Source organism: Heloderma suspectum, chromosome 7 (genome assembly GCF_057233095.1).
Source record: "Heloderma suspectum isolate Gila_16-S chromosome 7, 16-S_ref, whole genome shotgun sequence".
In the NCBI taxonomy this organism is placed as follows: domain Eukaryota; kingdom Metazoa; phylum Chordata; class Lepidosauria; order Squamata; family Helodermatidae; genus Heloderma; species Heloderma suspectum.
This window is the reverse complement of record NC_139464.1, coordinates 28,047,241-28,191,419: the sequence shown is the minus strand read 5'-3', so window position 1 is coordinate 28,191,419 and position 144,179 is coordinate 28,047,241. Positions and strand designations below refer to the sequence as shown.

The 144,179-nt window shown below is 44.3% G+C and overlaps 1 protein-coding gene across 1 annotated transcript; it reads left to right on the top strand.

Moving 5' to 3' along the window:
- Positions 1-59,612: 59,612 nt before the first annotated feature.
- Positions 59,613-138,013, top strand: PKP2 (plakophilin 2). The gene is made up of 13 exons (XM_084809462.1): positions 59,613-59,997; positions 76,553-76,665; positions 81,105-81,793; positions 88,864-88,999; positions 93,326-93,533; positions 101,348-101,525; positions 119,547-119,664; positions 121,895-122,056; positions 123,225-123,398; positions 125,955-126,108; positions 127,862-128,051; positions 129,019-129,094; positions 131,654-138,013. Exons 1-13 carry the CDS (start codon positions 59,805-59,807, stop codon positions 131,720-131,722), a joined length of 2,460 nt encoding a protein of 819 aa, XP_084665588.1. The 5' UTR covers positions 59,613-59,804; the 3' UTR covers positions 131,723-138,013.
- Positions 138,014-144,179: the final 6,166 nt, after the last annotated feature.

The following is a 144,179-nucleotide window of genomic DNA, read 5'->3' as shown; positions in this document are numbered from 1 at the left end:
TTGTAGTCCAAAATATCTGGACAGCACCAGGTTGCAGAAGGCTGTTTTACAGGTATAAGATGTAGCAGCTTGGTTTTTCTTTAATAAAAAAATGAAAAGAATGATTCTCAGGATGTTGAACCAATATTCTTGACTTCTTTTCTTTCTTTCTTTTTTTGCATTCTGGCAAAATCTACCCAGTCCTCAATTTGCCAGTGAACTGCTTCTTAGGGCTGTTCAGAGCAAATGGGGAGGGGGGCATTTTGCACATTAGAAAGGCAACAGAAATAATTAACAACAACAATGTACATCTCAAAGGAACAAAGAGGCTGTCTGTCATGATCTGAAAGCATGCAATTAAATGTTCAAGAGCTCACGGTGTAAAGTAAACACCTTTTCTTTCCAATAACATAACCTACACATTTTCCATAGCAAGCACCTTTCTTCCTCTTGATTCTACCATGCTACCTTTCTCTGCTGAGTCACGGGGTGAGAGAGGTGAAGAGTGTGCCATTTTTAACCCCCAGTATAAACATACTGGTTGCCATAGGAGCAAGAACACACCTATGATTACTGCCTGTAGCTGTCACATTTGCAGGAGCCCAGTAGCTCAAGGGAGAGCGAGCACAATCCACATTATTAAAGCAAACCACTTTTTTCTGTTGGCAAGCAGAGGGCCAGTCTGGAGATTCTGTGACAGCATGCAGCCATTCGTCTCCTGTTGGGTTGCATAACTGGCTATCTTTCATCCTGGTGGCTGCAAAGGGAAAAGGAGTCGAAGTGATGAAACGAAAACCAGTGTGCAAGTATCCAGTGGGCAGTATTTGATCATCATATTTGGGATTGCAAATAAATTCTTCCCCAGGGTTTCAGTGGCTAAGGGGTTCATCGCACGGAGCTTTTATCCTGCTATCGAGATGGCTCTCTCTCGGAAGTTTCTGGGCTTTTTACATGGTGTTGTTAATGTCCAAGGCGCCTCCTGCCATTTCCCCCAGCCCATCTTGTGTTTTCCCTAAACACAAACAATTTGGTATTTTTTCCAGCCCATGGAACAGGAGCACCATAACCTCCCCGTGAAATTCTCCAATAGTGGAAGAAACCACTGTGTCTGCCTGCTGTGAGCATTTGTTTTCAGTTGTTGGGGGCATGGTCAGGATGACAAAGGCATTGAGGATGGGAGCATGGTTGCATGGAAGGAGATTTGACAGGCGCAAGGGCAAGAATCACCTGATGATTGCAACTCCTGCCTCTGCATTTCTCAGTTGGAAGGAGAAGAGGGTAAAATGCCTCCCTGCAATGAAGGGAAACACATCTGATCCCCCACGCCACCAAGCTCAGAAGCAACATCCTCTGTTGTTTCAGAGCACCCTATTAAGTTCACTGGGGCTTACTCCCAAGTAAGTGTGCTGAGGTTTGCAGGCTTACAGGGTAATCTTATGTCTACTCAGAAGAAAGTCCCACTGGCTTCAATGGGGCTTACTCCCACATAAGTGTGCCAAGGGGTGCAGATTTACAGCACAATCTTACATTTTATGTCTACTCAGAAGTAAGTCAGAGGTTTCCTGGGGGCTGCAAGAAAACAGTACAGCTGAAGTTAAGCTACGAAAACAAGATTCCCCCTCCTCCTTTGCACACATGCCAGGGAGGGAGGGAAGAGCTCCCTCAGTTCAAACCACATGGCTGCTGTGTAAAGAAGCCCTTCCTAATCCCGCAAAGAAACCGAAAGCAGGAAGCTCCGGAAAGGATGTGTTTTTTTGTGGGGGTTTTGGTTAATGGAGAGACACCCTGAAGGGGAAGAGAATTCTGCTTTCTTTGCAACTGTAAGTGGGTCACCAAGGAGAAGCACATCATAGACGCTGTGGCCCATAGACTCCATAAGAGGTGGGACACAGGAAGCAGCTTCAAACTTAAACTTTATTAACTGGGATTTAGCACTGGTAATCCACTAACAGATAATGCACACACAAGAGGGGAATGAGCTCTTCAACAGTGAGGTGAATCTGGCTTCATGTTCTTAAAGACACAAACCATCTTCACCTAGGTAAGTAATCTACCCAGTGATGGTTAGAGGAGCTGGGTAGAAAAGGATTAAATCTCAATGCAGCTTACTCCTTCTCCTGTACTTTCCCCTGGTGTTTCACATCTAACAGGGGCTCTTGACCAAACCCCCAGCAGCAACACCAGCACAGAGATACCGGTCCCAGAGCAACCTCTTGAGGTTTCTCTCAGGTAAGGGCTGAGGGGTTAACATGAGAGCCAGTGTGGTGTAGTGGCAAGAGTGTTGGACTAGGAGCTGGGAGATCTGGGTTCTAGTCCCCACTCGGCCATGGAAGCTCACTGGGTGACTTTGGGCCAGTCACAGACTCTCAGCCCAACCCACCTCACAGGGTTGTTGTTGTGAGGATAAAATGGAGAGGAGGAGGATAATGTAAGCTGCCTTGGGTTCCTTGCTAGAGGAAAAAAGGTGGGGTATAAATGCGATAAATAACTAAATAATAAATAATAACTCCCCCTTGCGCTCTAGTGTTCTAGAGTACTTACCCAAGATAGCCCAGGAATGGGGCTGGAGGTTTCCAAGCCTGCCTCCAAGGGCTCTGCTCATTCCCAGGTAAGTAACCCATTCTGTACCTCTTTCCTTCTTTCAGCATCTGCCACTCTCCACCCCTGTCTTTCTCTCTGTTCTCCCACTCTGAATCTTCCCTCTCCTTCCATCTCTCTTTTATTCAACTCGTCGCATTTTGGCCATCAGGTTGAGTCACAAGCACGCAACAGCTGGTGACATCCTCCATTCTGGCCACCATCTCTCACCACTGTCCTAATCCTGCTATTGCAAATGAGGAAGGAGCTTAAACAAGATGTGTCAGGATGGCATCAATGCAGTGATCCCAGCAGGAGCCCAGTAAAAAATGAAGCAAAACACCCCATTGATTCCTCAAACATCTCCCAGCCCAGGAAGGGGTTGTCCCCTCCACAGTCCATCCAGGGGGCATGATGAGAGAAAAAGTAAATGTTAGCATGATGACAGCCATGCTGATGCCAGACCATGAAGGCATATAGTTGCAATGCCAGATACCAATGAGTTAACTGGGGATTATCATCCTTCATTCTATTCTGCTATAACCAAGGGGCATAGTATGTGACCTGCACTAAGGAAGCAGCCCAAATGTCATGCCAGAGCACCAGTATGGCACACTTAACCACCAAGGATTCCCTCTGAAGCATTCAACAGTTCTGTTCACAGGGTCTCAGCTGGTGGTTTAAATATAATATTGGGTGTTCCTCCTCCCCATTCCCCTGAACTAAAACAGCCCCTAAACCCACACAAGAGGCACATCTTTTGTAAGACAAAAAGTTGTGAGAAGTTCATTGACCTCAGAATGGGAGCCTTACACAGCCATACCTTTAGATCCTGGAATGCCAGTTCCATTTTCCCTGTCCGTTTTACCCGAAGAGGCCTTTTTTCTTCAGTGAGATCAGTCAAAGGGGTAGCCCTTGGGCTCCTTCACACTGAGCTTTTATCCTGCAATTGAGATTGCTCCTTCACAGACGTTTGTGGGCTCTTTACATGACACCATGATTATCCAAGATGTCTCCTGCACTAAATGCCTCTGTTCTGTTTTTAAATAGATTGCAGATAATGAGCTATCAAATTACCCTGTTGTGTTCTGCTTCAGTTTCCTCTGTGAAAAGAGTAAAAGCGGCAAGAAGAGGAGCGAGATCCATGAAAGACAATGGAAGACTCGGATACGGGGAGAAGGAGGGGGAAGGGGGTGGAGGAAAAGGAAGTACATGAAAAAGGGAGTCATCGTGATCCTCCATTTAAAATCGAAGCAGAAAGCCCCATTTTAAATGCAGAATTTTAGGCTGGTGTAGAGATGCCCCTTGAGGAGGAATGACATATAAACCAGCAACAATAGTGGCCAAACCTAGGAACTGCTCTATCTCCTTTTCTGTAGAGTGTCTAGGTCTACAGCTTATAGAGGCTTGACCTTTTTAGGGACAGGAGGACATACTATATGAAACCCCCAATGACTATATATCCCAAATACTGGACTTTTGTTTGGGCTATCTTATACTTCTTGGGGATAGCTATCAGGATCACTTTCCTTAATGCTAAAAGGACTTAGGATATATGTCGTATGTGTTCTTCCCATGTGGAACTAAAAGTAATTATGTCATCTAGGTAGTCAGCAGCACAATGGGTCAAATGTCCCAGGACCTTGTCCATCAACTATTGATGTGGCTATGGCCCCAAATGGCATGCATGTAAACTGAAACGGTCGGGGAGGGGGTGCTGGAAAAAGCTTTTTTTCCCCTTAGACAATGGAATTAGTAGAACTGGCCAATAACCTTTGGTCAGATCTAATATGGTTAAGAAAACAGCTTGTCCCAACTGTTCTGATAACCCTTCCAGCCAAGGAATGGGATACAAATAAGATTTAGAAATGGAGTTGACCTTCCTGAAATCAATGCAAAACTGGACATTCCCATCCAGTTTAGGGACCAGAATGGGTTGACTTCTCCACTCACTGATTCCTTGATTACCCCAAGATAGAGCATTTTTAACCTTTTCCTCCACTACCTGCTTTCATTTATGAGGACAAGGACAAGCATGTCTCCTTACTACAGTTTCTGTTGGGTTTCGATTCGATGAGCCAACAAGTGAGTACAGCCTGATAATTCTGGGGGGGGGGAAAACCTGAAAAAGTTATTTTCCAAATCTCTTACCTGTTGTATTTGTCAAGCAGACAATCATGGATCTAGGGATAGGACTCCTAGATGGTAGGCTGACATTGTTTCTGAATCTATCCTTTCCTCCTAACACTCAGCTGTGCCCCCCTGGCATTCCCTCTCTTTTCACTCCTTGAGAAGGTTCACATGGTACATTTGAATGGAATACTTTTGGAATACTACTTATTCATACGCAGGACACGGAATAATGGGCTCAAGTTACAGGAAGCCAGATTCCAGCTCGACATCAGGAAAAACTTCCTGACTGTTACAGCAATACGACAATGGAACCAATTACCTAGGGAGGTATTTACTTGTATGATTCTATGATAAGTTGGAGGGTGGTAAACAGGGGTATGCAAGAGTCTGATTTTTAACATCTTCCAAATTTGTTTCAAGATCTAACTCATAAAATTGGTTCCCTGGTTGGTCAGGACCTCTTTAGGGACACCGACTCTAAAGAAAACCAATAATAGCTCCTGCACCACCATCTTAGCTGTGATAGATTGCAAGGGAACTGATTCTGGGTGTGGTATTGTCTATAACCACCAGTATATACAGGTGGCCTTTACAGGAATGATCTAAGGGCTTTACTGTATCTATCACTGTATCTGTTCAAACAGCTCACCCATGATGGGTAAAAGGATCAAGGGTCCTGCTTGGCCTCCCTTTCCCTGAGTCTTTTGGCATTCTAAGCAAGAGACACAATCTCCCCTGACCTGCACATACATCTCTGGCCAATAAAAGTTTTGGATTAGTCTTTCTATGGTTTTTTTCTGTTCCCAGGTGGCCAGAAGTAAGCCCTTCTTTACCTCTTTCTTCATCATCTGCTGCTCTGTACTCCTGTCTTTCTCTCTGTTCTCCCACTCTGAATCTCCACTGTCCCTCTTCCCATCTGTCTTTTCTCCTTTCTGTTAACTCTCCACTCCTCCCCCCCTAGCCCCCATCAGGTGTTTTTGTCATTTTGGCCATCAGGTCAAGCCACGAGCATGCAATGGCTGGTGACATCATCCATTGCAGCCATCATTGTTCGCCACTGTCACAATCCTGCTGCCAGTGAGGAAAGAGTTTAGATGGAGGTGGGGCAGGATGGTGTTGATGCACCACTCTGCATGAGTCCAGAAAGGAGTGATGAACCCCACTAATTCCTCGCAGTAATGTGTCCTTTGCTTGCTCACTTGACCCACTGGCAACTATATGCTCTGCTTTGTGCAATGCATTCATGCTAATGTCACAGTGTGGTCTGGGTTGTTTAGGCTGATCAAGGCAAGGGATACTTTGGAGAAGAAGGTTGGCCTAGATCAGGGGTGAGGAATGTGTGGCCCTCTAGATGTTGATGAACTCCTACTCCCATCATCCCTCACCATTGTCTAGTCTGTCTTGGGCTATTAGGAATTGAAGTCCAGCAACAACTGGAGGGCCAGAGGTTCCCAGACCCAAGATATAGGGATTTGGGGTTTCTTCCAAGTTTGGGTGTTGGTTTGCTCACGCAAGGTACATGCCTTGAATGCTCTACAACTTGTAGACGAACATGTGAACTTAACTCCACTGAAAATCATTGTGAATTAAGTGCTATGAAAATTCTGTCTGTGATATTAATCCTGTGATATCCCATTTGCCATATACATTATCACTTGCTGAATATGATTTTCATTTTAAGACTTCTTCATCTATCTTCTCAATAGAGGATCACTATCTAGATTTATGCGCTTCTGTATTTTATAGACTTAAGGAAGTGCCATGGCACAAGGGTTATGCTGTGTTTTTTCCTGACCTTCTACCCTGCACCCCCATTGGTTTTTCTAACCTCAACTATTCCAAAGCTACAGAACCTTGATATGCTGCCATCATCTGAGCAGTTCAAGCAACCCAACTGTTCTTAGTACAATAGGCTCAAAACCAAAGAGTAAGTTGTTTAGGCCTATTTATGGCAACAAAAGCAGCACAACATTGGGCCGATCTACATTGCACCCGCGATTGCAATGAAGTCGGTGCACTCTCGGGTTAAATGCACTCGCATTAAAACGTGATTATCCACACTCACCCTCTTTCCCCATTCCAGTACCTCCTCAAATGTGCAAGCATGGTTCACACTCTGGCGCTATGCTGTTTTCCTGCATTCAAGGAAGGCTGTTCTCATTGGAGGAGTGGCAGCTCTTCCTGTTTCAGCCAATACCCCACCCACCGTCCCTCTCTTCCTCTATCCCTGTGTGTGTGTGTAGGGATGGCATGAGCATCCAGTTGGGGCTCGAAGCCCAGCAAGAAGTTGCCACTCTGCCCCCCCCCCAGACACCAGTTCCCTCAGCAAGAAGAGGGGAAGAAGGCAGTGCCTCTTGTCCTCCCCCCATCATTGCTACAGCAGCAGTGGCACGGGAGAGGCTGGTCATTTTCCGCAAGTTTTCCTGGCCTTAGGAAAAATGACCACTTTGTCCCTTGCTGCCGCCACTGTAGCAGATGGAGGTGGAGGGAAGAAAGAGGCACCTATCCTCTTCTCCCCTCCCCACCTGCTGGAGGCCAGGGCGAGAGGCTGGGGGGCGTCTGCCAAGGCTCTTTTCTCCATGCCAGCCCTTGACAGCTGGCACAAGGAAGAGGGCAGCTGCTATGATAGGCTAGCATAGCTTCCTCAGCACTGGAAGTTTTATCACCAACCAGCAGAGGGCTGGATGTGCACGCACTTGTCTGATCTCAGAAACTCAGAAGGGTCAGCCCTGGTCAGTACTTGGATGGACTGCCTGGGAATTCCTAGACTGAGCAGGGGGTTATGCTATCCCTTCAAATGACACTAAGTTTTACCTCTTTCTATCTCCTGCTTTAAAAAAAAAAAAGAAAAAATTACGGCATTATCTTCAAATCTTCAAAGAAGTGAATCTTCGAAGAATCGTAGCTTCTCCAGCCCAATTGCTCTGCATGAAAACATGCATAAATGTTTTCACAGTCCCATCCATGCTCGCTGCATGGAAAGAAAAACACACACAGATCCAGGCAGACAGTCCTCAATGTCCACAGACTAACATCGATAAAAATGTCCGTGGACAATTTCAACATCATCTCATGAGCAGCGGACATTTTTATTGATGTTAGTCCGTGAATAGCAATGACTGTCTGCCTGGGTCATAGAATCATAGAACAATAGGGTTGAAAGGGGCCTACAAGGCCATTGAGTCCAACCCCCTGCTCAATGCAGGAATCCAAGTCAGAGCATCCCTGACAGATGGCTGTCCAGCCTCGTCTTGAACACCTCCAGTGTGGGAGAGCCCACCACCTCCCTAGGTAATTGGTTCCATTGTCGTATTGCTCTAACAGTCAGGAACTTTTTCCTGATGTTCAGCTGGAATCTGGCTTCCTGTCACTTGAGCCCATGATTCCGTGTCCTGCACTCTGGGATGATCAAGAAGAGATCCTGGCCTTCCTCTCTGTGACAACGTTCCAAGTACTTGAACAGCACTGTCATATCTCCCCTCAGTCTTCTCTTCTCAAGGCTAAACATGCCCAGTTCTTTCCATCTCTCCTCATAGGGCTTTGTTTCCAGTCTCCTGATCATCTTTGTTGTTGGATATGCATGTGTGTTTCTTTCCATGCTGCGAGCATGGAGGGGACTGTGAAAAAAATTACGCTTGCAGTTCCAAGGGAAATTGCAGTTCCAATATGAACTGGGGACAGTGTAATGTGAAAGACGGGCAACGAAAGCTCATTGGGAGCGTAAAAAAATGTAAGTGTAGATCGGCCCATCATCAGCATACAGCAGGGGAATTATTGTAGAGGAGAGTTTAGGAGAGTGGGACTCAGCAACACAGAGGTGAGAAGCCGGTCATTAAGAAATAAATTAGAAAAGTAAAGAGGCTTAAAATACAGTCCTATGTGACACTCCTGGTAGCAAAAATTGGGTTTGAGACTTGCCCCTATGGCTGCATCTAACTTGGCTAGAAGTTTGGTTATACAACCATCTCTTGAGAAATAATAAATGTTTGTCTATAGAGGTTTTAATTTAGACCATAGCAATTCCTTGAGGTGTATTCCTCTGCCTGATGAGCTAATATGCAGCAATAGTCAAGAATAGAGTGTCCTGTTCTGAAGCCAATCTGTTCCTCCCCAATGATATTGTTGTCCCCAGTCCAAGACAGAAGCTTATATTTTAGAAACCTGGCATACAATTTCCCAATAACTGAAAGAAGGTTAATAGGTCACTAACTAGCAGGATTTGGTCTGTTACCTTTAAAGTGTGTGTGGGGGTGGGCTTATAATAGCTTTCCTCCAAATATCAGGGATCCACCCAGTTCTATTAGTAAAAGTAAAAACGACCAAAAGTAGGGATGCCCACTATTTTGGATTACATTCTAACAAATCAGGAGGTTATTGAATCAGAGCTTAGGCCAAGCCACAGAATGCAATTTAAAAAGACTGAATTTATTGTAAAGGAACTTGACATTTGGAAGTGTGAAAAAACTGTATTTGGGGGTAGAATTTATATAATTGTGGTATCAATTGAAAAATATGAATGTTATGTTATAAATGCTGTTTGGATTGTAAATAGTTTACTGTGTGAGGTGAAAAGATTATCTCCAACTGAGGCTTAACAGTTACACTATAACTGAGGCCTGCTGTCAGCAGCCTGCCAACTGCCACTAAAGCTATTACTGCAGTTACCAAGGGAAACTGTTATAGGATTTAGTGGCTCACAGTTAATCCTGTCAGTTTATATTATTAATTATTATTATTATTATTATTTCATAGGAGAATGGGGCTAGATGATGTCAGGGGATGGGGCTTGGGGAAGGGTAGGGCAAAGGTCCCACCACCTGACATCATCCAGTCCTCCGGACTGATCCTAGCAGAAAATCTGGTTCCTAGGACCAATCCAGTTCTCCACCCCTGCATTAGAATATAGTCAGAGAGTCTAACTACAAATTGCAGTGGCCAAGAGCAGGTGTGAGCAGAAGGTAGATCTCCAGATGTTTTGGACTGCAACTCCCAGAAGTCCCTGCCAGGATGGCCAAATGGTCAGGAATGCTGGAAGCTGAAGCCCAAAACATCTAGACATCTACTTTCTGACCTAGAGAGAATTTTTAAAAACGAATACCTACACAATGGGTGAAGATGTTACTGAAAATCTTATGCCAGTTGGGTCAGAATCTCACTGTTTCCAACTGCCTATTTATGTAAGTGTGTCTTTATGTCCTCCTGATGATGTCCTTCTGTGCACATGTTCCTTTCTGTCTCGAAGGAAAACTGAGTAATCTTCACTATACAGCAATACCTACACTAGCAGCCAGAACACCGTGGAGGTTGGTGAAGATGACATACCATCATTGCATTTCTGCTTTGCTGCTGCCAGTGCTTCCTTGGAGGAGAGATGAAGGAGCCCGCCGCAAACCATCTAGCCTGCTGGGAAGATGCTACCCATCCACCTATGATCCCAAACTGTTAATTAAACTGGGCTGCTGTGGCCAATTGGAATGTGGCAAGATCACTGCTAGCAGCATAGGTCACATTGACTACTTATTTACTCTTAATTTTATTATTTTTATTTAATAGATTTATATACCGCTTACTATATTTAAAAAAAAATCTTAAATTTGCTTATAATATTGAATTTGACCTGTTGACTTTGTTCTATTTGAATTTATTTGATATGTTTGCAAGTAATTGCTTTGAAAAAACAGAAGAAAGAAACACTGATCCTGTGTTTTGATATTTGATGCTTATTGTGAGCATGGTCAACCATGGAAAAGGAGCATATAAATAAAACCAAACTACCTCTCTCATGGCTGTTAAGACCAGATTTATCAACCAACTTCAGAGAGCAAATAAAACAAATCTAGAAACCCGATATAATTCAATTATTTTCTGTTAAAGGGAGGTGTGATGGATTAATATGGTGAGCAACATGAGACACAGCTGAAGCCTCGTTTAATTAAATGAGCAGAGAGGATTTTGAATAAGGTTCACCTGACAATGTGATGGGAAAGTCTGATGCTGATACTCCTAGAGAAGCTTAGGGTGTAAAAGGCCTGGCTTACTTCACCAGAAATCAGATCTGATAGGGGGTAGGCATGTTTGTTTATCTGTCTGCCCATTCATGTATAAAGCAACGGGTGCATCAGGGCCAGCTCCAGGTTTTGAAGGGCCCTGGGTACACTGCCCTTGTGGGGAGGCCCAGCTTTGCAGGTGCCCTCATCTTAGTTGTGCTGGTCCTGGCCACAATGCCAGGACCGCACCGTCCAGCAGTGACACTGTTGAGAGTGCTAGGCCCATATATTATTTATTAATTATATCTATATCCCACCTTTCATGATAAGAAATAATTTTGCATGTTCTTCTTGTCCATGCTTTCATTTTACACATTAACAAGTTGGATCTGCAACAAAATGTTGCAGTGTGGCATGCTCCCTGTTCAGGATTCCAGCCACTCCACTCCATTCTGTTCTCTCCTCACCTTTACTGCCCTCGCCACCAAAGTCAGTTAGCGTTGCTCAGTCTTTGTTGTGCTGGATTGGGACGGGGGGGGGGGGTTCCTCCTGCCTTAGTAGGTCTTTAAAAAAAAGATCTTATGTATTTCTGCAAACCTCCCTCTTGTGCAGGGATGGTGCTATTTGGGTTACATAAGCAACGACACACACATGTGATCACTGGAATTAGAGGGAATGATAATAGTGAACCCAAGTAGCCAAAACAGGGCTACTGAGAAGCAAGAGGGAGGTATCACCATGGTCAGGGATCCCCAGGGTTTCCAGAAGTACAAAAACATTGCAGGGGGGGGGGGAGAATGTCAGGGGACACACAAAAAATCCAAACAGTGAGTTCTGAGTGTGCTCAGTGATCACAGAATTTTGAGTGGCTGTTGCAGGGCAGAGGCTGGATGGAACGGAGTCTCATGGAAGAGATCATGGCAGACTGGCTGGCTGGGACACTGCCATGAACACTTGAGTCTGCAACATTTTGCTGCAAGTCCCACTTGCAATATCATTGATTTCTTAACTAGCCAACCATCCTGAATCCTTTCAGAAAGAGAACAGCCCTTCCCTAAGGAGTCATTATCCTAGGTCTGGTTACAAAAGTTTCATGAAAGTGTGATATGTAGAGTTGTTTGTTTGTTTACAGTATTTGTATATTGCTCCACATCGAAAGCAGATTTCGTAGTGGTGAACATAAAAGGTAAAATAGTAAAAGGATAAAAAGATTAAAATTATGCTTTTAAAAAACAGAATGTCAATAAAAACCATGGCTGGTCAGTTAAAGAACGCCGCCTGGAACAGTGCTCTTTTCAAGAGGCACTGGAAGCAACAAATTGTTGGTGCCCGCCTGACCTCCAGGGGCAGGGAGTTCCAAAGAAAGGGGGCCGCCACACTGAAGGCTCTCCTGGTGAACTCCAGTCAGGCCATGTGGAACCACCTAGAGAATGTCCTCTGATGACCTCAGTGACCGGGCAGGTTGGTACCAAAGAAACCCAAATCCAGGAAATTCAAACTGGCATTTCCACTTTGCTCCTTCAGCGTGTAACTAGGAATCTCTCCTAAAAGTGCCAAAAACACAAAGAAGAGCCGGCTAAGGGCTGCAGCAAAGGTATCTGAGAAATGGCAGGAAAAAGAATAGGGTGATAAAAACTAATCGCACCAGATCAAGGTGGAAAGACATGTTCTTTTTTTAAAAAATGGATCTACCTGAGGGTATTCTTTTATTCGGAGCAGAGTGGCCAAACTGTCAATCACTGCTCAAGCTGGCCATGTTGAGAGTTTTAACAGAGGGAGGAAGAGACGGATGCAAGGTTTAGAAATAGCAAGCAAGTACTGAAAACGCACTCAGCCCACTACCACTTCTTTAATAATTTATACAGATTGTGTTTATTTTGGGAATTCTGCCAAAATATGTGAAAACAGATAAACTTTATAAATAAAGTAGTGTACACTGCTGCCTTTTCTAGTTATTTCGTATATAAATTTCTGCATTGCACACTCTGCTATATGGCACCCAAGGCAATATACACATTTTTAAAACACACAATACAGATCAAAGATGTGTGTGATAAAATCTTGGTGAAATAGAGCCCATGATTTGCAATGTTACAAGTGCAGGAAATAATCCATGAAGGAAAAGTGACAAAACCATAGAAGAGACGGTTGTGCTGCTTGTTGCAACCTCCTGTTGCGTTATCTTAAAAGCATTTCATTTTATTTATTTATTTATTTCATTTCTATACCGCCCAATAGCCGAAGCTCTCTGGGCAGTTCACAAAAATTAAACCCAAAAAGCACACAATAAAACAATACAAAAGCATTAAAACCACAATATAACAATACAACCAGAATAAAATCTAACAGCAATGCAGAGATTTAAAATACAGATTTAAAACAGCAAAGCTAAAAGACTAGAAAGCAAAAATGCTAAAATGCCTGGGAAAATAGAAAGGTCTTCACTTGGTGCCAGAAGGACTACAACATAGGTGCCAGGCGAACCTCACTAGGGAGCTCATTCCACAGCCAGGGTGCCACAGCAGAAAAGGCCCTCCTCCTAGTAGCCATCTGCCTCACTTCCTTTGGCAGGGGCTCATAGAGAAGGACTGCTGAGGATGATCTTAAGATCCGGGCAGACAAATATGGGAGGATGAGATCCTTCAGATAGCCTGCCCCCAAGCCGTTTAGGGCTTTGAATGTTAATACCAGCACTTTGAATCAGGCCCAGAAATGGACTGGCAGCCAGTGCAGCTGGAAAAGTACCGGCGTCATATGAACTCGTTGGACAGTCCCTGTTAACAATGTTGCTGCCCTATGTTGGACTAACTGGACTTATAATAGGGGTGTATGGAACTCACCTTTCCGAGTCTGCCGGGGGGTCTGCGGGAAGGGGAGGCAATCCGCTCCTCCCCCCGGAAACCTTCCCAGCCGTCTCCGCTCCACAGCAAGTCCGCAGAGCCACCGGCCAGGTCCATCCACTGCCGGACTGCCGGTCTTTGGATGCAAATGGCATCTGGCATAGCGGATGCCATTTGCATCCCCGCCTTTTGCCATGATAGGCTACATAAAGATTTACGTAGCCTATCACGGCAAAGAGCAGGGATGCAAATGGCATAGCGGATGCTATTTGCATCCCTGCTCTTTGCCGTGATAGGCTACGTAATTCTTTACATAGCCTATCACAGCAAAAGGCAGGGATGCAAATGGAATTTGCTACACCAGACGCCATTTGCATCCTAAGACAGGCAGCAGCGGACGGGACAGGCAGCAGCGGACAGCAGTGGATGGATGGCGGCAGGTAGGATCCAGCCGGCAGGATCCCCCCAGGTGGTTTGGGTGAGTCTTTCATTCTGTTGCAGACTCCGGGGGCCAGATTCTTAGAATCTGGCCTCACTGGAGTCCGTGGTAGAATTCTCCGCCATCCCTAACTTATAGTCAGGGGAATGGCAGGAGGGCATGTGCATGACTACAGATCCTCATTTTATCATTTTTACTTTTAATATATGTTATTGTTTTGTACAACAACATGGTGGTTATTCCCAAGTAAATGTCTTTAGCTTCAGAGCAGCAGAAGCAAACTCTATTGTATTCCTGCAATCATACGTTGCTATGATTTCAGTGAGTTTACAATGCAAAATTGCACATGCTCAAACTATTTCTTTTTTGTACAAGGCTGTCAAAACAGTTTCTGGGGGGTGGGGGTGCTCTAAGACATCAGGAACATAGAAGCCATTGTAAAGCATGGAATGGCAGTGTGGGGAGGGGTGAAATGTCCTCAAAGGTGGCCTCACCCCGCCCATTAGATCATTAAATCTGGGGTCTTAAATTACCTAGCTGCACCACCGAAGATGAGTTGCCAGGACAAACAGCTCCAAGATCTGGTGGAAACAGTTGAGGAAAATTTTACCAGGGTTGTTGTTGTTGTTCAGTCGTTAAGTCATTAAGTCGTGTCCGACTCTTCGTGACCCCATGGACCATAGCACGCCAAGCCTTCCTGTCCTCCACTCTCTCCCGGAGTGTGCTCAAGTTCATATTCATTGCATCGGTGATGCTATCTAGCCATCTCATCCTCTGCCGTCCCCTTCTCCTTTTGCCTTAAATCTTTCCCAGCATCAGGGTCTTTTCCAGGGAGTTTTCTCTTCACATTAGGTGGCCAAAATATTTCAGCTTCAGCTTCAGTATCTGTCCTTCCAATGAGCACTCAGGGTTGATTTCCTTTAGGATGGACTGATTTGACCTCCTTGCAGTCCAGGGGACTCGTAAGAGTCTTCTCCAGCACCACAGTTTGAAAGCATCAATTCTTCGGCGCTCAGCCTTCCTTATAGTCCAGCTCTCACAGCCATATGTTACTACTGGGAAAACCATAGCCTTGATTATACGAACCTTTGTCAGCAAGGTGATGTCTCTGCTTCTTACTATGCTGTCTAGGTTTGCCATAGCTTTCATAGCTACCAAGGAGCAAGTGTCTTTTAATTTCATGGCTACAGTCACCGTCTGTGGTGATCTTGGAGCCCAAGAAAATAAAATCTGTCACTGCTTCCATTACTTCCCCTTCTATATGCCAGGAAGTGATGGGGCCAGATGCCATGATCTTCGTTTTTTTAATGTTGAGTTTCAAACCAGCTTTTGCACTCTCCACTTTCACCCTCAACAAGAGGCTCTTGAGATCCTCTTCGCTTTCTGCCATTAGGGTGGTACCATCTGCGTATCTGAGGTTGTTGATAATTCTCCCAGCAATCTTAATTCCGACCTGTGATTCATCCAACCCAGTGTTTCCCATGATGTACTCTGCATATAAGTTAAATAAGCAGGGCGACAATATACAGCCTTGTCATACTCCTTTCCCAATTTTGAACCAATCGGTTGTTTCATGTCTGGTTCTTACTGTTGCTTCTTGACCCTCGTACAGGTTTCTCAGGGGACAGGTAAGGTGGTCTGGTACTCCCATCTCTTTAAGAATTTGCCACAGTTTGTTGTGATCCACACAATCAAAGGCTTTAGTGTAGTCAATGAAACAGAAATAGACATTTTTCTGGAATTCTCTTGCTTTCTCCGTGATCCAGCGAATGTTGGCAATTTGATCTCTAGTTCCTCTGCCTCTTCGAAACCCAGCTTGTACTTCCGGTAGTTCTCAGTTCACATACTGCTGAAGCCTAGTTTGTAGGATTTTGAGCATAACCTTGCTGGCATGTGAAATGAGCGCAATTGTACGGTACTTTGAACACTCGTTGGCATTGCCCTTCTTTGGAATCGGAATGTAAACTGACCTTTTCCAGTCTCGTGGCCACTGTTGAGTGTTCCAAATTTGTTGGCATATTGAGTGCAGCACTTTAACAGCATCATCTTTTAGGATTTTAAATAGCTCAGCTGGAATACTGTCATCTCCGCTAGCTTTGTTGTTAGTAATGCTTCCTAAGGCCCACTTGACTTCACTCTCGAGGATGTCCGGCTCAAGTTCAGTGACCGCACTATCATGGCTATCAGGGAGATTCAGATCTTTCCTGTATAGTTCTTCTGTGTATTCTTTCCACCTCTTCTTAGTCTCATCTGCTTCTATTAGGTCCCTGCCTTCTTTGTCCTTTATCATGCCCGTCTTTGCACAAAACGTTCCCTTGATATCTCTGATTTTCTTGAAAAGATTTCTAGTCTTTCCCATTCTATTGTTTTCCTTGATTTCTTTGCATTGTTCATTTAAGAAGGCCTTCTTATCTCTCCTTGCTATTCTCTGGAACTCTGCATTCAGTTGGATATATCTTCCCCTTTCTCCCTTGCTTTTCACTTCCCTTCTTTCCTCAGCTACTTGTAAAGCCTCATCAGACAGCCACTTGGCTTTCTTGCATTTCTTTTTCTTTGGGATGGATTGAGTTGCTGCCTCCTGAACAATGTTACGGACCTCCGTCCATAGTTCCTCAGGCACTCCGTCTATCGGGTCTAATCCCTTAAATCTATTTGTCACCTCCACTGTATATTCATAAGGGATATGATTTAGATCATACCTGAACAGTTTAGTGGTTTTCCCTACGTTCTTCAATTTAAGCCGAAATTTTGCAAGAAGCAGCTCATGATCTGAGCCACAGTCAGCTCCAGGTCTTGTTTTTACTAGGGATGTACGAAAGTGACTTACCTTTTAGCGGATTCTGTTCATGGTGGGCGGGGAGGCGTTCCGTCCCTTCCCCCAGAATCCTCAACAGGGGGGGGAGGTGACCCGGTCCTCCCCCCCGGAATCCTCAACAGCCGGCTGTGCTCCACGGCAGCTCCGCGGAGCTGCTGGCGAGGCCCAGGCCAGGGCCGTCCGCAGCCGGATTTCCGGCCGCAAAGGGCTCTGGGTAACAAAAACAAAAACAAAAAAATATGCGTAATTGCGTTCCTTATTTTTCGCCGTCTTCGTCTACATCAATATTTACGTAGACGAAGACGAACTAAGTGCCCACTACGCTATTTGTGTTCCCCTTTCTTTCCTTCATCTTAGTCTACGTAAATATTGACGTAGACTAAGATGGCAAAAAATAAGGAATGCAATTGGCGGCGGCCGTAGCCGCCACCATTTGTGTACGCGTTGTTTTTTTTTAAAACCCAGACATGATAGGCTATGTAAGTCTTTACGTAGCCTATCACATCTGTGGGGGGGGGGAAGAAGACACAGACTGCAAATGACGGCGGCAGCAGCCGTTCGGAAGACCAGCTGCCGCCACCGCTGCCACCGAAGCTGCTGCTGGAGCCGCCGCCATCCTGAACATCCGCCCCAGGTAAGTCTCATCCCGGGGGGGATCCGTGGGGGGTGGGGGGGTGGTAGGCCGTTCCACGATGGATTTTGGGGAGCCAAATGCACTGGTATTCGGCCTCACCGAGATCCGTCGCGGAATTCTATGACATCCCTAGTTTTTACTGACAGTATAGAGCTTCTCTATCTTTGGCTGCAAAGTACATAATCAATCTGATTAAGAGTTGTATGTGAGAGGAGAGAAACAGCAAGACTAGAGGCTGGGAGGGTGGGGGAATAGGAAGGCAAATGGGTAGAGGGAAAGAGCAAGGCTAGAAGCTGGAAAGGGACAAAAAGAAGTTGACACTAACATTTTACAATAACAAGCTGCCAATATGCTTACAGTCAGAATGCAAGGTTTTGGTGATGACATTTAAAGCTCTAAATGGCTTGGGACCCAGATATTTGAGGGAGTGCCTCTCCCTATATATGCCTGCCCAAGGACTGAGATCTGTTGGAGAAGCCCTCCTCTGCATCCCACCAGTGCAAGACATACACTACAGTGGGACATTGGGCAGGGCCTCCTCTGCTGTGGCACCCCAGTTGAGGAATGCGCTTCCCTTGGAGACCTGATTGGCACAGACATTGGTTTCATTTTGGCACCAAGTAAAAACATGGCTTTTTACCAAAGCCTCCAAGGGCTAAATGCATTCCCTAAAGTAGCACACTGTTTTAACTGCTTTATTGTTTTAGATTTTAAATTGGTATTAGCTTGTTTAATGGCTTAATATGTTTTTAGGTGTTTAAATTATTTATTGTTTTATACTGTTTAAATTGATTTTATCTGTATGATGTCCTGAGATCTTAATGATATAGGGTGGGATACAAATGTTTTAAATAAATAAATAAATAAATAAATTTTACAAGGCTTTTGTTTTAAAAAATTACTTTTTGAAGAGAGCAGGGAGTGGAGAGCTTTTTGGGCACCATTAGAGGGCCCTGTGTGTATCATAGCACCCACAGGCACTATGTTAGGGACCCTTAATTCAAGGTTTCGCTCTGCAGACACAGGTTCAACCCCCTCCCCTCCCCCAATCACAGAACAACAACAACAAGACTCTGGAATCCCATTGACAGAATGTGGGATTGACACTGACATAGAACATGTAATTCAGTGTCAAAGCTGAAATGGACATGAAATTGACTATTCTAAAATGATACTGACATTATTCTTCAACAATGGGATTTAAGAACCACATGGCTTAAAAAAAAAACACCAAACCTTGGGTGTAGCCTGCAGGCATCCAGGATGCACAAATTGTAATGAAAATAATCACATTAACAACTGCCTAACTCCTGAATCTAATTTTGTGACAATTAAATTAGGAATCACCTTGTTTGAAGCTTTGGCAGATGAGGTTCTACTAACAAGTGAGGAAGGGCCATACGTATTATGTATTCTGTCCTGAAAAGCAGAGGTGAAGTATTTGTACCAGACACACACTAAACTGACTGCTGTGGCTGTAATCTCACCCAGCACTAGGCACTAGTTAGATTCCAGTATGATTAGTGACTGGTTCCCCCAAAGGCAACTGTGGGCAAAAGTGCGGCGCAAGCAAGTAAACCGCAGATGTGTCTAACTTAATTATGGTGATAAATACTTGTTTAGTTAAGTAGCCTGCTTTCTTCTCACTCAGTCTAATTGGATTAAGGTACAACTAATTCAATTTTGAGAGACACACTGCTATTCTCAGTGTGCTTTCACTCAAAATCTAATTTTGCAAACACTTTTCTAACTAAAAGTTTCTCAGAGTAACTTACAACAGCCATCAAAAGAAATTAATATCCATTAAATAGCATACAAAACACACCACTAAAAGCAATCAATGGTGCACCAGTTAAAAACCAGAGAAAAGTGACAATATTAAATAGCATCATCATCAACAAAGACTTTTGTGGCACTTTAAAGTCAAATGACTTTATTGTGGCACAAGCTCTTGTGGACATTCACTTCTGTGCCATTCTGTGGATACTTTAGGCTCAAAGGGAATCAGGTAGCATTGACAGAGTCAGATCAAGGCAGGTAAAGTCCGGTCAAAGTAGGCAAAGTCAGGAACACCAAGCAAGATCAGATCAATCAGGTAGTTTGGTCAAGGTGGGGCAAGCAAAGTCAAGTCAGAAGCCCTGTTATGCATAAGGTGATGGCAAGAATACATTGGATAGCTTCAAATGAGCCCTCCTGGCTGAAGCTCTCTCCTAATAAGACAACTATATGAGGGTGTTGAGAGCCAGTGTGGTATAGTGGTTAGAGTGTTGGACTGGGACCGAGGAGATCTGGGCTCTAGCCCCCACTCAGCCATGAAGCTCACTGGGCGAATTTGGGCTAGTCACTGACTCTCAGCCTAACCTACCTCACAGAGTTGCTGTGAGGATAACATGGGGCAAGAGAGGACTATTGTAAGCTGCCTTGGGTTGGAAAAAAGGGGGATATAAATGTAACAATAATAATAAATAATTATTAATAATAAATAATAAATATATTAAAGGAGAAAAAGTACTATGTCATGTCCCAACCAATGTCACTTCTGAGACTGATGCAAACACTACACAGAAATAAACATTTAAATTGTCTGATACTAGTCTTATTCTTTGTATAGCTTATAATGAGAAGGTTGCATGCTAAGGGAAGGAGGGCAGTCTAGGAAAGGAGTGCTATGTGAAGGAATGGTGCAGAAGAATGAAAGAAACAAGACAAAACCAGTGGGAAGAGGAGAGGAGAGGGGAAAAAATCTAAGAGTATAGCTATACATGATCAGGAAGGTTCAGATTCACCAACCAAACCTCTCGTCAGGTATAACTGGAGAAACATTACCCCAGTATAATTATGTGGTAGCTGTATTCCTGCAAGCCAAAGAGGCATTCAGAGGAAATGTATTTAACAGAGTGCTCTCCCAGTCTCTCTGAACCCAGAATGGGTTACATGAGGTGGAATTAGGTCACAGTAACCTCTAGTAGCTGTACAATATTGCTTTCTTGAATGGCAGGAATTAATCATGACAATCTTAGGCTATTGTTATGCTAATAACTAAACAGACCTGTAATGCAGGCTGAATCCTAGCAAGGAAATGAGAGAATTATCCTATTTTGGCCTTTAGCAACAGCAGAACCCCCTGTGGGCATCTTTCTAATGTATGATGGCAAGGCACTGTAAATAAAGAATACCTCTCACATGAAATTGACACAGAATTAAGGGGGGAATTGGAACTTTAAAGCAGCGTTGAAAAAAATTAATACAAATAAAATAAAATCAATTTTATATGTGTATACTCTTAAACAGAGCTGTTGTGGAAGGGGCCCAGTGGAATGATGCCTCTAATTCCACTGTTAGACTGCCCTTAGATTTCTGGTTATTTTCAAGACTGGCAGAAATACACCACATATTGTTTTGCCATCTGTGAAGTGTAGAACAATTGATTTTATTTAATAGAAAGGAATTGTCTTCTGCCTTTCTGCCAAATAGCACTGAAGCAGGCCAGCAAAACTCATTGGAACATATAACAACAACAACTAAAAGAATAATGAACACAACATAAATATGATACTATACAAAAATAAGAGAGAACAGCAGTAATTAACTAATTCAGTAACCTGTAAACAGCCCACAGACCAAACTGGGCAGACAAATATAGAGAAGCAAACCAATCGCTACAATTTAATTTACAATTAAATTAAATTCAAATAAAGCACTAAAACTAGCTATCAAAAGCCTGAATGAATAGGCCAGACTTTGCCTATTCTATGAATGAATAGGCCAGACTTTGTGGCTAAAGTAGCGTGGCAAATGTGCCAGGCAGATCTGCCATGGGAGAGAGTCCCACGGCTGGGGTGCAACCACAGAGAAGGCCCTTTCTCTGGTAGCCTCCTGCCTCATCTCTGCAGGTGAGAGCAACAGAAGCCAAGCTTCCAGTGACAATCTTAGCTGTTGGGCAAATTCCCATGCTTCATATCTGGTGCGTATGATAGAGATTTTGACATAGTTCTTTTTGACAACCAGCTATCATATTTTCCTATGCCTGGACATCGAGAGGAAGAGTGTGTTTCATTTCTGACAAACTATGAGAACAGCTAAAGCACAACCTATGTTGTTTTCTTACCCCTGAAGTGGACAACAAGTTAGTGTAGGCTACACATGGGATTTGTGCTTGGGAATGTGTTGCATCCAAATGGACTTTTCATCTGAGCATCAGTGTATAGCAGGGATGTTGAACGTCTTTCAGCCTGAGGGGTAAATTCTATATTTCAGAGAAGCTTTCAGGGGCTGCATTCATGGTGTGTGGGGCTGAAGGCAAAAGGGGGCTGGGCCAAATGCAAAAGGGGATGAGGTCAAAAATACCAGCATGTTTTAAGTTAAAGCTTTTACTGTCATTAACTAGCCTTAGAAGAGGCACTTCAATCTTATAGGGATGGGATAAAAATTGCATAAAACCTAGGAAACAACCAAACAGTTAGTGGTTGGAAAAAGGGGGTGGGGTCTGGGGAAGGGGGTGTGTGTCAAGAGCGCCCTGGTGGCCTCTTTCAGTAGATTCCAATAGCCAACTCAAGACACAGATGAAAGGATTCTTTTCAAAGCTTTAATCCTTTTACAACTTAATGACTCTTTCAGATGCTATTCACCAGCGACTAAAGCAAGGAACAGCAGAGTGGCCTAAGCTTCTAATAGGCAGTTGATCCCTGTTTGAAAGAGAGTCAGTTGAAGACCCAGAACTTATGGGCTAGGGAGAGATCCTCCCTCTGTCCCTTGGGTCCATGGGAGGCGGCCGTTGCTTGTGCGCCAAACTGGTACTACGCCTCCTTTCCGCGCCCTCCATCGCTCGTCACTCCCTGCGTCTGCGTCGAGCATCTAGAAAGTCTCGTTCCCACACTTTCTCACTGCTAGGATCACTATCTATCTCAGGAATGCCAGCAGGAGGAATCTCTGCCAGCTGCTGTGCCTGTGAGGGATGAGCTGGCTCCTCTCCCATGGATTGCTGATCCTCCTCAGAATCAGAACTGCTCTGGGGCTCTATGGGCTCAGTTTCTGCCCTGACAGTGTAGATATCTGAGGAAACACATAGGTTTTGTCTTTTCTTCCCAGTAAGGAGGATCCAGAAACAAAGTTTGGATATAAACAGAACTTCACTTTATTTCTAAGGCCCTCGATTTTTATCTGTCATTTTCCCCCTCACATCCTCCTTTCTCCCCTTTCTCTCTCTTCCCTCCTTCTTCCTCTCTCCTCCTGGGACCCTCTAAGGACAAACTTCTTAATAACTCAATAACTTAATTACAAGGAAGTGCATACAACTATTACAATACAACAATAGGGCTGGATTGGAACCCCAGGTGGGCCAGATTTGGCCCCTGGGCTTATGGTTCTGCACCCCTGGTGTATAGCATCTCATAGGGGACAGCCTCACAGTTATTTACTCTATCTGTGGTAGTCCAAAGGCTGTTTTGGCAGCTTTGGTAAAGTCCTAGCTTCTTATTCAGACTGCATCCTGGGGATCTACTTTACCATTGTCTGAAGCGGAAAGATTTGAATTGAGCTTGAATCATGCATTGATCCAAATGTATCAAACCCAATTTTGGCAGAAGAATCCCTATACGTGCATACTCAGAAATAAGACCCATTGTGTTCAAAGGGGCTTACTCCCAGGTAATTTCGTACAGGATTACAGCCTGAGTTATTCTGCAGTGGTGAAAATGGCTCAATTATATATGAAACATGAGATACATTTACATATATTTTTTGTCTTAATATTGAATTAGGGAAATATTAAGATTTTATTATTTATTGTCTTCATTAGATTTCCCAACTTGGAGCTCTCCAGAGATTTTGGACTTCAAATCCCATCGCCTCCAGCCAACATACCAGTGGTCAGGGATGATTGGAGTTGTAGTCCAAAACATCTGGACAGCACCAGGTTCAGGACAGCTGCATTGAGCTATCACGGCTAATAGTTCTTGATGAAGCAATCTTAGATTTCAGCTTTCAGCTTGTGTTTCAGATTTTGGATGAAAAGTTTTTGCACTTTGAAAGGCAAAGCCCAAATCTCACCAAACATGCCACATGTTGTTTAACCCTCAGTATCTGAATCTGACAGTTCTAAGTGTGGGGCCAAATTTAAAATCTTGCAGGATCTTTCTTCATCTCAACACTATCTATAACCTTTACGTTCAAAGGAGTCTTTAAGCACCTATTCTTATCACTCTGTGCATTTGAGTGTATACATGTATGTGTGTGTATAAAGTAAGGTATTTAGGGATCTTTTTCCATCTGGACAGAAATCCATAATATTTTATAAGGTCATACTTCAACTCCAATTGAAATCTACTAGCGAACAGTAACCCTTAAAAGAAACACTTAAAATGTCTCATTGAAGCGTAAAGTCATAAAGGTGAAAATCTGAAAGCTGATTATTGAAATGTCGTGTCATTTACTGTGGCCATTTTTCATTATTTTCTTTAAAACGCCAGTAACCTTCAGAAAACTCAGGCCCTCAAAATGAAGCTAATATGACAAGCAAACAAGCACCAGACCAAGCCAGACAAGCTTCTTCCCAATTTTTCTTTAGGACTGAAGACTAGATTTAAAGGAATATATTACATTATTTGTCAGGTGGGTAAAAAATACCCCTCAACAGAAGCCAAGATGGTCCTGCAGGCACAAATTACAGAAATGAAGGAAGATCCAATTCTTCTTAGTTGGAGAAATGATGGATGTTAGGAAGGTCAGCAAGAGATTGAAAGCAGGAAAAAATCCCAACAATTGTAGAATGGGGAAGAGGACGTATGGCATAATGCAAAACCTACCAATTACCTGAGAGTAAAAGCAGGTAGGCAGAAAAATGATAGATTTGTACAGAATGGGAGAACTTTTATTGATTACTGGCATAATAGAGTACATTTATCAGGAAATGTGATATTTATTTGAAATGCTGTTATGTATAATACCATATTATAGCAACGTATTATGGTAATGTATTATAATAACATATTATAGTTACTAACATTAGGGTAACATATAATAATGTAATAATACTACCCTCCAGTATTAGAGCCGGTATGCCTTTATACACCAGTTGCTGGGGAACATGGGTGGGAGGGTTCTGTTGCACTCCTGTCCTACTTGTGGGTTTCCCCCAGGCAGCTGGTTGGCCACTGTGTGACAGAATGCTGGAATAGATGGACCCTTGGCCTGATCCACCAGGGCTCTTCTTATGTCTTCATGTGTTTATTCATTCTTTTTTCCTCTTTATGCAGAATATTTAATGATAAGGCTTACTATTAAATATTATTGTGATATCTAGCTTAATACATTGCTTATGTTATGTATGAGAGTGACGGATTGTATTATTTTTTTCTGGTATAAATTGTTTAATATAAACACCAAAACAAACAAACCCCTAAATGAAATAAGAAGGTTAGCAAAGGGCATAGTTAAGGTGTTTTCCGATATCCCATTTCCTTCAATCTGTGGTTGACAAACTTTCTGTATCCAGGAAATCCTTTCCACATTTATCAAGAACCCTGGGATATATGTTATAAACTGCTTTTTAAAAAAATCTAATGACATTTATGAATCATTGTTCATAAATTTATCCCAGGATGCTTCATCAGTGTACATTAACCAGCCTGGGATGGATAGATAAATAAATAAATAAATAATCTCTTGGCTTCTCCATGGTGAGATGCCTTGATGAAACAACACATTTTATCTTGTACTGTTGTCTGGAATTTACCTTACTTGTTTTGCTTGGAACTCTCCCCCCTTCCCCATACAAAGCAATATGTGCAACAACATTTTTTTTAAAAAAAAACCCTTAGACTAAACCTCTGACCACCTGCCCCAGAAACCCATTGGGATATCTTCTAGGAAGTGGAGGTTAGTGGTTCTGATGCCAGTGGGGCAATGAATCTGTTCTGGGTTTCAGTCAGAACTCTAAAGGAGCTATCGAAGGTGCTTCTTCACCGTGGATGGTTCCTTTAGCGTTCTGACTGAAACCTGGAGCGGATTCACCACCCCTCTGACATTGGAGCCACCAGCCTCCACTGTTTCTAGGGAAGGGGCAGGCAGACATCACTCTTGTCAGATGGACTTTGTTTTCCACTTGGATGCCAAAGATGCACCAATCAGAGCCAGGTGTAAAAGACAGATGCATAGAATTAAAGAACAGTGTGTGTCTGTGCATATTCTGAGTCTAGGAATTTGTTTTCAGTACCAGAATGAACTGATCCTACGGTCCTTTCACACAAAAGTCCACTTCTGGTTATCCCAAGCTTTCTTCATTTCAGCAGCCTAACTTAGGTGTAAAATGTCATTTTTATGGGATTATTTAGTAATGATGCCTCCTTTTAGAAAGGCATTTAGCAGAGAAAAAACAAAAAGGCAAACCAGAATGAGTGTTTACCAGTCTCACATGCACACAGGCTATCTTAGCATAATCAAACAGACCACACTCTTCTTCAGTGAAAGAAAGAAAACAGTTTACTCACAAGTATTCTTGCATGTACAATGCAGGTACAGCGTAGAGTTTAAAAAGAGTTTGTTCAGTCTACTTTGTGTTCTGTTACACCAGAAGGAGCAAGAAAGCTCCCAGCAATGGTGGAAGTCAGAGAAAGAGAGTGAGGGGGAAGGAAGGGGAGGAGCAAAAGGAAGAAATCACAGGAAAGCACATTACAGGCTAGAGAGACCCTAAGGCTAGCTGTGATAAAAATTCCCATGAACTAACTAACTGCAACACTGCCCCCTTCCAGTAACTTGCATACAAAGTTGCAATATTCCTAACAATTTTGTCATTGCTATTATTAAACAATTGGGAGTCAGCAAATCTTACTGACCTACTGTAAATCACCCAGAGATCTACCAGTAGATCCTGATCTACCTTCTGTCCACCCGTCTCCAGGAAAGACGCTAATAGCCAAACAACATAATATGCTTGAGATCCATGACCAGATCGTCTGATATTTTAATTTAATTTTAACACAGATGCATTTATGGTTGCCTGACATTATTAGCCTGGAGGATGTTTAGTATTCCATACAAGTTTTCTCTAAATAGTTCAGATATCTCATGGATGAAAATAGTTTCTCTTTAAAATTATAAAACATTATTAAAAATTCCAAATAAGGAACAGTTACATTACATTTGTAGGTATATACTTATAAACCATAGAAGTCCAGCAAAAGATGTAATGTGCAAACACATTTATCACACAGGTGCACTTATCAGTGACTTGTGGCTAGCTGCAGTTCTCTGTTGGTGGCAAATTATAGGTTTGCCCAGGAACATGTGTGAAATGGCTATGATAGAGCTGAAGCAGAAACAATGGAAACTCCTTTAAAAAAAACCCTGAAGCAGATCAAAACTTTTCTTTTTAACACATGTACGGAAAAAATGCTTGTAAGAATAAGTAACCATGAAGGAATGACACTGATTTCTCTTAAAAACAAAACAAAACAAAACAAAAACATGTCCGGAAACAGTTCTCAAAGAGATCCATAAAGATTCTTCTTCTGACCTATTCAAAATGGCCAGTTTAATGTTTCTAATCTTTAATTTGTTTTCCTGATTTAACAGGTGCCAATTTATACTTTAAATATGCCTCACTCGTCATTAAGCAAACACGGCTGCTGTGTCGAAAACACTTAAATTACCTTTACTGACAATGTAATGCCAGAAAATTAGAGGCTTGGAGGAATGATTTATTTGGCTGGACATTCTTATAAGGGCTGCCAAACAACTTTTATTGGCATTCTCAACAAGTTTGGTTTTGTCTGCAATGTTAATTTGTAAATATGCTTTTTCACATTGGTCTAATATAAGGTCAGATATAAATACTCTGGTACCCTGTTAAACCCCTTCATGGATCACTCCCTTGTTGTGGCGAAGGGGCTTGCATAACTCAGTGAAGCCATAAGCTATGCCGTGCAGGGCCACCCAAGATGGACAGGTCATGGTGGAGAGTTCTGACAAAATGTGGTCCACTGGAGAAGGAAATGGCAACCCACGCCAGTATTCTTGCCAAGAAAACCCCACGGAACATATCACAAGGCTAAAAGATATGATGCCGGAAGATGAGCCCCTCAGGTCGGAAGGTGTCCAATATACTACTGGGGAAGAGCAGAGGGAATTTCCAAGTAGCAGCAGAAAGAGTGAAGTGGCTGGGCCAAAGCCGAAAGGACACTCAACTGTGGATGTGTCTGGTGGTGAAAAGAAAGTCCGATGCTGTAAAGAACAATATTGTTTAGGAACCTGGAATGTCAGATCAATGAATCAAGGTAAGCTGGAGTTGGTCAAACATGAGATGGCAAGATTGAACATCGACATCTTGGGAATCAGCCAACTAAAATGGACAAGCATGGGCAAATTTAACTGAGATGACCATCATATCTACTACTGTGGTCAAGAATCCCTTAGAAGAAATGGAGTTGCACTCATAGTCAATAAAAGGGTGGGAAAAGCAGTACTGGGGTACAATCTCAAAAATGATAGAATGATCTCAGTACAAATCCAAGGCAAACCATTCAACATCACAGTAATTCAAGTCAGTTCTATGAAGACCTACAACACCTTCTAGAACTAACACCAAAAAAAGAGCCAGGGCCTGCAGGAGAAGCCGCCACCACCACCACCACCACCGGGGAAGAGGCGTGCTTGCCGCCGCTGGGCCTGCTGCCGCCGCCGCTGCCACCGCCGCTGCCACCACCACCAGGCCTTCCTTGTGGACTTCTGCCTGGCAGACCGCCAGTCCCTGCAGGACCAGGCCCCCAGGTACCGAGCCAGCTGTGCTGCTCCATCTGCCCCTCCCTGGAGGGGCTACATAAGCTGGCTGGCTGAGGTGGCCTGGGAGAGCCAGGGCCTGCAGGAGAAGCCACCACCACCACCACCGGGGAAGAGGCGTGCTTGCAGCCGCTGGGCCTGCTGCCGCCGTCGCCGCTACCACCGCCACCGGGCCTTCCCTGTGGACTCCTGCCTGGCATTTTTAAGGGGATTTTAATTGTTTTGTTTGTTTGTTTTATTTTGTTGGGGGGGATTTTGTTGTGTTTTTAGGGGTGGGTAGCCTGCCTGATAGGCGGGAGCGAGGGGGCATGTGTCCACCTGATGGAGGCAGTGGGGGGAGTGTTGGGGGCCAGAACATACCGAGGCTGGGCGGCAGGCGCTGGCGGAGCGCTAGGGGCAGGCCATGCCAGCTAAGGGGAACGAGGGAGAAGTGTGTAGTATCTGTCCCCTGCTCCGGGCCTGTCCAGAGCCAAAGGATGGCTGGGGGAGGCGTGACCCCATCTTCTGGCCTTCGTTTGCTGCTCTGCAATGCCAGGTCTGTTACCCAGAAAACCTCCCTCATCCATGACATGATCCTGGATGAGGGTGCAGACCTGGCATGTATTACGGAGACCTGGCTGGCCGAGGCTGCTGCTCCAACCCTTGCAGCCATGTGTCCAGCTGGATTTTCGTATGCACAGCAGCCGAGGGCTGGGGATCGGGGAGGGGGAGTGGCTGTTATCTACCGAGAGTCCTTGGTCTTCACCAGACCCCCTCTCCGGGAGACCAAGGTTGTTGAGTGCATGTACTGGAGGTTGGGCCCGAAGGGCAGTCTGGGGATTCTGCTCGTGTACCGTCCACCCCGCTGCACGACTGACTCCCTGGCCGAGGTGCTTGAGGTGGTCTCTGATGTGCGTGTACAGTCCCCTAACTTACTGGTGTTGGGGGACTTCAACGTACATTCGGAGGCCATCCTCACAGGAGCACCTCGGGACTTCATGGAGACCATGGCCTCCTGGGAGCTGCACCATATTCTAACTGGGCCCACCCATGTAGCCGGTCATGCACTAGACCTTGTGTTTGTTTCTGGAGAAGCGGGGAGTGATCTGGAAGTCGGGGGTATATCCACCACCCCCTTGTCATGGTCAGATCACTATCTGGTGATGTTGGACTTCTCAGTTCCACAACCCCTCCGCAGGGGTGGAGGACCCATTAAAATGGTCCGCCCCAGGCGTCTTATGGATCCAAATGGATTCCTGAACGCGCTTGGGGATTCTCTGGGGCATGCCAACGGCCACTCGGTCGAGACCCTGGTGGGTGGCTGGAATACCGCAATCACTGGGGCATTAGATCAGGTGGCTCCGAAACGCCCTCTCCCCCTGAACAGGGCTCGGACTGCACCATGGTTCAATCCGCGGTTACGAGCTCTGAAACAGGAGGTGAGACGGCTAGAGCGCCGGTGGCGGAAGTCTCGCTCCAAAGACGATTAGACATGGGCTAGAGCTATATCTTCAGCCTATCACGTGGCGGTGAAGGTAGCAAAAAAGGAATATTATGCTGCCTCCATCGTGTCTGCAGAGTGCTGCCCCAGGAGGCTGTTCCAAGTGGTCCGGAGCCTGGTTGGTCCTGTGGCTCCGGAACCACTGGAGCATTCTAAGGCCTCCTGGTCGGTCCTGTGGCTCCGGAACCACTGGAGCATTCTAAGGCCTCCTGTGAGGCTTTGGCAAGGCACTTTGCAGATAAAATTGATCAGATTAGGTGTGTTACTCTGCACACTGTGGATACAGTTAGTGAGCAAGAGGTGGCCTGTGGCAAACCGGTTTTGTGGGATCGGTTCCAGCTTCTTCCTCCTGATGAAGTGGACAAGGTGCTTTCATCTGTAAGGCCAACCACCTGCTTACTTGATCCTTGCCCATCTTGGCTCATTATGAGCTGCAGAGAGAGACTGGGTGAGGGGATCAAGGCGGTGGTGAACGCCTCCCTTGAGGAGGGAGTGATGCCATCAGCCCTCAAGGAGGCAGTGATAAGACCGCTCTTAAAGAAGCCCTCCTTGGATCCTCAAGTTCTGAACAACTTTCGCCCAGTCTCAAATCTGCCATTTTTGGGCAAGGTGATTGAGCGGGTGGTGGCGGTGCAGTTGAAGGCACACTTGGAAGAAACTGATTATCTAGACCCATTTCAGTCGGGCTTCAGGCCTGGGCATGGGACAGAAACGGCCTTGGTCGCCTTGGTGGATGATATGAGGAGGGCTCTGGATAGGGGTGAATGCTCCTTCCTTGTTCTCCTCGACCTCTCAGCGGCTTTTGATACCGTTGACCACGGTATCCTCCTGGACCGCCTGGAGGGGTTGGGCATTGGAGACACTGTATTGCGGTGGTTCCAGTCCTTCCTCTCTGGCAGGTACCAGAGGGTAGCACTGGGAGAGGAGGTTTCGGACCCGTGGCCACTTACTTGTGGGGTGCCACAGGGTTCCATCCTCTCCCCGATGCTATTTAACATCTATGTGAAGCCACTGGGGGCTATCATCAGGAGGTTTGGGGTGCAGTGTCATCAATATGCGGATGACACTCAGCTCTACCTCTCATTCAAATCTTCACCAAGGTTGGCCGTAGAATCCCTGTCCAAATGTCTGGAGACGGTGAGTGGCTGGATGGGGAGGAATAAGCTGAAGCTCAACCCTGACAAGACCGAGGTACTTTTGGTGGGAGACAAGAGGAAGCTGGGGGATGTTGACCTGGTGTTGAATGGGGTACAGCTACCCTTGAAAGACCAGGTCCGCAGGCTGGGGGTAATTTTGGACTCCCAGCTGTCCATGGAGGCTCAGGTGTCAGCTGTGAGCCGGACAGCGCTGTATCAACTCCATCTGATACGGCGGCTGCGCCCCTACCTTCCCGACCATCTGCTCCCATCGGTAGTACATGCCCTAGTCTCCTCTCGTTTAGACTACTGTAATGCGCTCTACGTGGGGTTACCCTTGAAGACGGTTCGGAAACTGCAGCTGGTACAGAACGCGGCGGCTCGCCTGATTAAAGGCAGCCGCCGGCGAGATCACATCACTCCAGTGCTGAAGGAGTTGCACTGGTTACCAGTTGTTTTCCGGGCCAAATTCAAGGTGTTGGTTTTGACCTTTAAAACCCTATATGGTTCCGGCCCAGCCTATCTTAAGGAGCGCCTCCAGCAACACCAGACAGGCCGCTTAACAAGATCAGCCTCGGATGGCCTTCTCTCTGTCCCATCAGCCAGGACAGCTAGACTGGTGGGGACGAGGGAGAGGGCCTTCTCTGTGGTGGCCCCCACTCTGTGGAACTCCCTCCCTAGGGAACTCCGTCATGCCCCCTCTTTAATGAGCTTCCGTCGTGCATTAAAAACGTGGTTGTTCAGGCAGGCATTTGGGGTGGGTTAGGGTATTTTTTTAAAAAAAATTTATGGTAAAATTTTATTGTTTTAAATTGTTTGTGGTGGGTTGTGCATCGCCCAGAGTGGCTGGGTGACCAGTCAGATGGGCGATTAATAAATTTAATAAATAAATAAATAAATAAATAAAGATGTCCTTTTCATTATAGGGGATTTGAATGCCGAGTAGGAGGCCATGAAATAACCAGGATAACAGACAAGCATGGCCTTGGTGTACAAAATGAAGCAGGACAAAGGCTAATAGAGTTTTGCCAAGAGAACACGCTGACCATAGCAAACACTCTTTTCCAACACCACCAGAGGCGACTGTACACATGGACATCACCAGATGGTCAATATCAAAATCAGATTGATTATGTCCTTTGCAGCCAAAGATGGAGAAGCTCTATACAGTCAGTAAAAATAAGACCTGGAGCTGACTGTGGCTCAGATCATGAGCTTCTTATCGCAAAATTTCGGCGTAAATGTAGGGAATGTAGGGAAAACCACTAAACCATTCATGTATGACCTAAATCATATCCCTTATGAATATACAGTGGAGGTGAGGAATAGATTTAAGGGATTAGACCCGATAGACAGAGTGCCTGAGGAACTATGGATGGAGGTCCATAACATTGTTCAGGAGGCAGCAACGAAATCCATCCCAAAGAAAAAGAAAGGCAAGAAAGCCAAGTGGCTGTCTGATGAGGCTTTACAAGTAGCTGAGGAAAGAAGGGAAGCGAAAAGCAAGGGAGAAAGGGGAAGTTATATCCAACTGAATGCAGAGTTCCAGAGAATAGCAAGGAGAGACAAGAAGGCCTTCTTAAATTAACAATGCAAAGAAATTCAGGAAAACAATAGAATGGGAAAGACTAGAGATCTTTTCAAGAAAATCGGATATCTCAAGGGAACGTTTTGTGCAAAGACGGGCATGATAAAGGACAAAGAAGGCAGGGACCTAACAGAAGCAGATGAAATTAAGAAGAGGTGGAAAGAATACACAGAAGAACTATACAGGAAAGATCTGAATGTCCCCGATAGCCATGATAGTGCGGTCACTGAAGTTGAGCCGGACATCCTAGAGAGTGAAGTCAAGTGATCCTAAGTAATGCTTAGGAAGCATCCTAAGTAATGCTTAGGAAGCATTACTAACAACAAAGCTAGCAGAGATGACAGTATTCCAGATGAGCTATTCAAAATCCTAAAATATGATGCTGTTAAAGAGCTGCACTCAATATGCCAACAAATTTGGAACACTCAACAGTGGCCACAAGACTGGAAAAGTTCAGTTTACATTCCAATTCCAAAGAAGAGCAATGCCAACGAGTATTCAAAGTACCGTACAATTGCGCTCATTTCACATGCCAGCAAGGTTATGCTCAAAATCCTACAATCTAGGCTTCAGCAGTATGTGAACTGAGAACTACCGGAAGTACAAGCGGGGTTTCGAAGAGGCAGAGGAACTAGAGATCAAATCACCAACATTCGCTGCATCATGGAGAAAGCAAGAGAATTCCAGAAAAACGTCTATTTCTGCTTCATTGACTACGCGAAAGCCTTTGATTGTGTGGATCACAACAAACTGTGGCAAATTCTGAAAGAGATGGGAGTACCAGACCACCTTACCTGTCTCCTGAGAAACCTGTATGAGGGTCAAGAAGCAACAGTAAGAACCAGACATGGAACAACCGATTGGTTCAAAATTGGGAAAGGAGTACGACAAGGCTGTATATTGTCACCCTGCTCATTTAACTTATATGCAGAGTACATCATGAGAAACGCCAGGTTGGATGAATCACAGGTCGGAATTAAGATTGCTGGGAGAATTATCAACAACCTCAGATATGCAGATGATACCACCCTAATGGCAGAAAGTGAAGAGAATCTAAAGAGCCTCTTGTTGAGGGTGAAAGTGGAGAGTGCAAAAGCTGGTTTGAAACTCAACATTAAAAAAACTAAGATCATGGCATCTGGCCCCATCACTTCCTGGCATAGAGAAGGGGAAGAAATGGAAGCAGTGACAGATTTTATTTTCTTGGGCTCCAAGATCACTGCAGACGGTGACTGTAGCCATGACATTAAAAGACACTTGCTCCTTGGGAGGAAAGCTATGGCAAATCTAGACAGCATAGTAAGAAGCAGAGACATCACCTTGCCAACAAAGGTCCGTCTAATCAAAGCTATGGTTTTCCCAGTAGTAATGTATGGCTGTGAGAGCTGGACTATAAGGAAGGCTGAGCGCCGAAGAATTGATGCTTTCGAAGTGTGGTGCTGGAGAAGACTCTTACGAGTCCCCTGGACTGCAGGGAGGTCAAATCAGTCAATCCTAAAGGAAATCAACCCTGACTGCTCATTGGAAGGACAGATACTGAAGCTGAAACTCAAATATTTTGGCCACCTAATGCGAAGAGAAAACTTACTGGGAAAGACCCTGATGCTGGGAAAGACTGAAGGCAAAAGGAGAAGGGGACGGCAGAGGATGAGATGGCTAGATAGCATCACCAATGCAATGAATATGAACTTGAGCACACTCCGGGAGAGAGCGGAGGACAGGAAGGCTTGGCGTGCTATGGTTCATGGGGTCATGAAGAGTCAGACACGACATAACAACTGAACAACTACAACAAATTTTGTGGTGCTGCCACAGCAGTTTCTCAAATTTCCAGATGTGCTCACAGGTCCAAAAAGGTTGGGGACCCTGCCTTCCATGAAACTGGCACTCATCTAACCCAGGGCTAGCCTTCCCATTCAGCAAGCACCTACCTTGATGTCACATCATCACTAGGTAAAGACCTGTTTACTTCTCTGCCCCATTCGATCCATTTCAACTCCAACTTGTTTTTATGCTGCTTTTATATTTTGTATTGTTTTGTCATATTGTATTTTTAATTTGTTTTTAACTTTCTTGTAAGCTGCTTGGAAATCTTGGTTATAGGGAAATCTATAAAGAAAAGACTGTAAATAAATAGGGAAATTATCTACCTGTTTATCTACCTGACATGGGAGCATGTCATGACTCAGGCATCAGACTCCCTACAAAGAGAAAGATCTGAGAACACCAAGATGGGAGGTGGGGTGGGGAGAGACTGCTGTGGGAATCACATTCTGACTGCTGGCCAGAATGAATGCCAGAAGAGACTGCTCAGCCAGAAAGCTCCATGACTGGAGAATCCTAGGGTCCATCCATGCCTCCATGGAGTGAGGGGTTTGCTCTGCCCTCCACCTCTGAGAGCTTCCCTACACCAGCAATTTATTGCATGCTCATGACTGGCCACCCACGGAGGTTTGCAGGTCCATTACATGACATTGTCAACATCCAGGGTTCCTCCCATGCTTTTTCAGGTTTATCCTGCTGTAAAAAACACCAGACTAAATCAGGTTTTGTTTTTAAATGGGCAGAATTTGTAGTGTGTAATGCCACCATAGCCAGTAGATGGCACTGTCTAAAGGAAAACATAGGAAAAGTGCAGAAAGGGAAGGTTTCAATTCAAGCCAAGTGGTCGCCTATGTCCACTTGTGTAATGGAGCCGATCGTAATCCCGCAAAGAATCCGGAAGCAGAGAGCCCTGGTAAGGCAGCGGGATTTTCCATTAATGTGGAGAAGCCCTGACTCTGCCTCCAAACCCTGGGCCATGTAGGAGGGATCTTGCTTGAGTCCATTGCTAAAGAATCTAGCATGGCCCCTTTAAGCATGGATAGCTTCCCCAGAAGGGGTGGAGATAGAAACTCTCACTGAGCTGCTCCAGACCTTTACTGCAGCAACATCCTAGGCAGCTGCCCGTGGGTCCCTGCATATAGCCCAAAGTGTTCCCAGCACCATTCAGAGCTGTCCGTGGTCCTGCCTCCTTATCCAAACTCTCACCCCATTTCCTTGGTTCTCTCCGACAGCTCCGCCTGAAACAGGTGGACAGTGGCAAGTAGCTGTACCAAACGTTTAAGATTCAGGTTGGGTTTATGTAATCAGTGTTGTGAGGAAATGCCACTGTGTCCGCTCTCTCTCTCTTTCTTATTCTGGCAGTTTTAAAAAGAAATTTGAAGTATTGGTATATTCCTTGATTATAGAGGTCAAGCTGCAGGAGAAAAGAATTATATAGAGCTTTGCGGAAAAGGAGCCCCTGATTCAATTTCACAAGATCTTTTAGTATAAGCCCAAGAACTCATTCTGTCATGAATGCAAATTCCCCAGGTTTAGTTTGGGCTTTAATTATATCCAGTCCCATTTCTGAAGAATAAAATGTAGTCTACCACTCGACTAACATAAAGAGGCCAGTCTCTGGTACCAGACTAATGAGGCTATCCTGTGTAATAGTCTCCACAGCTACAATTTATCACTTCTACAGTTCCATCAGGGACCATGTGCTGTGTTTATAGAGGAAAAATTAAGCCTCTCTGTCAAGTGCCTTGATAATGACAGTCTGAGTAGCTGAGGCCACACAGCGTCCTTCTGTGCCCCATATAAAGAGTTTGCTGTGGAACAGAGTTGACTTTAAAAGCAAAGATACTTAGTTTAAGAATTATCAAAGTGATTTAGGGTTCTTGCAAGAAACATGCGTAAGGAGGACAGCACTGGTGTCTGGGACCGTGTATCTACAGAATTATGTTCTCCTAGATCAGGGGTGTTGAAGCAGTGTCAGCCCAAGAGCCAAATTCTATTTCACAGAAGCTTTCAGGCGCCATGTTCTAGTGGTGGGCGGGGCCAAAGGCAAGGGGGGTGGCCAAAGGCATAAGGGGCAGGGCCGAAATAAAAAAAAATACCAGCATATTGTAGTTTAAAGCTCTAACTGCCAGTGTGAAGGAGCGCTGGAGCTAACCCCAACATCCCTGCAAGGTAGGACAGGCCAAACCTGGCCTCAAGCCCCAAAATATACCCAGTGACTGCCTTCTCCAGCCAAGAGGCACTGAATTTAGCACTGAGGTTGAACAGAAAGGATCACACTCACTTGGGGTTGGATAACTGTTTATTGTAAGGGAAGGGATAGAGCGAAGGGAAGAATTAGAGGTGGTAGGTTGTACACAGGATTACAAAGCTGAAAACGCACAAGGAAAACCAAAGCATTTGCAGATGGCCTTTCTACTGCACACCCAAGCAAGTTGAGGAGCTAGACCAGTGAAACATATGGAAGTACTCAGATAAGGGGGAGAAAGAGGGGGAGAACGAAGCATGTGTAAAGGGAATCCGTTATGATCCTGCACTTAAAACGGAAGCAGAAAGCCCCATTTTGAATGAGGGATTTTAGGCTGGTGCAGAGATGCTCCCAGTATTTAGAAAATATTATAAATGCTCAGCAAAGGTAATAGGAAAGCAGCCACTAACCAACAACAGTATAAATGGTTCAAGGATGGCAGAAGGATGGTACTGAAATGTCATTGACGAAGCAATTAAAGCCATTTAAATAGGAATACTGGTAGTTGTCGTCCAAAATATCTGGAGGGCACCCGGTTGGGGAAGGCTGCGTTATGGGCCTGCCTGGGAAGCCAGTGGGGTCCTTAGGTGGGTAGACTCATCCTGGGACCCAAGGACAGATTTCATAACACAGGGAAGCTTCTGCCTTCCTATCCAAAGCCATTCTGCACCACATCGGGCCGCAGAGCATGGATCCAAAGAATCCTGGTGCTGGCTTTGGTAGCTCCCACTACAGCAGGGGTGGAGAACTTTTTCAGCCCAAGGGCCAAATCCAATTTCAGAGAATCACACAGGGGTTGTATTGAGGTGGTGGGTGGGGCTGAAGGCAAAGGGGGTGGGGCTAAAGACAAAAGGGGCGGGAGCCAAAATACAAGTAATGCCAGCACGTTATGGCTTAAAGCTCTTACCATCAGTAACCGCGAGCTTTCGGAGAGGCATTTCAACTGTTTAGAACTGGGGGTGGGGAAATATGCAGAAGCAAGGAAACCACTAAATGAACAGCGGTTGGGGGGAAAGGGGCAGGTAGAGCACCTGCTTTGCATGCAGAAGGTCCCAGTTTCAACCCCTGGCATCTCCAGGTGGGGCAGGAAAAACTCTTGCCTGAACCCTGGAGAGCTGCTGCCAGTCAGTGTTGACAATACTGGGCTAGATGGACTGATTGTCTGACTCAGCTGAGGCAGTTGGGAGCATGGACAGGTGTCTGGTGGCAGTACTGGAATGGAGCTGGGCTAACCAGCTGACACTTAATCCAGATAAGATGGAAGTACTCTGGGTTGGGAAATCCCCTTATCTGGATAGAGATTTAGATCTGGCTCTAGACGGGGTTACACTCACCCTGAAGGACCGGTACACAGTCTGGGAATGCTCCTGGACTCAGCACTCTCTATGGAGATGCAGGTGGCATTGGCTGCCAGGCGTGCTTTTTACCCAGTTAGACTTATTTGGCAGTTGTGGCCCTATCTAGAGACAGCTGACCTAGCCACAGTGACACATGTCTTCAATACATCCAGGCTAGATTACTGTAATGCACTCTACATGGGCCTGCCCTTGAAGACAATTCAGAAATTGCAACTTATACAGAATGCAACAGCTAGAACATTTGTGGGAGCTAGGCATTCAAATCTTACCACTTCTATTCTGCATCATTTACACTGGCTGCCTGTTCATTTCTGGGCCCAATTCAAGGTGCTGGTTTCGGCCTTTAAGCTCTAAGTGGTTTGGGACCACATTATCTGAAGGACTGCCTGCACCTGTATGAGACTGCCCAAACATTAAGATCAGCATCAGAGGCCCTACTCTCTGCCCTACCAGCAAGAGTCACTAGGCTGATGGCTACCAGGGATAGGGCTTTAGGAGGTCAGTCAAACATTCTCTGCTTCCACACACATTTTTTACACTTTTTTTTAATCACAGTCTTTTGGTGTTTTAATGTTTTCAGTGAAAACCTGCTGGACCTTTTCACGGATAATATGATGAGAGAAGGGTTTTTAGCACTGAGGCATCAGAGTCTCCATCATACTGGAAGCACTTACTGAGGCTGGTCAGGCAAAGTGACCCACAATCCATGTCTATAAATACTTGTTACTGGTGAGTAAATATGATGTACAGGGGTTTAAGGAGAAATGGAATAGGGAAATGGATTGTTCCCTTCTGCCTAATCAGTGGATCGCTACTTTGGCATCCACCTGTTGCATCTATAGATCTTTGGCTGCATCTTATTCGGCATAAACTTTTGTTTCATGGCTATTGGACACCACGATGTTTCTTAATAAGGGATTGTCTAATTCAGCTAATTGCTGGCAGTGCAATGCAGCTAATGCTTCTTTTTGTAAACTGCCCAGAGAGCTCCAGCTATTGGGTGGCATAGAAATGGAAATAATAATAACAACAACAACAATAATTTTAAGCATATATTTTGGCAATGTCCAGTAGTTGCTTCTTTGTGGGAGGAGATTATTATATGGATAAATTTTGTACTGGGATAGTCTTTAATATTTGCTGATAGGAACATAGGAAGCTGCCTTATACTGAGTCAGACCATTGGTCCATCCAGCCCAGTGTTGTCGACACTAACTGGCAGCAGCTATCCAGGGTTTCAGATGGGATTCTTTTCCTCACCCTGCCTGGAGAAGCCAGGGATCGAGCCTAGGACATTCTGCATGGAACACATGATGTGCTCTATCACACTGAGCTCTGGCCCCTCTAGATCAGGGGATGTACATACTGTTTTAAATCGTTTACCTGTTTCATGGAAATTAATGAAAGGTCAGTGTAAATGAATTCTCTGAGCCCTCTTGAGAGCTAAAAGACGGATACTACAACATTGGAAGGATAAATGCTCAGCTCCTACAATGCAATGGATTGAGGACCTTAACAATGCTTTGAATATTTGAATGGGTGGCATATAGATGCCACCTTCGAATGGATCCTTATTTGGATATCTGGTCTGCTTTTGTTGAAGACGATGTATATGTCAAGGGCTCCTTGGAGGTCTCTCTCTGTCTAAACCAGTAGCCAAGTCCAGACACAGACAAAGGGATTCCTTTCAAAGCTTTATTCTTCTTTTACAACTTAACAACTATACCGTTTGCAACTAGATCTGAGCAGCACAGTACCTATGCCCTAAGTTGGAACAGTTGGCCCCCGTTTGAAAGGGAATTACTGGCAGACCCCTGAACTTAAGGACTAGGGAGAGTCTCTCCCCTTTTCCCTTGGATCCTCTGGGCGCAGCCATTGTTTGTGCACCAACCGGGCACTATGCCTCCTTTCCGCGCCCTCCATCTGGCGCCGCTCTCTGCGTCTGCGTCGCGCATCCACCAAGTCTGTTACCTGCGCTCTGTCACTCCCTGGACTGCTATCTAAGCTAGGAATGCTGGTGGGAGGAATCTCCGTCAGCTGTTGGTCCTGGGAAAGAGGAGCGCGCTCCTCTCCCAGGAGCGACTGCTCTTCCTCAGAACCAGAACTACTCCGGGATTCTATGGGCTCAGTGTCCACCCTGACAGTATAATTGCTCGTAAGTTGTACTTTCATACATATTCATTGCTATGGATATATACAAACGTATGTATGTATATTAAAAACTCAAAAAAAAGAAAAAGAAAAATCACTGACATTGCCTTCTTCATGAATCTCTATAATGAATATTAAAAAACCCTCCCATTGCTCCTTTCCGCATTACTGCTGCTGTCTATATTTTCTTTTTAAACCCATGAAATCATATTATAAACTGATACGGGAGCAGGACTTGACATTTCATCCCACTGTTTGTCTCATTAGGAGTAAAAGAAGCGGAGCTCTCAAAATATCTGGACTTCTTTAATTTCTAATGAGACAGTTTATGGCATTTGGAATGCATAGCTCATTTGCACGGAACTTTCAATAACTTATTTCCTCCCCCTTTCTTTTGCTTACATTTTTATTACAACCACTTGATATTTACAATCAGAAGTAAATGTGTTGTAGACAATAAATGCAGGATATTTCACCAACGTCTTTTACTGTAGATGCACAAAGAAGGCATCAGGTGCAATGAGCTCTACTGTTATCTCTGCTGCTTAGTCTATGGAAATCCCTGAAACCACTTCCATTCTCATTACAAGTTTCTTCTCCAAACGATCAGAAGCTGCTCTGTTAGGTAGCTTTCACTTCTCTTCTCAGGGTACAGCCACACATTACAGTTTAAACACATATTTGGGTGGGGTGGGGTGTGATTGTTTTTAACTTTTAAAATAAGAGCCATGGGGGTGAAACCCAATCAGGACCATGTCTCACAGAGAGGGAGTTAACCTTTGCCTCCGGTGATGCAGTCTCCATGAATTCTCCACCCACCCACCCTGGCAAACAATGCTGCCATTTAGCACAGAAGTAAAGCTAACATAGGTGCCAATGGTAATGTAGTCAGTCCTTTACATTTGGCTTACATAGTGTTGATCAAAAACAAATTGTATAAGGACAGTATGTTATTGGCAGTTTATTTTTCAATGCCTTTCCTAATTATGCCTGACACGGAATTTGCCTTTCTTACAGTGGCCACACACTGGGGCAACATTTTCATCCAGCGCTCCACCACAACCTCAAGATCTCTTTCTTGGTCAATCACTTCTAGCTCAGATCCCACCAGCTTATATGTGAAGATGTTATTTTAGGAACATAGGAATTTGTCTTATACCGAGTCAGACCTTTTGTCCATCTAGCCCAGTGTGGTTGACACTGCGTGGCAGTGGTTCTTCAGGGTTTCGGACAAGAGTCTTTCCAACCCTACCTAGAGATACTGGAGATAGAACCTGGGCCTTCTGCATGCAAAGCCTGTGCTCTACCGCTGAGCCATGGCCCCTGCCCTTTTTGACCTCATTTCACATGCAAAAGGTGTCTATGACTAGCCAGCTGAGGATAAAATGTGACTGGGAGGTGGTGGTGCTTAGGGATGGATGGAGTCACCCCCATCCGTGCCACCGGGGGCTCCCCGAGCCACCACTAGTTGTCTGCCCACCCATGTTCAGCTCCCTGGACAAGCTGCCGTGCAGTCTGCACGTGCCCGACAAGCACCCGGGGCTGCCCGACCCCTCAGCCAGCTGCCACTTTGCAAAAAAAAATGGCAGCTCGGGTTTTTCCCAAATGTAATGTTGCATAAACGGCAGCCATGAAGGGACCATTTATACAGCATTACAGGCGTAAATGGACCATTTTCGCCTGTAATGTTGCATAAATGGCCCCTTTATGGCCACCATTTATGTAACGTTACATTTGAGGGGGGGGAAACTGAGCTGCCATTTTTTCACAAAATGGCAACTGGCTGAGGGGTTGGGCAGCTTCTGGAAACTCGTGGACCACGCAGCAGTTCGGCAAGTGAGCTCAGCAAGTGTGGCAGCTCAGCAAACGGGGTCCAGGAAGCCGGGGGGGGTCCACCAGACTCCATCCCCCTCTCAGACCCCTATGATATCCCTAGTGGTGGTTTCTCTGGCAAGTCACTTAACACTGTTGAAAGCTGCAGTCTTATGCACGCTTACTTGATAGTAAGCGTCGTCAAATCAGACTCTTGAGTATGAGTGTTTTCAACGTAATGACTTCAGAAACTTTATAGGAAGAGTGTAGAGTAGGGGGAGGTGATTGATTAGAAGTCTTTCAGTAGACAAGGCCTAAGGTTGATATGCATGAACCTGTAATCTACAAATGTCCACACGTTTTGCTTTTTTTTTCATAAGCATGTTATCCCTCACTAAGCAATTCTAGTATATGCACAGAGATTGTCACACCTCTGAAAAGCCGCTCTGCAACTGCATTTTTGTATGTTAGCTTGTTACCAAAAATGATTCCCTCACACAGATGGTGAGGCATAATACACCTGGGTGGGGGCGGAGGGACTAACTTTGGCATGCTAAGGGTACATGGCTATGATTGTGCTGCACAGTTTGTAGTCCTAGCATGACCAAGATAAGGACCAGAGGCAGTGAGCCTATGGACACCAGTTGCTGGGGAACATGGGTGGGAGGGTGCTGTTACACTCGTGTCCTGCTTGTAGGTTTCTGGTCAACAGCTGGTTGGCCACTGTGTGAACAGAATGCTGGGCTAGATGAACCCTTGGTCTGATCCAGCAGGGCTCTTCTAAGATGGATCCATCCTTTTATCAGTCATGCTGGGACTACAAACTATGCAGCACTCTCCTGTGCTTGTTCACTCAGAAGCAAGTCCCATTCACATCCATGGGATCTACTATCAAGAAAGGGTGCATAGGACCACACTCTTTGTCACTTTTAAGTGGCTTCCCAGGGAAACCACCACCTCCCAGCCACATATTATCCTCTGGGTAATACTCCCACAAATCCTTTTCAGTAACAGTAATGTACAAGCCCTTCCGCATGTAATAGGTGTGGAGGATGGAATATTCTTGCTGAGGGTGACCATGGCTCACCCTCCATTAAAAATACCTAGCAAAAGCAGGGTCACAGCAAGGTAAGGAACTTTCAGGACTTTGGACAGCATACTATGTGGCATGTTTCCTCGCAGGGAGAGCTGTTGTCCCAGCAAGGGACTGTAAGGAACTGTGGCCTTAAGAAGGGTGGCTGGCCAAGAACTTTCAGAGGCTCCAGCACTGCTGGATGCTAGCTGTAGCCCTCCAACAGCCTATGCTCATTTTTGTAACCTCATGTTCCTTTATGGCCAAGGGACAGGAGAAGCTGTGGAGGAGCTATCCACAGAGTCTGAGGTTGAGAGGAGGGCTATGTCCTCAGGCCTGGAATGTATATTGATGGACCTCCCTAAAGCATGGCTGCCAGTGGCTCATTAAACTCTGAGTCCTCCTTGAGGTGCTTCTGGGCCTCCAAGCCTGGGGACATGACAATTGCTATCCTGTGATTCAGGAATCTACAGAACACTGGTATTTTGATAATGCTTCCCTCTCCTCTGTCCTGAATGTCCTGATTAGCTGCCTCCTGATCCCAAGAGTCTTGATTCTTGAAACGCAAGATTTGCAGTTCTGGTCTCATGATGGTTTGTAATCAATGAAAGAGTAATCAAAATCTGTTTCATTAGCTGGGAGTTGTCTTGTCAAAAGCATCTAATGAACAGAGTTCTCACCTATGTTTCTAATCTATCCCAACAATGGGAAAGTGCTATTACCCTCATGTCCTGCTTGTGGGCGTCTTATAGGCATCTGCTTGACCACTGCTGGAAAAGGGTACTGGTTTAGATAGGCCGTTGGTCTGATCCAGCAGGGCTCTTCTGATCTTCTTATGATTCATTGTTTAAATTGCTAATGCCTTTAACACAGTGATTCCCAAACTTGGATAGGATCTATCCAAGCTGATGAACCCATTTTGGGGATAGGGTTCAGCACTTTGGGTAGCTCTTTTAGAGTTCTGAGTGGTTCTGACTGAAACCCAGAGCGGATTCATGGCTCCACTGAAAAAGGAGCCACCAGCCTCCACTGGCAGAATGCTTTACGTTCGTCCAGCCTGGATGGAACTGGTATGGATAACTGTGGCAAAGCCTACTTTCTCCAAGTAGGGTGTGTAATGGTTTTGGGATCCTGATTAACGTAGGTCCCAGTTAAACCAGATCCATATCTGCCAAAGTGAGACTAAATCGGAAATGGATCAGTGTAACATTTTATTAATTACACAAAGATGATATATGGAGGCAGAAAGAATATGCAAAGAAAGCTTATGACTCTTCAGTTGACAAAGCAGACCTTTGCCACAACTGATTGTACTCTGGGGGGCCCACAGTGTACGGGGTATTCCCCTAGGACCAGCAAGTTTCTCCAAGCTGGTGGCATGCGTACTCCCCTTTGGAACGAGACCAAAGAGCAAAGCCAGTGGGCTGGATTTTATAAGCATCTCTCCCTAGTTCAAGAGCTGACAGACTACCTCTGCCCATTCAGGAGAAGGGAAGCTTTTCTTCCCATGGAAAAGAAGAGCAACATCCTTATCTTAGAAGGATGAGGCAACCGGGCAAAGGCTTAGCAGATGTACAATTGTTGACATATAGAGCTGTACTTACTTAGTCCCAATTAAAGTGTGTGAGAGGCCTACTTGAAGGAAGCTGCCCATTCTACAAGGGGCCTGCCTTAGTTAGCTAAAGCTTGCTAAAAACTACTCACTATGTTAAGCTACACAAGTCTCTATGTGTTCAAAAGCATATAAGATACTGTGTCACTTCAAATTTGATTCCTTGCCAGTTCTTCCAGTGTCAAACCCACCACAGGTGCAACTGGCAAATTGGCTGAAGCTGATAAAAGACTCTACGAACACCCGCCCCCTCCATTGATAGTGTAAAATCCAGGAGAAACCCCAAGCTGGAATACCCATTCCAATCTCTCAGTTAACTTCCTTTCAATCATGACATTTTATTTTATTTTGGAATAAACTTAACAAAATAAAGACAACAGAAAGAAGATAAACATACATAATAATATAACAAGATCACTAAGGAAACAACAAAATTCACTCATTATAATTTTTAGTCTATAACCAATATGCTTCTGGAACATCTACAGTAAAATGGCCTAAGTAGGAGCTCAATATCTAATGAAAGAATAAAAACACAATTTAAACAGCATATAAAAGGAGTGTGTGCAAGTGCATGTTATTCTATGTGTTTGTGTGTATGTGAGTATTAGTCAGAAAAAATATAGGCAACTGAACTTAATTGGCATTTGATGAAAAGTTTTACGGGCTTCAGTGTAGGAAATCAGTGGAAACCATGGTGCCATAATACCTTCCTTAAAGTTAGGTTTCCTTGCTTGCTGCACTTCCTGAGTAAGTTCTGAACATCTATTTGGTGGGCGAAGGGTTCAAAGAACTGTACAACATGTACATGGAGTTCCATGTGCCCAAGGCAAATTGGGCTTCCATTTTTCCAATGCCAAGTCAAGTGCCAAATCACTTTTGAAGGTGATGAGCCTTTCAAAAGCAATGTGTGATATGACTCAAGAATGTGCTATGTAAGGGGTGAATTAAGTCACACAGAGCATGTCCATGCAGTAGAGAGGAGTGGGGGGTGGGGGGGTGGAATGGACCATTGTTCTGTGATAGACCACATCTTTTGCATGCAAATTCAATTCCTGGAATCTGCAGGTAGGGCTGGGGAAGACCTCTGTCTGAGACTTTGTACAGCCAGTCAATGTAGAGTTGACTGTACCACTGGAGGCTGGTGACTCCAGTGTCAGTGGGGCGATGAATCCACTCCGGATTCAGATCCAGTCAGAACTTTAAAGTTGCTGCCCAAAGTGTGAAGCACCTTGGATAGCTCTTTTAGAGCTCTGACTAGTTCTGACTGAAACCCGGAGCGGATTCACCACCTCACTGATGTCAGAGCCACCAGCCTCCACTGGACCGGACTGCATTTGTGGACCAGTGTTTCAGTTTGGTATAAGGCTGTTTCTTGTGTTTCAAGCCCTTGGGAGCACCTTCAGAAGCTCTCTAGATCTGTCCTATGTTTGTAAATCACACGCTCTGCCCAAAGATATGCAAACTTTTCATTTTTATTAATTGTATTTATAATTTGTAAAGAACAATATTGTTTAGGAACCTGGAATGTCAGATCAATGAATCAAGGTAAGCTGGAGGTGGTCAAACATAAGATGGCAAGATTGAACATTGACATCTTGGGAATCAGCGAACTAAAATGGACAGGCATGGGCGAATTTAATTCAGGTGACCATCATATCTACTATTATGGGCAAGAATCCCTTAGAAGAAATGGAGTAGCACTCATAGTCAACAAAAGGGTGGGAAAAGCAGTACTGGGGTCCAATCTTAAAAATGATAGAATGATCTCAGTACGAATCCAAGGCAAACCATTCAACATCACAGTAATTCAAGTCTATGCCCCAACCACTGATGCCGAAGAAGCTGAGGTCGATCGGTTCTATGAAGACCTACAACACCTTCTAGAACTAACACCAAACAAAGATATCCTCTTCATCATAGGGGATTGGAATGCTAAAGTAGGAAGTCAAGAAATCACTGGGATAACAGGCAGGCATGGCCTTGGTGTACAAAATGAAGCAGGACAAAAGCTAATAGAGTTTTGCCAAGAGAACACACTGATCATAGCAAACACTCTTTTCCAACAGCACAAGAGACGACTATACACATGGACATCACCAGATGGTCAATATCGAAATCAGATTGATTATGTCCTTTGCAGCCAAAGATGGAGAAGCTCCATACAGTCAGTAAAAACAAGACCTGGAGCTGACTGTGGCTCAGATCATGAGCTGCTTCTTGCAAAATTTTGGCTGAAATTGAAGAACGTAGGGAAAACCACTCAACCATTCAGGTATGACCTAAATCATATCCCTTATGAATATACAGTGGAGGTGAGGAATAGATTTCAGGGATTAGACCTGATAGACAGAGTGCCTGAGGAACTATGGACAGAGGTCCGTAACTTTGTTCAGGAGGCAGCAACTCAATCCATCCCAAAGAAAAAGAAATGCAAGAAAGCCAAGTGGCTGTCTGATGAGGCTTTACAAGCAGCTGAGGAAAGAAGGGAAGCGAAAAGCAAGGGAGATAGGGGAAGATATATCCAACTGAATGCAGAGTTCCAGAGAATAGCAAGGAGAGACAAGAAGGCCCTCTTAAATGAACAATGCAAAGAAATCGAAGAAAACAATAGAATGGGAAAGACTAGAGATCTCTTCAAGAACATTGGAGACCTCAAGGGAACGTTTTGTGCAAAGACGGGCATGATAAAGGACAAAGAAGGCAGGGACCTAACAGAAGCAGATGAGATTAAGAAGAGGTGGAAAGAATACACAGAAGAACTATACAGGAAAGATCTGAATGTCCCTGATAGCCATGATAATGCGGTCACTGAACTTGAGCCGGACATCCTCGAGAGTGAAGTCAAGTGGGCCTTAGGAAGCATTACTAACAACAAAGCTAGCGGAGTTGACAGTATTCCAGCTGAGCTATTTAAAATCCTAAAACATGATGCTGTTAAAGTGCTGCATTCAATATGCCAACAAATTTGGAACACTCAACAGTGGCCACAAGACTGGAAAAGGTCAGTTTACATTCCAATTCCAAAGAAGGGCAATGCCAAAGAGTGTTCAAACTACCATACAATTGCGCTCATTTCACATGCCAGCAAGGTGATGCTCAAAATCATACAAGCTAGGCTTCAGCAGTATGCGAACCGAGAACTACCGGAAGTACAAGCTGGGTTTCGAAGAGGCAGAGGAGCTAGAGATCAAATCGCCAACATTCGCTGGATCATGGAGAAAGCAAGAGAATTCCAGAAAAACGTCTATTTCTGCTTCATTGACTACGCTAAAGCCTTTGATTGTGTGGATCACAACAAACTGTGGCAAATTCTGAAAGAGATGGGAGTACCAGACCACCTTACCTGTCTCCTGAGAAACCTGTACAAGGGTCAAGAAGCAACAGTAAGTACCAGACATGGAACAACTGAGTGGTTCAAAATTGGGAAAGGAGTACAACAAGGCTGCATATTTTCACCCTGCTTATTTAACTGATATGCAGAGTACATCATGAGAAATGCCGGGTTGGATGAATCAGAGGTCGGAATTAAGATTGCTGGGAGAATTATCAACAACCTCCGATATGCAGACAACACCACCCTAATGGCAGAAAGTGAAGAGGATCTAAAGAGCCTCTTGTTGAGGGTGAAAGAGGAGAGTGCAAAAGCTGGTTTGAAACTCAACATTAAAAAAACTAAGATCATGGCATCTGGCCCTATCACTTCCTGGCATATAGAAGGGGAAGAAATGGAAGCAGTGACAGATTTTACTTTCTTGGGCTCCAAGATCACCGCAGACGGTGACTGTAGCCATGAAATTAAAAGACGCTTGCTCCTTGGGAGGAAAGCTATGGCAAACCTAGACAGCATAGTAAGAAGCAGAGACATCACTTTGCCGACAAAGGTCCGTCTAATCAAAGCTATGGTTTTCCCAGTAGTAATGTATGGCTGTGACTATAAGGAAGGCTGAGCGCCGAAGAATTGATGCTTTCGAACTGTGGTGCTGGAGAAGACTCTTACGAGTGCCCTGGACTGCAAGGAGGTCAAATCAGTCCATCCTAAAGGAAAACAACCCTGAGTGCTCATTGGAAGGACAGATACTGAAGCTGAAGCTGAAATATTTTGGCCACCTAATGCGAAGAGAAAACTCTCTGGAAAAGACCCTGATGCTGGGAAAGACTGAAGGCAAAAGGAGAAGGGGACGGCAGAGGATGAGATGGCTAGATAGCATCACCGATGCAATGAATATGAACTTGAGCACGCTCCGGGAGAGAGCGCAGGACAGGAAGGCCTGGCGTGCTATGGTCCATGGGGTCACGAAGAGTCGGACACGACTGAACGACTGAACAAATTTATAATTTTAAAGTTCTGATCTGATGAACTCCAGTATCTAGGGACAAAATGGCAGCACAATCTTTAGATTGTTATTAATTTTAATAACCTTTCTGTTATATTTATAATGCACCATCTGTATTCTGTGTCCTCTTTTCAATTAATCCAGTTTGGTCTGGATGCACATATTTTTTAAAAACACCATTTTACAATAATTGTGGGGAATATTTCACCATCCACTTTTAGCAAATGATATTGTCTGCAATGAATGAGCATATAGCAAGCCTCACTAAGTCATCATTAAAAGATTCCACACGGATGTGCGCTAGCCTGTGCCAAAGCAAATTAGAACGATTCAGTATGGGCATCTTGGTCCACATTTGGGACTACTGAATCATCACCATCATTTCGTGTTACACAAGAGGGAAGATACGTTCATTATTCCAAGAACCACCTTACAAAATTTCATCGGTTGTTAGCTCAGGACTGAGAGAAGCTCATGGAACAGAACAAATCTTAATACTGTCAAGTCCAGATGGTCTAAATCTGAAATGGGTAAAAGTGTTTTTTGCATGACTGACAGAATTAAAAAGAGCACCATAACCGAAACAGAATTTTTAATTTAGTTTTAAATCCTCAAATAACTGCACTAATTGGCAATGGAGGAAAGATGTTCCAAGACTGTAGATGAGAGTAAACTGTTTTTAAATTGGTCAGCAGGAAAAAATATGGGACTGGAAGACTTCATGTAGCTAGGCTGAACACCTGGGCTAACAGATGGCAAACATTACATACCTGATGAATAAGCCATGCAACAGAGAAAGAGACAGAAGGAATGGGATAGGGCAGCTTGACGAACAGCAATCACAGAATCCACGAAGACTGCACATTACACAATATCAATTTAAAATAAAAACAATATACAGATGGCCAGTTCCCCACCGCCTCTTGAAATGAGTTAATTTGACCATTATTAATGTTTGCCAAACCCTCCTCAACCAGCCTAAGGCTGCAATCATATGCACACTTACCTGGGAGTAAGCCCCACTGAATATAGTGGGTCTTATGTCTGAATAAACATGCACAGGATTGCACTGTAAGACGTTAATAACCAGTGAGGAGGGCTTGGTAAACATTAATGATGGCCAAGTTCATTCATTCATTTCACGAGATCATGGGAAACTGGGCCATACTGTGTGTGTGTTTTACATGGAGGCCTTTTTTTAAAAATGGAACAAGGTAAACATGTTTGAAAATGTCTAACAGGAAATACTTGGTATTGTGTAATATTAAAGACACACTTGTTCATTCATTCCATTTCTATACTGCCTAACAACCAAAGCTCTCTGGGCAGTTCACAAAAATTAGAATCCCTTCCAAACATTCTGGATCTGACTACTATAAAGCAACAGATAAAAAGGCAAAACCCCAGAGTTAACAACAACAAAAATAGCTGATGCTGATGTGCGTTCAATGATTTATTAAATTGATACTCCATTTAGGGCGCAATCCTACGCATGTTTAGACAGAAAAATGTCCCACAACTCCCAGCATTCCCCAGCCAGCCATGCTGGTCTAAACATGCATAGGATTGCACCCTTTTTTATTTAAACCATTGGGTACCCTCAGGAATCAGATTTTTTTTCTTGCTGATTACAATGGAAAGAGTTTCCTTAAAGAGAAGAGGTAATATGATTTGATACTTCCCACTTCATAAAGTCTCCGCAGTTAATTATTCCTCTGAAATGTTAAAATACTTTTTTTCACCCTCACAACCGAGAGTGTAGAAAATGGGGGGTCTGTTGAATAAAATACGGAGATATAAAGAGACAATTATATATGGTCCAGCCATACATCTCTTGTGAACAACATCTCAGTACTGCGTTCATAGTGAATGGTTGCACTGCAGATGGGTTTGTCTATAAACTCTGCCAAACATTTCTGGGTACCACAAGGAGACTTCTCCAGCGCCAGAACTGTAATATTGTTTGGAGAAGATGAAACAAGAATATTGCTTGGAACAAACACTGTTATCTGAGGGCCACAGGCTGACCAATAGTGTACTAAGGCAAAGTGGTTGATCCAGACTTGTCCCTTTATCCACCCAGGAAACCTAGTGTAGGTCTCCTGAGGTAAGTCAGGGATTCCACTAGGAATGGGAAAATGGCCAATATAAAGAGTAGGCTCTTCATAGCTTGATATATTCCATCAGACACTTCATTTTGAGGCCTTGGCCATTGCCACTACTCTGGCAATGGCCAGTGGATATATCTCCCAGTCAATGAGTATCTCTTGAGCAAGAGTTAAATTTGAAATCAGGGCCTTGAACTCATTGAAGTCATATCCCCCGTAATTTACTCAGCTCATATTTTCTACCAATATATCCAAATATGCTCCAGCATTCCCAGTTACACTGAGCATTAACAGCTTGCTTCTCTCAAGGACTCCCTGAAGAATCCAATGCACAGAAACATAAGCATGGTGGTCATGAATTCCATCAAATATTGAAAAGAGTGTTGCTTTCTCATGGCAGTTTCTTGGTAGCTTCAATTGAAGCAGTACTTTTAACTGGTCCAGATGGTGACAGGTGACCCAGAAGTTCCCTCACTGTGCCCAGCGTCTCCAATGAAACTTCTTCGTAGGTACACGTGGGGTTTGTTGAAGGTATCAGGCTTTTTGGTATTTGTTTGCACATGCGGATGCCTTCTCTGATAGCAAAATACTTTTCTGGGAGATCTCCATCTTCGCTCAGAGGGCCATCACAATCAGGGCTTGTGGGCTATGCCATGTAAGGCATATTGGGTCCATTCCAATATTCATCATCACATCCCCCTGGTTTTCCTTCTTCCTTCTTATGCGTTTCTCATATCTCTCTTTTTGGCCCTTCATGTTGTTTTGTATCTTTCTAAAGTCCATTTTTGTTGTTTAAAAAAACACACACCTATTTATTTATCATATGGCACATTCACATCGCGTTACAATAAAAACATAGTGCATAATAAATATGAAATATAAAATATAGACAGGAAGATCACAAACATATGTCTAGGTTACAGATATAAATTTTTTTTGCTTCAGTTGTCACAGCCAGGAAATCAGCAAAGTCTCCATTGTAGGCTCGGTTTTGACACTCTGTTAGTGTGCGTTGGATAGTTTGTTTTTCAGCCCCACAGTCACAATTTGATGATGTTATTTTGCCCCATTTATAAAGAGCATCTGCACATCAACCATGATCCATGCGAATTCCGTTCAAGGTTGTCCATATCGCATGGGGCTGGTCAAATCCAGGTGGTTTTTCCAAGATGCAGGGCAAGCTTCGGCATTGTGGAGGACAGTTTCCTAGCCAATGTTGTTTCCACGTGTTGTGGATATTAAAATCATCTTCCAAAAGAGCTTTAGCAGTAGAAATGGCTGGATGTCTCGAACTTAGCCTGTTTCGCTCCAAGTAGGTTACACCTGATCATACTTTTAAAAGAAACAACAGCCAGGGTAAGCTACTTACAAAGAAAAATCTCCAGCATGGTCACAGAAATGTCCAATATTCATACCACACGCAGGCCACTTCTAGGAATGTTGCTTGAAAATCCCATAGATTTGTTTTCATGTAACTCCTCTACACAACTTACTGGTTAGTCCTATTGAATTTAGTAAGACTTACTTCCAAGTATACATGCACAGGATTAGGTAGCAAGAGTACAAAAATCCCATATCCAGGTCACAGCCAGGTTACAGAAATGGGCACAGCCAGGATTTAATGCGGGGGGACAGAGCAAGAGCATTCTGCAGTGGAACCACACGGGAGCTGTGTTTAAGGGGAAAAGATGCACTAAGGGCACAATCCTATGCATATTTAGACAGAAGAAAGTCCTTCAACCCCCAGCATTCCCCAGCCAGCATAGCATAGCATAGCTGGCTGGGGAATGCTGGGAGTTGAAGGACTTTCTTCTGTCTAAACATGCATAGGATTGCGTCCTAAAAGGACTTTCTGAAAATGTGCCTTTTCCAGAGGGAAACTGCAGGGTTGCTGCAGATTGGCGACAGCATCATCTGTCATGAATGATCCTGATGTGCTGTCACTCCACACTAAATTGGCCATGTTGATTGGGTCTTGGACCTTGAGGCTCTTCCAATCCAACCACCTGCTCAATGCAGTTATCTACTACTATAGCATCCTTGGCAGATGGCTGTCCAACGTCTGCTTCTTAGGGTGCAATCCTACGCATGTTTAGACAGAAAAGAGTTCTACAGTTCCCAGCATTCCCCAGCCAGCCATGAATTCTGGCAGTTGTAGGACTTTTTCCCATAGAATAGAATCATAGGGTTGGAAGGGGCCTACAAGACCATCAACTCCAACCCCCCACTCAGTGCAGGAAGCCTGAGTCCCAGGCCGTCTCCTATCCAAGTACTAACCAGGGCTGACCCTGCTTAGCTTCCGAGATCAGACAAGATCAGGCACATCCTGCCCTTTGCTTGTCTAAACACGCACAGGATTGTGCCCTTAGTAATCCTTAGAGTTTCCCAGAATTTCACATAACTTGATATTCATTTAATAAAGTTATTATGGTAACATATTTAAAACTGCAGAATTCTTCTAATGGGTGCTGTTCCTGAAAACAACCACAAGGTGTCACTGTAGCTCCTTTTCTGTTACTAAGTTCGTTATATTGGCAAAAAATGTTGTTGCTACGTGATCAATAGTTCAGATCCTGGCCATGTTGGCATAGTGTTTTTGTCAGAGCTCGATCGTACTTACTCTAGGCACCTAACCCCCACAGTGAGTCCACATGTGAATGCCTGTCTGCATGTAACCAAAGGGCCACCATGCAAACTTTTAATATGCTTCAAATTGCTATGGAATAAGGCCAGTCCATATATTAGCATGAACTCCCAGATTTAAAAAGTGTTACAAATGAAGAAGACATTGATACCAAGAGGTGAAATATATAAAATCTGTCTAGAATAACAAAGCCACTTATTAATTTTAATATTGTATATTAATTCTGTAATACACTATAAATTGACTTTTTTTTTTTAGTTTAAGCATGCATAGAAGTGCAGCTTCCATCTTTTAGCCACTGTTCTGCACCAAATTAAATGCTACCATTTAAAAAAATAGCCAAAGCACCAGCACAATCCCATGAAATACTACCAGCAGAAAAGAGCACGGAAGGTAGAAACCACGCCAATGTCAGTCCAAGGCTGACTGTAAAGTCCCAAACCAGATGCTTTCAGAAAGAGGAAGATGTTCATGGGGTGCTGGGTAGCCGAGAGTGAGTGGGCCAAAGACTCTTCCCAGGTAAGAGAGATTGAGCAATAACCAACTGGGCTTTGTCCCTCATACTCCTCCTTCTCACATCATCAGACAATGGATGAAAAACCTACCTTCTCCAGCTGAATGCAGAGAAGGGCCTTTTCTGTGGTGCCCCCTCCCCAATCTGCAGAATGCCCTCCCCAGGAAGATATGCACAGCTCCTCTTTGCTGGCTTTTAGCACAACCCTAAGAAAGTTATTTCATTCCAATGTTTTAATAATGCACCATGTTTTAATAATGCTTTTATCTGCTGCCATTTTTTAAATGTTACTTATCCATGTTGTTGTTGGGGGGCAGGTATTGTTTTAATAGCCTGTGATTTAATTTTAAGATGTTTTTGTTTTGCCCATTGGTTTGTAAATCATCTTGGGATGATGAAAAACACCTGAAAAGGTAGGATAGAAATCTATTTAAATAAATCTTTCAGAAACATCTGAGGCCCGTCAGTCTGAGAGCTGGCATTGTGAGATGGTTAATGATTAAATCTGTGAGTCAGAAACATGGCCAGCCCCGCTTTACAACAGGGCAAAGTGACCTGTTTCAGGTGGCACCATAGGGAGGAAGGATGGAATTAGTGTCTGAATGGTGCAGAAAGAGTTTTTAAAGTGTCTGCCCTAGCCAGGATGGGGGCAGGAAGCACCATTTAGGCTCTGCCTGAGGGGGAAAAGGTATTGTGTATCAGCTCTCAGACAAGTCAGTCTGTCTGTGCCTCAGCTCATGTCTGCAGTACAGGGATATATTGAAGGCTTCCAAACATGGATTGTCATGCTGTCTGGATACTTCCTGAAACATTTATAGAAATACTATGAACATAAGGAGAGCCCTGCTGGATCAGACCAAGGCTCCATCAAGTCCAGCACTTGACAGTGGCCAACCAGCTGTCGACTGGAAACCCACAAGCAGGACATGAGTGCCACAGCACCCTCCCGCCCATGTTCCCCAGCAAGTGGTGTATACAGGCATACTGCCTCTGATACTGGAGGTAGCATATAGCCATCAGGACTAGTAGCCATTGATAGCCTTCTCTGAAAAGCAGTATATAACCCTGCTTAATAGATACATGGTAAAAACTATATTCTCATCTGAAGCAGTTAGAATGGCAGACGCTACTCCTCTGGTCTGCTCCCTCCCCAGACACACCATCCGTCACCTCCCTCATTGTGAGCAATTCTCCAGGTAACATAGCTCAGTGGTGGAGCACATACTTTGCATACAGAAGGCTCCAGGTTCAAGCTCTGCCATTTCAAGTGAGCGAAATCTTAGGTAACACATCTTAGGTAACCACGAACAACCCTGAGTTCACAACCCAACAACAAACCGTGGGTTCTTTTCCTGGGTTGTTCGTGGTGAACAACCCATAGTTAAACTATAGTGCAGGGTTCACACATAATGACAACCCACGATTCAACAACAGCCCATACCCTGGGTTGTCATTACATGCAAACCAGGCCAATATCAATGTGCAGGAGGTGAAATGAGAAAAGGACAGTGGGAGTGCCATTGAAAGAGAAACAGAAAAAAGGCACATCGTTGATTTTAAGAAATGCTGCTTGTACAGCTATCATGTCAACGAAGAAAAAAAAAACACTAGCAGGAAATATGGAGTGTTCCACCTCCATGAAGGCCTATAAAGTCCCCTGATTTGCATTAACCTGAGAATTTATGAAAGTACCAGTAGCAACCAGTTGAGTAAAGATTATATAATTGTCCATTCTCAACAACTGCTCATAAACTTTTAGACATCTTTTGAAGGTTGGTCATTTCCCTGAGGTGGTTTCAAATTATGCAGTGATGGGTCATCCCTTTGCTTGTATGCAGACAATGAAAGGCACTTTAGCAATCCAAGACCCATCCTGAGAAGGTAGAGTGGAGGAGGAGAAAACTGTAACATGGCTTTGTGTTTGCTTCTGCAAATGTGGATTTTTTCCTGTACTTTCCTTGTACTTATCTAATAATGTTTTGGCCCTGAATCATGTGATTTCCCCTTCTCCCCCTTTCTTTAAATTTGCCTGGTAAAAGGAATACATATAAACAAACACACTCTGAGACTTTTCAAGAAGTTCTAATGTATTGTCACTCACTCCCCACTTTCCCAAGTAGTAAGACATAAGAGGAAAAAGACTCGGGGGGGGGGGTGCTTTAGATAAGACAGCACTGGAAACATGGGCTATCTTCATAATATTTGCATATAAAATAATACACAGAGAGCATATTGGAAGCAAATAACACTCCTGGAACCGGGAGCAATTCTACATCTCAGAAGAGAATGCCTGAACCCCGAGATGTCAGCCAACTTTCAGTTCTTACATTCTTGCTCTCAGAATTCAAGCTGCAAATCTGGCTCCAGGCTATTTCTCTGTTCCTTCATCTAGCCCTGAGGCATATCACCTTCTGTTGGCTGAATTCCTGGCCTCAGGAAATGTATTATTTATTATCTTTTTGATCTGCCCAGTAACAAAATTTATCTGGGCAGATTACATAAAGCAATATTTAAATACCACCTGACAACCAAAGTTCTCTTGGAGGTTTACAGTAAAAATTTAAAACCATAAAAAGCCATGTAATACAAACATGAAGTCTAAAAGCAGGAGAGGCAGGGACCTGCAATGCATAAACCAACAACTGGACATTAATGCAAAAAAAAAATTTAAAGCACTGAAAAAATTTAAGACGGATAAGCTTGGGGAAATTAAAGGAAAACAACCCCTGGTCATTAGGGAGTGGACCGTAAGTTTCTTTTGTTCATGTCCCTGATCACTCATACTCAACCCCACAATAAGCAAACCTCAAGAAAGGATAGAATTCCAGGCATGGCAAATAGAATATAGAAGGTGTTCTTAGAATGCAAGTTGGAAAAGGAAATATAGGCTAGACCTGTCTGATTCAACACACATTCCTTCTGGGGTGGAGAAGGGGGAGAAGCAAGAATTGAAGTCTTCCAAGGAAGCCAGACTACCTGAAATGTCCTGAGTCACAGACCAAACCCCAGATGCCAGAGTATGTAAAAAGCATTGCATCACAACGTGGCTGAAAATAGTAACTCCATCATGAGAACGTTAATTCGTTATCCACAAAGATCTTAAACCTTTGTGTTAAGAGCTACATCCATGTTACTTTGGGAAGATTAAGCTCATGTTTAAAAAGTTTTCTTGAATCTTAGGAATGAAATTGACATGAACAAGGCAATCCTATACATGTGTAGGATGGCTTTCTTGTCTGATCCAGTAGGGCTCCTCTTATGACCAAAGGTGAGCAAGAACTCATTAAATATTTTTAGGGCATTTGTATGGATGAATAGAGGACACCCTTCACCCTTCCTAAGAGCCAAAGTACACATTATGCTTAGTAGAGAGTAGCTGAGGCTTGTCTCACGTTTTACCCTCAGCTAAGCTCACACGGCCTAAATTTGGATCAGGACAATGGCACTCCAGAGAGGGGAGTTAAACATTACACACGTTTTCTCCCAAAATTCTGCACACACCATAAGGAGGGGTGTTTTTAAAAAGTCTTCATTGGAGTCAAATTCAGGGGGAGGGGATACGGGAAGATTTAACCCTCCCCTCCCGGAATGCCCTGGTCTCAATCCAAAGCAGGAACACGTGCGCTTACACAAAAGTAAAATGTAACACAAGCCTCAGCTACACACTATGTAATTCACATAGCCTGTAGTTTGGCCTTAAGAACAGAGGCCATCCTTGTTTAGGATGAAGTGTGGGGACTCAGAACTTGTTCCTCTCGCCTTTTTGCCTTTTATTACAGGTGCCACACCTGGACACCATCCACTCTTTCAATCTGCAAATGAGTCAACCCTTCCTGGGCCCCATTACACCAGGCTTTTACTCTGGTGTGAGTTGAGGTCCTTCATGACAGATGACACAGTCGCGACTTTGCAGCCATCCGTAGTTTTCACCTGGAAAATGTGGAGTTCCAAGGAGTTGTTTTACTGCAATTTGGGGGGTTTGCTGCGGGTCCCCTTGCAGTTGCAGGCTGTCTGTTCCTTCCCCAAACCAACTTCACATTTTACAGTGGGCGTGTTGTAGGCATGCGTAGTGCCGGCATCACTCTGTGATGCCCTTTGACTCCCCCCATCTCTTCGCAGCTGTGCAGTTACAGAGGCACAGAGGGCTGTTTTCATCTATGTAATCACACTTTCACAGTTTTGCAGCTTTGTATCTTCGTGATGGTTGTGGACTCAGTGCCCGTGGGCTGGTGGGGGGGGTCTTGAGGGAGGACCAACATCGCTCCAGGCACCATTTCAGAGCGATGGCTAGACACGTAGCGCTCACACTTTTGAGTACGAACCATCACGAGAGTGCTGACAACTGATGGTGCGGAAATGAAGGAGCTGACTCGAAGCCGTGTTGCTGCACAGCTGTGACAGGGTGGGTGGTTAAAGCGGTGCCATATAGATGCAGCCCTGGCTGTTGGATAGACGGTGAGGGTGTGTAGCAAAATGGGTGGGGGAGACGGCATGGCAGAATTGTGCCAAAGAGCTCCCTAGTAGTTACAGAGTAACAAAAAGCAGACAGGGGCCTGCCCCAGAGAAGATCTAAACTTGGGGGGGGGGTTGTGGGGAGCAATTTCTAGGACACAAGGGCATGGGGGTGGAAGGAAGAAGATGGAGGGAATGATAGCTGGGAGGAGGAAGAATAAAATCAAGTTGTATGTATGTATGTACGTATTTAACACTGCATAAAATAAATCTCTCTAGGCGTTTTACAGAAGACAGGACACCCTGGAGAAGATGCTGATGCTAGGGAAAGTGGAAGGCAAAAGGAAGAGGGGCTGACCAAGGGCAAGATGGATGGATGATATTCTGGAGGTGACGGACTCGACCTTGGGGGACCTGGGGGTGGCGACGGCTGACAGGAAGCTCTGGCGCGGGCTGGTCCATGAAGTCACAAAGAGTCTGAAGCGACTGACCGGATAAACAACAACAAGAGGTACAGATGAAAAAGAATATTCCTGAGCAGGTACAGAGCACATTTCCTTACCCTCAAAGGAACTGCAGCCTTCCCAACCTTCCCCCGATGTTTTGGACGACAGCGCCCCGCATTCCTGGCCATTGGCCATGCTGCCTGGGGCCGATGAGAGTTGCCGTCCAAAACATCCGGAGGGCAGCAGGTCGGGGAGAGGGCGGCTTGAAACTTCGGCCTCTCCTTTTTATTCTTGGACAACCTAACACCAGGCAGGGCGGCACGCGCTGGGGGCTTCCCGGGCCGCACCTGTGTGGGCTCCCCCCCCCCCGCCCCATGCCGCTCGACACTCAAGCGCGGTTCTCGCTCACACTCGCCTCCGGAGTGCGGGGTACGTCGCGCGGGGTTCCGCTCCCGAGGAGGCGCGCCCAGGCTCGCCACCTGGGCGCCCTTCCACGCCTGGGTCGCCCCCCCCACCAGGTTTCCGCTGAGGCAAGAAGGCCCTGAAGGGCTCCAAGGCGCGGCGCGGCGCGGCGCGGCGCCCGGGGAGGGGCTGCCCGAAGGGGGCGCGCCGCGCCCCAGCCCGCCGCCCGGCCCGCGAGGAGGGAGGGCGGCGCTGGCGGGCGGGCCTCCGGGCGCGGCTGCCGCAGGTCCCCGCGGGGAAGGCGCGGCGGCCGGGCGCGCCGCCAGGGGGCGGGGGCTTCGCGCAGCCGGCCGAGCCCGCCCCGCGCTCCTCGGCGGGTCTCGCCGCCCGCGCCCAGCCCAGCCGACGGCCGCCCGCGCTCTCTCGCCGCCGCCGCCGCCGCCATGGCCGTGCCTGCGCTCGGCCCCGACGCCGGCTACATCCGCACCGTCCTGGGCCAGCAGATCCTGGGCGAGCTGGACAGCTCCACCCTGGCGCTGCCGGCCAAGCTGTCCGGCGGCCGAGCTCAGGCGCAGAAATCGCTCCGCATCCAGCGGCAGGTCCAGCAGACCCTGGCCAGGAAAAGCAGGGGCAACGGTGAGTCGCGGGGAGCGGCGGGGCGGCCGCCTGGAGCCCCTTGCCGCCGCCCTCCAACTTCCGAACCCACTTCGCCTTCTGCAAAACCCCCGGGCCCCTGCCGTGGGAAAGCGCCATTAGCCAACTCGCAGATCGCCCGCCCGAATGGGCAAACTTTGCGACCTGCGAGTTGGCCGAATGAAGGCGCGCCGCTGCTGGCTCCGGGGCTTTGCCCTTACGGCCAGCGCTGCTTCCTCGTTTGTGTGCGCGTGTTTCTTTTGAAAGTGTCTTTCCCCTCGCCGTCAAGCAAACAGGTGAAAGGGGGGAATGAAATAGCATCTTGAGATCTACAGCCCTGCTTTGACTCTCGCCCCACCTGTAATACGGGGAGCTCGTGAATTCCCGCCTCCTGGCCCCCTCCCCACCCTGCCTCCCCCATTTGGAGTGGGGAAAGGACACGATCTATCCAAAGGTGAACGCTTGAGAATCTGATGGATAGCAGCATGACGCAGGCTTCGGGCGCAATCCTGTGCATATTTAGACGGACTTGGGGCGCAATCCTATGCATATTTATGATAGGAAAAAAAGCCCTTCAACTCCTAGCATTCCGCAGCCAGAATGCTGGGACTTGTAGAACTTCTTTCGGTCTAAATATGCCTAGGATTGCACCCTTAAATCTCTCGAACTGAAATCTATCAGACTTTTAAAATGCTTATGTGTTGACCGAGTTGTGTGTTTATAATTACAGCATGTAAACCCAGCTATGGTACAATCGTTGTGCATACTGGAACTTATTGCAGCTTTACAGATATTTTTGAACTGTTCTTTCACTGACCCCTTTTCTTTTCTCTACCTCCGTTTTCGTTCTTTCTTTCCACTTCCAACTACTTCTCCGCATTCAGCTTTATGTCTCTTCTGCAGCCTCTACCCATCTTTCCTCTTTCGAATTCCTGTGAATTACGGGCCCCTCTCTTATCAGAGACATTAAGGCAGGGTGTCTCTTTTTATTTTGTCTGTGCAGAACATCAGAGGGCAACATACAGACTTCACTTTGGGTCAGTGGGAGTCTTCCAGATCTAGTGGATATTTTTTCAAAATTATAATACACGTAGGGCTTACTGAGCATGGGACTCAGTGGTAATAATCAGCACATGCAACCATCCAGCCTCATGCCAAGGCAAATATTACCACCTTCCTGCTATCACACACATCTGATCTGTTGTGAGAAGTTGTGAAATTCACTTTGCCAAGGGCAAATTCTTGTGGTGATTTTGTACATATTCAATTTAAAAAATCAATACAAAAGTTCATTGCCCAATATATGCACACAATATATATAAAAACAGGAGAGCAAAGGTCATAGATATCCCAGTGGCTCCACAGTGCAGTATATAATGTTTAATTAAAAAGACAAAACTACATTTTTAAAAGGCAGAGAATAAAAAGAATAAAGAGGAGGCGGTAAGGAGGTAAGAGCAGACATATTAAAAAGCAGTCCCCCTATTTATCATGCACTAAATAATATAGTGTTCTGAACAAAACACCTTGTGTCATAACAAATTCAGTACCTGAGCTCTAATATTGTTGGTCTGTCATTCATATTTCTCATGCTACTGTCTACAATTGCAGTTACTTTCTTCCTAAGCATAACACTCCATATTTTATAGAGCTAGTCATGCAAGGAAGATCATTTATAGGTCGCTATTTGTTGATTTTATAAATGCCATCTATACAAAAACAAAATGTCCGATGTGGTGAGTAGACTAGAGTAACGATAAAATCACAATAAAATAGCATGGAAAAAACATACAATCACCAGTTAAAAATATTATAGGAGTGGTGTGGTTGCTCTTTCCCATGACTCCATTCCATGCTGCTCCAGTAACATTAGAACATGGAGGTTTTGTGGGAAGAAACAGCTTGTTTTACTTCCTGTACCATAACCCATCCCCCTGCCCCCCAGGGCAACACTGGTCTGAGAATACCTGCATCATCAGTTTCTTCCCTTGTGATTTTGAAGTTCTAACATTACCAGAGTATCATTGACCACGTGGGCATGGCAACTATATTCCTGTAATGTAAGGATCAGCCCCGGATACTGCAAGCAACCTGCTCCCCTAATAGTTCCAGAGGAGGCTCCGATGTCAGTGGGGCAGTGAATCCGCTCTGGGTTTCCATCAGAACCAGTCAGAACTCTAAAGGAGTTGTCCAAGGTGCTTCTTAGATGGTTCCTTTAGAGTTCTGACTGAAACCCGGAGCAAATTCACCGCCCCACTGACATCGGAGCCACCAGCCTCCATGGCATAGTTGCGTCTGCCCTGTTGGGAGCATAGAACCGCTTGTAAATAATTACCTGTCTCTATCCAATGTGTATTCTTCACTGGAAAACCTGGCTGCTGCCCTTCGTTCATAACTCGTATAGCATGTTTTACTGTGAAAAGCACATTATCCACTTGTACCTCAATTTACCAACAAACTGGTGAGGTAAATGCTATCTATATCCTTTCACTGACCAGAAAAAGTTTGAAGCCAACTTCTTAAATCTGCTCCTTTCATTTTAGAACTCAGCCTTGTCCATGTGGACTGTTTTGTGCACATTCCTTCCTAGACACTATAGTATAGGATACATCCCACCCCACCCCCCAGGGCTGGTGACTTGTGACTGAATTCTTTCACCAGAGAGTCATCAGAATGACCCAGCCCAATGCTTGACTCATCCAAATAGACCTCTTATCTTTACTCCTTGCCCTCAAGGCATCTTCCCTAAATTGTTTCCCCTCCCTCCTTCCTGCTACCTATTTATGTACGCTGTAGGTATATTGCAGGCATTCTTCTATTGGGGGAGGCAAAGTGGTGCTTTCCAGATGTTGTGGGCTACAACTCCCATAAGACCAAGTCAGCAAGGCCAATTTCTTTTTTAAAGAAATTGTCCCAGTCTGTGCATGTCTCACCATAAGGTCCCCAGCAAATCAAGTCAGTTGATTAAAGCAGATTATTTGTCCATGTGCAATAGTGGTTATGGAATTCTTTGAGATCACAAGTGCTGGTAGCAATTGCACCAGAATCTAGAATGTGTTAGATATAAATAAGTGGTAAAATGGTCAACTTGGTCAAAACCTTAAGAAAAGCTTTCTGCAACCTGGTGCCCTCCAGATGTTTTTGGGCTACTACTCCCAGCAGTCCCAGCCAGCATGGGTGATGGTCAGGGGTGATGGCAGTCCCCAAACATCTGGTGCACACCAGGTTGCGTGCTGCTGGGATAGACTACTTAGGATTGTGGGTGTGGCCTTGGAATGTTGCAAGTATAGGATGTGGTGACTTTTGGGTGTTCTGTGCGACTAGCACATTGTGGATTGCACCTGGATTGCCAAGGTTGTTCTGTGCTGGGCTGGTGAATGGTTATAGCAGCAAGCTAGAAAATATGTGCTTTTTGTCCTTGGCTCCATCCCAGCTCTATTGAGCTCCTAGTCTCTCTCCCTTTGATGGCTGTTATAAGCATGGAGAGCCAGTGTGGTGTTGTGGATCCAGGTTCAAATCCCCACTCAGCTATGAAAGTCATTGGGTGATCTTGTGTTACTCACTATCTCTCAGCCGAACCTACACTGCAGAGTTGCTTTGATGATAAGATTGGGAGGAGGGAAGAAAACCATTTGTCGCTTGAACTCCTCAGAAGAAAGGGGCAATATAAATGGCAGCAACAAACAAATAAACAACAGAGACTTTAAGGACTATATCTACTTAATAACTGCCTCAAATATATGTCTTTAAGATGCAATCCTATGCATGTTTAGACAGAAAAAAGTACTACAATTCCCAGCTGGCTGGGGAGTGCTGGAAATTGTAGGATTTTTTTCTGTCTAAACATGCATAGGATTGTGCCCTTAATGACTCATTAGAAATTAGTTGCACAGCCCTGTAACTGGCTTTGTTTGATGTGTGGTTTAGAACTTAATGCCAGAGACGGAAAGCATATGTGCACTAAGACCTGTTGAAGAAGTTCTCCTTCGTATCCTGCCAACATCTAGATTGTGTTTGGGTGATATCTGGATGAAAGTCTTATCTCTAGTCATGCCTACCTTGCAACTGCCTTTTGAGGAAGGCCCCACCTTGCTCCCTTCTGCCCACTAACAAGAGACTTTTCCCCTTTCCGTAGGCGTTTTGCTTGCTAAACCATTGATGTTTAAAACACCCCGGCTTTTGAGTACTTCGCTGCTGTTTCCTGATCTTTTTAAATAATATATTTTATCTTGTGGTTTTTATTAGGTTTTTTTAAAAAAATTAACTGTTGTTGTAAGCTGCCTTGAGCGTTTTGATGGAAAGGTGGGGTATTAAAAGTTTTAAATAAAGGAGATTATATATTGGCTCATTTCACAACGGATGTATTTGGAGGCATGTGTGTGTTGGACAAGCACTGTGATGTCACCCTTGTTAGTGGGGTGTATCTCATGTAGTTTACCAAGTTTTTCAATGTATAATGGGTTTGATCCAGGAACTGCTTTCCTCAAGAGGAAGGAACTTCCCTCGAGAGCAAGGGCTCCATTGTGGAAGATCCCTCCATCCTGTTTGGGGAGGACCCCCCTCCCCCCACACACCACCAGTTATCTTATTCAGCAGAATAACCTTACTCTCTCTGTAGCATTTTCAGGGAGCTGGAAGGGGCAAGGATTTCCAATTCTGCTAGTGCAGTTGATCCAGCTTAGATCTGGATCCAACCCAATAATTGTGGATTTCATATGAACTCTCTTGTCTGATCTCGGAAGCTAAGCAGAGGCAGCCCTGGTTAGTATTTGGATGGGAGACTGCCTGGGAATCAGGCTTCCTGCATTGAGCAGGGGGTTGGACTCGATGGTCTTGTAGGCCCCTTCCAACCCTATGTTTCTATGATTCTAGTTGCATAAAGGCAAGAATTATGGGTGAAAATTGACCCTGAGAGTAACAAAAGAATCAATAGCAATGTTTCGACTGAGCAAGTCCCAACATTTTCATCCTGCACCTAATGAAATAGGTTCATGCCTACAAAAATTAGTTTGTCTTCAAGATGGTACAAGAATCTGTTTTTACTAGAACAGAATAAGTATCTGAAGCTGGTAGTTGTTGTACACGACTGGTAATCCACATGAGCAGTGAGCCCTGTGGGGCCTACGTGCTTACAAGAGACTGCTTTTCTTTTTGGATACAACTTGGTAACCAGCTGTCATAGATGGGATTATTAAGGCACATTCAGTTGCCCTCTTACTCTAGGGGTGTGGGGGTGGGAAATCTTATTAGATATGATTCAATATAGATGGAGGCTGCTGTACACAAATGCTGTACTCTTATCAGAAATCTTCAACAGCATTTTCAGTCTTGCAATAATCTATTGGTTTTTCCATACCCAAGTTTAATAGTAAAGGCATAGATAAGTTGCCTGTCTTGTGTCATCCTGGCCATGAAATTTTCAATTATAAAAAAGAGGAAGAGGGAGAAATGTTCCTGGATATTGTTAGACAGTGTCTGGGGTTTTACTATAAATTCTGCCCAGTTGTTTGCTGACAGCATAGCAAAGATCACTGCAAAAGTCTCTTTATCTGAAGCCAACCAATGAGAGGGCATTGCAAGTTGGACCGATGCCTATGTATACACACCTACCAAAACACACCTACAAAGGAGAAAGCTCCAGAGGTGTTCTAACTTTCCTACAAAACATTTGTAACTGACTGGCGGGGACATTGTTCTGTTCTGAATAGCTTTTCTCTTGTCACTGTTGGTGTTGTGTATTCTAGGGGGTACCGTGGCTTACTTGTTGTTTTTGAACCTTGGCAGCTCTTGTAGAATTAGAAGCAGCAACAGCGGGTGGAGTGTCTGCTAAGTTCTTCAGTTTTGTGTGTGATATATAAAGGACAATCATGTTTGAGGCCTGCTGAGTCTCACAGTCATTCCCTCTACCTATACAACAGTTGGCTAACTTTGTTTTTCCAGTATGCTGGCGTGTAGGATATTTTGCATTATTGAAATGCCAGGACTTTTGAGAATATAATGGGCATAAACACAAATGCAAGATTGGATGTTAGGGAGCTGTATACCAATTGGGGCTTCTTAAAACAAGACAAATTTCCGACATAGAAGACATTCCTGTGTAGGAAATTGTGTGTATCTCATGTGATGACTGTACATGTGTGTGTTTCATTGTATATACAACTGTTGGAATGCCATACAGCTGTGGCCACAGGGTTACACACTGCATGCACACTCAGTGAACAGACATGTATGCAATCATCCAATATGGCAACCGACACATGGGGCTCTTTTGAATATTTTTTTTATTTATTTATTTATTTATTACATTTCTATACTGGCCAATAGCCAAAGCTCTCTGGGCGTTTCACAACAATTAGAAATTAGCTACACACACCGTAACTGGGTTTGTTTAATGTGTGGTTTAGAACCCTACATGGAAATGAATTGTGACTCATTCAAAGCAAATAAGGACTTTGTATCTGGCAGGTTCCTCTTTTTCATAGCTTCCTATGTCCATAAAGGGCCAATGGTACACTGCACCTGTGCCGTTTCTTAATATTCACAACAAAGAAGAAGAGGTCCAAATTGGTCTGGTTTCTGCCTCATACCAAACTTTAGACTAAATAATACCAGTGTCCTTCAATCCTATAAATGCTACGATTATTCATCAGTCATCATTCCGTGAGGAGTAGGCAACTGAAGAGTTAACTATCATTGGTGCTTTTAAGAGATCAACTTCACATCCTCTTGCATGTATAGTTCATCCCCTTTGAAAATAGTTTGCCATTAGGTTTTTAAAGGTGTGTGGGTGGCCTTGTATTTTTTATTATATTGTCTTTGTGTAAAAGGTTGTAGAAGGGATGCTATATAAATACATTATTGCTGTCTTGATTTTCCTGGCATACTTGGGATATTTGTAAGGTGAGCAATTTGCCATGCCTGAGCTAGGACGTGAGTGTACTGGGGACATAAACCCATCTGTTAATGTACAATTGCTGTAAACTTTGCCCCTCAATAAATCTAACTGAACAAATAGATGTAGGCACAATGGGCTTGTATACAGGAAGGTGCTGGATCAGCATATGGGGAATTATTGTTCTGATCACAAATATGCAGTCAAAGATGGAAGAATGAGACGGGAGGACATATTTAAAATCTATTTCTGGGCTTTTATATCAGCAAAGAAACTGTGGATCTCTAGTTGAGAACTTATTGAGGACATTTGAGAGCAGAAGAGAAAAATCTGGCCTCCAGAAATCAAAGGCTAATGACAAATCCTGGTGTTAAAATACTTCAGATCATTTTAAATTGGTAGATTCTAGGACACGTTGCTTCTCATTTGTGCAATGCTATAAGCCACACTTTATTGTCTGCCCCTTAATGACAGACCTACAAGCTCTCCATCTCTGAAGAGGAGACACCCAGTTTTAAGACTGATAAGTCTCTCTTCCTTCTCACTTTGAAATCTAATCTTCCTACTTAGCCTTTGTTCTAAATAATCCCCCCTCCCCACCTCCCATTTGAGCAAACACAGAAGAAAACTTGTGGCACCTTAAAGACTAACCAGTTTATTGTGGCATAATAAATAAAGGACCGGAGCACACGTGCTCAGATGTAGAGGAGTCTAGACAGTGTTGTATAGTGATAAGAGTATTGGACTGGGAGCTGGGAGATCCGGGTTCTAGTCGCCACTCGGCCATGGAAGCTCACTGGGTGACTTTGGGCCAGTCACAGACTCTCAGCCCAACCCACCTTACAGGGTGGTTGTTGTGAGGATAAAATGGAGAGGAGGAGAATAATGTAAGCCGCCTTGGGTTCCTTGCAAGAGGAAAAAAAGATGGGATATAAATGCAGTAAATAAATAGATAGATAGATAGATAGATAGATAGATAGACAGACCGACCACAAAAGCTTATGCCACCATAATTCCATTAGTCATGGAGGGGCCAGAAGCCTCTTTTCGGAGCTTTTGCTGTAACAGACTAACATGGGTAGTATCCCACTGGAATTGGTCAACCTTCTAGGAAATCTCAAAGGAGATCTTACTAGCAATTAATGGATGTTGCCCAAGAGCTCTGTTTGCCAGAGAGAAAGCAAAGCAGCCCAAGCTAACCAAACTGAACCTTGGGTAACCCAACTGCTCAGTCAAATCAGAGCCCTTACAAGCAGGCAACTAATCTGCAAATGAATTGAGATAAGGTTTGCTAAACCAGAACTGCTGCTAGATCTAGATCTATGCCAGCAAAGTCTCCAGGTATCTGCCCCCAAACTAATCAGGGGATTATTAGGTTAGATCAGAGAACTTACATACAGAGCAGAATAACAATTTGGTGTACCTCTTGAGAAGTCTGCTGCAGGGGTCCTGCCTCCCTGTTTTCATTTATGGTTTATCCTTAAAACAGGGTAAATATAAAATATCTTTATTTATTTTATTGCTTTTAGCATATACTGGGAAGACTTATTTAAATGAACAAATAGCCAACACCCTGCTTTCCGTTCGTTATGGGTCTTCCCATATATCTCCCCACCCCACCCACCCTGCATCTCATACTTTGAGATCTGCCTAAGAGCCCCTGCTTTTAGCCATGCAAGACTGGCATCTTCCAAGAGCAAGGCCTTCTCAGAAGTTGCTCCAGCAATATGGAGATGCACTTGGCCCCATTACTGGCTGCTTTTTGGTTCGAGGGGTACCTGAAGCAGGACTTCACATGTTGAACGGCGTGCACAGGGAAGGGTATATGTATTTTGCATGTAACTAATATGCATTTTGCATATTACAAACGAAGTGCCCAATATCCGGAGGGGGGGGGCTTCATATCTCAGGGACCCTTGGGCAGGGTGTAGAGCAGTCTTCCCCAACCTGGTGCCCTCCAGATGTTTTGAACTATAGCTGCCAGGATTCCTGACCATTGGCCAGGACTGACAGGAGTTGAAATCCAAAACGTCTGGAGGGCACCAGGTTATGGAAGCTGGTATAGAGTGTGTGTGTATATGTCTGAGTATGGTCTTCTGTGTCCACAGATGCACACTGCAACCTCTGCAGGATCCCTGTCAATGCGTGCTGGACCATCCAGCACCAGGAGTGGAGGAGGGCAGCTTCTATTTTCACTGCCGGAGTCCCAAATGCATTGCCAGTGTGGTGTAGTGGTCGAAACACTCAAAACATCTGGAGGGCACCAGGTTGGGGAAGGCTGCTCTACACCCTGCCCAAGGGTCCCTGAGATATGCAGCCCCCCCCCTCCGGATATTGGGCACTTCATTTGTAATACGCAAAATGCATATTAGTTACATGCAAAATACATATACCCTTCCCTGTGTTGGACTGAGACTCAGGAGAACTAATCTCTACTTGGCCATGAAGCCCACTGGGTGACTTTGGGCCAGGCATGGACTCTCAGCCTAGCCTGCCTCACAGGGTTACTGTGAGGATAAAAATTGAGAGGAAAAGGACCATGTAAAACTGCCTTTCCTCTTCCTTGCTAGAGGGAAAAAAAGTGGGATATAAATTAATTAAATAAATAAATAGGTCCCTCTGGGACACCACTGAAGTGCAAGCTATGATATCTTGCTGCCTCTGGTGACTGATTGCAGTAACCCCAGACACTGAGGCCATGCCTGCTCTTATCTCCATCGCCTGTTCTGGGCTTTTTCTTGGCCACATTAGAATAGGATGGAATGTTGTCAACAGGCTTCTATATATAAAGATCATTTACTACAAGTGGAATCTTCTACAAAATGTCCTGCTACCTAACAGGACTGCTCCTGTTGAGGGTTATAGCCAGCCATTTCTTCCGAGTAGAGCATTCCACTCTTCAATTCCCCTTCCATTTTTCTATTTTTCTTTTCCAGCTGACTCAACATTCCATGGCTACCAAATATACTCAATAGTTACTATGCTGTTGGTGGCAGGGTGCCTCCTTCTGTGTGCTTTAAAAAAAAAAAAAAAGTACCTCTGCCAACCTCAGAGTTCCCCTAAGCATGCTGATACATTTCTCAGTGGCCCTGTTTTGGCTCCAATTGTGTTGGCGCTCACCACCTAAGTTTGCTGTTAGAGGGAGTGATATGTGGATCCCACCCTTCCTAGATGGAACGCAGGACAGCATTTTTGTCCTTGCAACATTCCTGTGAGTTAGCTGAGGCTGCGAGACATTATCTTACCCAAGGCCACCCAATGAGCTTTCTAGGTCTGAGTCCTACCGCTCTGTCAGCTTGACCGCGTTTCAAGGTTTTGTCAGATTTTACAGCTTTCCTGGGCGCTCCTGTTTTGCACTCACCTTGCCCAAGCGTGGAAGGTTCAGGGTAGCCTTTTAAGAGCCAGTGTCCTTCAGAGGAAAGCACACTAGAGATTCAGGGTATAAAAACATATAGATTAAGGATGTATTGCAGGGACACAGGAGGAAGCAAACAAGGAGGTCGAGCAAGGTCACAGCAACAACCATCTAGTCTCCCGAAGTCATATCTCTCCCTCTCCCGCTCCCACCCTCTGTAGAATCATCCTGACAACCCTGACAACTAAAGGCTTCTAGCCACCTCTCCTCTTCCACGTACACTCTTCCAATGATTGCTGTGGCCAACTCATTCCTCCAGATAGATTCCAAAGGGCAGCAGATGATGGTCTGAACCTCGCCTGTTTGTGTCCCTTCTGCCCTGCCAGCCACACCATAGCAATGTCTGGCAGGAGCACGTAGCCCACAGCACTGCCACCACCACGTGGAAATGTCCCACTGATCTGACGCGGAACGCAGAACGCAGCAGCCAGAGCAGTTTCTGAGGCTTGCTTTTCAGAATGTATTGCACCAGTCCTTTTTCCTTTGCTTCCACTTTGTTTCTCGGCACAATTCGAAATGCTGGTTATTATCTGCAAAGCCCTACACTGCTTGGGACCAGGTTTTCTGAAGGACCTCCTCCTCCTGCATGAGCCGATTTGAGCACTGCATTCAGCATCTCGTAGGGGCCCTGCTTTGTTTTTTGCCACCTTTGGAGGTCTGCTTGGGGCTCCCTCCCAAAAGAGCTTCACTTGGCCCCTTCTCTGCTGAGCATCAGGAGGGCATCCAAGACGTTTCTGTTCGGCCATGCCCTCAGTCTGCTATAACTTCCTGCTGGGGTGATGTATCTTTAAACGGACGCAGTTGTTTTATACCCCTCTCGTGCTGCTTTTTTAATTATTTGATTGATATATTTATTTATTTTGTTATTACATTTATATCCCACTGCTTTTCCTCTTGCAAGGAACATAGGAAGCTGCCTTATACAGAGTCAGATCCTTGGTCCATCGAGCTCAGTATTGTCAACACTGACTGGCAGTGGCTGTCCAGGGTTTCAGGCAGGATTCTTTCCTTATCCTATCTGGAGAAGCCAGGAATCGAACCAGGGACCTTCTGCATGCAAAGCGTGTGCTCTGTCACACTGAGCTATGGCCCCTCCCAGAAGCCAAGGAACCCAAGGCAGTTTACATGCTCCCCCTCCTCTCCATTTTATCCTCACAACAACCCTGTGAGGTAAGTTAGGCTGAGTGTAGTATCCAATAGGGACAGTGTGCACACGGCCAGTCCTGCTGGGCCCCAGTCCATGCACACCCCGCTCCACCAGCCCAGGTCTGCACACCGCTGCAATATAGTGCTTCTGGGGGTGAGCCTCGGCAAGTGTGAAAACACTGATTTCTGGAAGGGCTCTGTACCTTGGGTAGCTCCTTTAGAGTTCTGACTGAAACCCAGAGCAGATTTACTGCCCCAATGACATCCGAGCCACCAGCCTCCACTGTTTACAGTACCATCATAGCTGAGCGCTGCTTCCCAGGGGATAGCTTTGATTTTATTATACGAGATAAGGCACCGATTAAGATGATGAATGCTTTCAGTCCTAATCTGTATAAATTTGAATTGAAATCTCAACAACTGATCATCTGCAAAACCATTCTTAAGAATTATCACTTTCTAGTCTGATAGTGGAAGTTGCACAAATGCCATCACAGCAGACGTGCAATATTTGTTTCTGACGTGGGCAGACATCTTCTGCTTGCTAATCATTGGCTATATGTGAATAAAACAGGCAAGGTATACAATGATTCATTTGCCATGTGAAATCGTTCACCTCTTCACTCAGATCCCATGCCTCTACCTTTTTCCTCCAGCCTCCTTCCATTAGACGTCTAGTCAATTATTCAGGTAGTAAGCCCAAGGGCAGGGCCTGGGAATTTGGCTTTGGTTTACATACAGCACATATTTTATGTAGGCGCTCTAGATTTGTCTGATCTTCTACAGTACAACATGCAAGGCATATGGTCAGGGGCAAAGACGCCGCTGCAGAAATACGGAGAGTATACGTGTTCTGACAATGCCTTGAAACAATCTGATGTGGGCAGAGAAAGGTAGGAAGGACAAAGGAATAGCAACACTGAGCACAGTCTTATACCCGTCAACAGGACTTGCTTATTACCCTGCCCCCATTCACTGTTGCAATCACGGAATGTGAGAATTCCAGGGCTGGCATCAAGGGCGGGCAGGGCTGGGCACCTGCTGAGGGCACATGACCTAGCAGGGGCGCACTGACAAGAACCCCGTGGAGCTGCTCCTTCTCTTCACCACTGCATCGTCCTTGTTCACCTGCCTCTCACTCTGGCCCAGACAACGGTGGTGGTGAGAAGGAGGAGCAGTAGATGCCCCTGCCTACTTGCTCGCTGGCTCTCTGCCTCTCAAACTAAGCCCGTGGTAGCAATGACAAGAAAGGGGAGGAAGAGCAACAGCAGCTGGTGACAATGGCAGTGAAAAGGTAGACTCACTGATGGAGCAAGACTACTCAGGGTGTCTTGTCCGAGGGCCCTCAAAAACCTCGGAACCAGCACCAATTAAACTCTAATTTTGGGGGGAGCACCTCTCTCCTGCCTCCCTGAGGCGTGAGATCTGTTGGAGGGGCCGTCCTCTGCATCCCACCAGTGCAAGACATACACTATGGTGGGATGTGGGAGAGGGCCTTCTCTGCTGTGGCACCCCGGTTGTGGAATGCCCTCCCCTTAGAGGCCCGGTTGACACGTACATTGGTTTCATTTCGGCGCCAAGTAAAAACATGGCTTTTTACCAAAGCCTTTGAGGGCTAAATGCATTCCCTAAAGTAGCACACTGTTTTAACTGTTCTACTGTTTTAGATTTTAATTGGTATTAGCTTGTTTAATGGTTTAATGTGTCTTTAGCTGCTGAAATTATTGTTCTATACTTTTTAAATTTATTTTATCTGTACACCACCCTGAGATCTTAATGATATCACGTGGGGTACAAATGTTTTAAATAAATAAAATAAAATAAAGCATAAGCACAGAGTCTCAGCGCTCAGATACAACATGCCACAAAATGCCAACCAGGAGTAGCATGCCAAGGAGGAGTGGGAGCCCAATTTGTACACTAGAAGTTTTGCATTCTTTGCCTGCACCGCTGTTGGATCAATGACATCTGCTGTCTGCACAGGTCATTAGAGGCCTGTGGGCAGATGCATGCAACTTGCAGGACCTGTAGTGCATGAAACAGGCCCTCCTCATCAGCTGCTGATGCACAGTGGCTGGCAACCAGGCCAGGCAGGGCTCCTCCTCATATGGTGCTTGTTGGTGGTAATAATAGCTGTGTGTTCAGCATGCATTGCCTCATAGGCCACTGGACTGGACAGCCAGCTACCCTGAAATGCACGTTTCCAGTTTTTCCTTTCACATTGTCCGGTGGGGGAAATACCACAACATTCTTGGCCAGGTCCAAGAATGCAGCCTTCCCCAACTTGATGCCCTCCAGATGTTTTGGACTACAGCTCACATCCTCCTCAACCATTGGCCATGGTGTCTGGGGCTGATGGGAATGGTAGTCTGAAACATCTGGAGGGCAGCATAATGGGGAAGGCTATCTTAAGGTTTTGACCAAATAACCGCTTTCACCACTTCTTTATAGCTAACACCATCTGCAGTGGTGGGCCATTTATGGTCCTCCAGATGTTTGGACCTACGACTCCCATCAGCCCTAGCCGACATAGCCAATGGTGAAGGATGATGGGAGTCTCAGGCCAAAACATTTGGAGGGCCACAAGTTGTCCACTCCTGATCTAGGGCAATTGCTGCCAGTGTTTGTGATCTCAAAGAGTTCCACAACCATCATTGTGCAGAGACAAATAATCCATTTTAATCAACAGACTTGATTTGCTGTGGGCCTTATGGTGAAACACGCTGACTGGAAGAATTGTTTAAAAAAAAAATTAGGACAGAACTCAGATTGTAACCAAGGAGACAGGACAACAACAGCTCAAACAACTTGACCTTCCAGGGACTTTGGAGATAAAATGTGCTCTCTCCCTCTTCCATTGTAGGATTATTTAACCTTCCAGGTATGGATGGGGAGTTTCATTAATCCCCAGTCCTGCCATATGTCTCCTCTAATCTATAGAATTTGCTGGTGGCCTTTAAAACAGTCTGGGTACCACTTCAGGGTGGGAAGATCTTAAGGAAGTACTGTTTGATTTGGTTTGTAACTGAAAGTTTCCAAACCATGGGAAATTGGGCGGGAGTGGGGGAATCAACGGAAGTGGTAAAGGAAGAATAAGCAGCATTTTATCAATGCAGTTGCACTAGCAATACAGAGTGGGCAGTTGTTTTCCTGCATGAACAATTTCCTTGACTTAAAAGATCACCTGTGGCAGGTATGAACTTGCCTACTGTTAACACCCATCTAGGTGGAAATCCTCCAGGTGATCTCTAGGATTTGCAGTCATGTAGCTAGCTAACTAGTCAAGGTATTTCTGCTTTATTATTACTGACCTAGTTAACATAAAACAACCACATTAATATTTCTTGTTCATTGAGAGCAGCCTAATTCTGAACACTCACTGGTTCTAAACATTTTGATGCAATCTTTTTTAAGTTCAAGAATTCATACTGTGAACTTCTAGGCCCTGGTTTTTGTTATGCAAAGTCCCTTGCAAGTAGTTGGAGTTTGCCCCCTGTTTAAAAATTGCACAAGCCCTCCGATTTTAATTCATGGGGGGAGGAAATCAGCTTCTTCAGCTGTCACAAGTGTGTGCAACACTTCAGGTCTCAGTGCAGCGTGCTCTCTTTTGAAAGAAACTGCCCATTTAAAAAGCAAGCCTACACTTCCTACTGCTTGGACATGGTGAATGCAAAACTGGAGTAACCAGCAAAAGTGTAATATCTGCACAAAGCTCAAAATGCAGTATAGGGTGAATGCAGTGTTGGTCTAACTTAAATCCCATTCATTTCAGTGGATCTACTCTAGTTATAGTAAACCCACTGAAGTGAATGGGATTTAAGCTAGACTAACAGTTGGATACAACCCATAGTGAAGAATGGAGAGGAAGACATGAGCAGGGAGATTTGATTTCAAATTAATGCTCAAGAAGTTCACCAGGTAGCCTTGCTCAGCTTCACCAAACTTGTATAATTGGGTGAGGCTGAGCAAGGATAAAATCTTCTGAGTTCTTTGTGGAAGGTAGGATCCACAAAGATCAGTGATAGAGCAGATGTGGTGCATCCTTGGCATCACCAGTTAAAAACATATCAGGTGAGCTGTCTGGGGGCATGGGTTCACTCTTAAATTCCCCCCACCCCAAAGATATTTTGTACTACCCTGGGTTTCCCTGAGCATGCTGGTATCCATTCCTTGGTGTGTGTGCTTTGGCTACATGGCTATCATAACTTGGCACCTGAGCATGCTGTATTAAAGGGGCACAGGGGTACCCCTTTAGTTAAGATACATTGGAAAAACAAAAAGGTTCTGCTATTATAAGCCTCAACATTCTATTGCTTATAAAAATGACAGCTGTTGAGTTAATAACTGGAAACATGGCTTCATTGATCTACCTAATGAGGTCTAAAATTTTGGAAAATTTCAAACAGATCCAGTAATGAGAACCTAAGGCTGATGCCTTTTGTATGCCGCATGATCAGCAACGATGTGTTGCGAAGACAAAAATTGTCCTGGCTTACAGTTTATGCTCCATGCACCCACACTTTTCCTTGGTCTTCCAGGCCCAAATCCTGATAGGGAAGATGGAGTGTCTGAGATCAGCAGAGATGACCCACTGGTCCTGTCTTGCCTTATGAAGCATCTGAGCCTCACTGTGATGCAGTCTAACACATCAGGAGGGCACCAGGTTTGTGAAGTCTGGTTTAACCCATCCTGCCATTTACCAATGTAAGCAACAAACAGGAGTGGGTCAGCTTACAGGAGGATTCCTGTAGCAATACAGTAAGACTGAGACATTTCATAAGACAAGACAAGACCAGGACAACATAGATCATCTTTGCTAATCCCAGACATTCCATCCTCCATTCCAACTTGGACCTGAAAGACCAAGGAAACATGTGGGTGTATGGATGGTAAGCTGTAAGCACAATTTGTGACATTGCACAACATAATTACTGATCATGGGGTACATCTATTAAGGTATCAGCCTTAGCTTCCAGTTTCCTGGCGTTGTGAAGCTTGAGCCAACACGAGATAGCCTTACCTCTGATCCTAAACCAGCAAGTTTCATGTTAGTTGAATTAGCATTTATGGTGTGCTGTAAACCTATTTCCCATGCCTTTCTCCAGGAAGCCTGCATCGGACCACCAGTGTTCCAGAATGTGTGTATAATCTAGATACGGTTGAAACGGACTATGCTTCAAGACCTTTTCTTAGAACTTCATATTACGATTCTCATCAGGTGAGGAATACTAACGTACATACACACGCACGCACACAGATGCACACATTATGTGGATGTTGTATGAATATGGATGTATATATGAATTCAGATGTATTATTTTTATTTATTCACATTTATATACTGCTTTCTACAGAGGTATCAAAGCGGCGAACATAAAATACAGTGGTTTCAAGACAACAATAAATATAACAATAAAAACCCAATACAAATTAATCAGCAATAAAACCCCATGCTCTAATGTGTGCTACAAACCATAGCTGGCTGGGTCACACTTTAGGGAAAGCCTGTGTTAAGAGTTGAGTTTTAAGAAGACATTTAAGGGAGCAATCCTATGGGTGCTAGACAGCAGCTAGACGGCCATAGGATATCTGGTTTTTGGGGAACTGACCTTGAACCCTGTGCTCTGAGGTTGGTTCCTGGAGAACCAACCTCCCCGCACTTCCACGCTGTCTCGGAGGCAATGTGGAACAGCCCCATCCACGCTTGCAAGAGGAGCGTGGAGCAGCCGAAAAGGGGCATGTCTGGGGGCGTTCCAGGTCGGGGAGGGCGGAAATACCTGTACGACGCATCCAATCTGTCATACAGCAGCCTCCTTCCCCGCTCAACCCACCCACAACTAGACAGCCGCAATCGGCTGTCTAGCCGAAAATGCAGGGTAGGAGGAATGCGGAGGGAACGATCCCCTGCATGCTTCTCCTGCCCTGCATTGGATAGGCAATCACCTCCGATTTCGGGGGCGGACGCCTATCTGGATAGGATTGTGCCCTACATGTCAGAATTGTGGGGGCCTGTCTAATGCCAGTTGGTAAAGTGTTTCACAGGGGCTGCAACACTAAATCCTCTACTGCAAGTGCTCCTTGGACTAACCTCAGGAGCGTAAGGCACCCTCAGAAGTGCTTTGCTGCAACAAATAATGGCTTGATTAGATTTAGTTGACGTAGTTTTCAGTTCTGAGAATGCCTGCTGAGTTTTTCTGAAGTTTTAAGTTTAAAGGCTACACATACCTTTTACTGTTGTTACAGTCCTATAAACCAAAGTAATCACTTACAGATAAAATTCATTGGGTCGGATCCAGACCTAGTCATACTTGGAGTAGACTCATTAAAATCAATGAGACTGTAATGTAAGTCCCACTTACTTCAGTGGGTCTACTCTAAGTGTGACTAGGGCTGGGTCTAACCCATCAGGAAAAGTTGGCTTAGGCTGCAGTTGTAAACCCACTTACCTGGAAGTCGGCCCCATTGAACTCAGTGGGACTTATTTGAAGTAAACATGTATTGGATTGCACTGTTTGTTGCCTAGTTCATTTATGGGGTGGAGGGAATGAGCTGCATTTATTTTATATTGGAATATATATTATTATATAGGACAGAAAGGAATATTATTTTGTAATGACAATCTTTTGAAATAAAAACAATTAAAAAGGAATCACTATTTTACTCACTCAGTTTGGAGCAGAAACAAAAATGTTTAAAAGAGCTAACTACTCTTACATACAACATCTGTACCAAGAGGAAGGAATCTAATCCTTCTTTCAGACACTAGAGCTTTTGATTGTACATGAGCCAAGAGGAATTCTGCCTTTATTTATATTTGTCAGACACATTATGGACCCTGTAGTCTGAAGCCATCTTGTTTGGATTAAGTTAAGCACACCCCAGCTTTTAATTACAATGTCTGAATTTATCTAATTACTTGCTTTGCCTTCTTCCTTTCTCCACTATCAGTTGCACCTGCCTAACAGAGCTCTTAGTGTTCTCATACTACAGAATTAAAAACTACTTCATGTAGTTTTCATGCTAGATTACAACAATAAGTAGCTACTCTGGAATGAAGGTAGAATGGGAAAGAAATACAAGCCTATGAGGAAATACCAAGACAACATTTTCAATTTTGTTTAAGGCAATTTAAATACCTTGGCAATTGGGTGGTGGCTCAGAAAGTGGGTAACTCAGCCACATGAGAATGACCTTCACAATTAATCACATCACGGCAATCCATTGGACAGATGGGATACTTGTGCCAGGAACTGGCAAAGCAGAAAGTGATAGGCAGTTCAGGAAAGAGGGAACTGCACTAGGCTGGGCAGTGTTGTGTAGCAGGTAGAGTACTGGACTTCAGATCCCTACTCACCCATGGAATTCACTGGATAATCTTAGGCAGCCAATATTTATTTATTTATTTATTACATTTCTATACCACCCAATACCCAAAGCTCTCTGGGTGGTTTACAAAGATTAAAACATTTAAAAATACAATATACAGATTTTAAAAGCGAATTCCATTAAAAAAAACATGAACAGAACAATATACAAGAACATATATCTAAAACAACTTCAACAAGCAATCTCAAAGCAGACAACCATAACCATGCACCATTCTAGGATGAATTAAAACTTAAACTGCCAAATGCCTGGGAGAAGAGAAAGGTCTTAACCTGGTGCCGAAAAGATAACAATGTTGGTGCCAGGCGGGCCTCGTCAGGGAGATAATTCCAATAATTTGGGGGCCACCACCGAGAAGGCCCTCTCCCTTGTTGCCATCTTCCGAGCTTCCCTCAGAGTAGGCAGCCAGAGGAGGGCCTTAGATATTGAGTGTAGTATACAGGTAGGTTCATGTCAGGAGAGGTGCTCTGTCAGGTATTGTGGTCCCAAGCCATGTAAAGCTTTATAGGTTAAAACCAGCACCTTGAATTGGGGTTGGAAACATACAGGCAGCCGGTACAGGCAGGCCAGAATCGGTCTTATATGTTCGGACCTTCTGGTCCCCATTACCGTATTTTTCATAAGCTGCAGCTTCTGAACTGTCTTCAGAGGCAGCCCCACGTAGAGTGCATTGCAGTAATCTAACTTGGAGATTACCAGAGCATAGACAACTGAAGCCAGGTTATCCCTGTCCAGATAGGGGCACAGCTGGGCCACCAACCAAAGTTGGTAGAAGGCACTCCGTGCCACTGAGGCCACCTGAGCCTCAAGTGACAAAGATAGTTCCAGGAAGACCCCCAGGCTATGGACCTGCTCCTTCAGGGGGACTACAACCCCATCCAGAACAGGTTGAGCACCCTCCATCCGGTTAGCAGAACCACCCACCAACAGCACCTCAGTCTTGTCTGGATTGAGCTTCAGTTTATTAGCCCTCATCCAGTCCATTGTCACAGCCAGTTCGAAAGCAAGAAATTGCAAGTAGATAAATAGGTACCGCTTCGGCGGGAAAGGTAACAGCGTTGCGTGCACCTCGGTGTTCAGTCATGCCGGCCACATGACCACAGAAGCGTCTTCGGACAGCGCTGGCTCTTCGGCTTAGAAATGGAGATGAGCACCACCCCCTACAGTCGGACACGACTGACTGGGGACACCTTTACCTTTACCTTTATATCTCAAAGCACATCTCTCGCTCTCCCGCTCTCATTCTGTCTGTCTCCAGAAATTCACCTACCTGCCTATTAAAGAACTTCTGAAGAAGTCCTGCATAGAGGTCTCTCATTAAATGAGAGAAACTCTATTGGGGAAGGGAGCAGAGCCTTTTCCTCAGTAGCCCCGAAGAAGATGAAATGTGCATCCCAACAAGGTCCTTAAATACTTGTCTTTTCTTAATTTTAGGGGGTAGTTGTGAATTCAAGACACTTTCAGCCAACTTTTCAGAAGGTTTATTCTTATACTGCCGCTTTGTTTATTTGTATACTATTCTAGTTTATATACTGTTGTCTGGAAATAGGAAATTATTAAAACACAGTGATATGTTTGCTTTTTTTTCAAATCATCACAGTGATATGGGTTTTCTGGAAAATAGTGAATCCACTTTCCACTGACCTAAATGGATGGAGATGTGACCTAGAATGTTTATTTGACATATTAAGTAAACAAAACTATTTAAATTGTTTCATGCTATGTAAATATGTGAAAGTTTTTTCCAGTAGTCAAAAGTAATTGCAATGAAATATTGGATTGAAAACTGTTAACATACTGATTTTAGCATGTCTGAAGAGCAGTGCACATAAACACGTGTTCTTTCTTGGATTGGTCACTAGACTAAAGTTAATTACAACTGATTTTAGATTTGGCTAGCATTATATCCATTCTAGTTGCTCAATTTAATTTGTATTGTATCCTTTCATTACACTTATGATTAATTTGATTTAAAAATGCATTTTTTAAAAAATGGAAGTTTCCATGGAAACCCAGTGGAGGCTGGTGGCTCCAATGTCAGTGGGGTGGTAAATCCACTCTGGGTTTCAATCAGAACCAGTCAGAACTCTAAAGGAGCTATGCAAGGTCCTTCTGCACCTTGGAGAGCTCCTTTAGAGTTCTGACTCATTCTGACTGACAATGGAGCCACAGCCTCTACTGTGGAAACCTATAGGAGAGGGAAATGTGCCACCCCACATCTCTGCCTTATCATGATGTTCTTCCTGTTTCTTTTGATTGTGTGTTTAATAGATTGGCTTCCAGGCTGGTTATGAAAATGGCTGGGGGCCTAGAAATCTGCCGTATAACTCGTACAGGACAATGGAAGAGAAATCTCAAAGGCAGCCCTTGAAGAGATTGGAGGTTTCTCCTGATGGCAGTCCTGACAAGCTGGCTTACTTCCAAAATGACTTGCGTTACAACAGGGCCCTAGCTATACGACACAGCGGAAACCAGAGATCCAGCATCATGCCCCCAAGATATGCACGCTCCGAGATTGTTGGTTCCACAAGCCGTAATGCTGCAAGCAGACAATCCAAAATTCAAAGGGAGTTCTACTTTGGGCTTCCTAATGACACCGTGGATGGCAGTTCCCCTACCAGCCCAGGAGCACCAATCTATCAGCGCATTAGGAATAGTCGGAGCATGAACAACCTTCTGGAGAAAGAGGGTTACCTGACTTCTGGCTCTGCCATGGGACAGGTCAGAACTCCCATTGCTTCCCAAATTGGATCTCAGCACAGGGAGTCTCTGAGGTCCAGCTGGCATCAGACTACCTTCAGGTCGCAGGGCACAAGGGAGGCCTCTCAGCAAGCTTCTATCAGTAGCGCTACTGCTGAAGTAAGTGGGAAGAAGATGGCAATGACAGCTGCTATGGCAGCTGCAGCAGGAGACAGTTTCTTAGAGCAAGAAAAGGTAGTCACCACCGGATCTCAGCTCGGGTAAGTTTTTAACTAGGGATGTGAGAGAAATCCATTTGGGGGATGGAGTTTCACAAGTTTTCCTAGGTTGGGCCCCTCTGGACTTCCTTCCAGTTCCCGCTGCAGTGCCTGACTCAGTCTGCAGTGCATTGGGCCAGTTCACATATTTTTCCAGGCCTTTTGCCTATTTTTCACAGGTAATGCAATTTGTACGAATTTCTGAGCTATGTGCGCATATTTCCAAGCAATGTGCACAAATTATGGCCAAATTTGTGCAGATTTAGCTGACTTTGTGCCACTTCAGCCAATTGCTTGGAAATTTGCACAGATCTCAGAACCTGAAGAAAAAAGTATGCAAAAATAATTCCCAGAGTTTGGGGAAGTGCCCACAGCTTGGCTCGTAAACACAGAGAGAGTCGTACATGCCATGGAGCTCCGTCGAGTCAAAAAAGAACTGGATTTCCCAGCGACGGACATCCCTATTTTTAACTGCATGCCATTACTATCAATGTGTAAGAATGTGCTTCTGGTTTTTATGTGCACCTCACAGCGATGAAGCATAAACTTAAAACAGGGCTGTATATGATAACGTATGTTATTTTGTTTAGTACATTTTATATCCCACTGTTCCTCCGCTGAATTTGTCCAATGCTTTTTCAAAGCCATCTGTGGTAATGGCCGTCACCACACCATAGCCCTCTTTACAGTTTACAAAAGGCACAGGTAGGCATGCTGGCCAGAAGAAAAGTTCTAAAATCCATATTTGGATTATACCTTTGTTAGGCCAACTAATAATTAATAACTGTTCTTACCATGCAATTATGTAGAAAGAGCGGGATTGTGACCGCTGTCCTCACGCCCGCCTCTATGTAGCATAAGTTTGGAAATAAACACGAGCAGCATTGTTTTAGAGCCTCGTGTGGCGCAGAGTGGTAGGCGGCAGTATTGCAACCGAAACTCTCCCCATGACCTGAGTTCAATTCCAGCGGAAGCCGGGTCTCAGGTCTCGGGTAGCCAGCTCAGGTCAACTCAGCCGTCCATCCTTCCCAGGTCAGTAAAATGAGTACCCAGCTTGCTGGGGGAAAGGTAGTCACGACTGGGGAAGGCAATGGCAAACCACCCCGCTATAGCCTGCCATGAAAACGCCAGCGTAAGCAGGCGTCCCTCTAGGGGTCAGTAATGCCCCAGTGCTTGCACAGGAGCATTGTTTTGCAAGCCATCCTGAATTTCTTTTTCCTTTTACCTCTGCAAACCTGGCAAACTGGGACTTGGCGGACAGCAGGCAGGGGAAGGAGAGACAGGGCAGAGCAACTAATGCACCCTGAGGAATAGAGGAATGGCAACACATTTTGGGTCAAAATAGTGGTAACTGGGCTTGGGGCTTACATAGACCTCACCTCCGACTTGTATTCAGTTTGTAGCCTTTCTCAAATCACTGGTCTCCATTCAGTATTCTGTTTCCAACAGTTGGCACCAGAAATCCCTGCAGGAAGTTTATAAGCAGGCCATGAGAGTGACGGTGTTCCCTTGTTTGTATCTGGTATTCAGACATATACTGCTTCTGCACGTGGGGATTTCATTTAGCAATCACAGGTGATAGGAAGGGGTTCCACGGGTAGATGTAGAATGGAGCCAGTAGGAGGAATTTTGGGGTGGGTGGAGCAAAAGAAAGGTGTGATTGAAGTAGCTTGGCTGACTTTTGGGAAACACCAAACATCACCGCTTAGTGTCTTGTTTCTATAAACATCCAACTGAGGCTGCATAATTTCCCTGAAGGTCTCATCCTGGCAATACTTAGCAATTTAGTGAAGCATCTGGTTCAGCTAGTGTTTTATCACACTCTGCAATATGGAACTTACTCGATTTTAACCTATATATGGTGACATGGAACTTACTGTACATGTAACTAGGTTGCAATCCTATACACATTTTCTGAGGAGTAAGTCCCATTGAACTAAATGAGGCTCATGTCTGAGTAAATATGCCTAGCACTGTGCTGTTGCAGTATACTATCTTCCAAAAGGCAGAAATTCGCTTTTAATTTCCTTGGTTATTTACCCCCTGAATGTATTGTTTTCACAATGATCTTTTGGTTTGTTCATTTCTGGAATTCCTGCTCCATTCCACTGAGTTTAACTGCATGATTTTGTGGAGCCAGGAATTAAGTTTGCAGCTGTTAAGGTATACAATGTCAGGAGGACAAAAAGGGGGGTTATTCATGATAATCAGGTCAGAGCAAGCCCTGTACAGTGAACTATTTCTGGCAAGGGTAACAACTGGATTGAACATAACAGCTGAATTATCCAGGTGACTGTGATGTTTGCTGAAGCTGGGTAGATTCCAGGTGGCTCAGTACAGATACAAGCAGCTGCCATTTTAGTTTTTTGTTTCTCTCCACTCAAGAAGAATTGGAGAAGATGGTACTGCTCAAAAGACTTTGCTTGTTTGAAACAAGGTTCTTTTTCTCTTTTCTTTTTTACATGTCCCTTCTGGGCCATGCTAGGAAAACTTGAAGGGATGAAAAATGGAGAATGGGGGCATAATTAGTAGGGCTGCAGTGTTTGGATCACTAATCAGTTAGATGAGAACAAATGTTAAAATATTTTCTTTAGTAGTAGTAGATTACACACACACACTAAATGTTATTTTAGTACAAGTTACTAATACTAGTTTTAGTATAAGAAGAGGTATTCTTCCTTCTTTAAAACACAAGAGGAAATTTCTAGCGTGTCATCTAAAAACAAGGATCCTTCAGAATTGTTGTTTTTGTATACTTATGACTACTGAATTAGTCAGCTAAAACTCAAACTAATTGGATGAGATTTCTTGAACTGTGTGACAGCCCTGATCATTTAGGATCAGTTTCTCTTTACTACTACAGACAAGAGAAGAAATAATGGATATTAGGGTGGAAATTCCAAACAGGAAAAGGTTACCTAGCAGTATGGTGCAATCTCCTTCTTGCACTGAAGATCTTTAACAGCAGGTTAAACAAGAGAGCCTGAGTGGTGTACTGGATAGTTTTACATGCCATTTGGATCTATGGAAGCCATGGGCTAGTTGCTATTTCTCAACCTAGCCCAGGGATGGGGAACCACTTTCAGCCTGAAAGCCAAATTCAGTTTTGGAGAAGCTCTCAGGGGCCCCATTCCAGTGGTGGGCAAGGACCAAGGCAAAAGGGGCAAAGCCCCAAATGCCAGCATACTTTAGCTTAAAGCTCCTATTGCCAGTAACAAAGCCTTAAAAGAGCCATTTGAAACTTTTAGAATGGGGGAAAAACTGCACAAAAGCCGGGAAGCCACCAAATGATTGGTGGTTGGGGGAAGGGGGAAAGGCCAGGGGAAGAGGGCGGGGCCATCTAGGGAACACCGGAGAGCTGGATTGGGACCCCAAGAGGGCCGGGTTTGGCCCCTGGGCCTGAGGTTCCCCACCTCTGACCTAAGCAGTGGTGCAGCTATGTAATTTTAGACGCTGGACTTAATGGTCTAATGGGGGGCCCTTTAGATGGCCATGGGTATTACTCTTGTTGTGCAGCATACAACTAACATTTCTCTTTGCTCCCCAACCACCATTCCATTTTTTAAACTGCTTCTACATTCTAGATATCTTAGAACAGTAATGACAAAACTGTTTGCCAACAACAACAACAACAATACCTCTGAGCATTTGCAGTTTTGCTTTTTAAGCTCAATTCAACCATAGCACAGGACTACAGGAATAAAATGGAGTCTGCTGCAGCTGCCCTCATTACTCGCTGCCCTCTGGGTGGCCATCTGCTCCCCTACCGCACCTGCCTGAAGTTGCACTACTGAGCCTAACCTACCTCAGAGGGTTGTTGTGAGAATAAAGAGAAACCCTGAGTACGCTGCCTTGAAGGCCTGAAAGAAGAGTGAAATGTAATGTAGCAGTAATGAATAAACAAGCATTTGGGTTGGATTTAATGTAGGTGAATTCATTCTCAGAGGAAGGCCTTTTAGAACACTTCCAGCTGTATATCCAAGGGTATTTGTCACTGCAGATAAGGTGTGTTTTACTGAAAAAACAAAAATCTCTTGGAAGAATTCTGAGTTCTGGCAGGAGGTTGGTCTTGATGCCCCATGAGCTTGATGAGGTTTTGAGTTCGATGTTTCCATGCCTGTGCCCTAGCATTCATGTTAACCTTGAGAGTTTAGAGAAGACCAAGCATGCGTCCAAAGTACCACCATAGCATCTAATTCTTTTAAAGGTTTTAATTCAGAGGTAGGAATTAAATAGGGGAAATTGACTTGACTTATAATAAATGAAACCTAGTAAAGGACAGCAGCAATATAATGGCTTTGTACATGTATTAATTGTTAATTAATAATTAAATAAATATTATTTAACTAATAAATAATTAAGGGAGCAATCCTATCAAGATCGACGGTCACCTCCAACCCCAGGGGCAACTGCCTATCCAGTGCAGGGCGGGAGGAGTGGATCTCCTCGCTCCCCCCGCCTGGCTTTTGTGGCTAGACCACCAATTTCGGTGGTTTAGCCATGGGACCTCAGAGCGTGGGAAGCGGCAGCCAGACAACACGTAGGATGTGTTGTACCAGATTTCCGACTTCCCCAGCCCACCCCCAGGAATGCCCTGTTTTTGCCACTGCTCTTTTGAGTGCTGAGAGTGGGGCCAATCCGCGCTGCCTACGAGGTGGCGCGGGAGGGGGTGGGGGTCGGTTCTCCAGGAGCCGACCTACCCTTTGGCCATCTAGCCGCTGACTAGCAGCCATAGGATTGCACCCTAAATGTATTAATTTAATTTAATAAATTAAAATTAATCATTATTAATTAAATAATTATTATTGGATTAATAAAATTAAATATTACATTCATATTTAAATTTTAGAAAGATGAAAGCTTGTTGTATCTTTGCATGATCATGGCAGTCCCAGGCTTCAGGGTGAATTTTTTGAGTAGCAATCAGTGTTCATTGAAGGTTTCTGGAAGAAGGAAATACAGAGTTTGGTTTGTCTATCCTGTCCTTCAACGTTCAGTGCAATGCACAGATTATCCTTTTCATCTTGCTTACCCACAAGCGGGGCGGGCCTAAGACATTTTACTACCAGAGGCAAAAATGCTCCTCCCATTTCATGTACCGCAGCTGTTAGGTAGGTGAATCTTACTTGAACACTGATGGTGGAACAGAGTCCTCCAATACACCAGAGGGCAACAGGCCGGCTTACAGCGTGCAGGGCAGGCCGCAGGGCACATTCTGCATTGTCTTCTAAGGACCACACTAAATGTTCACACATAACTCGACTATGGTGCATGGCCAGATTGGGACCATGGTGCTCCAGGAGGGGATGGTTTAAATCTTTCGCCCACCCATTTTTTCCCTGAAAATCCCAAGTGGGGGGATTTTCAGGGAAAAATATATTTGTGGGGAAGGTTTAACAGCCCTTTTCTGGAGTGATGAGTTCTAATTCAAACTGAGGTCACACGTGTGTAGCGTTCCTGCCTTCTCCTATTGAGAATTCCCCTTCTCTAAGGCCTTTCTCACCCCAGCAGGAGCTGCCACCTCTCACACACACTGGGTTTTGCTGCCACCAGGACCTTTAAGGCTCAGATCCAACCCACACTTAGTCCTCTATCTGCGAGGACACACTTGTTTATAATATCACCTGTATTGTTTCCTTTATTATCTTCCCCTTATGTAGCCAAGAGCAGAAGGCATAGGATTTTGTAAACAAAGAAAACTTTATTAATTACAGTAATAAGTTGTTGAACCGTAAATAAGTAGCTCCTAATGGCGCTGTCAATATATGCTCTCTCATACACAGTACTCTAGATCACGTGCTCAAGCAATCCCCTCACAAATACCACAGACCCCTCTCTTTCTCTCTGTCTCTCTGTTCTCAATCTTAAAATCCTATTCCTGTCTCTATCTGATTCTCTCAAGCAAAGCATACAGTTTATATAACACACACTTCGCACTCAGCCAGTCATCACACATATGCAAATCCACCATTCTTCCTGTCACTCATCTCTCTCTCTCTCATCACAGAAATGCTCACCATAAAATACAGAGATATAACAGGAATACATAACCATAACCATAGATGTCTAATATACAGACATGTAACGTCACAGTGCGCTTACACAAAAGAAAAGAAAACCATCACTTATAGCTCCACTATGCATGATTACCTGAATATCTAGTTTGGCCCTAACAAGTGGCTCAGGAGGAACAGCTGGAGGGGGGGGCTATCACCACTGCTCTCTCACACTGCCCAGCATCTGCTGCCTGAGGCAGCCGCCTCACTCTACCTCATAGTAGGGCTGGCCGTGTAAATATGTTCAACTGGGACAATAAAGGTGGGAGAACTACTGCTTCCTAGACTCGCTCCTCATGGAGCTTCCCAGCAGTGTTAGCTCAATGCACCAGCACACAACCAGCAGTACCTGCGAAAGAAGGCATCCTGTCGTGTGTGGTTATTACATATAATGATGGTGGTCAACCTTTACCTTTTGTGTTCCTTTGGCAACTATGCCACAAATGAAATCTGAAGTATGAGATGGTGCCGCTCTGTTACACCCTACCTATGCTTAGAGTGGTTTTGTTTATTCTTACAGCATTTTGCCTCTAATTTACTGAGCCAGGGGACAGGCAGTAGCACAACACTGCAGAGACGTGCAGCAATGCAGGCCTGACTTGGTCATATTGTGTCCAGGCAAATTCATGGTGTGCACTATATGGCCACACATGGTGTTCAGTGCACAGCAAGGCTAGCAAGATTGCTATCACCAGTTGCTGCTGTTGTGAATGGTCACTGTTTTATCTGTATACATTTGAGCTTTGATGTCACAGACATAATGTACCTCTTGCTTTTCATGGCCTTTACATACTGTGTATCTGCCAGCTGAGGATAACACTTAATGCATCTGAGAAAGCAGGCTCTGGTCCACGCAAAAGCTAATTGCACAGTCAATATGTTAGTCTTTGAAGCTGCCACAGATCTATCCTTGTTTTTAACCAGGATAGTTGAGAGTTATTCACAGTGTGTTGAAGACCAGCCATCCGTTCCACTGGTGCTCTTCGGCTTACTAAGTTTTCATGTTTAATCACACAGGAATTCAGCAGGGGAGATGACTCTGGAGCGTGCAGTAAATATATTACAGACAGAAAACGCCTCATCCCCCCTAGTCCTTGCAGCAGTTGTTTTTATACAGCATGAGAGCTTCCAGAGAGCAGAAGCCAGAAGGAGAGTGAGTAACCATTTTCTTATTTCTTGAGAGTCTTTCAGAAGATATTGTTGCATGTGAAGTATTGCATCTGGAGTGCTGGTTAGGCTGAGACATGCTAGGGCTGGGTGTAGTGATGAGAGTGTTGTACTGGGACTCGGAAGATCCAGGTTCTACTCCCTGCACAGCCATGAAGCTCACGTGGTGACTTAGGGCCAGTCACTGACTCTCAGCCTAAACTACCTCACAGGGCTGTTGTGAGGATAAAAAAATGGAGATGTAAGCTGCTGGGTTCCTTGCAGGAAAAACAAGTTGGGATATAAATGTAAGAATGAATGAATGAATGCGATTCTCCTCTCAGTACCAGTCTAGATTCTGGTTGATCAGGGTTTGTTTTCTAAGAAAACCTGAAGTCAACCTATCTGCATGGCCTTACTTCTTCAATGTCTAGTGCAACTGATCCAGTACTTGAAATAAGAGGGTTAATTTCAAATTAGGCCAGACTCAACAGCCCATGGGCTACCAAACCTGTAAAGAGTAGGGCTGTACGAAAGTCACTTACCTTATGACGAAATTGATTTGCGGTGGGGGGGGGAGGCGCTCCGTCCCTCCCCCAGAAATTCTGGCCGGGGGGGAGGCGCCCCGTCCCTCCCCCAGAAATTCTGGCCGGGGGGGGGAGGCGCCCCGTCCCTCCCGCCACGAATCCTGGCCGGCCGGGTCTGCAAATGGTGGCGGCCATAGCCGCCGCCGTTTGCGTCCCTGCAGTCAGCTGTGATAGGCTACGTAAAAGTTTACGTAGCCTATCACGGCTGAGTAAAAAAAAAACCCACCCGTACGCAAATGGCGGCGCCCATGGGCGCCGCCATTTGCGTTCCTTATTTTGGCACATCTAGTCTATGTAAACATTTACGTAGACTACAGCGAAAATAAGGGGAACGCAAATAGCGTAGCGTCTACGCTATTTGCGTTCCCCTTATTTTCGCCGTAGTCTACGTAAATGTTTACATAGACTAGGCGTGCCAAAATAAGGAACACATTTGCATACGTGCGGCATTGTTTTTACTCAGCCGTGATAGGCTATGTAAACATTTACGTAGCCTATCACAGTATTTTTTAAAAATCTAGCCGTGATAGGCTACGTAAATCTTTACGTAGCCTATCACTTTTTTTTGTTTGTTTTTTGTTTGTTTTACTGGAAATGGTGGCGGCGGCAGCCAGTCGGAAGACTGGCTACCGCAGCCACCGCCGCCAAACTGCCGCCGAACCGCAGCGGCCGCCGAGCCAGGGAGATTCGCCCAAGGTAAGTCCCGTCCGGGGGGGGCGGGGGGGCAGACCGTTTCACCACCGATTTCGGTGGGCCGAATGCACTGGCATTCGGCCTCCCTGAGATTCGTGGCGAAATTCTCTGACATCCCTAGTAAAGAGACTCTTTAGAATGAGTTGACTAGCCCCACTCTCTAGACATCGATGCACACATTGGCCAAGCACCCCGGGTGATGCATGACCAGCATCAGTCTGAAGAGGACCTACATACATATGCGTGTATGTCCCCTCCATGGGGACAGGAAAACTGGTTGATTGGGGTTCCCATCCCTGTAGAGGGAACCGTACATGCATATTTCCATAGGTATGTAGGTTCCCTTCTCAGTGATACTTATCACATGTTGGCCAAAGGGCATGGCCACCATGCACGATGGAGACGGGGCTAGCCAGGGACAGGACTAGACAGCATGTTCTGTACAGGCTTGTCACACATTTGGTAACATGCCTGCAGAGGGCTAATTTAGCCTGCAGTCTGTTCACCTTCTTTATAACCACATAAACTCTTTGATAACAAGGTTGATTTAGGACATTCGCACTTGGAAATAATTACAATCAGCTATCAGTCATGACTATGAAAAGAGGAGGATTACTCTACGTGATGTCAGCATCACAGTGCTCGAAATGGGAGAGGATGCCATCCTGCTTACATTCAGGTGGACCTAAAATGGCTTCAGTCTGACCAAGCTTGGGCCCATCACAGCACCAAACGTGGGCATTTTGCTCTATGTCAAGAGGGACATAGTCCCTAGGAATAAGACTTGTGGCATTTTAAAGGCCTCTACTGTGCCAGGAGCTTTTATAGGGAACCACCTATATTGACCTGATGTACAAAATGGGTAACGGGTGAAGTAAGCTCTTGGGAACGAATGTTGCTAAAACTGGTAATCTAACTAGCTTTCTACCATAATAGGAGAAGAGATCTAGCCAGGTCTGGTGTTCCTTCACCAAAAAACATGTCCTCACCTCACCGCAGTGATTTAGACTGGACAATCTTTGAGACACTTCCAGCCCACGCAACTCTGTATCGGTTGTTCTGTTTCTATATTTAGTATACCAGTAGGTGTTAAAGTGAATTATGAAGCTGTTTACATAAGGGCTTACAATTATTTAGACAGCAGTGTCAAATATCTATGGCATGAACCACCTCTTACCAGCATCAGCCAGCTCCATATCTGTACTGATTACATTGTTGATCAAGAGGGGGAAAATGCTGATCATAGTAAACTGTTGAGCATTCCCAAAACAAGCTCTCCAAAACAAATTCTTGTCTCTCTTTTATATTATCAGCACCTTTGCTCAGAATATGATTTGCCCTAATCTGAAAGCAGTCTGCTGTGTGCAGACCATTATTCTAACCTATTTCTATGGAAAGGTCTTGTTGGCCCAACATAGCTTGAACCCAACATACACACTGGATTTCACTCAAGTCAGGGGTACACAACCTTTTTGGCCCCAAGGGTCATGTGTGATATCAGCACACATCATGGAGATATCTCCAGGCAAGAAACCTACAAAGATTCAAAAGAGTAGTTACAGAGGCTAGAGTAGGGTAGGCTAGGCTAGAGAGTTATGATGATTCATAACCAATTTGAGGCTTTTTTCATAGTGCAGCCTGGTGGCGTTGGAAGAATGGCCATCTCAGGGTCCCATCCTTGCCTTCCCCCAAAGCACAGTGATTGGAAAGTCCCTGGTAAAATGTGCCCCAGAATTAAATTTGGACCTGTCAAGTCACTCAACCCTGCTCCTCCCTGCCATTTTCTTAATACATTATTTTTGGAGACACATAGTCTGGTTTTCTGAATCCCAAATTGCGAACAAAGCCCCATGCAGGGGCCAGAGTTGGTTCTGGTCACTTCAGAGAGAAGCCCACTTTGCTTTGGAAAGCACCGGTAACACTTCCAAAGGGGCTTCATTCAGCTCAGGCTTCAGGCTTTGGCCATATCTGATTCTCATCCCTACTTTTTACCAATAATATAAAGGTGCAGATTTATGGTCCAATACTCACATCCCTGTTACAGGGTAATCATACGACAAGTGCTAAGGAGGAAAGCATGAACAGTAACTCAGAAAGTCTACCCCTCATTGTTTATCCCCATTGCTGGAACAGTTTGGATGGTATCTTTATTGGATGACTTTTGTGGATTATGTAGTAACTCTTTTTCATGAAAACATAAGGGCTGGAAGGTAGGGATGGATGAATCTATCACTTTCTATAACATCTGCATTTTTTCACGCAAACGGTTGTTCTGTCACATTTCCGCATCAGATGGCAAATGTTTCATATGAAAATTTGTATGCAATTTTCCCTAATACATGCTTTTTTTGCAAACATTTCTCTTATATATCCTTTTTGTATATTCTTTTCCTGAACGCATTGCATTTTGTTTCCCCTAATATATGCATGGTTTGATCAGAGAACTGCACTGCAAAATTCTGAGAAGTATGAGAACTGAACAATAACTGCTTTCCAGTTCACGTTTTACTTCAGGAAGTGAGAATTAGGTCAGCTCATATTAAAATTAAAAACAAACTAATTCTCTCCCATCCTTATTGAAAGGTCAACAATTCTCCCTTCTTTCCAGTTCCAATGTTTTCTAAACTGGCCCTGATGGTGCAAGAGAAATAGCTGCCATCTTTGGAAGTGGGCTTAGCCTGTTTCTAGAATGTGGGTGTGTAAGATTGCCCCTAATGAAGGAGCTCTTTGTTCCAATATACACTGGGTTTAATGATAAAACAAATTTAATTGGCACCTTTGAGAACACATTCTCTTTCCACACTCCTTTCTAAACTGAACTACATACTCTGTCTGTCTGGAATGACTGATATCCTACACACTGATAAGCCCTTGAGATTAAACATTTCCATATCAAAAGCAACTGTCTTGGCTTAGCTGCTGCCCCAGCTACTGACTACCAAATCTTAGAGTCCTCAGCATGCTTTTCTGATGCTGGCCTCCATGTTTGCTATCTTTTCAGATCGATCTTCTTAGTTTAAACATCTGCCTGTGGGGTTTGTTTTCCTTGACAGGTTTATTCTCTAGGTGGTATTCACAAGCTTCTAGAACTTTTGAACGTACAGAATGTGGATGTTCAAAGGGCAGCATGCAGTGCTTTGAGGAACTTGGTGTATGAAGACAATGACAACAAACTGGAAGTGTCGGAGCAGAGGGGGATCTCTGTCCTACTGAGGTTATTACAGCAAACTAGAGATGTGGAGACTAAAAAACAAATTACAGGTAATTAAGGTGCTAGTGCATTGAAGTTCTGCCTTCATGGTGCACAGAGCTTCTGCGGCTGATGTCCTTGTTTATTGGAGACACTGAAGGTCTAAATATGGTGCTGTGCGCAATTGTGGGGTTTCACAATTTATATGTCTGGGGGAGCATCATCCCACACCATAAGCAACACATTTTGTCTGTCTGTGTCCAGTGGTTTTCCATCAGGAGGCTCCAAAACCATACCATGGATTTCCACCAGAGAGGTATTATTTGAAAGCCCATGGCATTGAGCTAAAGCACAAATACTTTACTCTGTAAACCTACCACACTTACGAGGAAGCAATTCCCTTTGAAAGCAATGGAACATAGCTTCAAAGAAATATGCTTAAAATCAAGCTATAAAGTGAACAAAAGTTGCTTATACAATTTAGAATTCCAATTCCAATGTCACCCTTAGTATTCAACTTCCTAGCCTAAAGCTACGAAGGCAACCTTGCCCCTCACGATGTCAGAGAAGCAGAGCCAATGGCATCCAGAAGAGCCATACCATTTCTTCATGTCAAAGGCCTACTTTGATATCAAGAGCAGATCAGCCACACAGTGAAAGATAACATTCACAGCTTGTGAATGTCCCTGCACTTCCAGTTCTGCCTTACATTCTAGTGTGGTTCAAGTCTGATTTATTTTCCTCTGTGGCAATCACCAGCATGTGGGTTACAATTGCCCCTGCCTGTTCTAATCAAGTTGAATAATGGATTCTTTACTTCTCTTGGGCTGCTTGGCTTGGGTTGACACAAAGGTAGACTCACCTGGTGACGGGGTTAAAGGGGTTTGGTTTGGGCGGTGAACATAGGTATCACGTGGCATAACTCAGGGGGTGCAGTTATCAGAAGACGTCTCCATACCAGTTTACATAGGCTCAGCATAGGGTAGTCATAAATGTTTCCTCTGTTCCATTCCTCTCCCCTTCAACTTTGCAGAATTTATGCCTGCAGTTAATTTCTATGAGAAATGTAAGAATCTGTGTGCTCTTACTGAGTTACAGAGAAAGAGTACTGATGGCAGAGAATATTACAGTTCCATAGTTGGCAAAATCAGTCCTTCATAATATAATTAAGTTCCAAGACAGAATATTCTTCATTAAACTCTGACAAGGTAGATCACTGGGCTGGTTAAAAAGTGGAGGCTGAAGGACAAATTAAATCAGACCTGTTGCAAGACTGTGGAACAGTTTATACAATTAGCAGAATCCAGTGATGCAGCTTTGCCTGGACTGCAGCGTTTCATTCTGCAGGTGGGGATGGAGGATACACATTTATGTGTTTTTCCTTGGGGGAAATAACCTCTGCATTTAGCCTACATGTCAGGGAGAAAGGAAGTCAGGGAGTCAGTTGATTCCCCTGATTGTATACACAGGAGAGGTATTGTATTTCAAAGGATAAATTTAGATTAAAATCCAGCATGCTGGATCAGACCAAGGGGCATCTAGTCGAGGATTCTGTTCACACAGTGCCCAACCAGATGCCCACTGGAAACCCACAAGCAAGATGTGAGTACAACAGCACCCTCCCTGCCCATGTTCCCCAGCAACTGGTGTACATATGCTCACTGCCTCTGATACTGGAGGTAGCATAGAGCCATCAGGACTAGTAGCCACTGATAGCCCTCTCCTCCAAGAATTTGTCTAACCTCCTTTTAAAACCATCCAAATTAGTGGCCATTACTATATCTTGTGGTAGCAAATTCCATAGTTTGACTATGCGCTGTGTGGAGATGTACTTCCTTTTATCTGTCCTGAATCTCCCACCAATCAGCTTCATGGGATGACCCCAAGTTCTACTATTATAAGAGAGGGGGAAAAAATGTCTCCTTATCCACATTCTCCACACCATGCATAATTTTGTACACCTCTATCATGTTTCCCCTTACTCACATTTTTTCCAAGCTAAACAATCCCAGATGTTGTAACCTTTCCTCACAGGGGAGTTTCTCCAGCCCCTGGATCATTTCAGTTGCACTTAGCATGGAGGTGCAAACATTATATATGTCACAATTTATATGTGATTTCTTTTTTTTTTCAATGTTGAATAGGATACAAGTTTGCCTTTGTCTATACCAGGGGCATACAGCCATGTTGAAAGCCCTGTGTGAGCAATCAGTTCAGATCTCTGTCAAGAGCAATCTGACCCTCCCTAGGAGCCCACTAGACGGGATGGAGGAAAAGGAGAGAGGCGGGGTGTCAGAAAGAGAGAAAGGAAAAGAAGGCCCACCCACTTTTGGCTGTGGCCCCACCCACCACTAGCATGTGGCCCTCAACAGATTGCCCCAAGATATGCAGCCCTCAGCAACAACAAAAGGTTCCACACCCCTGGTCTATACTTACAGTGTTCTGAGAAGCTGTGAATTTCTACTTCTGAAGCTAAATCAAGCACATCGGATTGCTACATAAGCAATAGTCACATATTCTTAAAAAAACCATTAAGACAACGAAATAGCATCCCATGACTATGTAACGTAATGGAATTGCAATGCAATGATAACAAACAGAGGAAGAGGCTGGGCTCCAAAGCTCAAGCCAGAATCTCCCACTCTCTGGAAAGATGACAGCCGCTCTCCTGTTTAATCACTACAAATTAGGCAGTTGAGGGGTGGGGGAAAGTTCTACAGAGAGGTTGGTAATGTTACCCTCTGGTAACACCTCTGCAGATTATGTAGTTAATGTGTCACAGTTCAGGAATGTTTGGAGGCTGGCCATACCTGATATAACTCCTGAAGAAGCTCCTATCTAGCAAGGTATTAAAGATTTTCCGTAATCATGTTAACATCTCTGGTTAAGGCTGCTGGGAGGAAGGGTGTCTCTTGTGCTTCACTGGAAACACTGCAGAGGTTTGGCATTTTTGAGAAGCAGAATGAAGACCTTGCAGAATATTTTGCAGAGGTCAGCAAATACGCCAGTTTGCTATTCCCAGTTGGCTAAACAGCAGGGATGGGAGAACCAGGGATGCTTGAGTGCACCAAAATTCTCTGAACTCCACCTCGTAGCTCGGTTTAGCTTGCTCCCATTCCCATTTGCAACCTGTTTTTCTTTTTGTTTGAACAGGAAAACCATGCATGGGAATGGGAAAAGTGTGCATTGTTGTGAGCATTTTTCAAAAGTGCGTGCTTCCCCCCACCCATTGACTAAAATGTGAAAAATTGATTTTAATGTAAGCATTTTTCAAAATATGTATTTTTCAAATGCATTGCAGGTTCAGGAATTTGTGGACTTTTTTGGAAAAAATATGCTTCCATTCGCATATGACATTGGGAGCAGGGAAAGTTACATTGCCCTGCACTTGGAGGCACTCGGGGGTGACCATCAATCCAGATAGGATTGCTCCCTCCACTGTATATACCGCTTTTCATTTTTACAAAAAATCCTGAAGTGATTTGTAGTTACTACAAGATATAGTGATGGCCAACATTTTGGATAGCTTTAAAAAAGGATTGGACAAATTCCTGGAGGAGAAGGCTGTCGATGGCTACTAGTCCTGATGGCTATATTTCCCTTCCAGTATCAGAGACAGTATGCCTGTGTACACCAATTGCTAGGGAACATGGGTGGGAGGACACATGCCCTACTTGGGGGTTTCGCGCAGGCACCTGACTGACCTCTGTGTGAACAGAATGCTGGACTTGATGGACCCTTGGTCTGATCCAGCAGGGCTCTTCTTATGTTCTTACGATTCACAGAATAAAATCATAACAAAATACAATGAAATCAGTCAATAAAACAGTAAAATATTTACAATAGGCAAGGGTAGCAGGTAGTACTAATAGTCAAGAAACAGCAGAGCAAAAATAAGTCTTGCGTTGTCAGCAAAAACACTCCACACTAGGAGCCCACCTGATTTCAGTGGGGAGCTCATTCATCATGGTGGGTGCCACAACTGAGATGGACCTCCTCTGCTTCTCTGTCAGATGAACATCAGTAAACTGCGGTAGGGTAAGCAAGGCCTCCCCCACAAAACATAAAGTATGGGAGAAGTCAGTTCTTAGATAACCAGGTCCTGAGCTGCTTAAAGCCTTATAAACCAACAATAAACCTTGAACTCACTAGCTAATATAACAGTTTATGTCCGGCATCTGAGCTGCAGGCTGTCAGCTCTGGCAAGTGATAGGCCCTCAGAAAAGAAGCAACCAAGGTGATAAAGGGTTAAAGATGTCAGGCCACTGTTGCCAGGTTACAGCTTAGAGATGATGCATCTCACTTTTATATATCGGGGCTGTGGGAGATGAGGTAGCTGTGGTTTCTTTTGACACCTGCCTGCTATACCACTCCAGTTCTGCTCTGCACCAGATGGCAAGGCAGGAGGAACGCAGCCAAGGAAAAGAAACTGCAGCTGCATCAACTCCCACAGTCTCACAGTTTTTAAACAGAAATGCAACATATGCAGGCTATAACTTGGCAACTCTGTGTTAGACTAGGGTTGCTGGGTTGCAACTGGAGATCATGTATGATCAGTGGAGGCTGGTGGCTCCAGTGTCAGTGGGGCAGTGAATCCACTCCGGGTTTCAGTCAGAACCAGTCAGAACTCTAAAGGAGCTATCCAAGGAACTATCCGGAGCAGATTTACCACCCCACTGACACTGGAGCCACCAGCCTCCACTGCATATGACTTTCAGAACTTTGTTGCAGCAAAACAGCTATGCAACTGTGGCTTCTCCCACTCCTTCCAGAAAACAATTTACTGGACACTAATGGTGATGGGGTGGCTAATCAGCACATCCAAGGTGCATACTGTCACTCCGCTATGGGGCTTCCTTGGCTATTGAGCTGAGCAGGAGGGAAGAGGTGGGGTTTCAGTGCTGTTAACTCTTCCTTACCCTTTCCCATAACGAGCAGAAGAATAAATTATGCAAAACAAGGAAACATATGCCAACTTACTTGGTGTAATTTATAGATTCTGGCCTATATACATTTGTGTATTTGTTTTACAATAGAATTTTTATTGTTCCTTCTTTTTTTAACTGCATAGTATACACAGCCATGGCTAGAGTAGTCCAAGATAAACAGTTTCATATGCGGAGTAAGTGGAAGTTGCTTTCTTTTGGATCTCTGACTGATGGGACTACTTAAGTCACCCTTCCCCAACCTGGTACCTTCCAGATGTGTCTGACTGCACCTCCCATAATTCCAAGCCAGTGGCCATGCTGTCTTGGAATTATGGGAATTCCAGCCCAACCCATCTGGAAGGCACCATGTTGGGGAAGGAGGCTGACTGACAGCACAAGCCTATGCAGGTCTACTCAGCAGTAAGCCCCATTGAATTATATGGACCTTATTCCCAGGTAAGCGTGCATAGGATTGCAGCCTTAAGCACCTTTCTTAAGATCATAGATATAACCATAAAGTTATAGCAGGCTGTGTAAGACCAGGCTCCATTTCCCATTCAATTAGCATCTAATGCTTTATGGAGGTTGAAGGCACTTGGAAAAGAGGTAGGAGAGAGTGATTCCAGGGCTGATAGGAACTGAAGATTTTTTTTATTGTGGAGTAAGCTCAGTAGCAACAGAGAGCAGCAAAGCTGAGGCAGCCAAAACAAGCTTTTGAAGGTGAGCCAGCCAAGCCTTCGGGGAGTGTCTAACCTCTTGATCTTGTCTCATACAACATACATCTAAGAAATGGAAGAACATTCCTCCTGCAGAAAGGATTATAGAAGAGGCAGACAGGCAGGGAGGCCTGTCGTGAAAGAGAACATAAATATGAAGGGAGCCACACCTATCTTGTACTAAGTCTCTACCATGGAAAGTCACTGCAGCCTATTACTTTGGAAGTCAGATGCATGCGATGCAACTATATTTAAGAGACCAGTGCTGCAGGCGTCTCTCGGTATGAGCCTTCTTTTCACCCCTGTTGCCACAGGTGATACTGTTAAGTGCTAACAGAATCAACTTCTTACAACTATGATCCATTCCACTATTTTCCATCAGCATTAACAATAATAGTTAGTATTCATATAGTGCTTTAGGGTGATCAAAGCACTATATACACATTATCTCAGTAGGGTGACAGTTTTTCAATCAGTCCCCACAGCTGTGTTCTTAACAGCAGCTGTATTTGCAGCAATTAGCTGGGGATATCAGTTACGATCTCCATGCCTTCGAGAACATCACCTGCTACTTTCCTGCATATCAAGGAAGCCATATCTTGCAGGGGCAGACTGAAAAGTTGGCAACCCTGTTAAGGCAATGTGGTAAGTTCATGGTAAAGAACCTACCATGAGATTTGAATCGGGATCTTCTTGGTTTATAGTTCACTCTCTCTTAACCACTACACCACACCAACGCCTAGGATTTGCTTGGTGTAATTTGTACATGTCACAGATTCTGGTATCATTTTTTACAATAGAATATTGATTATTTTATTTTATTTACTGCATAGTATACACAACCATGACTAGAGTAGCCCAATGTAAATGTTTTCAAATACAGAGTAAATGGAAGTTGATACCTTTTGGATCTCTATTTACATCTCTAGCTGATGGGACTACATAATCACCTTTCAATGGTCAAGTTGAAATGATATTTCTATATGATGATATTTCATTTCATCATTAACTTTCTCAGCTCGTACCCCATGGTACATTTTCAACATGCCAACTATTTTACCATTCTTTGCTCATTCAGGGTTGTCAACCATTTCTCTGATAGGGCTCTCATGTGTTGAAACATATGCTGAACCTGGCAGATGTTTTGCAGATGAAGCTTTACCTAGCACGGAAATGAAGTGATAAGCAAAGGGGCCGCGTGCTAACCATCAGGCAGTTTAGGAGCATGGGAGCCCTGCCAGAAAAAAAGTTGGCAACTATAATCACATTTAGAATTTGGACTAACAAATACAGATTTATCCACCGTCAAATACTGAAATATATGATTCATCAGGAACTTGAATCTCAATTCTCATGTCCAGCCCCAATATTTTATCTTCTGCACCACAATGCCCTTTCCTCCTTCATTTTAGAGACTTTTCTTAGTTTCTGCCCTCATAACACACAGGTGTTGCAATAATGCCGAAGTCATAGATACTGCTCTTTCCCCCCTCTGCTAGCATGACAATGCAACTACTGTATCTGCATATTACAAAAGAATGATTATCTGTGAGCCAAGGGTGAGATTTTTGTGCTGAGATTTAAATGCCATCTGCATTGAACTAAGATCTAGAAGATGTGCTTTGGAATTCAAAGCTGTTAGTTAAAGAAACAATAGTTCTCTTTGTAGAGCAGAGCCACTGTGCGTATGATATATTGCCAGATGATACTTACAAACCCTCTTTAAAAAAATAGAACAGCACTGCTGCTAAGCTCTTGCGGTTAGACTTTTAAAATGCAGAGATCTCCAAATTAGATTCAGGTTTCCTTCCACCAGACACCCTTTTCATCAACACAAATAAAGCAATGGACTATTTTTTTTTTCTTTTTGTTGAAAAGTTATGAGAACTGAGTACATCTTTGACCAGATTATCAAAAAAGCTCTTCCTAAAATGGGAACTAAGCTTGGTTTTAATCACAGAACTAGGAAAATGCTTGTTACTGTAAGCCTTCCCCAACCTCTCCAGATGTGTTGATATAATTCCCATTAGCCATGCTGCCTGGGAATTATGGGAGTTATAGTCAACAGATCTAGAGGACACTACGATGGGGAAGGATGTTATAATGGATGGAGGGAACGCTGGACTAGAAAGGCCTTTGGTCTGATCCAGCAGGGCTCCTCTTAGGTTCTTAAACCTTTCATTAACAAACCCTGGGGATGAAGACGCAGTTTTGTCATCCTATTTTCTACATCTTTTGCAGGTTTGTTATGGAACCTGTCCTCCAATGACCAACTGAAGAACTTGTTGGTCCGAGAGGCCCTGCAACCATTGACAGAGACTGTTCTCATCCCTTACTCGGGCTGGCCAGACAGAGATTATCCAAAATCAAGAGTCATACCTGACCCTGATATCTTTTACAATGCTACAGGTTGCCTGAGGTAAGCTATGCTCTGATGATACAACCAGCTTGGTTTTGAACTTCTTATAGCCCAAACAACTGTTGTTCTTCCAGGTTGTGTGCCTGTCAGCCGATTAGGCCTTGCAGAATGTGTTGCCTAGCAACATCGTGGAAATACAAGGTCAAAGTGACAGAGTTCCATTGGAGTTTTTTGCGTTGAAATCCTGTTGCGAAACACCCATTTCTTCACTGTCCTGCTCCCGTGCCCTCAACAGCAGTCTAACACACAAAAATGAAGTGGGTGAAACTTTTCCCACCGCTTATTCCCATGCCAGGAAGAATTTTTCCTGCAGTGTCAGGTTGTTATTTATATAGCTCCATCAGTGTGTGTGGCACTTTACATAGTAATGAGAAGAGGAGTTCCCTCCCTGAGGAGCTTGCAACCTAAAATTCACCAGAGGGGAGAAAGATGGAGTGAGGGTAAAACTTGAGTTGGTTTCAATGTACCTCTAAATCATAGTTTAGCATTAGAAGAAAAAATGTAGGAGGAATTTGGAAGCTTTCACTTCCATTTTTGATTAACTACAGCTTGCCATGTCATCTGAACTAGGATTGTTGTTTTTCAGTCGTTAAGTTGTGTCTGACTCTTCGTGACCCCATGGACCATAGCACGCCAGGCCTTCCTGTCCTCCGCTCTCTCCCGGAGTGTGCTCAAGTTCATATTCATTGCATCGGTGATGCTATCTAGCCATCTCATCCTCTGCCGTCCCCTTCTCCTTTTCCCTTCAGTCTTTCCCAGCAGCAGGGTCTTTTCCAGGGAGTTTTCTCTTCGCATTAGGTGGCCAAAATATTTGAGCTTCAGCTTCAGTATCTGTCCTTCCAATGAGCAGTCAGGGTTGATTTCCTTTAGGATGGACTGATTTGACCTCCTTGCAGTCCAGGGGACTCGTAAGAGTCTTCTCCAGCACCACAGTTCGAAGGCATCAATTCTTCAGCGCTCAGCCTTCCTTATAGTCCAGCTCTCACAGCCATACGTTGCTACTGGGAAACCATAGCTTTGATTATACAAATCTTTGTTGGCAAGGTGATGTCTCTGCTTCTTACTATGCTGTCTAGGTGTGCCATAGCTTTCCTCCCAAGGAGCAAGCGTCTTTTAATTTCATGGCAAATTAATTTCATGGCAAATTTCATGGCAGATCACTGTCTGCGGTGATCTTGGAGCCCAAGAAAGTAAAATCTGTCACTGCTTCCATTTCTTCCCCTTCTGTATGCCAGGAAGTGATGGGGCCAGATGCCATGATCTTAGTTTTGTTAATGTTGAGTTTCAAACCAGCTTTTGCACTTTCCACTTTCACCCTCAACAAGAGGCTCTTTAGATCCTCTTCGCTTTCTGCCATTAGGGTGGTATCGTCTGCGTATCTGAGGTTGTTGATAATTCTCCCGGCAATCTTAATTCCCACCTGTGATTCAGCCAACCCGGCGTTTCTCATGATATACTCTGCATATAAACTCAATAAGCAGAGCGACAATATACAGCCTTGTCGTACTCCTTTCCCAATTTTGAACCAATCAGTTGTTCCATGTCCGCTTCTTACTGTTGCTTCTTGACCCTCATACAGGTTTCTCAGGAGACAGGTAAGGTGGTCTGGTACCCCCATCTCTTTAAGCATTTGCCAGAGTTTGTTGTGATCCACACAATCAAAGGCTTTAGCGTAGTCAATGAAGCAGAAATAGATGTTTTTCTGGAATTCTCTTGCTTTCTCCATGATCCAGCGAACGTTGGCAATTTGATCTCTAGTTCCTCTGCCTCTTCGAAACCCCGCTTGTACTTCCAGTAGTTCTCAGTTCACATGCTGCTGAAGCCTAGCTTGTAGGATTTTGAGCATCACCTTGCTGGCATGTGAAATGAGCACAATTGTGCAGTAGTTTGAACACTCTTTGGCATTGCCCTTCTTTGGAGCTGGAATGTAAACTGACCTTTTCCAGTCTTGTGGCCACTGTTGAGTGTTCCAAATTTGTTGGCATATTGAGTGCAGCACTTTAACAGCATCCTCTTTTAGGATTTTAAATAGCTCAGCTGGAATACTGTCATCTCTGCTAGCTTTGTTGTTAGTAATGCTTCCTAAGGCCCACTTGACTTCACTCTCGAGGATGTCTGGCTCAAGTTCAGTGACCACACTATCATGGCTATCGGGGACATTCAGATCTTTCCTGTATAGTTCTTCTGTGTATTCTTTCCACCTCTTCTTAATCTCATCTGCTTCTGTTAGGTCCCTGCCTTCTTTGTCCTTTATCATGCCCATCTTTTCACAAAACATTCCCTTGATATCTCCGATTTTCTTGAAAATATCTCTAGTCTTTCCCATTCTATTGTTTTCCTGAATTTCTTTGCATTGTTCATTTAAGAAGGCCTTCTTGTCTTGCTATTCTCTGGAACTCTGCATTCAGTTGGATGTATCTTCCCCTTTCTCCCTTGCTTTTCGCTTCCCTTCTTTCCTCAGCTACTTGTAAAGCCTCCTCAGACAGCCACTTGGCTTTCTTGCATTTCTTTTTCTTTGGGATGGATTGAGTTGCTGCCTCCTGAACAATGTTACAGACCTCCGTCCATAGTTCCTCAGGCACTCTGTCTATCAGGTCTAATCCCTTAAATCTATTCCTCACCTCCACTGTATATTCATAAGGGATATGATTTAGGTTATACCTGAATGGTTTAGTGGTTTTCCCTACGTTCTTCAATTTAAGCCGAAATTTTGCAACAAGTAGCTCATGATCTGAGCCACAGTCAGCTCCAGGTCTTGTTTTTACTGACTATATAGAGCTTCTCCATCTTTGGCTGCAAAGGACACAATCAATCTGATTTCGATATTGACCATCTGGTGATGTCCATGTGTAGAGTCGCCTCTTGTGCTGTTGGAAAAGAGTGTTTGCTATGATCAGCATGTTCTCTTGGCAAAACTCTGTTAGCCTTTGTCCTGCTTCATTTTGTACACCAAGGCCATGCTTGCCTGTTATCCCGGTGATTTCTTGACTTCCTACTTTAGCATTCCAATCCCCTATGATGAAGAGGACATCATTTTTTGGTGTTAGTTCTAGAAGGTGCTGTAGGTCTTCATAGAACCGATCAACCTCAGCTTCTTTGGCCTCAGTGGTTGGGGCATAGACTTGAATTACTGTGATGTTGAATGGTTTGCCTTGGATAATCTTTGGTTAATCTTAACTATGGTTAGTGGGAGCAAGGCAACTTCAAACCATTATTTCTAAAGCTGGCTCGTTTTCACTAACTATAGTTAACATTAACCACAGTTTAGGGCTTTGATGACATGTTAAGGTGCAGTTACTCTAATACAGATGCTTCTGATCTCCTCATGGCAGTGCTGGAGAAGGGAAGGAGGGAGCACATGAATCCAGGGAGAAGCGAGGCTCAGTTTCGTAACACTAAAGCTTAGTTTAGCATTATGTCTGAAGGCAGCCAATATGTTTTTAATTACATGTACTTAGGGTTGGGTTCAGTAGGGGATTATGACAACAAAGGAAGCTGCCTTATTATACCAGGACAAACTAGTTGTCCATCTGGCCCAGTATCGTCTACCCTGACTGGCAGTGGTTCTCCTGAGTCTCAGGCAGAAGTCCTTTCCGTTGCCAGCTCCCAGAACCATTGGAAATAGAGATGCCAAGAGTCTCACTCACCTGTAACGCCTTTTGCTTTGTAAGGGAAATATAGATTTAACAGCAGGCAAAAATAATGGCTTCCAGGAAATTGGGGGTGGTTCGAACGCATATCTTTCAAGCAGTTTTTATTGTGAGGAACGTTTCCTTCACAAATAAACATTGTGTGAAGTGGGAGAGCAGGGACATACTTGTTGGCCCTGCTCTTTCCATTGCATTCCTTATGTCCCATCCCTAAAGCTCTCCATGTCTTCAGCAGCAGAGAGCAGACCTCTGCAGCAGAGATTCTACTGTAATCATGTAGAAAAAGAGAAAGGGGGAAAGTTCCAGCATTTCTCGCAAAGAAGTACTTTGGAATATCTGTGGTTTAGAAAAGATTAACCAAAATAATCAAGGGATTGGAGCAGCTCCGCAGTGAGGAAAGGTTACAACATCCTGGACTGTTTAGCTTAGTGGGAGGAAAGGCAAGTCAGGGGTTCAGTTAAGTTTGTATAACTGAAGGAGTGCTACAAAGCCACTGATGTCATTCTGTAGGGAATAATTAACCAGTACAAAAACGAACATGGGCACCGATTTTGATGAACTCAAATAAAACAGAAAGAAGCTCTGTTTATGATAATGGAAGAGTTTCAGTCTCATAAATATTGAAGTCCTAATTACTGTACCCTATATGCTAGTGAATTAAACAGTAATCCTGACAACTGTGAACTTTACCTACCTAAAGAGGTATTATGATACTGGTCTTTAAGCTTTGCAAGAACACGGAACTACCTTTCACTTTTCCTTGTAAACCCAAAACATTGATGCCCAATTATAGTCAGTGTCAGGCTCAAAAGGTCTTCCAAGGAGAAGATGTTCTGCAACCTGAGAGCTCCCACTGCAAAGCACTTCTTGAATTCTCTTGATGTTTTGCTGCTGCACAGGTGATAAGGCAAGGAGAATGTCTGCAACAGATCTCATTAGAATTAGAGAAGGAGGTAGTCCTTTAAATTTGTAGGATGTAAGCTATAGGTTGTCAAATGAAGCCAGCAAGGATTTTAGATATAGGTTATAGTTTGCTGCATTGATTTATTTTATTTATTTATTTAGTTCATTCACTCATTCATTTATTTATTTATTATGCATTGCTTTGTACAGGGTGTGCTTTTGCTATGGCCATGCCCATAGCTACAGCTAAGTACCATTTTGAGAACCATAGGTCTAAACCATTTAGGGACTGATGCATAATAAAATCAGAGTCAAATCCTATGTATGTTTAGAAAGAAAACATCCTACAACGCCCAGCATTCCCAGCTGTGCTTTCACAATAAAATTGTGCTAGTTGCAGTTTACAACAAACATAAAATAACAGCCATTCTAAACAGCAATTTATAACAAATGCAACATCAGTGCTTCCGACAAATTCAGTATTAATTAGAAAGAATACATAATTTAACTACAATAGTTTGGAGCAATTCATTTCATAAATGTAATTCATTGCAAGAACATATCCTAGCTAAGCAATAAGTGACGACAGCCTCCACAAGTGCTTCCACAAGAGCACAGTAAATCATAATATAGAACTATAGCCATAAAGTATACAGTAAGTTGGATCCTGCAATTACCTTCCATTTGCAGAAGGCGTTTGGATCCTGCAGGGGCTTCAACTCACAGAAGGGGAGGCAATTTTAGGTAATACTCCCTTCCCCGAGCAGCCCTCTGTTCTCCCTGAAAATGTCGACCCAGTGTGCAGCCGCTGTAAAAAAGGCAAACTCCATGTTAGGCATAATTAGGAAAGGAACTGAGAATAAAACTGCCAAGATCATACTGTCCTTCAGTAAATCTATGGTGCGACCACACTTAGAATACTGTGTACAGTTCTGGTCACCATACCTAAAAAAAAAGATATTGTAGAGCTGGAAAAAGTGCAGAAAAGGGCAAATAAAATGATCAAGGGGCTGGAGCATCTCCTCTATGAGGGAAGGTTACAAGTTACAACAGTTGGGCTTGTTTAGCTTGGAAAAAAGGAGGGTGAGGGGAGACATAATAGAGGTGTACAGAATTATGCATGGTGTGGAGAAAGTGAGGCATTTTTTCCCCTCTTATATAATACTTGAAGCCGGGGCCATCCCATGAAGCTGATTGGTGGGAGATCCAGGACAGATAAAGGAAGCACTTCTTCACACAGTGCATAGTTAAACTTTGGAATTCGCTACCACAAGACATAGTGATGGCCACCAATTTGGATGGCTTTAAAAGGGGGTTAGACAAATTTCTGGAGGAGAAGGTTACCAATAGCTACTAGTCCTGATGGCTCTATGCTACCTCCAGTATCAGAGGCAGTAAGCCTATGTACACTAGTTTCTTGGGAACATGGGCATGAGGGTGCTGTTGCACTCATATCCTACTTGTGGGTTTCCAGTGAGCATCTGGTTGGCCACTGTGTGAACAGAATGCTGGACTAGATGGACCCTTGGTCTGATCCAGCATGGCTCTTCTGTTCTTATGCTGGAGGGTTGGGGAACAGCATGGGAGGTAGCACAGGGGACAAGTGCCTTCCCATCCACCCAGCTTCCATTCATGGGAGCCTCCAGTGAATCAAAGGCCCTTGTAGTCACAGAAGGATTCCTTCCATTCACAGAAGGGCACATTGGATCCAACCTACAAGCAATGAAAGGGGCCTCTGACGTGTTGTGTGAGAAGCTACCTGCCTTTTTTCTCAGGCCAGATGTACACACACAAAGCTTTGCTGATGCTTGTACAGCATGCGTGTTGAACCCCCGGGGCCTGAATGCAGATAAGCATCCGGGGCCTGCATTTCAGTGGTGGGCGGGGCTGAAGGCAAAGGGGGCAGGGCCAAAAATACCAGCGTATTTCAGCTTAAGACTCTTCCTGCCAGTAAGTAACTAAGCCTTAGGAGTGGCATTTCAACTGATTAGAATGGGGGGGGAAACTGCACAAAGGCCAGGAAACCACCAAATGACTGGTGGCTGAAGGAAAGGGAGTGCAGCCAGCAGAAGGGGGCATGGCCATCTGGGAAACCCAGATGTTCTGAGGTTCTGGAGCCCTGCTGTATAGCATTATATCTGTTTTATTAGCGTATAAGTAAAAGAGCACGCTCCAGGAGAGAGCAGAGGACAGGAAGGCCTGGCGTGCTGTGGTCCATGGGGTCACGAAGAGTCAGACATGACTGAACGACTGAACAACAACAATGTATGGCTGTGAGAGCTGGACTATAAGGAAGGCTGAGCACCGAAGAATTGATGCTTTCGAACTGTGGTGCTGGAGAAGACTCTTACGAGTCCCCTGGACTGCAAGGAGGTCAAATCAGTCAATCCTAAAGGAAATCAACCCTGACTGCTCATTGGAAGGACAGATACTGAAGCTGAAGCTCAAATATTTTGGCCACCTAATGCGAAGAGAAAATTCCCTGGAAAAGACCCTGCTGCTGGGAAAGACTGAAGGCAAAAGGAGAAGGGGACGGCAGAGGATGAGATGGCTAGATAGCATCACCAATGCAATGAATATGGACTTGAGCACACTCCGGGAGAGAGCGCAGGACAGGAAGGCCTGGCATGCTGTGGTCCATGGGGTCACGAAGAGTCGGACATGACTGAACGACTGAACAACAACAAAAGAGAACAAGATCTACAGAAGCAGCTGACAAAGCAAATGGGGAAATGTGCTGACAAATAATTTGCCTAACTGCTTGTATATCTGCCAGATTACAAATCCCTAATTAGTTCTTTCTTTTGTAATAGCCGACACCCTCATAGCTCAGGTGTTTAGAGTCTATAGCCTGCAGCCTATATTGCAGAAAGGAAGCTATATTTTTATGCATGGTACATTATGCATAACACACCTAAGTTGCTCGTAATGAAGTTATCATACTTGCAGAAATAAGACATAGAGCTGGGCTGAATTATTTTGCCCTCCTGTTTCAGCGCTGTGGAGCGCTGTGTGGGGACAAAAGGGCAAGCAAAAGTTGCCACCCTTTCAGACAAGAATTAAATCATTGTAATTCTCAGCGCTGGTTGGGAACTTACCATTAAGAGCATCTCTACACCAGCCTAAAATCCCACATATAAATGGGGTTTTCTGCTTCCGTTTTAAGTGCAGGATCATAACGGACTTGCTTTACACGTGCTTCCTTTTCCCCCTCTCCTTTCCTCCCCCTTATCTGAGTCTTCCATATGTTCATTGATCTGGCTCCCCTTCTTGCGGCTTTCCCTTTATCACAGAAGGAATTATCTCATTATCTCCAATCTTTTAAACAATGGACTAAAAGTCATTTAGTGCAGGAGACGCCCCGGCGGTTAACGTCCTCTAAAGGGCCCGCAAACTTCCATGAATGAGCAATCTCAATAGCAGGATAAACCGTGTGAAGAAGGCCTAAGATGGTAGCAGCAGAGGGTGCAAAAGTTCTTCTGTTCCCGTTGTTTTGTTTTGTTTTACAAAGCTTTGACACCACTTCAAGCAGTAGCCTATCAACATTCTTTGGTCCCATAAAATGTCCCAATGGGAACAATGCTACATCAAGACATAGCATCATTCCCAGGGGCATTGGAAGAGGGAAAGATGTCTGCCCCCTCTGGTCAAGAAACAAAAGGTGTCTGCCCACACTGGGCAGAATAAAGACTAACCCTAAAGGGACAACATGGTCCATGGACTGTAAAAAGTTACAGTAAATACTTTACTGACATTAGCTCAGGTACTTCACACATGAGGTAAGATCCCAAATAGCCCTCCCCAGTGCTGGTTCCAGGGGCAAGCCATCCTCAGAGGGCCCCTCCCTCAGGGAGTCAACCTTCTCAACACCATTGTCACCATCTGGTCTTGCTCCTCCTCCTCTTTCTCATCAGCACCACCACTTGCTTGCTTGACAGGCAGAGGGCCAGTGAGCAAGTCAGCAGTGACACCCACAACTCCTCCTTCTCACCACCCCTGTTTGGGCCAGTGCGAGTAAGATGAACAAACAGGTTGCCGTGGTGAGGAGGAGGAGCAACTCCAGGTGGCTCTTGTCAGTGGGCCCCTGCTGGAGTGTGGGCCCTCGGTAGGTGCCCAACCATGCCTACTCTTGACGCCAGCCCTGGCACTCCTGCATTGCCCCTCTTTGTTGGCAAAAATGAGGACGAGGGGGACAGAGGTTGAAGGCAGGAAAAATGGTGCTTTCTCTGGAATTTCCTGGCTGAAGGGGCTGCTTCGTGCTGCTTCATGGTAAAGTGGGCCTGTTTGCAGCGTATGTTTACAGAGGCATAGTTCAATGGTGAAGTGCATGCTTTGCATAGAGAAGGTCCTAGATTCAAGCTCTAGTACCTCCAGTTAAAAGATTCTCTGGGCTGGGAAAGGCCCTTGTTTGAGACTTTGTCATCTTTGAGGTTTTGAGAGAGATTGCTAGTCAAAGGAGAGTGCATTGTGCTATATGGAGCACTCTGATTTGGAGTAAGGCAGCTTCATATGATATAGATGTAAATGCACACTGTTTATTGTAGGCAGATTTTACATAACGCTTTAGAAGAGCTCATGAAATAGTAATACCAATTTCATCAGGTTGTTAGGCAACAGCATGTCCCTCGTGATTTACCTCACCATGCCTGCTCAAGGCACATTGCCAGGTTTTCTTAACCCTCAGCTATAAACAAAGTTTTTTGTTTCGGCGGCCCAATACCTGACAGTTGCTGGAACAGGCTGGAACAACTGTGTATACAATTATCATTTCCTAACACTGACAGTGGGATTAATGTTGTCCGTGGCAAAAAGAAAGCTAGTTTCATCATTATATACATCTCCGCTTCTCATGATACATAAATAAGTATGTACTCTTCCGGGCTGACCCTAAATGTTTTGCTGCCTGAGGCAAAGGACAAGATGGGTCTCCATTCTGTGTCACATACAGAAGCCAGCTGGACAGGAAGTTGAACTTTACTTCAACGCTGGCAACAGGACAGGGCCCTCTTAACACACCTGAGGGCAGCAAACGAGCTTAGGGGGTGTAGTTCAGGTTGTCCTCCAAGAGAGTGGAATGGCTGGGGGACTCAGCAAGAATGGCTACTGACCACTACTGCTGCCTCCACAGCATCTGCTGCCTGAGGTGGCTGCCTCACTTTGCCTAATGATAGGGCCACCCTGGTACTCTTTGACTCTGTACCATGTACAGAGTACATGTAGCCCTGTTTAAACTGAGTCAGCACGAATTTCCCTTCCAAACTCTCTTTTGTTTTGATTGTGTTTTAAGGATTTGTTTCCCATCAGTACTGGGTGTAATTTATTGTAGGGGAAATTTTCAGAGACTTCCAGGTGGGAGGGTGCCAAATCCTAGAAATTTTCAGTGCAGGAGGGGCAATTGCCATTAAGAAAAAGTGGCAGAGTATTTTATAGGTTTTTTTCTTCTTTTTTTACAAAGCTTTGCTACGGCTTCCCTCGGCAGCAGAGCTGCAATGAGCGACCCATTGGCATTCCTCAGTCATGTGCAATGCCCCAATGGGAACAACACTTATGTCATGCCATTGCGTCGTTCCCAGAGGCATTATAGGAAAAAGTTAACTTGGACTTTTTTCAGTACTAAATCTCGGCTTTCTTGTAAGTATTGGATTAACCATTTTGGAATATACTTTTGAGTTCCCCACTCGCAGTGAGAAATATTTATTTATTTATTTATTTATTTTGTGGCATTTATATACACACAATATTAAAATACAATATTAAAAACACAACGTTAAAACACAGCATTAAAACACTTCCAACTACAGTAAAAACCAAGGAGCAGTGAAATGGAGCAGCATAATTAATTTACTTACAGCCCAGGAAAAGCTTGGGTGAACAAGTGTGTTTTCAGGAGGTGTTTGAAAGATGTCACGTTTTCTGCCTCCCGAACTACACAAGGTAGGGTTTTCCAGATGGTGAGTGCCACCACAGAGAAGGCCTGCTTCCTGGGTATTTCATGGCGACATTCCATTCGTTTTGGAATGACCAGCAAGGCCTTCTCTGACAATCTTCAAGGTCGCCTTGGTATGTGTAAGGGAAGGCGGTCTGCTAGGTATCCTGGTCCCAAGTTGTTTAGGGCTTTGTATGACAATAACATAACCTTGTACGTGGCTTGGTAACTGATAGACAGCCTATATAAAAACCGACACTATTCATTTACAGATATTATTATGTTGTAATTGTATTGTATAGATTTTTGTAAACGGCCTTGGGCAAAAGGTAAATTAGAAAATTTAAAAACAGATGAAAAACTGAACAAATGAGAGAGGATTCTGATTTACTCTTAATGACTATCAGTATAGAGGTGATGATTAATTCTGTGATCACTCCTTCCAAGTAAAAAAAAGTAAACTGATTCATATTTTAACTGTCCATGGACCATATTATCCCTTTAGGCTCTTTACTTTAGGCCTTTTGACCATGAAGACTGTATTTCAAAATCCCCTACATTGCACAAGGCAGGATAGCAGCTGCTGCTTTTTCAAAGGACATCATACCCAACCATTTTTGGCCAGGAGAAAATGATGTAGAGCAGTATTCCCCAACCTGGTGTCCTCCAAATGTTATGGATCTCAACCCTCATCAGCCCCAGCCAGCATGGCCAGTGGGCAGGAATGTTGGGATTTGTAGTCCAAAACATCTGGAGCACACTAGCTTGGGGAAAGCAGATTTAGGACACAATCCTATTCAAGTTTAGACCCAAAACAATCCTACAACATGTGGCTGGCTGGGGAACACAGGGAGTTGTAGGACATTTTTCTGTCTAAACATGCATAAGATTGCACTGTTAGAGACTCTGCCCCAGGATGTTGGCTCTTCAGTGATAATTTAACAACCTACTGCCAATTTTGTGTGAGCCCTTCAGCAGTAAAATATAGGATGCTACCTAACATTGGTCCATCTAGCCCAATATTGTGTACGTTGGCATCAAGTATCCAGCAGAGTTTTTTCACATTACCAGCTACCTGATTCTTTTCAGCAGAAATACCAGAGATTGAACCTGGGATCTTCTATGTGTAAGGCCTGTGTCTCGAAGTAGAGCAGATGTTTTGCATGCAGACAAGGGCGGCCCAAGATATGTTGCTGCCTGAAGCGAAGGACAAGATGGTGCTCCCCATTCCATGTACAGAAGCCAACTGGACTGGACTCGCAGATGAATCTTACTTCAGCCCTAGCAATCAATACCATCCTTCAACACACCTGTGAGCAGCAAGCTAACTTAGGGGGCACAGGGCACACTGAGTAGGATACACACATCTGTCCTCAACACCTCACCGCCATTCTCCACCCCTCAGCATCTACTGCCTGAGGCAAGTGCTTCACCCTGCCTAATGGTAGGGCTTGCCCTGCATGCAGAGGTCCTAGGTTGAATTGCTGTCATCTCCAAGTAGGGCTGGAAAAATTCAGTCCGTGACAACAATACTGGGCGAGATGGACCAATGATCTGACTCAGCATGAGGTACTTTCCTATGTTTCCATGTAAGGCATGTGCTCTACCTCTGAGCTACTTTCCTTTCTCTATCATAGATTAGGCTGAGAGATAAATAATAACCAGCCCAAGAGTGAGGATTTGAGCCTGAGTCTCTTTAGTCCTAATCCAGCACATTAACCGCTTCACTGGCTCTCCATAGGGTTTCTTCATGCAATAGTACCAATAGTAAACCAGTACTAGACTGCTAATGTAAGCCCTATGAAAGTGCAGTCTCTTGCTCTTACGGTTGCTTCACTACCTGAGAGTAATTTCATAAGCAAAGACATCTCACTCCCCGAGACATTCTATTACCAAGTACTTGGTTGACACTTGGCTTTTGTATGATTTGTGTCTATTACAGCATAGCTGACCTGGTTTTCCAACACAAGATTCTCTGTTCCACTATGAACACTAAAGAATCTGATATTTCCTTTAGCATGAAATATCCATTCACAAGCATGGGGGAGGTGGGGGGCGGTTGTCAGTGCTTTCCTCCTGGAAATATTCTTGCCACAGCTGTCAAACAAGCAGATTTACACAAAGCATGTCCTGCTCACTCTCTCATGCGCAGATGTCAGATCCCAGTGTCTCTGTTCTGTTGCCAGAGAATAGCCTCAGTACCAGGAAAGGCTGGGAGTTACATGCCATCTTCCAGCTGCTGAACTGAATAAAAGATGTAAGCTTTTATGAGCACTCATAGCAGGTTCTTCACCAAAACACGAGTTCAGTTTTGCAGCTTGCACGACTTACTTGCATACTAGTAAATTGAACCCCCCATTGCAGCTGTCAGTCTTGCTCATCCCTGCATCATGAGGTGGCCTGTCTGCCTTTAAAATGTGTGAGTGTGTATTCATTTAAACATTTATCCTTCACCTTGTTCTGGGAATCATGAGAAGGTGACAGGTTAGTGACTTCATAGATGTTAGCCAACAGCTGCTATTCATAGCTTGGCTTTTCCCATTCAAGGTTTTTTTTTTCAGAGCTTGCCCCAGAGACAGAAATGTACATTTTTTAGAGCAGTGGGGACTGCCACCACTATTCCTAGTATGTTGCATCTGTCTTCATACATAGACACTTCCACCTCATTAAAATAACTGTCTCTTATCACCGTTACAGTGTGCAAAAGAAACAAAACTAAGGCTTCGTATGCGATAGCAGCAACTCTGGCTCAGACAGATCAAATCTAGTATAGGATTTGAAGTCAGAGGAGAAGGGAGCAGATGCAGTGATAGAGCAAAAAAAAACACCCCACCCCTCTTTGCTTTGTGAATGTTACACACAGCATATGTTTAGATTTCTGGTACCAAAAAAATGCAAGTTTCTAGCAGTTGTGACACAAGAGACAAGACTGTGGGCTGCTGAACCATGATAAACCAGAACAAATTAAGAAAGTGTTCCAGTGGTAATGAAGGAGATTCCATTTCTTTCCATCGGTCGTTACACTTGCTATGAAATTTACACCCCACTTTTTGCCTGAAAGGATTCCACTTCCCAGTCACAGGCTCATGTAGGAGCCCTTTGCTATAAGATGTGGTGGTGTTATTGAACAATGGCAAATTATAAATCTGCAAAATAGAAACATTGCCATACTATGTGAACTGCACAGTACAGATGCAAAGTATTATTTTTGATTCTGGGATGACACAGTCAAAGAAGTCAGTGTAACCTTTTGCACAGGCAGCTTGCCCTTGTGGTAGTTCATGGTTGTGGTGAATATTTATTTATCAAGCAACCTGTAGCTATTAGATTGTAAACCGGGGGGGGGGGGGCAAAGCCTCTCATTTTATCTAGGGCAGGGAGGGGGACCCTGTGGCCTTCCAGGTGTTTTTTATGTATTTATTTTATTGCATTTCTATACCGTCTCATAGCCAAAGCTCTCTGGGCAGTTGTTGCACTTCAGTTCCCATCTGCCCCAGCCAGCATGGCCAGTGGTCAGGAATCATGGGAATTGTGGCCATCCAGATGTTGGGACTACAAATTCCCCACCCCTGATGTGGGAGTGGGGGGAGGTAATGGAAGAGGGCATACCCAAGGAAGCTCAAGGGAAAATACAGTTTTTCAGTAACTTCTTCAATGAACAGATGGAAGAAGATAGATGTCAGGAAGGATTCCATTCTAAGCAATAGAACTGGAAATTCCAGGTTTAAAGAGAAGATTGGTTTTTAGAGGAAATGAGAGAGCAAAAAGGATAAGGCGATCAGTGGCTGCTAGTTATGATGGTCCTATTACCTCCAGTGTCAGAGACAGTATGCCTTTCAATACCAGTTCCTGGAGAATACAAATGGTAGAGTGCTGTTGCACTCAAGTCCTGTCTGTGGATTTCCCATAGGCATCTGGTTGACCACTGTGCAAACAGAATGCTGGACTGCATAGGCCCTTTGGCCTGATCTAAGATGGCTCTTCGTATGTTCATAGAATCATAGAGTTGGAAGGGGCCATTTAGGACATCAAGTCCAACCCTCTGCTCAGTGCAGGAATCCAATTTAAACTTTAAAGCATCCCTGACACATGGCTGTCCAGTCTTTGCTTGGATACCTCCAGCGACTGAGAGCCCACCACCTCCCTGGGTAGTTTTTGTTGTTCTTAACTATATTCTTTGAGGAAAACCTGGCATTCCCAACCTTGTGCCTTGATTGTGATGCTAATATTTGGTGTAGGAAATAACACTTGCAGGTTGGGAGGGAGTTTTTAACCTTTCCCCTGTCTTCCATTTTCCCTTGCAAATTACACACACACACACACACACACACACACACTATGGGGAGAAACAGCCTCAGGGCATCTACACGTGGTGCGAGGCGCTAAGCACCCCTGCCACACACCCCATGTCTTGCTCCTCCTTATCTAAATTCTTTTTCTTCATCTTCCTTTTGCTCTCTCCATCCTTCCAACACTATCTCCTGCATGCTGACCCCTTTCCTGCAAGTGTCACACTCCCCACTCCCCCCAGTATAACTGCCTTTGATGTTGGCAAACTTGGATTTGAGAACATGTGTTTGCCAGGGTAACGTGTTGTTCTACTCTTAAGAAGCCGCTTGTACTGGATGTAAAATAAAAGAGGAATCTATTGCAATGGATACAAGGAAAGCATATGTATGTATAGCCAGCACACTCATGCAGGCACATGCATTTAATTTGTATTTCCAAAAAGAAGTGGCTAGATTTATTTTCTCCTGAAAGCCATGAAAGCAGAATTGCCTTTGAGACACAAAATATGTTTCTTTGATTGTTCCTGGGTGGAGAAGACATACGTGTGATGGCCAAGTAACAATCCAGCATTGTTCTAACAACGTCTGTTTGACATAACTGTAGCTATGAACTCAGTTTTGAAATCCGCCCAGTTCAAGCAGTGGTATTGAAAATTCCATTCTTATCACTTTTGTTTTATTTAGCTCTCACATATCCATGAAACTATTTCTATATGGACAAGAAAGGCTGTGGCTAACATGCTACTGTCAACAGAGCTTGCAAACTGACAAAAGGGGGAACATGTTCTTTCAAGTGTAGTCATATCTCAGTAAAACAGAGCACAGTCATTTTTTTAATGTCAGTAATGATCTGGGAGCTTATAGGGGCAAGAGGGCAAAAAGTCTCATGCTGTTCTAGGGATGAACTAGACGGACTGCCCATGAAGACAGTTCAGAAATGTAAGAGCTTAACTACACATTATGTTAAATAGGTGGCTTGCAGCAATTGCAGGATTTTAAAAGAAAATTAATACTCAGCATGGGGGGGGCAGTTTTTATTGGGGCTGCAGCACGCAGGGAGGGAAGGTTTTATGCCTTCCCTCCCACCATAATCCCGACAAAAAACACCCCCTGCTGTTCTAATAGTGATAGAAAAGAGCTCCTATTGGAAGCCCTTTTTTCCCTATCACTGTTTTCAGCACAGAGAGTATTTTTTGGTGGGATCTAGGGTGGCCACTGGTGAATCACCAAAAAAGAGGACTAAAGAGGATACCTATTTATGTAACATTTACATATGCTAATGTATGTGTATGCAAATTAGATGCAAATTTAGAAATAATTATAATTTAAATAGAAATACAATGCATCTTATCGTAGTGTGGAAGACTGCAGCCAGGTGACCTGTGTGCCTTGCTCAGTCTGCAGTCTAGGTGCAACTTCAAGGCTCAGTTCTTCCTTCTGATGGTTCTTTATCTTTATACCGAACATGGACCGGACAGCCCTTCAAACAGAGATCAGTCTTCTGGCAGTCCTTCAAGTGTAAAAGTATATGGCCACCCTATAAATGGGATCATGGTGGGATAGGGAAGGCTTAAACCTCCCCTCCCTGTGTGCTCCAGACCCAGTTAAAATGTGGTGGGCTTAGCATTCACTAAAACAATAACTCTCACGTTGCTGTAAGTGACCCATTTAACATAACGTACAGCTAGGCCCGGAATTCATCCAGAAAGACAGTGTGGTGTAATGGCTAGAGTGTTGGACTGGGAGGCGGGAGATCCGGGTTCTAGTCCCCACTCAGCCATGGAAGCTCACTGGGTGACTTTGGGCCAGTCACAGACTCTCAGCCCACATACCTCACAGGGTTGTTGTGAGGATAAAATGGAGAAGGAGGTTTATGCATGCTGCCTTGGGTTCCTTAAGAAGAAAAAAAGGTGGGATATAAATGTAATAAACAAACAAACAAATAAATAAATATAGTCACCAGGGTTTTAGCTATGGCCAGGAGATCCTTTCCCATTTTCACTTTGTTTCCTGGGTCAGTTCCAGGTGACCCTAAAGCCAGCCTGGAACCACTTCCTCTGGAATCATCTTTTCCCATACAAACCTTCCCGAGAACTACGTTCCACTTCAGGGGCTTTCCTGGGTATCCTCTTGTTGTCTGAGAGGACATAAGAGAGAGAGCCTTATTAGTTGCAGTGCCCAGATTGTAAAATAGCTGCCCCAGGGAGGAACAACTATCCCCATCACTGCCCACCTTTCAACCGGCAGAGAAGTCCATTTCATTCCAGAGGGCTGTTGAGTTCTATACTGCCTCTTTGACAATGTTTTAAACTGCTGCTATTTACATAAGTTGCTCTTTATTTTATTTGCAGTTTTCTTGTTTTTGTTGTTCAGTTGTGAACCACGATGAGCACAATTTCTCATAGCAGGGCTGGCCCTGCCATTAGGCAGAGTGAGGCATCTGCCTGAGGCAGCTGGTGCTCGATGGTAGCAGCAGTCCTCCGGTCATTGCCCTCTGTTGGACAACAGAACTATGTGAATTATATAAAGGGGCTTGGCTCAGGATAAGCACACACTCCACACAGGACATAACAGCATTTGCTTGAATTGCAGCCTGTTCCATATTACTGTATAGTTAACAGCTCAATCCTAGGCAGGGTGTGTCTGAGCCCATTGATTTCAGTGAACTTCAGTATACTTAATTCTTCATAGGAGCCCACTGGGCACACACATCTGTCACCCATGTAGATTGTGCCATCAGTGCAAGCAAAGCAGGCCCTCCACCCAATTTGGGGCAATCCCCCCACACAACTCGCCCCGTTCAGCAGCCTCTCCTGACTTTCTGTGTAACTTTTTCAGGGAGCTAGAAAGCCTGCTGTGGAAAGGAAGGGGTAGGGAAGAGGCATTCCATTTTGTGTGACAGAAGAGCAATGCCTCTTCTTGGATGGTGCCGACCTCCATCTGCTTTGTAGGTGGGGGAAGGAGCAAACAATCTCAAAGAACCCAGAGTGGGGCTGGAGAGGGGTGAGGCCGGGGAGAGTCTGGAGGTCCAGATTGGGAGGCCCGGATGCCTGCATTTGGCCCATGGACCAGAGGTTCCCTGACTCTGCCCTATGGCATTACGTTTTTATGCATTTTCAGACACAGGGCTAACTGCTCAGCGTGTGCTCCCTCCTATCTTTAAAACATTCTCTGCTACAGAAGCAAAAGCCCATCACAAAATTCTATCTGATGTATAATATTCTTGTAACCCATTTTAATTCCTTTTTAACAGAAACATGAGCTCTGCTGGCCCTGAGGGGAGGAAAAAGATGAGAGAATGTAATGGGTTGATTGAATCACTAGTGTACTATATCCAAGGAACCACTGCAGATCACCAACCAGATGATAAGGTAACTCTTCCAAATGAATGGGTTTTCTGGGTCTAGGATAGGGAACAGGACTGAAATGTCTTCCTGGCACTATCCCTAAGGTGGGTTAATATCCTTCCTATCTCATTATCCATGTCATACCCCGTGAGTTTGTCATAGCTCATAAAGGAGCACAGACTTGGTGCATGCATAAGGCTGCATGGCATCTCTAGCTAAAATGTTCTCTGGTAGAAGGGTTAGGAAAGGCTTCTTCACCTGAGATCCTGAAGAGCAACCACCAGGCAAACTATATAATACTAAGCTAGGGAGCAATCCTATGGCCACTAGACACTATCTAGAGAGCCATAGGATTTTTCGATTTCTGCGAACCCAGGTCGGAGCCAGGGCTCTGAATGCAGTTCCAGAAACTGTGCTCCCCACCCCCTCGTAGCTGGCATGGTTCTTTCTGCACCAGTTTCTTCTCCGTGCTTGGAAACAGAGGGCAAAAGGGGTGTGGTCCCAGGGGAGGGGAGGAGACCACAGAAGCCGCTTTACGAGGCTTCCTATGCACCCTGTAGGCTCCCGCCCCCCACTCCAAAGTCCCCAGCTACACACATGAAATCACGCGTCTAGCCAAAAATGCAGGATGGCCAGAGCACAGAGGCAAGGATTACCTCTATGCTCCAGCCGCCCTCCATTGGATAGGCATCAGCCTCCGAGTTCGGAGGCTGATGCCTGTCTCCATAGGATTGCACCCTTAGATGGACAAAAAGTCTGGGTTGATATAAAGCAGCTTCCTGTGTTCATATATTTAGCTGATAGTGACTTGCCAAAGGCCACCCAAGAGGTTCATACCTGATCAGCAATTTGGGTCTCCTACAACTAGCCTCAAACACTAAACTAGGGTTTAGCAAAACATGAATTAGCCTAGCCTCCTCCTGGGCCTGCACACTCCACCTCTCCCCTCCCTTCCACACAGCCAGAAGGAGTGGTTCAGAAGCTTTCACTTCCACTTTAGTTTAACCACAGCTTCCCATGTCATCCAGACCCAGTACTTTTCTGGAATTGTGGCTAATCTCTAATAATTAGTTTAAACAAGCCAGCTTTCAAAACAGTGGTTTCAAGTTGGCATGTTTGAAAATAACCATAGTTAATGTTAACCACAGTTTATTGGGCCAGATGAAACAACAAACCATGATTGACTAAAAGCAGAAGCAAATGCTTCCAAACTCCACCTCCCAGCCATGCAGCAGGAGGAGAGCAGTCCTGGGGAGCATCTGAGCCTACAAAGAGACTAGGCTCATTCACATCTCACTGAACTACAATTTAGCGTGGCATCCAAACACATCTGCTCTAGCCAAGGTCTAAAAAGGTCCCAAAGCACATGTCTGATGTACACCAAAGTTTCTGTTTCCTTCAATAGGATTATCTTGTGCTATATGCTAATTGTCCACAGGTTTTGAGAAACAGCAGGTTGGATGGTATTTCCCTGTTGTTTCTTTTGCACAAGTGCTTTCTGGTAGGAAAAACTTGCCACATAACCCACCCACTCCCCAACACTCATTGCATTCGCTTTTATTTTCATTATCACAAAAACAAATTGGCCTCTTCAAATTCCTTAATCAAATATTTATATTGTTTCAAGGAAACAAGCAGCATACTATGGCTTTGCACACTTTTTTTAGAATGTTTGCGATTTATTCTCTTAGGATCCTTCATCAGTTCATTATTTGTGCATTTCTGTATTCCAAAATAATTTCTCTAACTTCATTTGATAAACCTCCCTTTGATCAGTTAATGAACCTATAGCCTTAAAAATAAGTCACCCACACATGACAAATTGTTAACATAGAGCAAACCAACATAATACAAAAAGTATTTTAAAAATGAAATGCTAGGATGGAATTGTCCATTTTGTGAACTTCCAAAAGATTCGTACTTTCAATTCAAGAAATCCTAAATGGCAAATATGGTGGATTTGACAGGTTTGAAATGGATTTAAAAAGCTCATCATTTTCATTGATTGCTGGGAGTGAATCTTTATTTTAAAAAATGCAGTACCGCTGACTTGGTCAGGAATCCAGAGCTGACTTGAATGTTTGAAGGCACCTTTCACCCCAACTGGCATTGCAGAAAATCAAGACAATAGTTCAATGATCTACCAAGGGCCCTAAAACTAAGGCCAGACCTCTAAGTGCCTGAAACTAAAGTGTATTACAGGTCTTTGGTTGTCTCTTCCAGTTATTTACCCAGCATTTGTTCATTCTTTCAGGCCACAGAGAACTGTGTGTGCATTCTTCATAATCTCTCCTACCAATTAGAGTCTGAACTCCCTAGTAGTTATACCCAGAACATCTATATGCAAAGGAGAGAAGTTCCTTCCAGTGACAACACCATCGGATGCTTTGGAACAAGGAGCAGGAAAGCCAAAGAGGTAACGGTGGGTTGATGAAGGGCTCAGTGGTAGAGCACATGCTTTGCATGCAGAAGTTCCCAGATTCAATCCTCGACATCTCCAAATAAGAGTGGGGAAGACTTCCACCAGAATGCCTAGAGAACCTCTACCAGTGCTCTTTGGAAGCATCTGCTCCAGACTGAGGTCTTCTCCTGTGTTCCATTGCTTGAACTGTAGGGAGAAAAGGGTGCTAGTGAGTAGACAGTCCTGTGCTTCAGCAGGGAGTTTGAACTACTGGATAATCTGCCTCGTCACTCCTCCCCCACCCCTCAGGATTGCTTTGAAAGTTGTTTCTCCATTACTGTTATTTTTATCAGCAAACGCAATAATAACAAATCCAAAACAAAAAGGGGGAACCACAAAAGAGAGGGGGAAAATGATGCAAAAGAAAGAACCTATCATAAAACGTGTCCATGCACAATAATCGCTTTCAAGTTGTCATTCCATTTGTTTATTTTGATGTCTAACCCACTCTACTCAAAGAGCTTGGTACAGGCAACAACTAGTTTATGTTATATGGATGGATCCACAACATGCACAGCAGGGGTGGGCAACCGTTTTTCTTTCAAGAGCCGCATTCCCTCATTGGCAATTTGTTGCAGGCCATGAGTCGGGTGGGCAGGGGCCAGAGCCAAAAGTGTGTCACTCCTTCTCACTCCTGAAATGATTAGTTGTTTGTAGTAAGAGCTTTAAGCTTAAACTGTGCTGGCATTTTGGTCATTTTTTGGCCCCCACCCCTTTTGCCACACCCCTTATCTTTAGCCCCATCCACCACTGGAATGTGGCCCCCGAAAGTTTCTCCGAAGTTGAATAAGCAAGGCCCTCAGGCTGAAAGAGGTTCCACACCACTGGGTGAAGGGAAATAAAACCAGTCCGTCCCAAATCACAATTCGTCAGTAGGTGCAGTAATTCTCTATATTCTCTTGTCCTCCTCAGTGGGATGATGGTCTTAACATGGCTGCTACAGCAGGGGTTACAGGGAGGTCAGCCCTGCTGGGCTTCACACAACAAGGATTTACAGACAGTGACAGCAGCTCATTCAGGATTGTTTCAGGCTAGACCCTGTTGGTTTGCCTGATCCAAAGAGGAGAGTCTTGGGGTTTTTAACTGCTTCATTTCTGATCATTTAATCTGTTTGCATGTTTAGAGGCAACAGGACCTGCCGCTGCCTGAGGAAAAGAGCGTCCCCAGAGGTGTGGAAACACTCTGGCATTCCACACTGATAAGGATATATCTGTCCTTAATAGCAAAAAGCACAAGGAACTACACTCGGGAAGCATCCCTGGGAGCTCTACAGAACCTCACAGCTGGCAGTGGACCAGTAAGTATGCAGGGGGAGTGTCCTCTTTCCACTTTTCTTTTCATTCAAACCTCCCCTGTAACTTATGATGACATCAAAAATCCTAGCAAGAAGGCAAATGTTAGGCTAACTCTGGGTTATTTAAATCATAAACAACCCAGAGTTCCAGATTTGCACATCACAAAACAACCATGGGCAATTCATAGAATAGTAGGGTTGGAAGGGGCCTACAAGGCCATCGAGTCCAAGCCCCTGCTCAATGCAGGAATCCAAGTCAGAGCATCCCTGACAGATGGCTGTCCAGCCTCGTCTTGAAGGCCTCCAGTGTGGGAGAGCCCACCACCTCCCTAGGGAATTGGTTCCATTGTCGTATTGCTCTAACAGTCAGGAAGTTTTTCCTGATGTTCAGCCGGAATCTGGCTTCCTGTCACTTGAGCCCATTATTCTGTGTCCTGCACCCTGGGATGATCGAGAAGAGATCCTGGCCTTCCTCTCTGTGACAACCTTTCAAGTACTTGAAGAGCGCTATCATATCTCCCCTCCTCTTCTCTTCTCAAGGCTAAACATGCCCAGTTCTTTCAGTCTCTTTTCATAGGGCTTTGTTTCCAGTCCCCTGATCACCTTTGTTGCCCTCCTCTGAACCCTCTCCAGTTTGTCTGCATCCTTCTTAAAGTGTGGTGCCCAGAACTGGACACAGTACTCCAGATGAGGCCTAACCAGTGCTGAGTAGAGGGGAACTAGTACTTCCCGGGATTTGGAAGCTATGCTTCTATGAATGCAGCCCAAAAGAGCATTGGCCTTTTTTGCAGCCACATCACATTGTTGGCTCATATTCAGCTTGTGATCGACAACAATTCCAAGATCCTTCTCGCTTGTAGTGTTGTTGAGCCACATATCCCCCATCTTGTAACTGTGCATTTGATTTCTTTTTCCTAGGTGCAGAACTTGACATTTATCCCTATTAAATGTCATTCTGTTGGGTTAATTCTGGATTGTTTATCCTCTAAACAACCCAGAGTTTCCAGACTCGCATGTCATGAAACATGCAAAATAGGGCATTCCTGGGTGAAAACAGAAATGATGAGCATGCAGCTCGTTTGCTCCGCTCATCCCTGCAATTCCTGAGTTGTCACTGTGGAATGCGAACAAGGTCACAGTTTCCTTCAGAACAGGAGTATAGGCTCCTGTTCTGAAGGAATGTTCTTCAAACTGATTAGGAAATAAGGTCTGGTTCTGTACTCCACTGCACTGCACTGGGCTGCACTTATTTATTTATTGCATTTCTCTCCTGCTCTTCTTCTAAACTGCTCAGGGCAATAGACATGGTGGTTCCACCCCCAACTCTTTTTGATCCTCAGCCACAACCCTGTGAGGTAGGTTAGGCTGAGTGGCTGGCTTAAGGTCACCCAGTGAGCTTCATGGCTGAGTGGAGAGTTGAACCTGGGTCTCCTTGCTCTTGGTTCGGTGCTCTAACCACTACACAAGCCTTCCTGATGTCCTCCAGATGTGCTGGACTCTCTTTGTGTTGCAGTCCAACACAAATGTTATGTTGCAGAAGGCTGTGGTACATCACACTTGTTGCCGTTCCCTTGTTCATTTCCTTTCTCTTGCTCCGCCTCTGCGACTTGACTGTAGCCTTCTGTGTTGTTTCAGCAGCAGCCGCTGCATCAACCAAAGAAGTTTCTCCGGACAGCAGTTGCATTACTTTTGATTAATCTCCCTGCCTGTCTTTTCACATCCAGGCAGCATGCAACAGTATCATCTTTGAAAAAGGGGCTTGTGGGAGTACCTTGCCATGGCAAAAATATAATTGGGGTATTGTTCGATGGTGTGCACAAATCCTACTAGTTGCCTATAATTCTAATGCAGCTCCAGATCTGAGTGAGAGTCTCAGGGGCAAATAACAACATTTATATTGGGTTTAGACTAATGTAACTGGCATGGCTCCACACACCCTCCCCAGGATCCTGGGAATTCTAGATTGATAGAGTGCTGAGAATCCCTTTCCCTGTTACAGGCTTTCTTCACACGGAGCATTTATCCTTCGATTGAGATTGCTCCCTCACAGAAGCTTGTGGGCTCTTTACATGACCCCATGACCCTCCAGGTCGTCTTCTGCACTAAATGCCCTTTGTTTCATTTTTAAATGGATCGCAGATAATGAGCTATCAAATTACCCCATTGAGTTCCCTCCATGAAAAAAGGGAAAGCGGCAAGAAGGGGAGCGAGATCAATGAAAGACAGTGGAAGACTCAGATAGGTGGAGAAGAAGGGGGAAAGGGGAGGGGGGAAAGGAAGCGGGTGAAAAAGGGAGTCGTTGTGATCCTGAATTTAAAAGGGAAGCAGAAAGCCCCATTTTAAATGCAGCATTTGAGGCTGGTGTAGAGGTGCCCACAGTAATCCTGGGGAGAGGGGATGGCTTTTAAATCAGCTTAAGCCTATGGTGTATCCATGCTTTTACAAGTCTTCAATCAGTGAGCTTTAATCATCATCACCATCATCTGTCTGATAGAAAAGAATGCATTGCAGATGCTGGTGATTTCACCAAGCCTGAAAGCTGTATGTGTTTTTTGACAGATGCCATTTGGGGTAGCCCAAGTCATTATCAAGAAGGCCAATGGCCTCCCAATCATCCGGAACATGCTATATGTGAGCAGTTCAAGCGTTACAAAAACAGCCGTCTCCCTGCTCAGGAACTTGTCTCGTAACACCTCCCTGCAGAATGAAATAGGTAAACATACACAACAGCTGACCAAAATTATTTCAGTGTTGTATGGATGGATGTTCAGTGCATGGCAGTATATTAACAATGTTGAGTTAGATAAATGCCCATCAACTGTAATAGTAATAATAAAGTTTTACCTCAATAAATGCTCACATTAGCATTTCTCTCCTCCCCCCCACCTTGGCCATTCCATGCTTTACAACTGCTTTGAAACTTCTGGTATGTTAGAACAAGCAAATGGACAAGCTGTTTGCATCCCTATTTAAAAAAATTCTGAGCGTGTGCAGTTTCTCACCTTACACTTGCTTAAACATAAAGCCATTGTGACTACAGGAATGAAATGGAATTCATTTCTGCCTCTCTGATGCTAAATATGTTCATAAGGAATAAGAAACATTTTGTTGCATAAGGGGATAACAAATTTGTAAAGTAAAAATAATAATAATGAGCACCTGCAATCATATACATAGCCGGCTGGCTGCCCTCTAACGTTAAATGTCTTTTAAAATAAGAAAGGATACTGCGGCAAGCGAAGCCACTTTCAGTGTGCCCATGCAGGCCTGGGGGCTGACTCTGGGCCTGTTTGCCACTGCCCCCATCACCTGCCGCTCTCCGTTGGTCATTGGGGGGGGGGGCTGGACCCTGTCCTGTGGTGTTTGATTCATGATGGCTGTTTTCACTAGCCCTCTGATGACATTCAAACCCTACACACAGTAGGGTTTGCTCAGAATCAGAATCACACTGGCCCAGTATAGACTTTCACCCTATTCCATGCCTGCCCTGACCCCACCTGGTGTTCATGCGCTGCATTTAACCTTTGCACAGGGCCTTAACCTTTGTGCATAGACCCAATCCACAGAATCTGTAAAATCAAGGCATACAGATCATGCAAATTGGATCACTTGGCTCTACATTTATATTACTTGCAAAAGCTTATTTGTACACCATGATTTTGCAATATACTGATTGCACAGATCAGGATTATGTGCATTGACTTCTGCCTCTGTGCCTCTGTGCAAACATTAAACCCAACATGCATGTCAAAGTAAGCTGTGGAGGGCATAATGTTCCAGCATGATCCTGATCCTCCCTTATACATAGGATTTGAACATCAGTATAAAGCTACAGATACAAATCATCACTTGCTTACAGCCATGGAGTAAAAAACACAGTTGTGTAAACTCACCCTAAGAATCTGATCCAGTGGGAGAGTTAAACTTGAATCCCAGAGATTCCTTCTTTATCATTGGAGAGTGTGACCTTGGGCATTTTGTTATTTTTTAAATGGTCATCAAGTGCAAATAGGTTTAAGCTGAATGGTGGGGTAGGAATGCCTAATTAATCAATCAAATTGACAACATTGGTTTGGATCCAAGGATTCTTTTCCTCCAGCAAAAGGACTCCTTCTACCGGGGAAAGATAATCTTTGGAGCCATCCCAGTGAAAATAGTAATGTACCTCATAACGGTTTTATGGAGTAAACTTGCAAAACAAATTAATGGCACAATCCTATGCATGTTTAGACAGAAAAATGTCCTACAAGTTCCAGCATTTCCCTGCCAGCCATGCTGGCTGGGGAATGCTGGAACTTATAGGACTTTTTTCTGTCTAAACATGAATAGGATTGCACTCTAAAATACTTTGCAAATTAAAAGTGCTATATAAATGCTGGATATAATTCAGTGGATATAGTTAGATAGACAAGAGGGGAGATTACACTTAAGAACTAGAATAAAGATATGTCACATTCATCTTCCAGTCAAAGAACTCTTGCCTGATTTGGTTTCCATACTTCCGGATTCTGCCCCGACAGCTGATGTCGCCAATGAGACTACTGCATCTGCTTGCTATGCTTTATACAACCTGACTCAGAGCAGCTCCCAGAATGCTCGGCTTCTCTTGAACTCTGATGGCATCTCTAAGGTTATGGGCATCAGCACAAGCGACAGGTGGGCCATTTTCATGCCTAGGAGGCACAAGTTAAGCAGGTGTCCTAGCACTGGCCTGTAGTCCAGGGCTCCCAGTATAATATCCTGGCACTACTAGAGAAATATCTTGTTTCAGGATGCTTCTTGGCATTCTGAGCAATTCTGAAGCCCATTTGGGGTTTTCCCTGTATCTTGTTCTGCCCTTTATTAGACTTCCTCCATTGGTTTTTCTTTCCGTATCACTGGGGACTCCGACATGATGATAGCGGGCCCCAGTGCGCCCACAGACACCCGCCAGACTCCCTGCCCCTCCTGATTTTTATTTTATTTCTGAAGATTTTTTTTTTAAAATGTTGTTAACGTGAAAGGTGGCATGTTGCAAAGCAACGTGCTGCCCTCCGGTATCATCTTTATTTGGGTCCAAACAAGTGGTTTTGTGTTTCAGAACTCAGACCCCGCCTCTGTCTTATACTTGGGTTTGGGGGCAAGTTACTTTTCTTTTAGTCTCAGCAGTTTAACTTCTGGAAAACGAGTGTTTGTGACAGCCCATGGCTATCATGGCAACCATTCTGAGAATGGGTAAGGGCTGGCCCCATGGCAGCCATTTTGTGACAGCATCCGCAACTCTGCTGAAAATGATAAGTTGCTGAAAATTGGGGACATTGTTTATTACTGTTCAGGTGCCAATGTCCTAGAACAACTATATTCTACATCTAGTTACATATAAATTCTGCAATAAAAAGTGTATCTAGGGTGGGATTTTGTCCCACCTTGGTCAAAGAAGGTTTAAACAGGGATTGAAAATGTTTGTTTTCTTCCTCTGCCTTGTACTTTTACATTGTAAAATGTACAATTTTACAATTGGCTTACATTGTAAGCCAGTAGGCAGTTAGTTCTGTTTAACTGCATTATTGTACAGCAGCTAACCTTTTGAGGAGCTTTATAAATCATGCATATTATAATGGTTGTTTGCTATTCCTCTCTTCAGCAAAGCCGGTAGAGCTGCTTCGATCCTCATGTACTCTTTATGGTCTCACACTGATCTCCACAATGCCTACAAAAAGGTAAGCCAGCAGAATAGCTAGGAACTATTTGGGGTTATCTTTCCGTGAGCTTTACTGAACGAGCGTCTTAATCCACTGTATCTACTTTCGGTTTCATCACAAAACTGAAATCCAAGCACTACATGAATAGCATTTCCTTTACTGCTTTTCCACCACATAATCTCTAGGTGGCACTGTGGTATAGTGCAATAGCACAAATATGCAAATGGGAAAGGCGTTTTCTTTCACTTTCACAAACAATACCGCATTTTCCCTGCTCTAAAAAAAACTTGTCAAAAGTGCTGTTTAAAAACAGAAGTGAAACTGGGGGTTCACAACATCATCTAAAGAACCCATAGATAACCATCAGTAGGGGATGAGCACCCAGTAAAGCTCCATATTTCTTTTAGCCATCCATACCCCGAGTTCACCAGATGATGATACTTTTCAGTTTGAGGACTCAGCCAGTACAGATTTGCTTTAATTTTAATTTTCTTCAGGCTTTTGTTGCATCTGATACTCTGCTAAGGTTTTTGGAATTAGAAATGCTTAATATTGGACCTCAAATTACACCAGTGAGAGAGTCTGCATTGATACTATGCAACCAATGGCTTTTCTTTATTTAGCATGTACATTTTTGCTGCATTTGCTATAGTATTATACCTGAGTCTACAAAAAGTGCCATTGTGAAAGGTATATGAGAAATCATGATTTAGACCAGGAAAATGGCATGGAGGAAAGGTTACTTACCAGCTGGTAATGCCTTTTTTGTCCCTTAGGGCACAATCCTATCGGGATAGTCGTCTGCCTCCGAACTCAGAAGTGACCAATGCAGGGCAGGCAGAGCACAGAGGGAATCTTCTCTTCTGCTCTCCAGCCACTCTGCATTTGTGGCTAGACAGCTGATTTTGGCTGTCTAGCTGAGGGCTTCAGAGCGCGGGGGGCAGGGAGACTGGACGGCGCATAGGAAGCGTCATAATGATGCTCCCGTGGTCTCCTCCCCTCCCCACCCCTGGGAGCACCCCCTTTCTGCCAGCTCTTCATTGCAGTTGTGAGCTCGTAGATGGTGAAGAACCATGCCGCCTACAAGGCAGTGGGGGAGGGGTGGGGAGCGTGGTTTCTGGGAACCAAGCTCAGAGCCCTGGCTCCAACCTCGGTTCCCAGAAACCAAAAAATCCTATGGCTGCCTAGATATTGTCTAGTGTCCATAGGATTGCTCTCTCCACCTCTTTCTTTTTGAAACAACTGACCAATTCCCCTAAGTTAAATACAACTAATACAAAACAGCCTGCTTTCAAGTTACTGAAATTTCCAGGCTGACAAATGTGCAAGAAAAAATTCCTTTCCAAATTAGGTTACAGGAATTCTATCACTTTAGTCATAATATTTCAGATTACTGCTATCAGGTGTAACCCAGATCCATTCTAATTAATGGGTGTTTTCTCATGTTTGTTAATATGTTAATAAGTGACTGACAAAACAGAGATAGGCTTATAATTATGGTGTTAACAAATTCAGCTTATACCTTCACCAATAGGTGTCAAACTAGATGTTACTTTATGTAGCTATCAACAGTATCTGGGGTTTACAAAATCGTAATGCTAAGTGCACAGAATGAGAGGCTGATTTTCATCAAGTTCACAATGCATGGGAAAGGAGAAACCCTTTCCTACTGAGTCACAATCATAAACACTTCTGCACTACAATTAGTCTTATGAAAACACTCCAATTGGCACCAACTTTTAATGGGTTATTTATATATTCATATACATTCTCTACATTTTTGTTCTGTTTTAATTAATTCTTATAGTGAAATTTCAACAAAACAAAAAAGAGGAAAAGAGCAGATCAAATATCCAAATAAGTATCCATTCACAGGTGGCATCTATACAGCACCTGTTCAAATGTTGTGATGGATTGCATCTTGCGAGGGTGTAGAACCTGCTTGACTGCAGCAGTTTAGCTGCTAAACATTCATTTAAAGCTGCCAGTGTTAGAGTGTGTGTGTGTGTGTTATTTAATTTCTAGCAAACTTTTTGGCTTCCGCCTTCATCGGTAACAGTTCGTGAAGGTGGAAGCCAAAACATTTGACAGAAATTAAAGAATATGTTTTGCCAATTGCTTTATTAAAAATATTGATTCATATTGCAGTTGGTTACATCCCTGTGGGATCCAGGGTTTGCATGACTGCAGCACTGCTTACTTGCTTTTCCTATAGATAGATAAATAGATAGAATATCTATCTATCTATCATTGGCACATAAGGCAGCTTTAAAAGAATATGGATCTGAAAAACAACTAAACTGCTGCAGTCAAGGAGGTTCTAGATCATTGCAAGATTCTAATCTGTAATCTATAGAATATTATATATTATAATCTATAGAATATTGTGTGTGTGTGTGTGTGTGTGTACACACATATATATCCTTCCTAAGAATAGACCCCCCCAGCTTCAATTGTATATGGATTTCAACTTAATATGCCTGATAACTGGTTGTTGTGTGTTCAGACCCTCTCTGTTCAGAATTGTCCTTAATTATAATTTAATCTACTTTGTTTTTATTTGTTTTTATTTTAAAGGCTAACTTAAAGAAGACCGATTTCATCAATAACCGGACATTAAGAGCCTACAATTCGCTGAAAGACTGAAAAGGAGGCTGCAAAGACCTTAGAGACTGATGAGATTGTATGGAAACTGGTGCAGCCATATGGTCTACATCTGCATTCACCAGCAAGAATGGCACAGCATCCTCCAAGGGAGACTGGTTTTATATTTACAATGGATGATAGAAAAAAATCCTCCCCCCCTCCTTATCTGCCTTATGCCACTGCTTCTTTTGAACTCGAAACTCATTTGTATATCTTGAGGCAACCAAAGTTACAAGTAGTAAATAGTTTTAGTATGAAGTCTGATCCTAACAACAATTTTACGTATTATATTAACCCAGTTTGGGACACAGTCCTTTGGACATCAATATCCTTGTTTTGTATTATGAGAAACTAATAACCAAAGAAAATGGAAGTTGGGAATGCCTGGTGGATACTTTTGTATGTTTTGTTTTTGCTAAACTTACTACTAATCAGTGCTTCATACAAAACTGTCTGTAGTCTCCAGGCATTTCTGCAGCTCTTTTGAATATGAATATACAGGCAGATTCTCTATAGAGTGCTCTTGAAACATGACATTTTCCTAGGTCGTAATTTTTTAGCATAATGCTCCACTTATCATTGTCTCATGCATGTGTGTTTGCTAAAACCTAATTTTCTAGCAAGGTGGAACTGAAAAAATGTACTGAATGAGCTATTTTTAAAATGACTACAAACTTGGGATTTTCTGTATTTCTTTTAGACATCCATCTCCTGAGTTCAGAGCACAAAACTTTTTTTCAGTTTGAGGATTCAAGCAATGCAAAATTGCTACTTTACATTACATTTGTCTTAAGATTATTTCTTCCCTTTTACTTAGGGCTGCCAGCTGACCAGAAAAATAAAATATCCTGGCTGCTCCTGTAGTGTTTTACAGCAATTTGATGTGCAGGAATGGAGATAGCATTATCACTTGCTAATAGGGGGGCTCAGATGACACCCTCATGCATTCCAAGAACTTGTGAGTGGAGAGCATGGGACTATATGGGCTAGTCCCACTCTCCACCAGCAGCACACCCAATAATCACAACCCTCCACCATCTGCAAGTTCAGCATGCATGAGAAGGGCAGGGCTGAACAAAATATATCACTATATGCACAAAGATCTCCCCCAAGCAAGGGGTGATCCTGGTTGGGCCTGCATTCCTGCCACCTTGCATAGAGGAGGTCTATGCAGTTATGACAGTATGGGGGCATGGCCACTAGGCATGGTGGGGGCGCGGCTGGCCCACATGGAGGGGCCTTCAGCCATCCTTGGAACATGCCAAGCGGGGTCATCTGAACCCCAGTAATGTCTCTGAGCTACTGTTAAAGGCAACAGGAGTAACCAGTAAAAAAAAAAGTTAGCAACCCCATTTTTCACTCCTGCTTTGAACAACAGCCTGGGGTTTCCAACTTTTTAGCCAGGCTAGTTTGACCTGCAGCAATTAAGAGTGATAAAAATTTGTCTCCGTACCATGAAAACTTTCCCCTCATTGTTGCATATCAAGCAGCAATTGAAGTCACATGGCCAGTTACAAATATGGCCACCCTACAGAAGTCTGACATCCTGGAATTAAGCAGGCAAAGCTTTTCCCATCACTTTATCTTTACGCCAGGAAAGACAACAAAAAGGCTTCTACGTTTCTGTGTATCATGCTGCTGTTAAAGGCACAAGAGCAGTGGCTGTAAAAAAAAATGGACACTTTTTTCTCACTGCTGCTGAATAAGCAAATGTTCATCATATTTTGTTCTCTGGAGAATTGCCAGTGTTCCCTAAATAAATATAAAGAGCATCGGGCTGGAGTCACCCAGAATTTCTCCTAGGGGAGCTCTGTTGAAACAAATGAGAGCTGCACAGGACTTATATGGTTCCAATTCATTTCTGTGGACCTTGTGCAAGAGCATTCCCGGGAATTGTTCCCATTCTCTTGATGATGCAGTTCTGTAGGGTTGCCCAATTTCTTTTCTTAAAGGGCTCCTCTGCACAGAAATGTAGCAAGAGAAGTTTTTCCTTTCACTGCATTTCCAGAACACGACAAGCTTCACCTGCTAATTTTCTGTATGACAGGTAGCTGTTTAAAAGCACGGGATCCAGGCCAGTAAGAGAAGAAGTTGGCAACACAACGGTTGCATAGTGGTTCTTTTATCAATCAAAAGGAAGTAGGGAGCATTCTTTAAAAAATAAAAATGAGGATAATTCTCATAGGAAAGTAGCACTGGCGTGCTTATTCACCTCATCCAGTTTTGTATTCCATCATCTAAAGTCATTATTCAGTGATCTTGATGCTCTTTGCTTTTTCTCAGGTTTTCTTGGGGTGCTTTTTTGGGTGATACTACATGTGTGAATGTGCCCTAAATGAATTGCCCAAATTGCCGCAGCAAATCTGGCACAGAGTGGAACCATCTCATAAGAGTGGGTTGTGTATTTGAATTATTTTTTGCACTGTCAAAATGTCCCACATTTTGTCTGACTGGTGTGGAATGGGATTGTCAGCCTCCCTCCCATGTAACTTGGTTTCTAGCTATTCAGCCTATCTACAATCACTGTTTTTAGAAGTACGTGCATGGGAGCTATTTATTTAGCCTTGCCCACACCCATCCCTACAATGCATTCTTTCCAGGAGAAGCTAAGAGAGGCACCAGAGGGTGTGATCTTCTCTATCCTACTGTGAAATTCTATTTATTGTTGCAATGCAGAGCACTTTGCTTGCCTTGCAACAGCCAAAGAGAATGTGTCAAATCCACTTTACAGCTACCAGTACTTTTAGAATAGCCTTTGAGTTCCCTCTGTGGTGCTTTTACACACATAATAGGCCTTTCCACACTTAACGTGGCAGCAAATTCAAGTTTGCGACCACGCATGCAGTACCCTTGACAGGCAGCTGCAACCAATCCTGGCGCTTTCTAATAAATATGCCTGCATAATGCAGATATTCTCTCCAAAAACGTTTTTGTCTTCCTCATGCATTACAGTTTTAGGTGCACACCTTTAAAAATATGAATCAGCCAGCCCTTGAAATGAATCTCAACTTCAAGATGGAACTCTGTATTTCTCTTACTCCACAATTGTGCCATTGCAATAGGAAAATTGCCAATTGATATATCAGTAAATTTTAAAAGGGTAGCTTTTCTTCAATGGGTGTTGTAGCTCTAGAACAGCCTTCCCCAGTGGGATGCCCTCCAGATGCTTTGGACTACAACTTGCCTCAGCCACAGCCAGCAAGCCAATGAGATTGTTCAGACAACCCTGGGTATGGGTTGTCATTGAATCATGGGTTGTGTTGTGTGAACCCAACCATGCTAACAAACCATGGTTTGTTGTTGGGTTGTGAACTCTGGGTTGTTTGTGGTTAACAAACCATGGTTTGTTAGCACAGGTGGATTCACACACCACAACAACCCATGATTCAACAATAATCCATGTTTCAATGACGAGCTATCTCTGGGTTGTCACATTGTGTGAACCCAGAGAATCTGACGGGCACCAGATTGGGAAAGTCTGCTCTAGAATGACCCAACAGAAAGAGGGGAGCACCACATTTTGGGTACCTTCTCTGACATGAAATGGTCATGGACCTTTTATCTCTCCCCGGGCTCCAGGAGAGTGGCTGTAACATAACCAGTGATACAATTCTATGCCCATTCCCCTATGCCTCGTGTAGACTTCCCCAACCTGGAAGTTGTAGTCCAACATATCTGGAAGGCATGAGGTTGGGGCGGGCTGACTCAGCAGTAGATACATGGGAGCAGGGCAGGGATTGCATCCCAAGCAAAAATCTAAATACACCTAGTCTAATACAATGGTTCTCCAAAAACAAAGGAACACTGGGGTTCCTTGGAAGATTAGCAAGGACCTGTCAATGAGAAGATCAATAAGCAATTGTGGACAAGCGTCCCTGAAGGGCAGTTTATGCACCATTACTAATCTTGCCCTAAAATGTGCACCTTGTGAGGTCCAAACCATGTGTGATGACAAATGCATCTCTCAAAGTTGTGTTTATTAGGTTTTTTAAAACCATAAATAGGCACTGGGGGGGGGTTCTAATTGGGACCTTAGCACATAGGGAGGGGGTGTAACACCACAAATCACCACCATCACCCTGCCTGGTTGGTTTGGAAGGGAAGCTCCCACTGATTCGGTTTGGGAGGGAAGCTCCCATTGATATCAAGGGGAGCTTCCCTTCCAAGCCACACAGCAGTTAGGAAGGCTGTGTGTGGCATTTTTGTTGGGATTGTGGTGTGGCAGGAAAGGGTTAGGCACATCCTGTGGTCCAAATCAGCCCACCACCACCACACTTGCTATTTCCAGTTAAAACAATGCAACAGATGTATTTAGCCTCACATGTTGTTTGGCCTTGAGGGGGATGTTACACATGTTCTAGGGTCCATTCTCAGCACACACACACACACACACATGCACAAATAGAGTGATTCCCAGTATGCTTAGTCAGTCCTCTGCGTGAACTGATTGTGCATGCTTAGATGTCCTTCTTCATGAACAACTGAAAAAAATACTGTTTGCACATTTTTCTTTATATGTCTATACGTAAACAGAAAAGATAATTTCTTTTTTAAAGGAAATTGAACACTCAGGTGAGGGAACTGGAAAGAAAGAAAAGGAGGCCCTGCATGAAGGGTGGAAATTTAGGGGACAAAGTGGCTGGGTGGGAAGGTTTAACTGCCCCCCTCTCACCTATGAGCTGTGCTCCCAATCTGGATCAGGGCCCTGCATGCTTACACCAAAGCAAAAAAAGTTAGGATCAGCTACACACTACCCATTTAATGTGGTGTGTAGTTTAGCTCTAAGGCTTCCATGTTTGTTTGCTCAAAGTGCAAAAGTGGAAGCAAAGTTGTGTGCATAGCCAAAGGATGCATTCATATCTCAGTTTACTAAGCTGAGATGGTATTGTCTCCACATGCCTACATTAGGCTCATGGACACTCATTGTGATTGCTGATAACAGATTGTAGGCTGATTCTGTTTTCTGCTTTCTTTAACCTAAAGAACAGGCAGCTCCTTGCCTTTCCAAACAGAGCAGATCAAATCACTGCAAAGTAAATGAGAATACGGTAACCAGCATAGAGCCTTCAGCAATATGTAATGGTGGGGGAAGCCCTGGATAGTAAACTTCCTAGATATGAAAATGGTGTTCCAAGCACGCTGCTATTTTAGTCTGTGAATATGTTGGGAGGTATTAATATAATACATTTCTCTGAAAGTTGTGAGCTTTTCTACTCAAGGCATTTATTGTGCACTCTTCATTCCCTATTCATGGTTGTTTACAGGTTCTTGAAATGACATCCTGACTCTCCAGTTTCACTTCTGTTTTTAAACAGAACTTTCGGCTAGTTTTTTTTTAATGGAAAATATTGTATTATTTGTGAAAGCAAAAGAAGATTTTTTCCACTTGTGTAATTGCATTATTCTGCCATACTACAGTGTCACCTAGAGGTTATGTAGCAGAAAAGCAGGAAAGGAAACACTTGGTGTAGCACTTGGATCTCCATTAACAGCCTCATGTAGAAAAGCCCTTAGAACCAGCAATCCTTCCCTCAGCAATGTAATCCCCCCCCCCTTCACTACCAGCAACAAGTCTTCCCCCTCTCCAATGTTTGAGGACAGAATATCACACTACTAGTTACCGTTATGCTGGCTTGAGTCTAGCTTTGGTGTAGCACTAAGGAAAGAACAGCTTATTTTATTGTTGGAGAAAAGCCCTAATGCCTGTGTTAACAACAGTGTTATGTTTCAGTGTAAACCACAGATATAGACCAACTAGTTATACCTGTCCTGAAACAACGGCAAAGTCCTGAATCTACCCACACCCAGTCATAATCTATTTTCAACGGCTCTGCTTTCACATTGTCACATGCTTTTGGACCCAAGTCAGATGCAACTGTAACGTGATGTACCATATACACAGACTGGGTGGGGAGGAGTTGGTGTTCCTTAAAAACAACGAAGTATCCAGTAGGACCTTAAAGACTAACGAATTTATCCTGGTACAAGCTTTTGTGGGCTATAGCCCACTACATCAGATACATAGTGTATTATGTTCTTCAGTGTGTGTGTGTGTGTGTGTGTGCACACACACAGAGAGAGAGGGAGAGTTGTTCTGCTAGAACAATCACCCCAAACATTTTTTCCACCATACAATAAGAGTAATACAATACAGATTATATACATCAATCGGTCAATCAGACATCCCTTCTCCGAATCACTTAATAAAGATACATACATTTTCACACTCACTTGTATATACATTTGTTTCTTATGCAAATCCAAAGTTACCAATAAACAATTTTCTTTATATATCCATGAATTTTATATCATTTAAAATATCTTAATTCATTTAGCTGCATGATCCTATGCATGTGTAGAGATTGCAGCCTAAATGTATTCAAAGATGATATTGCCTTCTTCCCAGGATTGAGTCTAAGTTAAAAAAAAAAAAAAAGGCTGGCTGACAAAACAGATAGTATTAAATTAAGCCAGCCACAGATTTTTTTTTTGTTTATTCGGTCAGTCACTTCTGACTCTTCGTGACTTCATGGACCAGCCCACGCCAAAGCTTCCTGTTGGCCGTCGCCACCCCCAACTCCCCCAAGGTCGAGTCCATCACCTCCAGAATATCATCCATCCACCTTGCCCTTGGTCGGCCCCTCTTCCTTTTGCCTTCCACTTTCCCTAGCATCAGCATCTTCTCCAGGGTATCCTGTCTTCTCATTATGTGGCCAAAGTACTTCAGTTTTGCCTTTAATATCCTTCCCTCAAGTGAGCAGTCTGGCTTTATTTCCTGGAGTATGGACTGGTTTGATCTTCTTGCAGTCCAAGGCACTCTCAGAATTTTCCTCCAGCCACAGATACAGAGACTCAAATACATCTATCAGCCTTCCCCAAACTGGTGCCCTCCAGATGTTTTGGACAACAAAACCTATCATCTCTGACCATTGGGACTGATGGTAGTTGTAGTCCAAAACATCTGGAGGGCACCAGGTTGGGGAAGGCTGATCTGAGGTTCCGTAAAGCAATACAGTCTGAGGAATATAGTCTGCACATTCATTGTTGCTACAAAGACAAACAATGTCATGAATCCATGAGGAATGTTTACTTCATCTGTGTTACTAAGTTCTTGGTTAACTTTTACTGGGACTTAGTTCAACGTCACCTCTTCTGTATTGCACCTTTCCCCTCTCTTTTATGGCCCATTTATGGCTGATCCTATCTAAGGTGAGGGAGTAAAATTTGTTGACCTTGCGTACTCTCCAACTCCATACATGTGTCTGGCTCCTATCCTCCTGCCATCACAATTTTCAACATGGAAGTAACTTGTGGGTGCACTGCACTGACCAAAGTGTCTGCACGTGTAACTGGCCCTCAAGGTTTTCCAGCTTGCAAGTGCATCGGGAACATGCAATTATGGAACACCATTTATGTCAGGAGCTTTACGACAGAACAACAGCTGTATATGGCAATTATTAAAGGCTGGAGCCTAGACAGACTCCAGGTGGCTTTTTAGAGAGAGAATGGCTGGAGATAAATAAGGAGAGGTTTTCCCTACCTTGGGAGTTGTATACTGGAGAATATATCCACAAGAGGCATGGAGCACTTTCCGTGATTGCAGTGTGCAAGAAGGAAGAGCAGTTCAGAGGTTTCCTCTGAGCGATTCTCCCTCAAGAGCTGTGATTAGGAGTGCTGGTGCCATTAGCTACATCCTGCTGGAAAGAAGAGAGCCAAGAAGAAGACACAAAATGGTGGTCCATCCCTACCAGGCTATGGTTGAGGGAGGGGCTCTGAGCACTGATGGTTGCTCCTCAGCATAAGGGGTACCCAGCCTCAACTCAGCACAGCGGAAGAGTGCTCGAAGTTCCTACGGACAATTTTATTTCTCTCCCAACACACACAGTCCCTTGGGAGTTGTGTTCTAGATCTCACCGTTGCCATATAGAGCCCATCTTGGGGAATCTCTGGCACTCTAGAGTGCCATGCAGAATTATTCCATGCAACTCTCCCTTTTACTGGACAAAAACTCCAGTAGTTCCAGTAGCCTCCAGACATGTTAGGTTAAAGAACACTAGGACCAGATCTTTTTTTAAAAGAAGTGGGATTATAGTCAATGCTATTCTGCATTTGGGGGAGAGGGGTTGCAGTTTATTTGTGCAACCGTTCACTAACACATTTGGGGTTGGATCCAGATTTAGGGTACGACCTTATGCATGCTGGCTGGGGAATGCTGGGAGTTGTAGGACTTTTTGCTGCCCAGCATCCATAGGATTGCACCCTTAGTCATAAGTATAGATCCCTTGGAATTAATGGGACCTTAGTGATGATTTCAATGGGTTTACTCTGACTAAGTCTGGATCCAACCTCCAACTCCTGGTAAGCATGATCTGTACCTAACCAGAACCTGACTGTACTCCTATGAAAACTGTAGCGTACGCTTCTTTCTCCTCATTCTCCAGCGCCACCACTGGGAATGCGAAATACGTTTTCCGGGGGAGATGAAGGAAACAGTATTAATTTATCTTGACTAATCACTCCCTCTGACATTAAAAAAGAACAAAAAGTAAAGAAAGCTAAAGTCTTCCACCCTCCCTCCCTCCCCCATCTGAAAAAGCAATAGAAGGCTGACAACATTCTTCCTGTACACAAGTATTCTGGTGTCTTCAAAATATGACCAGCATTTCTTCCTAAAGCTCTCTACCCTCAGGGTCAGATAACTGCTGTGTTCTGCAGTCATAATTTACTCACAGATGTTTTGACTGCATGGTATTTCTTGTTCATTTTGTTACTAAACCAGAACTTTCTCCACCTCTTCATCAATACATTGAGAGAATTAGGCAATATGAAAGTAAAGATACAACAGTAGCAATGACGACCTTGTTAATTTCAAATACTTTGTATATAATTTACCTGTAATGGTCAATATATTACACTTGTTTTTAAAAAGTTATTGTAGAGCTGGAAAAACTGCAGAAAAGGGCAACTAAAACAATAAAGGGGCTGCAGCAACTTCCCTGTGAGGGAAGGTTACAACAGCTGGCATTGTTTAGCTTGGGAAAAAGAGTGTAAGGGGAGACATGACAGAGGTGTACGGAATTCTGCATGGTGTGGAGAATGTGGATAAGGAGACATTTTTCTCCCTCTCTCAAAATACTAGAACCCGGGGCCATCCCATGAAGCTGATTGCTGGCGGATTCAGGACAAATAAAAAGAAGGAATTCTTCACACAGCACATAGTCAAACTATGGAATTTGCTACCACAAGACGTAGTGATAACCACCAATTTGGATGGCTTTAAAAGGGGGGTGGACACATTCCTGGAGGAGAAGGCTATCAATGGCTACTAGTCCTGATGGCTCTATGCTACCTCCAGTATCAGAGGGAGCATGCCTATGTACTCCAGTTGCTGGGGAACATGGGCAGGGAGGGTGCTGTTGCACTCATGTCCTGCTTGTGGGTTCCCAGTCGACAGCTGGTTGGCCACTGTGTGAACAGAATGCTGGTCTGGATAGGAACATGGGAAGCTGCCTTCTACTGAGTCAGAACATTGGCCCATCTAGCCCAGTATTGTCAACACTGACCAGAAGCAGCTCTCCAGGGTCTCAGGCAGGATTCTTTCCTCGACCTATCTGGAGAAGGCGGGGATTGAACCTGGGACCTTCTGCATGCAAAGCAGGGGCTCTACCACACTGAGTTGTGGCTCCTCCCTGATGGACCCTTGGTCTGATCCAGCATGGCTCTTCTTATGTTCTTATGAGCCCACGCTCAAGGAGGTGACAGGCCCTACTAGTGGGGGCGAGGGGAGCGTGCAACTCGCCACTCCTCCCACTCTGCTGCCTGAGATCTAGAGAAGGGGTCCTTATGCTGCTGCCGAGATCACTGGATGGTGGGGCAGGTGAAAGCCTTCATCCCCACCCCCTCACAAAGAATACCCATCAAGAGCATTGTTTCCCCATTCAGCTGCTTGGAGATTGCTGGAGGGGGAAGGTGAAAACCTCTCCCACCCTCCGCAGCCCAGGAATCCCCAACAAAATCACTGTCCTAGCACTGCTAATAGAAGCCCTGGAACAACAGTCTTTGTCCTGGATCTTGTCCAGATCTGCTGGGATGTGAGGAAAAGTGGGTGTGTGTCCCCCCCCCCAGCTTTGTGGCCACATAGAGAGCACTGGAGTGCCACATACAGCCAGCCCACATATACCCTGGAAGGATCCCGAAATTTAGACTATCATTAAATGACAGGGGCCAGAAGAGATTTGCCACACGCTCAACACACATGTCCCTAATACATTCTAACTTTGTATTGGATTTTAGTGGTTGTATGCTGCTTTGGGAATTGATCTTGGCTGAAAAGTAGGGTTGTTGTTTATTCGTTCAGTCACATTCGACTCTTCGTGACTTCATGGACCAGCCCACGCCAGAGCTTCCTGTCAGCCATCGCCACCCCCAGCTCCCCCAAGGTCAAGTCCGCCACCTCCAGAATATCATCCATCCATCTTGCCCTTGGTCGGCCCCTCTTCCTTTTGCCTTCCACTTTCCCTAGCATCAGCGTCTTCTCCAGGGTATCCTGTCTTCTCATTATGTGGCCAAAGTACTTCAGTTTTGCCTTTCATATCATTCCCTCAAGTGAGCAGTCTGGCTTTATTTCCTGGAGCATGGACTGGTTTGAGTTTCTTGCAGTCCAAGGTACTCTCAGAATTCTCCTCCACCACCACAGTTCAAAAGCATCTATCTTCCTTCGCTCAGCCTTCCTTATGGGCCAGCTCTCACAGCCATAGGTTACTACGGAGAATACCATTGCTTTAACTATGCGGACCTTTGCTGTCAGTGTGATGTCTCTGCTCTTAACTCTTTGCTTTCAGCCATCAAAGTGGTATCATCTGCATATCGGAGATAATGTTAATTATCATTAATTGTTAATGTTTCTTCCAGCAATTTTAACTCCAGCCTTGGATTCATCAAGCCCAGCACGTCGCATGATGTGTTCTGCGTAGGGTAGGGTAAAAAAATATAATAGAGAAAGAAACTTTTTACCAGATGTAAAACGTTTTTGAGAAAACATTGTCAAAAACAAGTCCTGCCAGACAAATCTGATCTCATTTTTTGATCAAGTAACCTCCCTTGTAGACAGTGGGAATGCTGTAGACATCATATACCTCGACTTCAGCAAAGCTTTCGACAAAGTGCCCCATGATATCCTGATGAGCAAACTAGCTCGAAGTGGGCTAGATGAAACAACGATCCGGTGGATCCACAGTTGGCTACAGAATCGGACTCAAAGAGTGCTTATCAATGGGACCTTCTCAAACTGGGGAGAGGTAACGAGTGGGGTACCGCAGGGCTCAGTCCTGGGCCCAGTGCTCTTCAACATTTTTATTAATGACTTGGAGGAGGAGGTGCAGGGAATGCTGATCAAATTTGCAGATGACACAAAATTGGGAGGGATAGCTAATACTTTGGAAGACAGAAACAAAATTCAAAGTGATCTGGATAGACTGGAGCGCTGGGCAGAAAACAACAGAATGACATTTAATAGGGACAAATGCCAAGTTCTGCACCTAGGAAAAAGAAACCAAATGCACAGTTACAAGATGGGGGATACGTGGCTCAACCACACTACAAGCGAGAAGGATCTTGGAATTGTTGTCGATCACAAGCTGAATATGAGCCAACAATGTGATGTGGCTGCAAAAAAGGCCAATGCTCTTTTGGGCTGCATTCATAGAAGCATAGCTTCCAAATCCCGGGAAGTACTAGTTCCCCTCTACTCAGCACTGGTTAGGCCTCATCTGGAGTACTGTGTCCAGTTCTGGGCACCACACTTTAAGAAGGATGCAAACTGGAGAGGGTTCAGAGGAGGGCAACAAAGATGATCAGGGGACTGGAAACAAAGCCCTATGAAGAGAGACTCAAAGAACTGGGCAAGTTTAGCCTTGAGAAGAGAAGACTGAGGGGAGATATGATAGCACTCTTCAAGTATTTGAAAGGTTGTCAGAGAGGAAGGCCAGGATCTCTTCTTGATCATCCCAGAGTGCAGGACATGGAAGAATGGCTCAAGTTACAGGAAGCCAGATTCCGGCTGAACATCAGGAAAAACTTCCTGACTGTTAGAGCAATACGACAATGGAACCAATTACCTGGGGAGGTGGTGGGCTCTCCCACACTGGAGGCCTTCAAGATGAGGCTGGACAGCCATTTGTCAGGGATGCTCTGACTTGGATTCCTGCATTGAGCAGGGGGTTGGACTCGATGGCCTTGTAGGCCCCTTCCAACCCTACTATTCTATGATTCTATGATTCTATGTTTCTACTGTCCCTGTACTTATTCCCAAATATTTAATTCATTTTATTTTATTTAAAATATTTTACCCTACCTTTCAGCTTCATAAGGAGGGGAAAATTTTCTCTTTTTTATTTTTGATATAAATACAGTTCATGGAATCTTATCTCTCATGTGCATTTTTCATCCTTATGCAGTT

Excerpts from the sequence above, each read along its gene's own strand:
- PKP2 (XM_084809462.1), top strand. The coding sequence starts at position 59,805 with ATGGCCGTGCCTGCGCTCGGCCCCGACGCCGGCTACATCCGCACCGTC. Across the intron at positions 89,000-93,325 it reads GAGCAGAAGCCAGAAGGAGA|GTTTATTCTCTAGGTGGTAT; the intron begins GTGAGTAACCAT and ends TTTCCTTGACAG. Across the intron at positions 93,534-101,347 it reads GACTAAAAAACAAATTACAG|GTTTGTTATGGAACCTGTCC; the intron begins GTAATTAAGGTG and ends CATCTTTTGCAG.